Source organism: Dunckerocampus dactyliophorus, chromosome 6 (genome assembly GCF_027744805.1).
Source record: "Dunckerocampus dactyliophorus isolate RoL2022-P2 chromosome 6, RoL_Ddac_1.1, whole genome shotgun sequence".
Lineage (NCBI taxonomy): Eukaryota > Metazoa > Chordata > Actinopteri > Syngnathiformes > Syngnathidae > Dunckerocampus > Dunckerocampus dactyliophorus.
The window spans coordinates 2729789-2871035 of record NC_072824.1 but is presented as its reverse complement, the minus strand read 5'-3'; the positions used below and the strand labels follow the sequence as shown (position 1 = coordinate 2871035).

General features: G+C 43.0%; 6 protein-coding genes across 11 annotated transcripts; 3 read left to right on the top strand and 3 right to left on the bottom strand.

Moving 5' to 3' along the window:
* Window positions 1-9221: 9221 nt before the first annotated feature.
* LOC129182601 (uromodulin-like) lies at window positions 9222-13610 on the top strand. The gene is given in 8 exon segments (XM_054778964.1): window positions 9222-9295; window positions 9916-10735; window positions 11397-11611; window positions 12004-12212; window positions 12467-12618; window positions 12929-13171; window positions 13250-13409; window positions 13500-13610. Coding segments are annotated over 8 exon segments (1971 nt in total). The 5' UTR covers window positions 9222-9234.
* Window positions 13611-24875: 11265 nt separating this feature from the next.
* Window positions 24876-39144, bottom strand: LOC129182599 (uromodulin-like). Its single transcript, XM_054778960.1, has 11 exons — window positions 39048-39144; window positions 35083-35166; window positions 31871-32662; window positions 31368-31793; window positions 29462-29776; window positions 29163-29371; window positions 27347-27498; window positions 26229-26471; window positions 25991-26150; window positions 25146-25225; window positions 24876-25061 (listed from the first exon to the last, which is right to left on the bottom strand). The coding sequence occupies exons 1-11, from the start codon at window positions 39142-39144 to the stop codon at window positions 25046-25048; spliced, it is 2574 nt and encodes an 857-aa protein (XP_054634935.1). The 3' UTR covers window positions 24876-25045.
* Window positions 39145-48507: 9363 nt separating this feature from the next.
* Window positions 48508-73636, bottom strand: slc26a11 (solute carrier family 26 member 11). Of its 2 annotated transcripts, XM_054779633.1 has the most exons (15): window positions 73500-73636; window positions 69344-69547; window positions 69052-69262; window positions 67478-67670; window positions 66202-66287; window positions 63120-63336; window positions 62844-63022; window positions 60710-60782; window positions 60458-60569; window positions 60292-60347; window positions 55328-55468; window positions 53686-53813; window positions 50035-50134; window positions 49361-49494; window positions 48508-49257 (listed from the first exon to the last, which is right to left on the bottom strand). In XM_054779633.1, the coding sequence occupies exons 3-15, from the start codon at window positions 69256-69258 to the stop codon at window positions 49153-49155; spliced, it is 1731 nt and encodes a 576-aa protein (XP_054635608.1). In that variant the 5' UTR covers window positions 69259-69262; window positions 69344-69547; window positions 73500-73636; the 3' UTR covers window positions 48508-49152. The 2 variants fall into 2 exon arrangements, with proteins under 2 accessions (XP_054635608.1, XP_054635609.1); XM_054779634.1 differs by lacking the exon at window positions 55328-55468.
* Window positions 73637-73664: 28 nt separating this feature from the next.
* Window positions 73665-95296, top strand: sgsh (N-sulfoglucosamine sulfohydrolase (sulfamidase)). Of its 4 annotated transcripts, none has more exons than XM_054779637.1 (10): window positions 73665-73934; window positions 81113-81273; window positions 83357-83462; window positions 83545-83906; window positions 85401-85482; window positions 85862-86065; window positions 90161-90327; window positions 90394-90611; window positions 93718-93937; window positions 95192-95296. In XM_054779637.1, the coding sequence occupies exons 1-9, from the start codon at window positions 73853-73855 to the stop codon at window positions 93899-93901; spliced, it is 1566 nt and encodes a 521-aa protein (XP_054635612.1). In that variant the 5' UTR covers window positions 73665-73852; the 3' UTR covers window positions 93902-93937; window positions 95192-95296. The 4 variants fall into 4 exon arrangements, 3 of the variants coding, with proteins under 3 accessions (XP_054635612.1, XP_054635613.1, XP_054635610.1); XM_054779638.1 differs by lacking the exon at window positions 95192-95296 and adding an exon at window positions 75354-75460 and having other exon boundaries at window positions 93718-95183; XM_054779635.1 differs by lacking the exon at window positions 95192-95296 and having other exon boundaries at window positions 93718-95183.
* Window positions 95297-95768: 472 nt separating this feature from the next.
* On the top strand, window positions 95769-96592 carry npb (neuropeptide B). Its single transcript, XM_054779639.1, has 2 exons — window positions 95769-96047; window positions 96172-96592. Exons 1-2 carry the CDS (start codon window positions 95784-95786, stop codon window positions 96298-96300), a joined length of 393 nt encoding a protein of 130 aa, XP_054635614.1. The 5' UTR covers window positions 95769-95783; the 3' UTR covers window positions 96301-96592.
* Window positions 96593-97303: 711 nt separating this feature from the next.
* On the bottom strand, window positions 97304-138257 carry gnav1 (guanine nucleotide binding protein (G protein) alpha v1). 2 transcript variants are annotated; one of them, XM_054779801.1, is made up of 9 exons: window positions 137859-138257; window positions 136927-137018; window positions 136184-136276; window positions 134746-134906; window positions 120496-120624; window positions 106939-107068; window positions 106757-106828; window positions 100943-101030; window positions 97304-97817 (listed from the first exon to the last, which is right to left on the bottom strand). In XM_054779801.1, exons 1-9 carry the CDS (start codon window positions 137986-137988, stop codon window positions 97627-97629), a joined length of 1086 nt encoding a protein of 361 aa, XP_054635776.1. In that variant the 5' UTR covers window positions 137989-138257; the 3' UTR covers window positions 97304-97626. The 2 variants fall into 2 exon arrangements, with proteins under 2 accessions (XP_054635776.1, XP_054635777.1); XM_054779802.1 differs by lacking the exon at window positions 136184-136276.
* Between the last annotated feature and the right edge of the window lie 2990 nt (window positions 138258-141247).

Genomic DNA, 141247 nt, shown 5'->3' with positions numbered 1-141247 from the left:
AAAACAGGAACAAAAGGCGACAGAGTGGAAAGCTCTGTGGAAAACTGACAGGTATATCCAAGGCACAGGTAAGTAGACAATCTAAGTCAGGGCTCACCAACGTGGTGCCCGTGGGCACCAGGTGGCCCCCCACGACCACATGAGGTGCCCGCAAGCCTGCCTTTCATTCAGGTTTTCAGTTACTAATGAAAGAACAGTAGAAAGAAATGCATTCTGAAATACAAAATGTGAGTTGCGGCATTTTGTTCATGTTCTGGTAAAACAAGCATCTTGGCTTTTTTTGGGTTTAAAATAAGCTCTGAAAATAAATGTTACAAAAATGAGTAGCTCTTGGCCATTTTCATTTAGTGAAAGTAGCTCTCACAAGGAAAAACGTTGGTGACCCCTGATCTAAGTACCGGTAACGAGACGAGGAACGAGGGTAACAACCTCAATGAGCCAGCGCCGTACGTCTGGCGATGCTGGCCTTTTAACTGCCATTGATTGGCGACAGCTGCGGGTTCCAGGTGTGAAGCAGCTGCCTCTTCCACCGAGCAGGAAGCACACCTCGCCAAAATAAGAGCGCAGGACATGAAGCACTTGCTCCTGTCCTGCGAAACCTGACAAAAATGACAATAAATGGATTGAAGATGAAAAATTTCTGCCTGTTTTACTTTAATTGTGTGTTATAAAATTCTGCACCAATTTTTTGCTTTATTATTCTTATCCATCCATCCATCCATCCATCCATCTTGTATCGCTTATCCAAGATCGGGTCGCGGGGGCAACAGCCTAAGCAGGGAGGCCCAGATTTTCCTCTCCCCGGCTACTTCAGCCAGCTCCTCCCGGCAGATCCCGAGGCGTTCTCAGGCCAGTTGGGAAATATAGTCTCTCCAACGTGTCCTGGGTCTTCCCCGAGGCCTTCTACCGGTCGGACTTGCCCTGAACACCTCCCCAGGGAGGCGTCCGGGAGGCATCCTGACCAGATGCCCAAGCCACCTCATCTGGCTCCTCTCAATGCGGAGGAGTAGCGGTTCTACTCCGAGTCTCTCCTGGATGACAGTGCTTCTCACCTTATCGCTAAGGGAGAGCCCACCCACCCAACGGAGAAAACTCATTTCGGCCGCTTGTACCCGCGGTCTTGTCCTTTCGGTCATTACCCAAAGCTCATGACCGTAGGTGAGGGTAGGAACGTAGATCGACCGGTAAATTGAGAGCTTTGCCTTTTGGCTTAGCTCTCTCTCCACCACAACAGACCGATGTAGAGTCTGCATCACTGCAGACGCCGCACCAATTCGCTTGTCGATCTCGCGTTCCATCCTTCCCTCAATCGTGAACAAGACCCCAAGGTAACTAAACTCCTCCACTTGGGGCAGGATCTCATCTCCGACGCGGAGATGGCATTCCACCCTTTTCCGGGCGAGAACCATGGACTCGGACTTAGAGGTGCTGATTCTCATCTGTTATTCTGCCGTTTTTTCTCCTCTAAAGCCTTCTTCATTTTTTAACCGATTCCAACCATTCAAGCATCAAATTGTTCAGCTCATTCGGGAATAGTGCGCGACCCTTTCAATTTTTTCAAAAAAGTTCCAGATTTTCCACAATTACACATTTTCCTTAACTTTTTTCCCATCGAAAATGGAAGGGGAGTTTTTCAATATTTCCATATTTCTCACATTTCTCAACCGATTCTGACCGTGTCCAAGACAGAATACTAGGGTTTAGGGCAAGGTCAAAATGAACAATTCAAAATGAACAATTCAGTCAGGACAAGCTTAGAGCCGATCCGGCTAAGGTCCAAGCAGTGGTCGAATGGCTTACTCCTAAATCAAGGAAGCACTTGCAGAGATTCCTGGGGTTTGCAAACTTCTACAAGAAGTTTATACGCAATTTCAGTAGCAAGGCGGAACCTCTGACGAGGTTTACATCTGTTATGGTCCCTTTTTATTTGGTCTCACAAAACCGAAGAGGCCTTTTCTAAAGTCAAGATACTGCTTACCACTGCTCCTGTAGTCACTCACCCTGACCCCTCTTTGCAATTTGTCGTTGAGGTAGACTCATCGCATACGGGAGTGGGAGCCGTCCTGTCCCAGCGTTCCCCAGTCGACCAAAGGCTCCACCCATGTGCCTTCTTCTCACGTCGCCTCGCAGAAAGGAACTATGATGTGGGTAATCGGGAGCTACTGGCTATCGTGCTCGTGCTGCGGGAGTGGAGACATTGGTCGGAGGGCGTGGCCCAGCCTTTGGTGGTGGTGACTGACCACAAGAACTTGGCTTACATCCGTTCGGCCCACAGACTCACCTCTCGTCAAGGCACGATTGTCACTGTTTCTAACCAGATTCAACTTCGCCATTACGTACAGACCAGGATCCCGTAACACCAAGCCTGACGCTCGGTCCAGGATTTTCGGCCCAACTGAAGTGGACACACCCCACTGGTGTGGGAGGTGGAAAGGAAGGTTTCAGAAGCTGCGGAGGGCATGGAGCCGCCACAGGGGTGTCTGCAGGGGAAGCTGTACTGTATGTGCTCGACAAGATGAGGTCTGAGGTACTGCTGTGGGGCCACGCATCCAAGATAGCTTGTCATCCAGGGATTCGACGTACTCAATTCTTTGTTTCCCAGAGATTCTGGTGGCCAGCCATGAAGTTTGTCACAGCCTACTCTGTCTGTGCCAGGAGCAAGTCCTCTCACCGCCCTCCTGTCGGGCTGCTCCAGCCGTTGCCCGTCCTCAGCCGCCCATGGTCTCACATCGCACTGTACTTTATAACTGAGCTGCCTTCCTCTCACGGCCACACTGTTATCCTTAATATAGTGGACAGATTCTCCAAGATGGCGCACTTTATTTCCCTGTCTAAGCTACCTTCCTCTCTAGAGACTGTCCGGCTATTGGTGAGGCATATGTTCCGCCTTCACGGGATCCCTACGGACATCTTTTCGGACAGGGCACCCCAATTTGCATCATGGGTGTGGCGGGCATTTAACAGAGCATTGGGAGCTACTGTCAGCCTGACCTCACCCGCAATCTAATGGCCAGACATAGCGGGCGAACCAAGACCTGCAGGCAGCACTGCGGTGCGTCTGCCACTGGCACCTCTCCACGTGGTCCGTCCACCTCCCCTGGATTGAGTACGCCCACAACTCATTGCCCTGCTTGGCGACAGGTATGTCCCCATTTAAGACTGTTTTGTCATGCGAGGCCGTGGAACACGGCGAATGCTTTAAGATCCCAAATGCAGACAAGTGAGGCGAAAAATACAAAAAGGAAAATTTTATGTACAAAAAGAGTCCAAGAAGCAAACACAAAATACAAATAAGGAAAATCCAGTAATGGTAAGAATCAATAACCAAAAACGCTAACAGCAAAAGGCTGTTAGGACAAAAACTAGCAAGAACAAACCAGGAACGCTCCTCAGGACCATAACCTTCCCAGTCCACCAGATACTGGAACCCCCTGCCCCTCCTTCAGGAGTCCAAGATAGTCTTCACCGTATATGCTGGATGACCATCGATCAAACACGGCGGAGGCGGGGCATCGACCGGAGGGCACAGGTGGCTGTTGGCTACAGGCTTGAGACAGGAAACGTGGAATACTGGATTAACCTTGAGCTGGCAGCTTGAGTCTCACGGAGGAGGGGCTGATGATAGCATCCATGATGTAAGGTCCCACGAATCTGGGTGCCAATTTTCTGTTGGTTCCTGCTCGAGGTAAGTCTCTGGATGACAACCAAACCTCGTCGCCAACCTGGTATACGGGTGCTGGGATCCTGTGTCGATCTGCCAGGCGTCGATTTCTTGCTGCTGTGCGGTTTAGTGTGGCGACTGTCTCCCTCCATATCCTTCGAGCTCTGCGTAGATGCATCTGTACAGATGGTACGGCAACTTCCGCCTCCTGCGAAGGGAACAGTGGAGGTTGATAACCATTCACAACCTTGAAAGGAGACATACCTGTGGCTGAACTGATGAGTGTGTTGTGTGCGTGTTCCACCCAGGGGAGGTGGGGAGCCCAGGATGATGGATGCCGGTGACACACGCAACGTAGGGCAGCCTCTAGGTCCTGGTTGGCCCGCTCTGTCTGGCCGTTGGTCTGGGGATGGTGACCGGAAGAGAGACTGACCGAGGCCCCCAGCATCTTGCAGAATGCCTTCCAGACCTTGGACGTGAACTGGGGGCCTCTGTCTGAGACAATGTTCATAGGAATGCCGTGAATACGAAAGATGTGTCTCACCAGTAGACGAGCTGTGTCCAGGGATGTGGGTAGTCCAGGTAGTGCAATGAAATGAGCCATTTTGGAAAACCGGTCCACGATGTTCAATATTGTCGTGTTCCCCCTAGAGGCATGTAAACCAGTAATGAAGTCCAAGGATGTGTGAGACCAGGGCAGCCCTCTGGTGGTCTCCTCCCGTCTGTTGCCTCCGACACCCTCCTCTCCACCTCCCACTGGAGCGCACCCAACACTCGAGCCACAGGTATGATAGTCTCTGGTGCCTTTCCCTCCTCCGTGGAGCTGAAGACTCTTGATAGGGCATCGGGCTTGACATTGCGTGAACCGGGTCTGTAAGTGATTGAAAAATTGAAGCGGGTGAGGAATAATGACCAGCGGGCTTGTCGAGAATTGAGTCTTTGAGCGGTGCGGATGTAGGACAGGTTCTTCTGGTCAGTGATGACTATGAACGGGTGAACGGGAGTATAGCACCCTCCAGCCAATGACGCCACTCCCGCAGCGCCAGAACGATGGCCAGCAGCTCCCTTTTCCCCACATCATAGTTCCTCTCCGCCTGTGTGAGGCGACGCGAGAAGAAGGCACAGGGGTGCAGCCTCTGGTCCACCGAGGATCGCTGGGACAGGACCGCTCCCACTCCCGTATACGATGCGTCGACCTCTACAAAAAATTGCAGGTTAGGGTCAGGATGAACGAGAACTGGTGCGGATGTGAATAATGATTTGAGATTACAAAAAGCCGTCTCCGCCTCTGGGGCCCATACAAACGGAACTTTAAGAGATGTAAGCCTAGTCAGAGGTCCTGCCTTACTGCTGAAATTGCGGATAAATCGCCTGTAGAAGTTGGCGAACCCTAGGAACCTCTATAAGTGCTTCCTTGATTTAGGAGTTGGCCATTCGACCACCGCCTGAATCTTGGCGGGATCGGCGCGTAATTGACCCTTCTCCACGAGGTACCCTAGGAACGGCACTGATGTGACGTGGAAATCACACTTCTCAGCTTTAACATACAACCTATTTTCAAGGAGGCGTTGAAGAACGAGTTTGACATGTGTAGTGTGTTCTTGTAGATTCCTGGAAAAAATCTGAATATCATCAAGATATACAAAACAAAACAGGTTAATCATATCACTTAGAACGTCGTTAATAAGATTCTGAAACACCGCTGGGGCGTTAGTAAGACCGAAAGGCATGACGAGGTACTCAAAGTGCCCCAGCGGAGTATTAAACGCGGTCTTCCACTCATCTCCCTCCTTAATGCGCACTAAGTGGTAGGCGTTACGGAGGTCAAGCTTAGAAAAAATCCGTGCCGAATGGAGAGCGGAAAAAGCAGAGTCCATGAGTGGGAGTGAATAACTAATACGCACCGTGATACTGTTCAGACTAAACAGCTAAAAAGACACAGCTAAGAATGCACATAATTGGAAACACCTATTCTGCCTGCAAAAGCCTTCTGCAACAACGCTCCATTTGCATAATGTGAGCTGCATATTAACCAAGCTACATTGTTATTATTGTTATTAACATTGTTTCACCCAAGAACTACGTTACGGCGTAGTGACACCTCGCCACACACCACACCGACGAGCTACGAGCCGACTAGCGAGTGTACTATGTGCATACACTAGGTCCCCAACTTATGAACACAATTGGTTCCCAGACGACCGTTCTTAAGTCGAATTGTTCTTAAGTCGGAGAAAAGGTAATATTACCAATGATATAGGTACTACATGTACGTGTATACATATACAGTATATGTGTATGTATGTAAATATGAATTTGGATGAGCAAGAGCAAGTTCAACCTGAGTACATGCGACAGACGTGAAAGGGTCTGGAGATGCCGTGGAGAACGTTATGCTGCCTGCAACATCATTCAGCATGACCACTTTGGTGGTGGGTCAGTGATGGTCTGGGGAGGCATATCCCTGGAAGGACGCACAGACCTCTACAGGTTAGATAACGGCACCCTGACTGCTATTAGGTATCGGGATGAAATCCTTGGACCCATTGTCAGAACCTACGCTGGTGCAGTGGGACCTGGGTTCCTCCTGGTCCACGACAATGCCCGACCTCATGTGGCTGGTGTATGCAGGTAGTTCCTGGAGGATGAAGGAATTGATACCATTGACTGGCCCCCACGTTCACCTGACCTAAACCCAATAGAACACCTCTGGGACATTATGTTTAGGTCCATCTGGCGTCGCCAGGTTGCTCCTCAGACTGTCCAGGAGCTCATTGCTGCCCTGGACCAGATCTGGGAGGAGATACCCCAGGACACCATCCGTAGTCTCATTAGGAGCATGCCCCGACGTTGTCAGGCATGCGTACAAGCACGTGGGGGCCACACAAACTACTGAGAATCATTTTGAGTTGCTACAATGACATTTTAGCAAAATGGACCAGTCTGCTGCATCATTTTTTCACTTTCATTTTTGGGGTGTCTTTGATTTCCTCCCTCTATAGGGTGATCATTTTCATTTCTATTAAATTATGTGGCATCATTTTGTTACTAATACATCACCCACTTATTATCAGGAAAGATATTCAAGATCATTTTTCTCCAGTTTAGATCTGATGTGTTTCTGAAGTGTTCCTTTAATTTTTTTTAGCAGTGTATATATGTATATATATATATATATATATATATTTTTTTTTTGGTCATAAATCCAATAGCTGGCTTGCAACATGGAATTGTTGGCCCCATGAAAAAAAAAATCACATTGGGTGCCCCCCCCCTTTTCATTTTTTAAAAATTACCTATTTTTGGGCCCCCTCGCAGTCAGGGGACCACCATGGGCCAATAGCATTAACCATAAATAAATTTTAATATGTACACTTAATCTTTGTGATCCGTATCGGCCGATTTCACTCATGGATGATCGGTATTGGAATCGGCAACATAAAACCATGCTAGGAGTATAACTAAAAATTGTCACTGAAATCCTTCAGTAATATCAATACAATGATGACTATGGTAAGTCATAAATCCGCCTCTTAATAAAATCCACAAGAAATTGTCATCACTGTCACAGCAAAATCAGCAGCAATACACAACACAGGAAATGTGCAAAAAAAGTGTGCAGATTTGACAGTAATTTAAGTGTCTATATTGAAAACGTTGAATATTTTCTATTTCATAAACAATGGATTTGTAAATCTGCAGTCCAGTTAGTGAGTGCTGTTGTAATCATTGACATCCAGAGACGATCCCATTGCAAATACAAGGTGTTACGTCAGAAATGAGTTGAATACTAATGACAAATGAGAATACTGTCAAAAATGAGTTGGAGGTATTTGTCATTAAGTGCTATAAAAATGCCTCTTTTGTCTGTGACAAACACTTAAGATGATGGAAGAGAACAACCCACAGTAAGATCTTATTTTGCGTACTTTCAGTATTACATAATGCTCATTTACTACCTATATGCATTTATTCGGCATATCTTATCTCATCATTTACTGGAATAAAACATTGCAAATATTAGCTTAGAACAAAGCACCAAGTCAGCCATTGACTTGTCATGCACCTTACTTTCCGGAAAGTGACCTTTATTTTCCCTCATTTTCCAGACAATAATGCTTATTTGACATTTTTCCTTGATTTTCTTTTGGAAAATGTTACTTATTTTGGCTTAAAAAAAGTCCCTTATTTTCCCTTACTTTCTGTAAAGTGTCCCATATTTTCCCTCATTTTCTTGACAATGTTCCTTATTTTCCATCATTTTCTCTAATTTTCTGGAAATTTTCTTTATTTTATCTGATTTTTTGGGAAAAATTCCTTTTTGTCCTAATTTTTTCCTCATTTTCTGGAACATTTCCCTTATTTCCTGTTATTTTCTGGAAAATGGGCATTATTTTTTGTCATTTTTTCATCTGTTCTGCTAAATTTGCCTTACTTTCTGGAAAATGTATATTATATTCCCCAATTCTCCCATTTTTCATGATGCATGTATGTATTTAATTCCGGTTTTATTTAATTAATGGCACATTTGAGTCATTATTTAAAGTTGAGTTCATTTTGATCCTCCAAAGTTGACTGGCCTTGGTTTGTTTGAAAGTATTTCAATGAATATGTACCTTTTCAAGTGAATGACTGACTTCCATCACTGTTTGGTACGGTAACTGTACAACACGTGATAGGAAGGCACTCCAGCGGGTGATCAAGACCTCACAGAACATTGTTGGGGCAGCCCTCCCCTCACTGCAAGACATTTATAAATCTAGAGTCCTACGCAGAACACACAACCTCATCAAGGACAGCACACATCCACAACACTCATTATTCACACTCACGCTACAGGAGTTTGAAGTCCAGGACCACAAGGCTGGCAAACAGCTTTTACCCACAGGCCATCAGGCTTCTCAACGAAGCACTCACGCCGCACGCAACACACACACACACTCATAGCACTCTTTATTTATTTATTTATTTTCTATGAATGTCTCTTCTGTTGTTGTTGTTGCTTAATTTATTGGTATTAATGTTTCTTCTGTTCTTATTCATTTTCTTCTGTTTTTCTTTCTTTCTTTTTTGGGAGAATGAACAGAACAAGAATTTCATTGCACAGCAGAACCACCAGTTTTGCTGTGCATTTGACAATAAAACTCTTGAAACGCTTGAATTGAATTTGAGTCATTATTTAAAGTTGAATTCATTTTGTCCCATTTGATCCTCCATAGTTGACTGGCCTTTGTTTGTTTGAGTGCTATTTCGGGGAAGTATTTCAATGAATATGTACCTTCTCAAGTGAATGGCTGAATGAGTGCTGTCATGTATGTGTGTGATAAATGCTTTGGTGTGACTCTTTGTACAGCAAACGTGGCCTCTATAAATTCTGCCACCCTCTGTGGACTTGAAGGATCAGGACCAGCTCCTGGACTGGGTGACAAGTCAAGGTAACAAGGTAGGCATGACAATTTGTTTTGAAGAATAGCAAAGCAAAGGCATGATGCACATCAAGTGTAACGTGGATGTGATGTGTGAGCTTCTAAACTGCTTTTCTTTTCTTGGCAGAGTTCTACGTGTGCTCCGATATGGGGATACCTCGAGGGATGTTCTTGCTTCTGCTCTTGCAGCTCGTTACAAGAGGATCAGGTATGTTTTTTTACTGTCATATACGTTAGGATGGACCATCACTTTGACTTTCAACTCAATTTTCATGTCATTGACTCCTCTAAGAAATAATACGCAGTAAGTCCAAATCATTTCTTTCAGGGATCATAAAAATGTACCTGATGTCAGGTGAAAGTGAAAGGAATAGAATAAGATTCAAGCACCGGTCATTGGGACAAAAATGTGTTAAACAAGTAACTGCAAAGTCCAATTGAAAAAAGTGTGAAGTTAATTATCAGGAGTTCTAAATTATTACAGACTTAAAAAATTCGGACCAAAAATCTGCACATTTGCGGGGTCAAGAATGCTGAATCATGAATATGTACACAGAAAATACAGGCTGTGAGTTTTCATGAACTTCAGCTTGAATCTTTAGGCCCAATTCCAAGTATAGATGATTCAACTTCAGGGGTCGACTGTAAATGCTAAAATATTGGGATGTTTTTGCTTAACCTCTGACTGATTTTTCATTTCATCAGTTGTCTTTTTACTAATTGTCGTGGCAAAGAAACAAGACACTGTTTTGGCCATTTTCTATCATGAAGACTGTCCACATAAAAGTACAAGCTGATTGAAATGAACTGTGATGTACTTTGTTTTAGGCTTAGTTGTTTCCAGCTGTGACGCGTGCCATGATGAAGCAACATGCCAGGAGTCACAGGAAAGAGTCGACTCCTTCAGCAGATTCTCATGTGTCTGCAAAGATGGCTTTGTGGGTGATGGTGTCGCCTGTTACGATCCCTAAACCTGCAGCGACGGTTCATGTTGTAGCCAAGGTTATCAGTGGGCACCTGACAGTGGCTGTGTGGACTTTGACGAATGCTCCCTCTCCGACCCACCTTGCACGGCGCCTTGGCTTTGCCAGAACACACCCGGCTCCTTTGAATGCCTGACACCTGCTTCGCTCTCCAGATCCGCCATTTCTTCGCCATCAGTCCAGTTCCGTTGTGGAGACACGATGTGCCCAGCAGGCATGGACTGCGTTGGGAATAACGGGACCAGCTGTGGCGACCCTTGTGAGAGCTACACCGTCCTGGATGACGAGTGGCGGTCCACAGAAAATGGATATGAACCATCTAACCCAATGTGTGACAATAGAGTCGAGTTGCGAGGCTGGTATCGTCTGTTCCTGGGAGGATACAGTGCACGTATTCCTGAGGGATGCGTTGATAGATTCAAATGTGGAACCCATGGTACCATGACACTCAATGAAGCTCATCCCACACAGTCTGGCGGTATTGTAACTCGGCCCATATGCATGACTTGGTCTGGTTGCTGCAGTGTCCCCACTTCAAAACGCATCCATGTCAAGCTGTGCTCCAGAGCATCTACCAGCTACTACGTCTACAAACTGGTCAAGCCATCCGGCTGTTATTATGCGTACTGTGCAGGTAAAGAAATGAGAAATGACCAACAAGCCTAGTTTATACTTCTGCATCGAGGCACCAGTGTACAATGCGCCGACTCACTCCTCCCCAACACCAAACTCTCCCACGTAGTTTGACATACACCTAAAAAAAAATTTAACCTTGCACCCTGGCAAAGCAGACCGTCAGGGCTGTGACTGGTTAGCTTTTAGTACATTATTTCCTGTCCACAACTCATTCAGAGGGTGCACTGACCACCGTCAAAAAGGCCTTCTCAGATGATTTCGATCAACATTTACAATAAAAGTGAGTGTCGATGAGTTCCAGCTCCAATTACACTCTCCGTCTCGCTTTAATTGCCATTGTTTGCTGGCGATGAAGGAAGCTAACAAGCTAAATAGTCGACAAATGTCATTAGTTGTTCCCAGGAAAACATTGCTCTTAGTGTTTAGGTGGAAAATTGCACAGCACATGCTCAACTCCGTTGCAGAACTTCAAGGTTGATGGTGTCGGACGGGGCGCGTAGTGACGAAGCAGAAGCATAAACCAGCCTTTATGATCACATGACTGCCCACTTGTTTACACATGTATTTAAAAAAAACAATCACTCTAAAATAAACATGTTTTGTTCTCAGAGGTACACGAATCAGGTTCTTTCACACCGGAACCTGATCTAACTTCAATGGTGACAACCAACTTCACGGAATCGACACAAGTCCCAGAAACTACACAAGTCATGGAAACGACTGGAGCTGCCACTCGTCCAAGAACAACCGCCGCCATGGAAACGACTGGAGCTCCCACTCGACCAAGAACAACCATCGCCATGGAAACGACTGGAGCTCCCACTCGTCCAAGAACAACCGCCGCCATGGAAACGACTCAACGCCACTCAACAACAACAACACCCCCCTCAACAAACGAGGGCGAGGTCCGTCTGGCAAACGGAGGAAACAGCTCCTGCTCCGGAAGAGTGGAAATCTTCCACCGTGGACAGTGGGGAACAGTGTGTGACGATATCTGGGACCTGAAGCATGCTCAGGTGGTGTGTAGGCAGTTGGGCTGTGGCAGGGCCCTGTCTGTCCCGCATGGTGCCTACTTTGGACCGGGCACAGGGCCCATTTGGTTGGACAATGTCCGATGCACAGGCAATGAATCGAAGCTCAGTGAGTGCACGCACCAAGGGATTGGATCACACAACTGTAATCACTATGAGGATGCTGGCGTGGTTTGTGAAGGTTTGTTTCATGTATTTATTTTCAGAATATTTGGACTTATTACACAAAGAAAAGGAAATGAATGCCCCCATTATATTTCGTTTAGGGTCGGAACCTTCACTCAGGCCATCTCGCCTTATTTGTGGCTCGGACAAAATCCAAGTGGGCGTGGATTCGGTTGTTATAACAAGCGCTGGTTATAACCCACTCGCTGGCAACCTGGCAGTCCACAACTGTTCCTGGGCCAGGGTGCAAGGTGATGTGGTGTGGTACGAAGCTGACGCTCAGGCGGATGCCTGTGGAAACACACTGACGGTAAAAACAACCTGAGCTCCTTGACACACATGTACTGTTGGCATTTTCATTTCATGTCCACGGCAAACAAACAATAACATTTGACATTCAGCAGTAGTATTTAGTATTTCTGCTGTTGGTGCCATGTGTACTCGTTTTCAAGATGTAAAGTCAAAGTCCTTGATAATTCCTTCAACATAAACCCATCAATCATCAGTAAAGGCTGTATTTGAATGAAATGTAAATGTTTAATCTGATGACTCTTTGTTTTTCAGACCAACAGCACACATGCCGTCTACTCCAACAGTTTATTTCTTTATCCAACAAGCAGCGCTTCCTTCTCTGTCCCTGCGAGTCTTCCTTTCTCATGCGTCTATCCCCTAAACGCAGACAGCAGACTGAACGTGGCCGTCAGACCAGTCCTGGTGTGAGTACTACCTTCATAAGTGGGACATTGATACAATCACCAACGTAATACTGTAAAGTTTGTTCCAGTTCTTGTATGTGGTGTGGTACGAAGCTGACAGATTTTTTTGTAGTTTTATAGTATGTCCAGTCAGTGTTGATGGTATGTGTATGTGTAGTACTGCAGCTTGAAGTACCTGTATGGAGGTGCTTTGTAAGACATGAATAAGCATATGAAACTGAGATTTAAATCGGGGTCTAAAACTTTCTCATAACAATGAGAGGAGAAATTAGGAAGTTGCTTTATGAGTAAGTGTGTCTTTTACTGACAGGACGGAAGGCGGCGTCGTTGGCTCAGGTGCCAAAGCCAGAGCCGCCATGGTCCTGTTCCGGAACTCCGACTATACAGATCCTTATGCAGCAGGTGCGGTGGTCCTTCCAGTGGGCTCCCCATTATATGTGGGGGTCTCTGTGGACAAGAGAGATCCCAGCCTGGCACTTGTCCTGGAGGACTGCTTCGCCTCTCACTCATCAAACCCTGACAATCCTGAGCGATACGCCTTCATCCACAACAAGTATGTGTGTGCTCAGGTGGGGTGAATACGGAGACCAGATGCATGCAGAATGCTGATGATAACCATTGTCTGCATTAGATGTCCCACTGACCGCCAGCAAGTGTCTGTGGTTGAGAGCGGCTCATCCCTGTGGGCTCGTTTCTCCGCCCTGTTCTTCCTTCTTCAGGGAGAATACCGAGATGTTTACCTCCACTGCAGCCTCAGCCTGTGTGACCGCAGGAGGTACTCTTGCATTCCGGTGAGTCGCATATTGCGTTCTGTTAGATGACTAACAATTCTATGGCTATCGCTTGGTTGTAATGTTACCCTGTTGTTTTCCACCATGTAGTCCTGCACAAGGCGAGCGCAACGCTCCATCTCAAAGTCTACTCCAATCACGCCACTAACCATTGGACCAATCACTTGGAAGTATGGATCTCACGAAGGCAGTGGTTTTTAAACCTTTTGAGGTTGTTGACCTCCACAACAACATAAAAAGTGTGACAAAATGTCATTTTTATTGATGCATTTCTTGCACAAATAAAAAAAACAATACTTTCATGTCATCTTTGTGACTCAATTGTTGGGCTTATCACACCGTCAGACATTTTAAAAGTCTGTAATTTAATTTAATTTTTGAACATACATGGTTAATAACCATACATTCATATACAGTCAAACTTGTCTATAGCGGCCACTAGAGGGAGTCTGCAAAAGTGGCCGCTATAGAAAGGTTGGCCTCTATAGACAGGTTGGCATCCAGTTTGAATGTTGACCAGTAGAGGAAAAAAAAGAAAAAAAAAGGGAAAATAATAATAATAATAATGTTGACCAGTAGAGGGCACTGCGGACTGCGGATAAAAGTTGTACAGCACTACTAGGCTTGTTATTATATTCATTGTTCATGGTTTTAATTCATGCTGAACATGCATATGAGTCAAATAGTAGCACATCACATAGTACAATTCACAATTTTGCATGTCCAAAAAGGAGTAGGAAGAAGCAAAGCTTATTTAATCCTAACCCTCATCAGTTTCACATCAGTTGCAATACATTTATTCACCTCTTGTTCTTCCAAGTGTACTTTGTAGGTCTACATGACAATGTAGTGCAATCATAGCCAAGGTTTTTACTTACTAAAAGGAAGCTAGAGGCTTAATAATAACTGATAGAATATATCCACCACCCACAGAACAAAGCTGTGCTAGTAATGTCTTACGCTTGTTTTTAATATTTTACTTTTTATACGGCAGAGTATCATTACAGCTTTAGTTCATCAGGAAGTGACGCGAAGTGACTGTGGGCGTCCCGAGCAGGAGAGCTAGGCTCAGTGCTAGCTGTGAGTTTCGAGAGAGTTGGGAAGTGTGTTTATGTTGGCGTGGATGTAAAGTCCTGCAGTGTTCTCCGCTGTTAATAAAGCCATTAAAGTGCATCGGCGGCGTGAGTCTCTCCTTCCCCACAACAAGCGGCATTACAGTATTGACCAGTGCACACCAGGAAATAAACGGTGTCATTTCTTACAGGCATTGGCTGGACAGCTATGTAGTGGGGCTTGTTTAACCTTTGCCTTGTGGGCAAGCAGGAAGGAGAGACGATGCTGAGAGATGTGTGTGTGTTCTGACCTGCTGTCTGGTGCCCGCGTTCAATAAATAAAGTTGGCAGAAGCAACAGGAGAAGTTTCCTTCTTTGCTTCGGAGCTGAATAACACTGACAAGTTAACAGACTAGTAGCGAACGGAAAAGAAGACAGCTTTGTTTGTGTCGAATACAGAAGATGAGGACTTTGATGGATTTGTGGATGAGGATTGATGAAAAATAACGTGAGTACATTCTAAAATACTTCAATTAAGTACAACTGAACTCAGTTTTGCTCCCGCTGCCGCATGCATGCTAGCGTATGTTTTTTTTTTATTGTGGCGTCGCTGGGAGCATGTCCAGTTCCCAGCCTAATTTGCGGTAATGTTTTGGTGCAAATGCTCTTAAAGTTACATGTTTGACCAGGAAATAGCAAGCTCAAAAGAAGACGGCTTTTTTATGTGGAACAACTGACAGTTTGTGTGGATCTTGTGAATGATTGTGACTGAGCTAGGACTCAGTAATTAAAGTCTACACACGACGGCTTCATTGATTGAAAAACGAAACTTTTTCATGCATGAAGCTTCTACTTGAGTTGGTAATTTGGCCGCTATATGCGGTCAGATATTGACCGAGGGAGACAAAATGGGTGGCCGCTGGCCGTTGGACAGGTGACTGCTATACACAGGGTCTGTAACATGTAAATTTGCTGCGGGGGATTTTTCAGTGGCTGCTATAGGCAGGTGGCCGTTCTATAAAGGTGGCCGCTAAGACAGGTTTGACTGTATGTAACATCTTGGGGGGGTTATTTTCTCAGACACTCTTCCTAAAATACTTCGCTAGCATGTGTATGTTTCTGCCCACTCTTTTATCCACCAAGAGTAACCCTACATAAAAACCTATGCAGTGCAATGCACGCATCGCACGTAAATATTATATCCGGTCATGTATAATATGCATGAATAAATACAAATATATATATAATAAACGATATAAAGCAACACATAAAATGCAGGGATATTTGCGGGTAACCTGTCAATAGCTGTGGTGCTGCTCTACTGTCTTTGTGTTGCAGCACACCCGTCGGCCTGTGGGAGGAGCTCATGCACACCTGTACTCAATTACCTCATGGACTACTTAAACTCAGTCTTGCATGATGTTCATTGCCAGGTTGTCTTCTCATGCCTGCTTGTACCTGCTCTCATTTTGTCTTGTCCCCTTACTCTCTGGTCTACCTTCCCTCGTATCGTGTGAGTAATTGTTACTGCCTGCCAGCCTGGTTGCAGCAGTGATCTTTCGTTGTACTTTGTAACTGCTTGGTTTTCAGCAGTAGTTTATGTTCCTGCTATTCCCTGCTAGTTTTCCTGCAGCGTTTTTTTGTTAGTACGCGTTTTTTTCCTTATCCTGCTATTCCGTGTGTTACTTTGTCAGTGTTATTCAGCTCCAAACCGTAGTAAGGGTGACCTGACTTCAGCAAAGAAGGGAACATCTCCTGTTGCTTCTGACAACTTTTATTGTTGAACGCAGCAGAGCAGCTCAGAACACTCCCACATCTCAGCCCTCTCTCTCTCTTCCCACTTGTCCCAAAAGCCAAAGATCATACCAGCCCCCACTACATAGCTGTTCAGGCAATGCCTGAAACACTACCCCCACTCTGGATGATGATTAGTCCCTTAACATCACCCCAGGACAATTTAACATTACCTATAATCATACACTTCATACCCCAGAACCATCCACCTTCTTCACAACCCTGGAAATAACCATACAACGAAAATGGAAAGGCAAAGGAAAGGTCCCTAACTTGTCCATGAGCATGTGTTGCATATCTATTACTTTTACAATACTTCAAAAAGGAGAGAACATATACAACTTAGTCTGTTTAGGCTCTCAGTCGTACAGGAGTTGTCCATCGAGGAAAAGGCTTCTTGAGACGTCATCTGTACTTCTGTGAGGAAGGTGTCGGATGTTTCGCTCCTCATCCGAAGAGCTTCGTCAGCGAACTAATAAGTGCTGGTAGCTTAGGCCTTAAATACAGTAAGAGTGGGCGGAATTGGTGTGCCAACACCCTCCTCCTATTGGTTCCTTACACTAAGCCTGGGCGGAGTAGTGGTATAATCCTATCCTGCTCTTAACACCTCCGATAAAAGGGAAGTGTCGCTCCCTGAATTGGGTATGAACGACTCTGATACTGGCTCGTTAGCATCTATTGTTCTGGCTCGGCCCTGGCTTCACCTCATTTGCAAGACTAAGAGCTGTGGGTTTTGGGCTCAGTAACCTGCTGAACACAGGGTCCTAATTAAACCTCAAACCACCATTCCGATTCAATGATGGGTTCTGTTGTTTGACAAAAATAGCTTCCTTTACTCCTCTTTCAAACCATCTGTTTTCTTTGGCCAAAATCTTTACCTCGCTGTCCTCAAAAGAGTGATTGGTAGCTTTCAGGTGTAGATGTACTGCTGATTGAGGACCACTAGAATTGTCCCTGCGATGTTGATAAAGCCTTTTTTGGAGCATTTGCTTAGTTTCCCCAATGTAGTGCTCTTTGCATTCCTCATCTTTACAGTGGATGGAATAGACCACATTGCTCTGTTTTTGGTTTGGAGCCTTGTCTTTAGGATGCATTAATTTTTGTCTCAGGGTATTGCCTGGTTTAAAATAGGTAGGAATTTTGTGTTGCCATAAGATCCTCTGGAGTTTTTCGGAGACCCCCGCTACATAAGGGACTACCACTCCTCTCCTTTTTGCTTCTGTGGGCTTTTGGGTTTCTTTCCCTACTCTCTTCTTTTGACATTTGTTAAAAGCCCACTGCGGGTACCCACAGGTTGAGAGCGCTCTCTGGACATGTTGTGTCTCCTTTTTCTTTCCCTCAGCACTAGTTGGTATTTGTTCCGCTCTATGTTGAGGAACCGTGGAATCTGTGTTGAGCAAAGGGGGTGGCACCTCCATTTTGTAAAAGTAGCTCTCACAAGGAAAAACGATGGTGACCCCTGATCTAGTCTGTAGCCTGGCCAGTGTCTTTTCTACCCCAAAATGTCCTCCCACAGGGCGGTCATGCATTTGACCCATAATGGCGTTATGGAATGAGGGGTTCTCTGAGGGTGGAACTCCTTCCCCTCTGAGCAGTAATATCGCCTCATCACAACACCTTCTGTCTGATACAGTCTTTTCTATTGTGCCCAATAGGCCTTGGTGGCTGGGCTAAAGTGAGCTATTTCAGCCCATGGTGGCCGACTGCTTCCTCCTCCCAACCACTGTGTCAATGGGCCAATATCCAAGTTTGTTTTTTGTGCATTTACCACTTGCTCCAGCGTCCAACCGCAGAACAGGGTGTCGGGTGACTGCTCACTCACACGGTGGACACTGGGACCTGATTGATCGTGACGCAAGAGGAAGTACATGACAATACGGTGTTTGTTTTGGGAGATGTCTGGTCATGGTTTACTTCCACAACCCCCACTACTCCAAGCTGTGGCCACACCACATCATTCACGGTTCCTGTTAAGCTACACTGCACTGCCTTATCTTGATGCTTCTCACCACCACAAGGCTCACGCATATTACAGGGACAAGACTACCGGCAGGGCCTTCTGGAGAGAGCGTCTGCATTCTGGTGGTGCTTACCCAGCCAATACAGTACTTGAAAATCATACTCCGCTAGCTTCTCTAACCACCGGGCCAACTGACCTTCAGGTTCCTTAAACCTTGTCAACCAACGCAGATTGTTGTGGTCCGCCCGGACCGTCAAGGGTCGCCCTAGCAAATATTGACGGAAATGGGAAGTGAACTGCACTACCGTCGATAGCTCACGTCTAGTAGCACAATAGTTTTGCTCAGTGGCAGACAGCCGTCTACTTCCATAGGCCAAGACCCTCTCCTCCCCACCTTGGACTTGAGAGAGGACTGCTCCAATTACCCAATCGCTAGCATTAGTATCAAGGAGCATTTCGCCGCTGTCAAGAGGATAGTCAAGGATGGGTGCTGAGACTAATCGCCTCTTTAGTTCCTCAAATGCCTCCTGACAATCAGTTGTCCAAAACCGTGCATATTAGTTGGTTAGCTCGTGTAGTGGCCTGGCCACTGTTGCGAAATCTTCAACAAATGCCGGTAATATGAAGCCAAACCAATAAACTGCCATACCTCAAAGACATTTTTCAGCGTGGGCCATTCCACCACCTTCTGGATCTTTTGGGGATCCGTTGCAACCCCTTTTGCAGAAACGACATGACCCAAGTAAGCTACTTTCTCCTGGAAAAGACAACATTTGGAGGGCTTCAACTCAAGGTTAGCCTGGCGCAGCCTGCTGAACACCTGATGCAGCCGTTCCAACATTTCAGGGCAGTCTTTCCCCAGAACAATGATATCATCCAAATAGACCAGACAGATCTTCCACAGCAACCCAGCCAACACCTGGTCCATCAACCGCTGGAATGTGGCTGGCGCGTTGCAGAGGCCGAACGGCATCACATTCCACTCAAAGAGCCTGTTTCTCGTGCAAAAAGCTGTCGCCTTGCGAGCCCTCGGGGTCATTTCCACCTGCCATTAGCCAGAGGTTAAGTCAAGGGTACTGAAGTACTTGGCCGTAGACAAAGTGTCCAGGGTGTCCTGAATACGGGGCAGAGGATACGCATCCTTGATAGCACGCTCATTCAAAGATTGATAGTCCACGCACATGCGCGCGGACCCATCCTTCTTTCTGGCCTTCTCCAACATATCGGCTGGCTGCAGGATCCCTGGGATATGGGTTTGGGCTGCACAGCTGGGATCGAAACGTGGCACTCTTTCACCAAAATTAACTGCCTCCCTACGCCCATAATCTAAGTGGGCATGAGCCTGCTGAAGGAAAGGATGACCGAGAATAGCTTCAGTCCCATCGGCGGTGTCTGCCACGACAAAATTTATACAAATAACATTTCCCCGGTTCACATTCACCCCTCCCCGTCTGCTGGCTGGCCGGGTGCGGGATGCTTTCGGCGCCCTCTCTTGTTGGGTGGAAAAAATGGTCATCTACCCCCACTGGCTCCTGACCTGCTGTCGGACTGTCGTTCTCCCGTACGACTGCTGTTCTATTTCGCCCATTCGCCCGAACATGCTGACTTGCTCATGCCGACTGGGTCACAGCTCTGGCGGCCTCTCATGTCATCTCGTAGCAGCGGGCTATCTCGAAAGCTTCAGCCAGGGAGCTCGGCCGTTCCTCCAGAAGTCGCTGCACCAGTGCAACGTCTGCCAAGGCGTTGGTGAAGACCTCCACACTGACAGTTTCCTGCTCCAACTCAGTGCGATCAGCATACACAATGGACATCTCCTCATAGATGTCATCTCGGAGGCTGTGAAGCACTTCGCCGGGTCCACTACGCCTCTGTCGCAGCTCGATGCCAACTGCAGCTGCATGCTGGGAGCGTGGCCCATAGGTGGCTTCCACTTTGTCTATGATCTGGTTGTAGCTCCATCTGGGAGTTCTTGTGGACGATGGCGCCAGCCGGTCCTGTCAGACTGAATCTCAGTTTGACTGCCTTTGTTTTGGTTAACCAGTGGCTGGCTTGGGCGCAGCTCTCAAATATGTGCAAGAAGTCTCGTCAAGATCCGGAACCATCAACATGGCCTGGTCGCAGTGTGGGTATTCTCTACTGTCCTTGCAGCTACCAGCATACATGCGGTGCGGGACGTGGGTAGCAGCCCTAGCTCTCCTCACACTGGTGGTGGGCCCAGTGGTGAGGCGGCTTACATGGGAACGACGGGGCACTGCGATGTGGGGTTGAACTGCAGCATTCCACTTGGCCACCTTTAATGTTGTCAATTTGCTGGTGTGTGCGTGGGGCTTTGGGCACTACTGGCTGGGGAAACACTCTAAGGGAATCAACATTAACTGACTCATCTCCACAGCATTCACAGTTCATGGAAGAGAAAGGGTTAACGCGTTAGCATTATTTATCATCCCAATTGAACATGTCACAGGTGTAGACGCCCTGACGCCACTCATACAGCGCTCAAAACTATTGCAAAAGTCTCTGGCCCACCTGTGGTTGCACACCACTGCTTCACTGGTGTCAGAAAAGGGTTAATGGACGGTAGCGGGGTGAGCAACATTGCCTCATACGAACGCGCAGCGCGTCTGACTGCGCCATCTTCAAAGGCACTCAGTTCACAGCGCTGGTCATTCGTTTGTCGCCATCGAGCACGCCGGCACATCCTTCATCGGCGGCGTCCAGCGTTAGCACCAACACTCTTAATGTCCACTAAGAACGTGTTTGTGCTGAAGTAATCCTCATGCCGAGCACGTTCACTTCCGCTAGCATTAGCAGTCTCGTCTCGTGCCGACATCTCCGCTTCTCCCGCGTTCAAAAATGACTCTGTTTCCTCTTCTTTTGATCCCGGACGAGCCCCCAGTCTTACCTTGTCAGTGTTATTCAGCTCTGAATAACCTGGATAATGGCGACCTGACTTCAGCAAAGAAGGAAACTTCTACTGTTGCTTCTGGCAAGTTTTATTGTTGAGTATGGCAGCCAGAAAGCAGCTCAGAACACTCCCACATCTAGGCCCTCTCTCTCTCTCTCTCTCTCTCTCTTTTCCCGCTTGCCCCAAAAGTCAAAGGTCATACAAGCCCCTACTACATAGCTGTTCAGGCAATGCCTGTAACATTTTGTTCCATTATTTTCTATTTAGTATGATTCCCGTGGCTCGGCCCGGAGTTTTTTTGTTGTTACTTTCTTACCTGTGGACATTTTTGTATTCTCCAGCCATCCATTTTCTATGCCGCTTCTCCTCATTAGTGTCGCGGAGGCATGCTGGAGCCTATCCCAGCTGACTTCGGGCGACAGGCGGGGTACACACTGGACTGGTCACTAGCCAATCGCAGGGCATTTTTGTATTCTCTTGTATTGAAAATAAATTGTTACACAGACTCTGGTCTATCTGCATCCTGGGATTCTGTTACCGGCCATACGCTACCCGTGACATAAGCAACTGTAAGCAGAGTGCAAAGATGGAGGATTCAGCTAGAGGTTGTTTTCCTTGAAGGAGAAATACATGTATCTGTATGGATCTGTAATTGCCGTAAAATAGAACGACGCTTGACGTAGTTTACACATGCGTATGCCTAAAACCGGATGTAGACCTGGCATGTGTAATCTACGTCATCCGTCATCTATTTTACAGCAGTTACAGATAGTAAATGTCAGGCGACACCATTTCTAATATGCATGTGTAATGTACGTCACCCCTCCAACTCAACATGTTATTAAAATTTGAGAAATTAAAACATAATCAAGCTTTTTTTCTTATATCATATTCATGTTGCAAGTGTATAAATTATAAACCCTCTTTTCTTGGTTCCATAAATTATTTTCAATTTTTTTTGCCACTGAAACCTCCTTTTAATGTGCTGTTATTTTGGTACCGTAAAGCATCATGTATAAACCGCACTTTTTTCCACTGGTAAGAAGCAAAAAATCGTGGTGCGATTTATACACGATGACAGGTCTGTGACCAGGCGCAGAAATTGACGAGAAGCCCATTTTAGAATAGCCGTCTGTGGGTCAGACAGTTACTTTGACTTTAGCGCCCTCTGCTGTACAGTCGCTGAAAATACTATTGTATGCAACTAACTTTCACACAGTGAAATGATCTCTATATACACTGAAGCTAACCTAAGCTTCCAATGTAAAATACAATACAACGTTGGAGTTTATTCAAATTCACACTGAAGCAATGCAATAAAATAGTAGAGAAAAAGAGAAGCAGTGAAAGATAAGATATCAAAACATCTCTGAAAATTGCAAATTTCTTTATTTTGATTTATTATTATTATTATTATTATTATTATTATTATTATTAATCTGTGCTTAGCCATAATATTAAAGATCTAGATGCCAAAGTTTAGATTTCTTCTTTATTCTTCTTTTTGAAATTGCTTAGTACCTTTACGCATGTTGATTTGAGATGAAAGAGTTGGCAAGCATTTATGAACTAAAAATGTTTTTTCCCCGCCTTGAGCCTGAAAATGGGGGTGCGGTTAATACACGGGTGCTTTACAGTATATCCATTTCTTGTTTTGCACGGTTTTGAGGTCTCTTGACCTCGCTCTAAGGCAGCTGCTGGTCTCAGCTGTTCCTTATTAGTAATCAGCAGGTTTCTTCAGCAGAGCCCTTTCAAAGGGACAATGCTGGACCATTAGGTTTGCGTGGGATTATTGGAAGTGATCTCAATGGTGAGTTTATGCCATTATCTACTTCTACTTTGCTTTGGACTTTTGTATTTTTTGATTTTTGTTGTGTCAGCCCTGGTGAGCCATGCTTTGGCGTCTGAACTGGAAAATATCGGAAGGACAGTTGGCATCTGCATTGCGGTAGAAAATGAATAGCTGGATTAAAATGCATTATGTTTTATACTTTGAACGTTATTTTTGACACTGTCATTTCTGAAACATTTTACTTAAAAAAGTCAGCAAATGCAAATATATATGGCTCTTCCCGACCCCTGCCTTCGATCAATAAAACATTGCACTCTGCTTATGGTTAATGACATTCAAATCTCACTGCATTTTATGTAATATCACTGTACTTAATGTGTTTTATTATGTGTTATACAATACCAGATACGACACTTACATCTGCGCATGCGCTACGTGCAATGCATAAGTTTTTATGCAGGCTGACGCTTGGTGAAGAAAGACGATAGAAACATCTACATGCCAGCAAAGTCTTTTAATAAGAATCACTATGAACGAATGACCACCTATGTTCATACGTTTAAACATAATAAATGTCATAAAAAGTCATACAAATTTGCAAAGGAAGGAAGTGATGTAGGTGTTGCGCATGTGCAGAAACGATTGCGTTTACCGGTACGGATCATGTAGTGACAAGAGACAAGCGGTTTGTTTAAGCTATTTACAGAATAATTGGGCACTTGCAGTTGCCGTATTTACATGAAGCGGCATGAGGAAATGATGAATCAAGCATTTTCTGTTGTGAGGCCATTCTTTCAGCATTTCACATTTTCATGAGCATTTTTGAGTTCTAGCAATAGTTTAACTTTGGTTTTCGAGTGTGTTCAGACTCGGCTCCACTCAACGAGAGACACACGTTCAGCAGCCGCCTTTCTCTGCGTTTTTTGGTTGATTCTTGAACTTTTTTCCCTTTATGATGGACTCTTAGTAATAACTTTTTCCAAAATTTCCAGAACACACGCATGTATGCGGCATTTTCGCTTTCACTTCATGTGATCTTTACATGCTTGTTTGACCCCAAAGTGTTTAAGCGGGTGATGAGTGCAACTGGATGTGACGTCACTCGCATCTCAGCAATATACTGTATTGTCATGGTACCAGCCGGTGCAGCTGTGTGAAAGTACGCTGGTAAACATCACTCCCTGATGCCTTAAGAGTTGCGCTGGTCATGAAGTTGACAGCTTAGACTTTTGGCTTGATGCCTAGCACACATGACTCTCATTTGGTGGTTCGAGCGTACGGGTGGACCCAGTGGCGGTTCTAGCTATGGGCCAAATGGGCAGTTGCCCAGGGTGCCATGAGGGGATCATTGTCCTGCAAGTTGCTTTCAGCTTGAGGTCACCAACAGATGGCTGGACATTCTCCTTCAGCAGAATTCATGCTTCCATTTATTACGTTTAAGTTTTCCAAGTCCTGAAGCAGCAAAACGGCTCCAGACCATCACACCACCACCACCACCATATTTTACTGTTGGTATGATGATCTGTTTTTGAAATGCGGCATTACTTTTATGCCAGATGAAATGGGACACACACACCTTCCAAAAAGTGAAACTTTTGTCTGGTCAGATCACAGTTTTGGTCGTTTGTGTGTCATTGTGTGGTTCGCTGGAGTCCAAAAGCTTTAGAACTGGCTTTATAACCTTTTCATCGACTTCACTTTGTCAGGCAGGTCCTATTTAAGTGATTTCTTGATGAACAGGTGTGGTGGTCATCAGGCCTGGGTGTGGTTAGAGAAATTGAGCTCAGGTGTGATAAACCAGTTATGTTGTGTTTTAATGGGGGGACAATCACATTCTCACATGGTCCATGTAGGTTTGGAGTTTTTTTTTTCCTCCCTTTAATAATAAAAACTTGAAGATGAGAAATTGAAATGAAGACCACAAAAATATGAAAAACAATCTGCTTCTTTATTTTCATTATGATTCTCAGATCATTATAAAGGTCGGACATTGTCACCTACAAAAAATGATTTTCTGATAATCCACCATGTGATTTTATTCATTCATTCACACTTTCTTAACATTTTCACTTTTTGAGTTAAGTCAAAAATAGAAAAAAAAAATAAAAATAAAAACAATGCCGTGAGTGTCACTCAGATGAATTTTCCCCTGAAAGTAAAAAAGACAGATGGGAAACATGGTTGTTATTTCCATACATTTAAATACAGCCCTACACGTTGGTAAGATACATACTTCCAGATGATTGGCCCAACGGTTAGTGGTTTGATTGGAGTAAACTTTGAGATGGCGCGTTGTGCTCTCCTCGTGCAGGACTACATGGTAAGAAACAACAGGATCAAATTACAAGTAAGTGCTTCACCAATATAAAATAGTTATTCATCTAAAACAGGGGGGCGGGTGGGTGAACTGTTTGACTGGCGGGCCACATTGACTTAAAAAATTTGGCAGAGGGGCCATCTTTATACTTGCTCACAGTGCAACGGAACAAAAACACAACACACCCACAGCAAGTTAACGCATATCATAAATCAACGACTAAGCGCTAAACATAACACAAAACTTAAAACTGTTATTGCCAAATGCCCGCAAGGCATGCTGGGCAGTCAATATGTACTACGAACAATAAAACATTGGATATGTTAACTCCATCTTCTTTAGTTCTCTGACGACCCCTCAACATATTTTGCAAGCAAGCGAAAATGCAACAAACACCGCAAAATGTACGGCAAGCTACCAAGCATGCCGTGCGGCAGAAATATATGGGTGGGGGTTTTTTGGCATGGGTATTGTGTAGGCATATTTGTATGCCCACATGGTGCAGTAGGTAGGTTACTTTGTGTCGTATGTTTGTTGACGTGTTGTGTTGTTGGTATGGCTTTTTTGTACAAGCTACAGATTGAATCTGACTATTTTGGCGACTCAAGCGTGCCACAATAGCACAGCCAGTCATGTTGCCGGATACATTTTCCATGTTAAAGGTTTAACAAAGGAATATGGAAAAGCCTGGCGGGCCTGACGTGGGCCATGGGCTGCAGTTTTCCCACCCCTGATCTAACAGAACACAGTATGCGACTCACCGGAATGCAAGAGTACCTCCTGCGGTCACACAGGCTGAGGCTGCAGTGGAGGTAAACATCTCGGTATTCTCCCTGAAGAAGGAAGAACAGGGCGGAGAAACGAGCCCGCAGGGATGAGCCGCTCTCAACCACAGACACTTGTTGGCGGTCAGTGGGACATCTAAAGCAGACAATGGTTATCATCAGCATTCTGCATGCATCTGGTCTCCGTATTCACCCCACCTGAGCACACACATACTTGTTGTGGATGAAGGAGTATCGCTCAGGATTGTCAGGGTTTGAGGAGTGAGAGGCGAAGCAGTCCTCCAGGACAAGTGCCAGGCTGGGATCTCTCTTGTCCACAGAGACCCCCACATATAATGGGGAGCCCACTGCAAGGACCACCGCACCTGCTGGATAAGGATCTGTATAGTTGGAGTTCCGGAACAGGACCATGGCGGCTCTGGCTTTGGCACCTGAGCCAACGACGCCGCCTTCCGTCCTGTCAGTAAAAGACACATAATCTGAAGCTCTTCACAGATTTTATGATCATGGTATGAATTCAGGGAGACAAACCATATGAAAAAAAGAAACATCGAAATACAGGGGTCCCTTGGTTTTTGTACGCCCCCAGGTTTCAGCAAAAACTATTGCCAAAAACATGTCTTGGTTTTTGTAAACTGTCTTGGTTATCGCACGGCCAAACAGTGTGCCTAACAAACTACAGTAATCTTTTTTTATCACTTATATTAATTGGTTCCAGACCCGACTGTGATAAGTGAATTTCCACAAAGTAAAATTCCTTCTTCATAAATCAAATATTTTCCTAGTTAGAGGATAGAAAACGTGTTTCCCACCTTCTAAATACAGTTATTAACATCATTAGAGCCCTCTAGATATGAAATAACACCCCTGTAGTCACCTTTACATTCGTATTACAATAATATATAGGAGATTAATAACATATCTATCTAATAAGAGAAAATATGACATAAGACATGTGCTCGTGTGTGTTGCTGTAAATGTGTTGCGGTGCTAGGGCAGTTGAGTGGCCAGGTGGACAGGGAGTGAGGTTGGAGTTCAGAGATGAGTTTTACCTCCGCGCGGGTTACGGCCGCAACAGTGGCCCGTTTTCTGGATTATTGTGCCTGATGTGAGATAATTCAAACTTGCAATAAAAGCCTGTTTTTCCCGGCGATCAAGTCTGGTGCTTGTGTGTCTCACCGAACATTACAGTAAGATTACTGACACCTAGCGACCGGTGTAGAATACTCTACCTAGTTTTTAACAACTCGAGATGTTCACAGTAACACCCGCATCATTCCATATCAGTGACTTTACAGCACTATTGTAGGTACTTATGAAGGTAGTACTCACACCAGGACTGGTCTGACGGCCACGTTCAGTCTGCTGTCTGCGTTTAGGGGATAGACGCATGAGAAAGGAAGACTCGCAGGGACAGAGAAGGAAGCGTTGCTTGTTGGATAAAGAAATAAACTGTTGGAGTAGACGGCATGTGTGCTGTTGGTCTGAAAAACAAATAGTCATCAGATTAAACATTTACATTTCATTCAAATACAGCCTTTTATTAACAAGACATAGAATTTATCATGTACGTTTGATTATATTGTTTGTTTGCCTTGGACATTAAAGGTCCCCTTTTATGCAAATTGACTTTTTAATGATATAAAATGTTTCAACCAAATAACTAACCTAACCCTAGCCCAACAAACAGGAGGTCATTACTCAACATAACAGTCTGACTCACCGAGTCATATAAGCAATACCATCACACAGCAACTTAACACACCACAAAACATACACAAGGCAACCACTACTCCGAGTGTAGGATAAAGGAATAAATAACAACTACCGTAAATTCCGGTGTATAAGCCACTACTGTTTTCTTAAACTTTGAACCCTGCGGCTATTTTATGGCTAAATTCTATTCTCGTGACATTCTATTCTCTCCTTTACTTCAGAACTACTACTAATTGTTTAAATACCGTGCTGCTCACGAGTCAGTGGCGCTTTCTTTGGCAGGAGCCAATCACAAGCTATCAGTGCACTCACGAGCTTGTCAACCCACTGAAAAATCGCAGGAGGTCATTATTTATATTATTTATAAGAACATGACCCCAGTCTGACTCACTGTGTCATCTTGCTAAGAACACTTTACCAACACTGAATTCATCACGCAGCAACTTAACACTCAAAAGGTGTAGCTGACAATTCTACAAACATGTCTCAATATGAGTTTAAAACGTGAGAAAAATCTGTCATCTCCCTCAGATGTTTGCTCCACAAGAGGCACTCAAACGGTCTGTTTTGAAGCTCCTGGTTTTCATGACATCAGGAACAAAAGCCAAAAACGCCTCGAGCTAGATGGGCCGGCCCCGTGTATACACCCAGGACACTGCTGGAGGACAGCTTTGGAGGGGGGGGAAGCGGGCTTCGCTACACATCTTAAAATAAAGCCTGGAACTCTGCCAACTACCCGTCAACTACGAAATATTTGTATAGTTGTACAGATATTACCAATTTATGACCTTCTAAACATGTTTTTTAACATTATTAGAGCCCTCTACGCATAAAATAACACTCCTATAGTCACCTTTCCACTCCTATTACTAGTTGACAAAATAAGAGTAAATAAGCCAATGAAGACATACATAATACTCATGTTCATGTGTGTGCCTATAAATGTCTTCCCTACGGTTGAATTTAAGCTTTGCCTGGGTAACGGCCGCAAAAGTAGCCCGTGTTTTGATTTTTATTATTATTATTTCTTCGGGATTGTTGTGAAATAATGTAAACCTGCAATAAAAGTCTGGTGCTTGTGTGTCTCACCCAACATTACTGCCACCTAGTGACCAGTGTAGAATACTACATTTCACCAACATAGTCGCCAACAATGGCGGTCTTTTGTGCTTTATATTTGTAGTTTACTTCATTTTGTCATTTTTATGCATGAAAATGCTGAATTTACCCAAAAACACATAAGATTTGCTTAAATGTGCATATGTTTCGACTAATATTAGGCCGTATTCATCCACAAAACAGCATGATTTATCAATGAATACATTTTAGAAAAAACATGATCGAGTGAAGCTGCCAAATTCGAACCAAAGTGCGAGGGATGACTGTATCCTGTATATGCACGCGTATGTCAAAAAGCTCAGGTTCTTTTTACCTTCAGCGTGTTTCCACAGGCACCTGCCTGAGCGTCAGCTTCGTACCACACGACGCCACCTTGCACCCTGGCCCAGGAACAGTTGCGGACTGCCAGGTTGCCAGTGAGCGGGTTGTAACCAACGCGTGTTATAAAAAGTGAATCCAGGCCCACTTGGATTTTGTCCGAGCCACAAATCAGATGAGATGGATGGAGTGAAGGTTCCGACGCTAAAGAAAAAATATTACGCGGGCATTAATTTCCTTTTTTTTTGTGTAGTTCGCCAAAATATTATTAAAATATGTACATGAAACTCCCACCTTCACAAATAACGCTAGCATCCTCGCTGTGAACGCAGTTGTGTCTCCCAAATCCAAGATGTCTGCAGCTTGTGAGGGAGGTTTCATTCCCGTAACAGCGGACATCGTCCAACCAGATGGGCCCACTGCCTTGTCCAAAAGCTGCGCTGTGCAGTGCTAAGCGAGCCACGCCGCAGTCCAACTGTCCGCACACCACGTTGGCGTTGGTGAGGTCCCATATGTCGTCACACACGGTCCCCCACTGTCCATTATGGTAGACCTCCACTCTTCCAGAGCAGCGGTCGTTAGAGTTGCTCAGCCTCAAAGGCGAAGCAGCTAAAACAAGAAAACATCACGATAAGCCATGGAAGCCGACTTATTCCAGAACAAACTTATTTTAGTTTCAAGTCTTGCCATGGCATGCATGGCTGTTCCTATCAGGAGGTAACTAACATTCTTACACCATAACGGGTAAACACACACACACACACACACACACACACACACACACACACACACACAACAACCAGGAAAGGTTGAAAACAAAAGCTGAGGCAGTTTGTGTTTGTGAATGCCAGTCTTTGCTAATCATATTAATAACATCTAATAATGTTATATTTTATATTTTGACATCAGAAATGTCTTTTTCACGTATTTGGGGTAAGAAACCATTTTAAACAACAACAAAAAATCTGAGGAGCTGAAAGGGCCAAAAAATTTTTTTCAACACTAAAAATGAGTGGAAATTCTGAATTATTTCCACTGTAGTTAAACTCAGAAGCTTAAAGGAAAAGTGCATTTTTTAAGGGGAATTTTGCCTTATGTGAGACATGAACACATATGTCTTTTTCTTTTCTGTGCGTTCTAAAAATATAAAAACAGATAAAAAGACGAGGCTAAGAATGCATGTAATGGGACACACTTATTCCGCTTACAAAGCCTTCTGAAAAAGGCTCCAACAACGCTCCATTGTGAATAATGTGACATCCATATTAACTAAGTTACAGCGACATTGTTGTTGTTATTATTAACATTGTTACGCCAATCGAACTACGTTTCTAGAGAATTGACACTTGAACACACCGGCTAGCTACTAGCCGGCTAGCGACTAGCTTCACCACAGACTCGCCTGCAGCACGTCAGCGTCGCGCTCACAACGCCGAACCACTACAAAAAAGGCATACATATTTGAGCTGCTGTTGTCTTTTCATTTGAGTTTGGAAAAGTTAACGCTAGGTGTAGGCCTTTCTATATTGCTATGTGAAATCAACACGGCTAGGAAAGAAGTTCTGGTAATGTTTAAAATGATCAAAACAAGGCAAAATAAGTAAGTAAGTATGACATATTGTCATGAATGTACCTGTTACTACATGCTGACAGCATGGATAGAAAACCATGAAGCCTTGTTGGAGCTTTTTTAGAGAACTTTATAGTTGAAATTGGTGTGTCCCATTACATGCATTGTTAGCTCACTCATGCTAACTTGTTTTCTCTCTTTAGAACGCACAGAAAAGGGAAAGAAATGTGTGTTCATGTTTTACATAAGATTGACGGGCAAAATTCCAAAGAGTGCACTTTTCCTTTAAATGAATGGATTATCACAGAGTGGTATGAAATGAAATCGTTTCAAATGTTTGGACCACCGCCACCCAGCAGTGGACGGGTCAACTTGACCTTGGACAAATTGTGACTGACCAATCACATGTTGGGATGAAACGGCATAGCCAATTGATGAGCTAAAGGGGAACAGGCTTCAGCTTGAGCAACCGTTTTCCGCTTGGTCCTCGTGCTTGAGCGTGCCAGTTGATTATAGAATAAAATTATTTTTGATGGCAAAAAATACAGGGGACCAAAACTGCCTTTTGAAAAGGTGCAGGGGGCATGATCAGACTAAAGATGCCAGTATCTTTAACTTCTTTGTTCTTACCTTCACAAACCACGCCAGCATCCTCGTTGTGATTACAGTTGTGTGATCCAATCCCTTGGTGCGTGCACTCACTGAGCTTCGATTCTCTGCCTGTGCATCGGACATTGTCCAACCAAATGGGCCCTCTGCCCGGTCCAAAGTGGGCCCTCTGTGGGGCCGCCAGGCCCCTGCCACAGCCCAACTGTCTGCACACCACCTGAGCATGGTTCAGGTTCCAGATATCGTCACACACTGTTCCCCACTGTCCTCGGAGAAATATTTCCACTCTTCCAGAGCAGTAGCTATTTCCTCCATTTGCCAGACGGACCTCGCCCTCTTTTATTGAGGGGGGTGTTGTTGAGTGAGAGGTTGTTGGTGTGTGAGTCTCTTCAGGCGTTGTTGTTGAGTCAGGTTCCGGTGTCGTAAAAGAACCTGTTCCATTAGCCTCTGAGCACACAAAAAGTTGTGTTAAAAAAGATGGTTTTCGGTTCATAAACCAGCAGACAATGACAATTTGAACATACCTGCACAATAGGCCAGACGGCATGTGGACGGCTTGACCAGTTTGTAGACATAGTAGCTGGAATCGGCTCTGGAGCACAGCTTGACATGGATGTTGTGTGAATCAAAATGGCAGCATTGGCTCAGCCAGGCGTTACACACAGTGCGAGTTACAATTTGCCCTGACTGTGTGGGATGAGGTTCTGTTATCCACAAAGGTGCATGGGTTCCACACCTGTTTTCGTCTATACATCTCTCAGGAATACGTGCACTGTTGTCCCCCAGGAACAGACGATACCAACCCAGCCACTCAATGTTTCGGTCACAATTCGCCTGGTTGCTGTTATTGTATCTAAATTCTGTGGACCGCCACTCGTCATCCAGGACGGTGTAGCTCTCACAAGGGTCGCCACAGCTGGTCCCGTTATTCCCAACGCAGTCCATGCCTGCTGGGCACATCGTGTCTCCACAACGGAACTGGACTGATGGCGAAGAAATGGCGGATCTGGAGAGCGAAGCAGGTGTCAGGCATTCAAAGGAGCCGGGTGTGTTCTGGCAAAGCCAAGGCGCCGTGCAAGGTGGGTCGGAGAGGGAGCATTCGTCAAAGTCCACACAGCCACTGTCAGGTGCCCACTGATAACCTTGGCTACAACATGAACCGTCGCTGCAGGTTAAGGGATCGTAACAGGCGACACCATCACCCACAAAGCCATCTTTGCAGACACATGAGAATCTGCTGAAGGAGTCGACTCTTTCCTGTGACTCCTGGCATGTTGCTTCATCATGGCACGAGTCACAGCTGGAAACATCTGTGCCTAAAAAAAATACAACATAGTTCATTGCATCCAACTTGTAGTTTTCATTCGTATGGTTCCTGTGCAAGTATGCAAAAGTAATGGTAAATGGTTTTTCACTTATATCGCGCTTTTCCACCTCCAAGGCACTCAAAGCGCTTTGACACTGCTAGCACATTTACCTACTGATGACTCAGCATCAGGAGCAACTGAGGCTTCAGTTTCTTGCCCAAGTACACTTCGAGCACGGAGGCTCAAACCCACAATCTTCACGTCGGGAGACGACCAGGGGCTAACCCTAACCCTATACCAGGGCTAACCCTAAACCAGGGCTAACCCTAACCCGAAACCAGGGCTAACCCTTACCCAATCTCACTTACACATATTTACAATCCAAAGAGCAAACTAGAGTTAGTGTTAGCCCTAATACTAACCTAACCCTAACACTAACCCTGCTCAGAGATTGAAGTTGCAGATGTGCGCCATCTCCTGGTGTTAAGTATTAACTACATGAGGAAATTGTTAAATTCAGCAATGTTGATTCAATCCCAAAGAAATAGTTAGACGCTTTTATAAACCCAAACGCCCGGTCTCGTATTTATACTTTTTTTTTTTTTTGCGCAAGAGGATCAAGGAGGTGCTGATGCAACTCCTCATTGGATTAGGCTTGAGAGCAATTTAATGGTGCAAAAACGGCCACTAGGTGGCATAAGTGCATTTGAGCAAGAGCTCAGTAGGGATCATGAGAGGAAGGAGAAACTCACGTGACAGGAAGAGAAGGCCCTTGCATAAAGGCAGCTGTTGCATACCACACGAAAAAGAATGACACATTGTAAAGAAATTTTGACACATGCACACACATGGCTCAGTTCCAAATGTAAAAATTGTAAAGAGTTATAGTTGTGGTGTTATAGTTATAAATAAATTGTTATTTTGATGTAAAACAACCCCTTTTTTGTGTTCTTTATGTTGGTGTAGGTGTTTAGATATTTGAGCTGTCACAAAAGCAAAAAAAAAATGTGTCAAAGTGAAAGTTATGCTTGAAATGTATCTTTTCACAAAAAGCTGTTTTTCTCCCTTATTTAGTTGAGCACTGATATTTTCCTGAAACTTACCAATGTTCTACTGCTGATTACTAAAGAACGGAAAAAGTTAGAAACTTTTTTTTTTCCTGATGAAAGATGGGAGTCTGTTTCTTTTGGTAGGTTCCATGTTTATATAGACCTAGAACACAATATTCTGTGTGCCTTGGAAGATCAGTCAATATCGTTTAAAATGGCCGGTATTGAAGGGATTGTCTTTTGAAAAATGGCTGGGTCTGAATAAGTTAATAAGATGTCTCTCAGAAAAATGGCTCCAATTTGCTATGACTTTTTCACCATACTCCATCAAGAGTTCGTTCTTCAAATGCCGTATTAAATTAAAGCTATTTAACGTCCTACCCCGGTGGGGTATTTTTAGTGGCATGTGTTGCAGGATGCAAACAACACCACTCTCATAAATGGCAGATACTGTGAGTTCCACACGGGAGACATGTTTGTTGTGGTTTTGCGGCCGGAGGCCTGTGCAGTGTGAAAGAAAGAAGCAGGGGGACGCCTACTCAGGACATTAGACTGGGACACTACAGTACAAGTGATCTGATTTTGTGATCAGCATTGAAAGGCATTATCGGCCTATGCCGATCATGTGCTTTTCAGTCAGCCAATCGATTGTCCGTTTTTGAAATTCTGCGTGTACAACTATAATGGTAAAACTATATACATTTTTTTTATCAACGGATTAATTGGATTTACATGATCTCTTATGGGAAAAATTTATTGGGTGAGAGTATGTATCGGTTCGAGTCGGACATTCTAGAATGAATTAATGATGCTAACCAAGATTCCATTACAGACGTCCCTCACCACAGTGCAGTTCGAATTTCGCAACTTCACTCTATCATGGTTTTTTAATTAATAAATCATGCTGTTTCGTAGTTGAATAAGCCTATTATTAGTCAAAAGATATGCATATGTAAGCAAATTGTACATATTTTTGCCCTCAATTAAGCATTTTTAAGCATAAAAATTGTTAAATTAATACAGATCCATCAGTACAAGCCTGGGGTTTGTTTTTCAGAGAAGATTATAATGTCGCTTTTTGATGTGTGTGCTAACAGGCAACGCGCTTGCATGAATTACAGTGACACTGTGCCGAACATCCAACGTCTTCAAACCCTACCTTATAGTAACAGCATTTGGGACCAAATATGAGGTGAAAAAAGAACGAGAAAACTACACTATAGTAGTCTCTGTGTGGCGTGGGAGAAAGTTACACCACTATGGTGCCTTCACGGACCGTCGATAAACGAGGGATTACCGTACTCCTGATATTTTTGATGTTACAGTGTATATTGTTAAATTGCACCAGCCTAAAAGGATGTACTGATACAAACACAATACCTGAAATTGTTCCCGTGATGAGCGGCATGATGAGGAGCAATAATACGCCTCCGGAAATCTCCATCACGTAGCACACGCAGCGTCCTGATGCAAGACAGAGGCATGATCACACAAACATACTGAAAGATTTGCAAGAACCGTTGGTGTTACCTTGACCAGGAAGGGTTCCAGAAATTGGTGAGAATGTTTCGAGTGAAGAGAGAGTGAGGGGGTATTTATAGGCCGGGCTTGAACATACAAAACAAAACGTTGTCAAACACACTCAACAAATAACACTGCAACACAAGTGGAAACACAAAACACCTTTTGTAGTATTTCAATCAATCCTCCTTAGGATGAAACACCACCTGATACATCAACTTGACCCCATTCTACAGTGGCTTCGATGTCGCAGTGTTGTTGACCCTTCATTTTTCAACCGATTCAAACCATTCGATCATCCAATCGTTCAGCTCATTCGGGAATATTTGGCAGGTGTTTCAGATATTTACAAAAAAAATTCATACTTTCCAAAAATCTGAAAATTCCACAACATTTGTCCCATTGACAATGAATGGGCCATTTTTTCCAAACGTCCACCATTCGCACGTTTCTCAACCGATTCCAAGCATTCCAACATGGAATGAGGACCACATAGTTCATTTGATCCATTTCATCAATTGTTGTACTTAATTTATACATTTTAATTATAGATGTACTTCATTTCCATGTATTAAACTATAATCCTCAAACTGATAAAGAAATGAAAAAATACATTCTTGTAATATTTCACTCTGTGAACGGGCGTATTAAGTCATTTGGGGGCCCAAGGCAAACCTAGTCATTGGGGCCCTCCACATCCTTGTACTGCACTGCCAATTGTATTTATTTTTATTTACATTTTTACAAAAGGTGAGTGTGTAATTTAGGACACTTTTTTTCCAGAAATTTTGAAATCTGTTCCAGTTATCTGTCAGCTTAAGTTGCCAGTTACATTGCCATGTTTATATACCCCCACAAAAAGGATTTGATATGAATGTTTATCGTCTACTAGCAAGTGTGAATATGAGAACATTCTCCAGTTTCCTGAGCTCGATAAAATCCTCCTTAAATTCCGTAATCTCTGGTGTATAAGCCGCACATGTTCACGTCAAAAAATTGCACATTGTACCATGCACAAATCTTTATTTGACAAGAGCCAATCATGAGCTATGAAAAAATTCACAACAAGCTTGTCAACCCATTGGAAATTGCATTACTCAATATAACAGTCTGACTCACGGTTTCAAAGGACCATAGAAAGCATCGAAAATGGTGGATGGCGCTGCAATGCTGCTTCTGTCCACCAGAGAGAACCAGAGGACCCGGAGCCCAAAGCCCAGAGGGAGGCTGATGTCACTGCAGCACCCCAATGAATGTGCTGCTCAGACACAATGCCTCATGGCAAAACATTCAAATTTAAGATCATATTGGAATATGGTTGTATATTTGTACATAAACCTTTGAGTGTCAAGTTGCTGTGTGATGAATTTAGTGTTAGTAAAGTGTTCTTTGAAAGATGGCACCGTGAATCTGACTGTTCTGTTGCTATACTGGTATACATACTAACCTCCTGTGATTTCCAATGGGTCGACAAGCTCGTTGTGAGTGCACTGATAGCTCGTGCATTGGCTCCTGCCAAAGAAAGAGCTACCGCTTCCTCACTGACTCGTGAGCGGCACAGTATTTAAACAATTAGTAGTAGTTCTGAAGTAAAGAAAATGTCATGAGATTAGCCATAAATTAGCCGCAGGATTCAAAGTTAAGAAAGAAGTAGCAGTTTATACACCGGAATTTACGGTAAGTATTATATTATGTAACAAGTCAATCATCTCAACACTTGTACTGTAATTCATAAGAACATTAAACAACAGTTAATAAACCGTCACCGCATTTGCCGCTTCTGACACTGGCTGTCGTCGTTTTTTCGTTTGTTGCGATTGTGTGAAAAGTTGACACTTACGGTAGTTTCGATTCCTCTTCTCCACTCCACTGGGGTAACCCCCCTTCATTTTTTTCCAAACAGCGCCAACGGGTTCGTTTTGCTCCCGTTTTCCGGAATCAATCTGCACACAATCTGCTCATCAGAGCTAGCTGATGTGCTTGCTGACATTTAACTTGTCGCTTGCACAAGCATCTGTACCGACCTGCTTTAAGTCCACCACCATAGTGCCGTACCCAAGAAGAGCAACGTGACCTGCTTGAATGACTATCGCCCTATAGCACTCACTCCTATTGTAATGAAGTGCTTTGAAAGAATAGTCATGACCCATATCAAAAAGAGCATCCCGGCCACTGTGGACCCTCTACAGTTTGCATATCGCCAGAACCGGTCCACGGATGATGCAGTCAACACTGCCATCCACACAGCCCTTTCTCACCTACAGGGCCAGGACACATATGTCACAATGCTATTTATAGACTATAGCTCTGCTTTTAACCCATAAGAACCCAGATCCATTTATCCTTAAAGGAAAATTATCCGGGCTATACCACAGACCAAGTGGACAACATAGAACACATTTCTAAAGTTTTTTTCAAAATAACACTTTTTATTCCCAAAGATCTGTGTTGTTACATATTTGTTACATTGGGCGTTAGTGTTAAACATATTCCTTCTTTGAAAATAAGTAAACCTGACGTTTTTTACAAGTGATGGATGGACAAATGAAGCTTCATAAGCACTTGTGTTATTTTTTGACTACTCTATATGGCACTCTTGGTTTAAAGATGCTGTGGAATTTTTCAAAAATATCACAAGTGCTTCATGAAGCTTCATTTTCCCATCACTAGTTTTACTGCTTGGGGCCACCAAACTGCCTTTTTATTTGTATTTCCATAACATATGTAAAAACTGTGACTTCAATGGCAAGGTTTAACAAACTTCTTCATCAGTTTTGCTTTGCATCACAAAATATGCCAAATGCATCAAAAATAAATAACACTGCTTATTTGGGGACATTTGCAATAAGCTACCATAGCTGCAGACCTACAAACATAAATTGTGCAAAAAAACGTAAACGCTGAAGAGAAATGAAACTGTTGTATCATCAGCACCTTGCCCAAAACATTTTCTCAGTTGTTATGTCTGGTAAGTCTCTCCAGCCATTTAGCCTAAGTCAGATGGTAAGACTTGAAACAGTTTCGTTCCTCAGTGAAGCAAAGACGCACATCACATTTCCCACAGAGAGTGGTGGTTGCATTGACTTTGCAGAGTTTGCAGCAGCCATGTTTGTCACATTTCACAGCCCAATGTGCGACTTGGTCAGTGAGAACATCATCTGGATCTCCAGCACGAACCCTCTTGGGCAGCGGTGGTGGTAGAAATGTGGCATTGAGTGATGGGCGGCCTCCTTGTGCCTGCCAAAGAATGAGGCTAGTGCCAACCTCTACCTGGAATCTGTAGCTTGCCATTTCATTGACATCAGTGTTGTCAATGAAATGCAGAGTTTCCTGCAGGTTCTGAAAACAATTACTTGACATGACGTCAGCTACCATGGGACACCTTGTGTCATTTTCCCAGTATGCACGATTTGCTGTCGGTTGGCAAAGACCCATGCACAGGTAGAGGCCAATCAGTATTTCCAGGTCTTTTACACTGTTGTTAACATTGTTGTGATGTAGAGATTTTTGTACACTGTACAAATTTGTTTGATCCTTTAGTAACATCGCATTTCTGGTGTTACGAACTTTCTGAAGTACTCCAGAGGAGTATGACGATTGTCTGGAGGTGGTCCTTTGAATGTACACTCAGGCGCTTCAAATGGTTTCTCCCTCCAAGAAAACTTTTTCCCTTCGACAGTTCCTTCTTCAGTTCCTTGTTTTTGGGCATGGACAGTGTCTTGTTTTTTTCTGAGGACGGATGTATTTTGCTGCCCTGAATTCATTTGGTTGTGGTACATCATCTGGTGTACTTGATTCACTACTGTCCGAACCACCACACTCACTTGACTCGCCAATCTGTCTGTTTTGACTTGGGATTGTAAAGAGGGTCATCAGGGTCTTCATCTGAGCAATCATCACATCCCTCAAACTAACTATCATCTCCCAAAATGGCCTCCAGTGCATCATAAAGAGTGTAGCGTGTGTTCTTTCTCATACTACAAATGAAATCGGAATAATATAATATTTAATAACAAGAATAACATATTTAAATTTTTGTAGGATCAGCATAGGATAGTAAAAATGTTTTAACATGATGTACAGATTTGCAAAGATGGTTTTGTAACACAAACCAAATACTTTCACATTATTTTGTGTTTGTAATTGTTCAGTACCCTTTTAATTGACCAGCAGAACATATTTCATGTTAATATAATTGAAACAGATAAATTAATTGGGTGGATTATTAACATTTTTGTTATTGTGACAAATGGGTCACATCAGGTTCTTCATTCTGATTTTAAGACTAAAAAGCCGATGTGACATATATGTTACAGCAATATTTCTGTTACTTTTTTGATATTACATTGTTCAACAAATATGGTCAGACCAGGTTGAAAGTAATTTAGGACATGTTATCAAAGAATGGAACCTAAGAAATGTGTTTGAAATTACATGTAGTATCAAAAAACAGCTCTTTGAAATTAGCTGCTTCCTTGAAGTTGGCACATAGGCCAGACCTGCATTTTGGAGAGGTCACTTCCTGCTACAGTCACATGACTGTCACATGGTCATCACACCAGGATGTTTAGTATGTGTCGCTTAGGGACTTAACAAGTTAAAATCAGACATAAAGCTTTATAAGGAAGAGACTGGGACCTTCAAAGTGCTTGTTACACTCGTGTCACCGTGGGTTCTTATGGGTTAATACAGTCAGCCCCCACAAACTCACAAATAAGCTCCTCACACTTGGCCTGTCACCCTCCCTCTGTAACTGGGTGTTTAACTTTCTCACAGGCAGGCCCCAGTCAGTCAGAGTCCACAATCGCACATCCAGCTCAAGAATTGTGAGCACTGGGACCCCACAGGGGTGTGTGCTGAGTCCTCTCCTCTACACGCTCTTCACCTACGATTGCGTGGCCTCCCAGAACAACACCAGCATCATTAAATTTGCGGATGACACTACAGTCATCGGACTGATCACTGGTGGTGTTGAAACATCATACAGAAGAGAGGTGGCGGACCTCATAGCTTGGTGTCGTGATAACAATCTCCTTCTCAATACAGATAAGACTAAAGAGATGATCATTGACCCAAGAACAAGGGAAAAGGAGCTGCATAAACCCCTGTTTATTGATGAGACTGAGGTGGAGAGGGTGAAAACCTTCAAGTTCCTTGGCACACACATCAGCGAGGACCTCACCTGGTCTCACAACACCCAACAAATTATGAAGAAGTCCCAAAGGAGACTGTACTTCCTGAGAAGACTGAGGAAATTTGGCATGCCCACAAAAATCCTTAGTTGCTTCTACAGATGCACCATCGAAAGTGTCCTTACCGCCTCCATCACTGTTTGGTACGGTAACTGTACAACACGTGATAGAAAGGCACTCCAGCGGGTGATCAAGACCTCACAGAACAGTGAAATTTGGCATGCCCACCAAAATCCTTAGTTGCTTCTACAGATGCACCATCGAAAGTGTCCTTACCGCCTCCATCACTGTTTGGTACGGTAACTGTACAACACGTGATAGAAAGGCACTCCAGCGGGTGATCAAGACCTCACAGAACAGTGAAATTTGGCATGCCCACCAAAATCCTTAGTTGCTTCTACAGATGCACCATCGAAAGTGTCCTTACCGCCTCCATCACTGTTTGGTACGGTAACTGCACAACACGAGATAGGAAGGCACTCCAGCGGGTGATCAAGACCTCACAGAACATTGTTGGGGCAGCCCTCCCCTCATTGCAAGACATTTATAAATCTAGAGTCCTACGCAGAACACACAACCTCATCAAGGACAGCACACATCCACAACACTCATTATTCACACTCCTACCGTCAGGCAGACGCTACAAGAGTTTGAAGTCCAGGACCACAAGGCTGGCAAACAGCTTTTACCCACAGGCCATCAGGCTTCTCAACGAAGCACTCACACACGCCACACGCAACACAAGCACACACTCATAGCACTTTATTTATTTATTTGTATTATTTATTTGTATTAATGTCTCTTCTGTTTTTGTTGCTTAATTTATTGGTATATATGTTTATGTGTTTATGTTTCTTATGTTCTTATTCTTTCTTGTGTTTTCTTTCTTTTCTTGGGAGAATGAACAGAATAAGATTTTCATTGCATGGTATAACTGCTGTTTTACCATGCACATGACAATAAAACTCTCTTGAATCTTGAACACGCGCCGTAACATGCAATAGTCCATTGCATGAGAAGCCATCGTGATAGATTACGCATTTTGGGGTAGTTTTAAGCATGCGACGTAAAACTAAAACAGTCATATGTACTTTAAATTGAAGAAATTGGGCCCCTGGAAATCTTGGGGCCCTATAGGCAATTGCCTGTGTTTGCTTAACGGTAAGTCCACCCTTGTCTTGTGTGTAGTCCAATTATACTGAATAGAAAAGTTTGACTTTTTCAATTCACCCACTGAAATAAATTAACTTATCAACGATATTCCAACTGGTTGAGATGCACATGTAGGCTGCAAACATGAAAAAAGTTTCATCAAAAGAAAAAAATGAAAGGTTGACTAACCCGATACTGTACATAGAAAGTACTTGAACATGTTGACCTCATTCCTTATCTTTACGGACAACAATCATTGTGTGACTTCCAGTAAATGTTGCTTTGTTGTCTGATATTTACAAAGTTTTATTCCAGTCAGGGTTGAAGTGCATGTTGAAGAAGCTTTTTTTTTTTTTTTACCATGTCACCTTGACTTGTCAGTGCTAATAATATTTACCACCTATTGAGGTCACAGCAACAAAAGAAGTCCCACTCATGGATGATTTGACTTACTTACATACGAATACTTTTTACTTATTGAGGTCGCTCCATAGCCTCATCATGATATCGGCTATGAGTTTCTATATGTACAGTAGTGTTGATGTCTTCTTTTAACATGTGTTTTATTCGTAATACTACAAAGTTGATCCTAAATTTTCCCCATTGGAAGAATGATGTCAAACTGCTAAGCAAAAGTGTCACAATCTTGTGAGGTGTGTGACCCCTAACCTGCAGAGGCAGGAGCGAAAGGAGGTAAAAGGTCTTTAACAAAAACCAGGCAAAGCGATTTCAGTAGAAAATTGCGTGTGAATGCTGAAAGATCCTAGAAATGTGTTGAAATCTCTTCACCAATTCGGGAATCACACCAGCAACCATCAGGTTGGGAGACGGCCGCTCTACGACATGAGCCACATCATCATGCACAGACTAAGCAGAATGTTACATGTAACGTAAATCTAACGTGGGGATATTTAGAACAGTTCCGATGGATAGCTTACATGCCCTGAATGAGCTGGGGGGGCCTTAACTATAAAGCTTGCGCACGCACAAAACAGGGCTGAAAAGTTGCGTACACCGTTTTCCATGCAATGTATGCAATTTATAAAAACCAGGGCTGTCAAATGATTACAAATTTGAATCAGATTAATCACAGTTTTTACATTAATTAATCATGATTAATTGGCATTAGCTACTGTGTCTGAAATATGCCCATTGTTACTGTATTTAATGAACAGAAAGATAAATGACAAAACAGGATTGTACATATTTGTATGTATTAACAGATCCAAATGAACGGAATAGGTCAATCAAGGTGAAAGATACCACACAAGTCAAAATCTATCCGTCTAACACTAGTCTCTAGTAGCACAACATTTGAATCACACTTTAAACCGTGTTATTATGAGCAATTAGGGGTTGCATTCAAAGACATCACGTTATTTAAGGTAAATGTGCTTATTTTCAGTGTATTTTCCAGCATACTTAAATGTAGCAAATTGTACATCCCAATTAAGACTTACGAAGTGAGTGATAAGAATATCCACTTCATGTTTTTCTTAACTTCCTGTTCATTTACACACACACACACACACACACACACACACGTGCATTAATAAAGCCGTTTTTGTGATGTTTGGAGTGTCCCTGAATGCATCATTCTTGTAATGAGTGAGTAATGGACGGGTTGTACTTCCGCATGAACGATCCGCGGAAATCCGCTCGAGAGACCGTTTGTGACTTTCTGCTCTAAATAAAAATAAAGAAAGCACACGTCTACCACGGTACTAAACTCGAGCGGAAGAAGTTTGCCATCATTTACCTGACTTCCAACATGGTGACACTTGGGCGTCTACTTCTTGAAGAAGAGGAATTGCGTGGGGACTGTTGTGTGTCTACACTTTGTGCCTTTTTTGCATTCACAAATCTGTCCCTCAGATTTTTCCAATTTTTTTTTTTTTTTTTTACTCATTCTTCTTCTTTTCCCAGCGTGGCCGCTATTTCACGCCAGGTGTCGGACACGGCTTGGCTCTCCCAGTGGTCTCTGCACAACGAGTTACACAAAAGCCGAAATTTTTTGTACTTCTGCTGTGAGGATCTCCTGTTCGTCAGCCATTTTTTCCGTGTGTCTCCGTCCGCGTAGTTAGAAAAATGTGGAGGGTCGCGGAGTGGAAATTTTCCGCATGTTAATGGCCGCTCGAGGGGGCATGGGTGCGAAAATGACGTCATTTGTCTGCATGGAGCAATTCCAAAGGCCCATGACTGACAGGGGCCCAGTAAACAGGTAAATAATTTTGCTATCTGGTTGTGATTTTATTTATTTTTTTAATATAGCCAGAAAATTATTAAAACAATCTTTTATTTGGTAGTTTGTCAAAACATTTATGTCACGGGTGGCCAAGGCCAGTACAGGATCCCAGAATGCAGTGAGCAGACAGTCCGTGTACAAAAAATGTATTAACAAAAAGAGACTCTAAACAGAGCAAAATACTAAATACAAAAGTACAACAAAAACCACCGGGCCTAGCCATGGGAACAAACTACAAAAACCAAGGGTGCTACTAGACACATAAATAGCAGAGGAAAAGACAACACACTGCAGGACTAGGCAGGTGGAAAAAAAACTAACAAAAAAATCACAGCTAACACAGAGCTGGAAAAAAAATAGACAATAGAACAAAAGGAGACACTGCTGAAAACCAAGCAGGTTGAGAGTAGCTACAGATGTACATGTACTCACGAAAATAACAGGGTAGGACCAGAAAGTAGGGTAAGGTAACAACGCGGAGGCAAGGAATAGCAGGAGTCAGACATAAGGCAGGGAACAATCTGGCAATTAGCTAACACAAAAGCCCAGCTAAAGTACTTCCCGGTAATTGTCTGCAGGTGTGACCAGGTGACTCCTCCCAGGGAATGATAGGTGTGCTGCAACACAGGGCAGACAGGCAGCAGCGGAGCTGCACCACAGAACTTGACAGTATCCCCGCCTCTTATAAGGCGCCCCCTGGCGGCATACCTGGCTTGTTCAGGTGAAGCGTGTGAAAGTCTCGGATGAGTGACGGGCCCAAGATAGAGGAACGTGTGATCTACAACCACTCCTCAGGTCCGTATCCCTCCCAGTCAACCAAGTACTGTACCCCCCCTCTCACCGTGTAAGTTGGCAGGCCACCCACCGCTCATGTGCGGTGGGGGCGGAGCCTCAGCCAGAGGGCACAGCGGGCTGGATGACACAAGCTTCAGGTGTGAGATGTGGAATACAGGATGTACTTTTTAGAGATGGTGGCAACTTGAGCTTGACAGCGGAAGAATTAATAAGAGTCTATGACATATGGCCCCACAAATATTGGTGCCAGTTTTCTGTTGGTGCTGGCTACCGGAAGGTCCCTTGAGGATAGCCAAACTTCTTGGTCCGGCTGGTAGGCAGGTGCAGGAATCCGGTGACGATCCGCTAGTCGGCGGTTATGTGCCGCAGTTCTGGTTAGGGCAGCCCTCGTCTCCCGCCAGACCTGACCAAGATGAGATGAACTGCCGGCACCGCTACTTCAGACTCCTGGGAAGGGAAAAGCGGATGTTGATACCCAAATACCATAAGCTGAGCAGTTTCTGAGGCAGACGGTAACTTTGACAAGGCAATGAAATGTGCCATCTTGGAGAATCTGTCATCGACATTGAGTATGACGGTTTCACCATGAGCAGGGGGAAGTCCAGTAATTAAATCCAAGGCAATATGAGACCATAGGCGAGAGGGGATGGGTAATGGTTGGAGAAGTCCGGTAGGGGGGTGGTGAGAGGACTTGCTTCTGGCACAGACAGAGCAGGCAGCAACAAATTCCCGGATGTCGGCTGACAATGATGGCCATCAGAATCTTTGCACCACCAGGGACTGACTTCGTTGAATCCATGGGTGGCAGGCCAACATGGAAGTATGACCCCACTGAAGCACTTCCGACCTGAGGTTGTGTGGCACCAACAGTCCGCCATCCCGGCAATTCTGCGCCCCCCTCTCCACGATGTACCCCAGAAACGAGACGGACAAGGAATGAAATTCGCACTTCACAGCTTTTACATAAAGGCAATTCTCGAGGCGCCGCTGGAGGACGCATCTGACGTGTTGAACATGCTCCTGTAGAGAGTCACAAAAAATCTAAATATCATCTAAGTAGACAAAATAGAATTTGCTAAGCATATCGCAAATCTCATATCTGTCAGATATATTACAGTATATAGCCTAGTGCTAGGTAACGGTGCATTCGGGTGCAGCTTGATGGTGCAGTCATATGGCCTATGAGGAGGCAAGCTCTGAGCCTGATCCTTGCTAAAAACGTGGTATTCATCCGGTACTCCGGTCATGTTAATTTCTTCCTCAGGAAGTATGGGGCTCTCGGGTACCACGCAGCGTAGGCAGTGAGCATGGCAGTAGCTACTCCACCCTATTATTCAAGATTCAAGAGTTTTTTTTATTGTCATATGCATAGTAAAACAGGCAGTTATACTATGCAATGAAATTCTTATTCTGTTCATTCTCCCAAGAAAGAAAGAAAACACAAGAAAAAGAATAAGAACATAAGAAACATAAATACCATCATAAGAAACATAAATACCAATAAATTAAGCAACAACAACAACAACAACAACAGAAGAGACATTAATACAGATCCATCCATACATCCATTTTCTATACCGCTTCTTCCTCATTAGGGTCGCGGGGGCATGCTGGAGCCTATCCCAGCTGACTTCGGGCGACAGGCGGGGTACACCCTGGACTGGTCGCCAGCCAATCGCAGGGCACATATAGACAAACAACCATTCACACTCACATTCATTCTATGGATAATTTAGAGTCGCCAATTAACCTCACCTGCATGTTTTTGGAATGTGGGAGGAAGCCGGAGTACCCGGAGAAAACCCACGCGCACACGGGGAGAACATGCAAACTCCACACAGAAATGCCCAGGGGAGAATCGAACCCAGGTCTTCCCGATCTCCAAGCTGTTACTGTGTTGGCCAACGTGCTAACCACTAGAACACCATGCGGCCATTAATACAGATAAATAATACAAATAAGTGAATAAATAAATAAAGTGCTATGAGTGTGTGTGTGTGTGTTTCGTGCGGCGTGTGTGAGTGCTTCGTTGAGAAGCCTGATGGCCTGTGGGTAAAAGCTGTTTGCCAGCCTTGTGGTCCTGGACTTCAAACTCCTGTAGCGTCTGCCTGACGGTAGGAGTGTGAATAATGAGTGTTGTGGATGTGTGCTGTCCTTGATGAGGTCGTGTGTTCTTCGTAGGACTCTAGATTTATAAATGTCTTGCAGTGAGGGGAGGGCTGCCCCAACAATGATCTGTGAGGTCTTGATGTTTTTGTATTGTATTATGCTCGTACGCCCCCAATCCACAGACGGGTTATGAACTTTAAGCCACGTGAGAACCAAAACCAGCGGTGCCGCTTGAGAAGGAATGATATAAAATCTGAACGATTCGTGGTGGTAACCCGAGAGCCGGCTTTGGTGAGTGTAACAGATGCCAGCCTGTGAGGCTGTGCAAGTGTACGTTGGTAAACCTCACTCCCTCTGCCTTGAGAGCTGCGCTGAACACACGGTCGACAGTCCCGGTGCGGGCTGTGCGAGGCAGGGCTGGTCACGACACCAATGTAACCCTGACCGGGCGACAGGGCGGGTTACATTGGTGCAGGACCTTCGTAATGGGAGACGAGAGCACTGACCACACGGCCAAAAGCCCGGACTGTCGACCACGTGTTCAGCTCTCAAGGCAGAGGGAGTGAGGTTTACCAACGTACACTTACACAGCCTCACAGGCTGGCATCCGTTACACTCACCCCCTCAGAATGCAGAGGAGACAGTCCGTGTACAAAAAATGTATTAACAAAAAAAGACTCTAGACAGAGCAAATACAAAAATACAACAAAAACCACTGGGCCTAGCCATGGGAACAAACTACAAAAACCAAGGGTGCTGCTAGACACGGAAATAGCAGAGGAAAACACAAAGCACTGCAGGACTAGGAAGGCGGAAAAAACTAACAAAAAATCACAGCTAACACAGAGCTGGAAAAAAAACTAGACAATAGAATAAAAGGAGACGCTGCTGAAAACCAAGCAGGTTGAGAGTAGCTACAGATGTACACGTACTCACGACAATAACAGGGTAGGACCAGAAAGTAGGGTAAGGTCACAACACGAGGCAAGGAATAACAGGAGTCAGGCATGAAGTAGGGAACAATTTGGCAATGAGCTAACACAAAGGCACAGCTAAAGTAGTCCCTGGTAATTGTCTGCAGGTGTGACCAGGTGACTCCTCCCAGGGTATGATAGGTGTGCTGCAATTCGCATGACAATTTATAGGTAACAGTTTACAATAAGGTACACAAAATTACAGTAGTTAATGAGGAACGAACCTACCTAAGTTTAACCACTACTCATTTGTTACTCATTAGTTCCTCAGTAACTACCCTAAATTTATATGCCTTAGTTTATAAGCCTATATGCCTCAGTAACTACTGTCGTCATTAGTTGTTCATTAGTTCCTCAGCAACTATTGTATTTTGGTGTACCTTATTGTAAAGTGTGACCCATTTATAATATACCATTTCATTTAAACTCACTTTTTGTTTGTCTGCTTCATTCACACCAGGTAGACACCGGTTTCTTCTGTGCGTAGTCAGGTTGTATACATTGTGTACAAAATAACCACCAGTTACAAAGACATTTGCAAATCTTCAGAGGTGGAGTTATGTGAAGCTCACTTTAAGGTTCTATGGATGTGATGACAACAGAAAACATGTATGCATGATTTTTTTTCATGGGGCCCATAATTCCTGGCGGCACCTCTGCATTACGACTCCATACAGTAGATGGCATTGCAACACATATGCACACGCCACCATTGACTTACATCTGGTCAGCAATATAGCGATATATTAGACGTACAATGGCATGCACATTATCTTTAAAATCAGCACACGCTTACATGGAGCCCAGGTAAGATCATGAACGTTTTTGTATTTTTTTTAATGAAACAAACACCCATAAGTCAATAAGTTCATGTTTCTGTTGTTAAATAAAGTTTAAAAACATGACATAATGTTACACATTTCTTTTGACACAAACCAAAAAGTTCCCTTTTACCCGTCCACACACAAACACTGAAGTCTGATTTCCACTTTATGAAGGTTTATGAAAAATAATAAGATTATATACAACAATGGATAAGATCTTTGGCCTTCACTGGTGCCTTGCTGAGAGGTCGTGTAGCACTTTGGGCGTTCACGCTTGGTTCAGCTCAAACAAACTTTTGCTTTGCTTTGTTGGATGATGCTTCCGCGTATTGACCATGCCGTCTCCTCCAAGGCCGTCTTGATCCTTTAATAGCTCTTCATCAGGGTCGGGTGTGATGAGGCTGGCTGCTGACTACCTAATACGGTATAAGAGCTGGGAAACACCATAACAGAACAGACCAGCAAAATGCTGAAATGTCAAAATAGGTACGCACAAATTCAAAATATATACAACAAAAAGACTCTTGTCGGCAAAGATGGCAAGCAGGAGGGAAGGGGACGCTGTCTTCGAGTTCTTTCTGTAATTCAGCCGTGTTTCTCCAGTCTCCTCTGTGGATGGAGACTGGATGCTTCTTGTGTCATGAGCTGAGGTTTCCTGATCCCATTTGCAGCGCGGCCTCCACGCTGTCTGCAAACCTGAAGCCCTCCAGATCTGCGGCAAGAAGAACGTCCAGGATGGCGGGCTATTGTGGCCAGCAAAATCAGAAAATAAAAATGGTTATTCCTGTAATGATTTAAGAGCACGTGAACTTGTTTCCCCCTCCGTGAAATGATCTTTGGTTATACCTGCAATCTGGAAAAGATCAGATGCACATCTTGGACTTTGAAGTGCCTCAGCAGGTCGCTCAGCTCATGAATGACCGTGTAATCAATTATGCTGACGTGATGGCAGTCCAATACTACTGAGCAGGCAGGTGACACTGGAGCACAAGACATCATTACTCCTTACCTCTGTAATCTCTACTTAATACATGCATACACACACATTGTTTTGTTCCAAAATTGTAAATAGTTCACAGTTTTATATTTGTAAATAAATTATTTTGATTTTTTTTAACCTTTTTGTGTTGTTTATGTTTATATACTATAGGTGTTTAGATATTTAAGCTGTCACAAAAGCAAAAAAAAAAAATGTGTCAAAGTGAAAGTTATGCTTGGAAATGTATCCTTTCACAAAATGCTGTTTGTCTCCCTTTTTTAGTTGGGAACTGATATTTTCCCGAAACGTACCTATGTTCTACTGCTGATTACTAAATAACGGAAAAAGGTAGAAACAAAGTTTTTGTTTCCTGATGAAAGACGGGAGTCTAATGTTTCTTTTGGTCAGTTCCATGTTTATATAACCATACAACACAATATTCTGTGTGCCTTGAAAGATCAGTCAAAATTGTCTAAAATGGCCGGTACTGAAGGGGTTGTCTTTTGAAAAATGGCTGGGATTGAATGAGTTAAAAACTCACCCTGCAGAGCCTTGGCGTGTATTACGTGGCTCAGATGTTCTGCAGCAGGAAAGCTGAGCCCGCTGGCCAATTTGATGAGAAGCACACCTTGATCCGACATCTGCACACAGCACCGCATGTTCAATGTAACATGCCATGTGACATGCGAACAAGCGAGAATCGACATCTGGAAGTGTTTTTCACATGTATTTTAATGTTTAGAATGTTGTTTAATGTTCAATATTTCAGTCCCTCCATGCAGGAATTCGCAATGTCGTGCCAATTCCACACAAATTCAGTCAATCTTTTTTGTGCCCTGGCAATTATTTTTAATCCATTCACTGTAACTTTACCACAAATTTGGCTTGGACTGCAAAGTCATTGTTTTATTTTACCCTTTGGTATGTCTTATGTCACGATGATAATAGGAATAAAGCTGTGTAGACGAACGACGACTCTTAACGTTGTTTCAGCCAACATCAAATCCCGTGATATTTGGCACAATCATACTATGGTACCCCGTAAGGACTACATTTCCAAAAGTGGGGTACGCGATTTGTGGAATCACACTCCTCAGCCTCCCTGGTAAGGTCTATTCAGGGGTTCTGCAGAGGAGGATCCGCCAGATAGTTGAATCTCGGATTCAGGAGGAGCAGTGTGGTTTTCGTCCTGGTCGTGGAACTGTGGACCAGCTCTACACTCTCAGCAGGGTCCTTGAGGGTGCATGGGAGTTTGCCCAACCAGTCTACATGTGTTTTGTGGACTTGAGGAGGCATTCGACCGTGTTCCTCGAGGAATTTTGTGGGGAGTACTCCGGGAGTATGGGGTATCGGACCAGCTAATTCAGGCTGTTCGTTCCCTGTATGACCGGTGTCAGAGTTTGGTTCGCATTGCCGGCAGTAAGTCGGACCCGTTTCCAGTGAAGGTTGGACTTTGTCACCAATTCTGTTCATTATTTTTGGACAGAATTTCTAGGCGCACCCAGGGCGTTGAGGGGTTCCGGTTTGGTGGCTGCAGGATTGAGTCTCTGCTTTTTGCAGATGATGTGGTCCTGCTGGCTTCATCAAGCCGTGAACTTCAACCTTCACTGGATCGGTTCGCAGCCGAGTGCAAAGCGGCCGGGATGAGAATCAGCACCTCCAAGTCCGAGTCCATGGTTCTCGCCCGGAAAAGGGTGGAATGCCATCTCAAGGTCGGGGATGAGATCCTGCCCCAAGTGGAGGAGTTTAGGTACCTTGGGGTCTTGTTCACGAGTGAGGGAAGGCTGGAACGCGAGATCGATAAGCGAATTGGTGCGACGTCTGCAGTGATGCAGACTCTACATCGGTCTGTTGTGGTGAAGAGAGAGCTAAGCCAAAAGGCAAAGCTCTCAATTTACTGGTCGATCTACGTTCCTACCCTCACCTATGGTCATGAGCTTTGGGTAATGACCGAAAGGACAAGATCGCGGGTACAAGCGGCCGAAATGAGTTTTCTCCATAGGGTGGCTGGGCTCTCCCTCAGAGATAGGGTGAGAAGCACTGTCATCCGGGAGAGACTCGGAGTAGAACCGCTGCTCCTCCGCATTGAGAGGAGCCAGATGAGGTGGCTTGGGCATCTGGTCAGGATGCCTCCCGGACGCCTCCCTGTGGAGGTGTTCAGGGCAAGTCCGACCGGTAAAAGGCTTCGGGGAAGACCCAGGACATGTTGGAGAGACTATGTTTCCCAACTGGCCTGGGAACGCCTCGGGATCCGCCGGGAGGAGCTGGACGAAGTGGCCGGGGAGAGGAAAATCTGGGCCTCCCTGCTTAGGCTGTTGCCCCCGCGACCCGATCTCGGATAAGCGGTAGAAGATGGATGGATGGATGGATGGGTACGCAATTTGTAATAGGGGGTATGTGAATAAAAATGAAAAACAGCATGACTACATCGGTGTCTGATGGAGTTAACAGTCAAGAGTTACAGTGTGCTTGAACACCTTATCGTGTGAACAAGGCCTGCAGGGAGTACAGTGCAGGAGAACAGAGACAGACATGAAGCTGTTGGTGGTTTTGTGTGTGTTATATGGACAGTTGCAACAATTCATCCAATCCATAGACAACTATTTGCAATCTTGTGCTTTTGGTCACTACCCAAAGCTCATGACCATAGGTGAGGGGAGGAATGTAGATCAACCGGTAAATTGACAGCTCTGCCTTTCCGCTCAGCTCCCTCTCATCCTTCCCTCACTCGTGAACAAGACCCCAAGGTACTTTAAACTCATCCCCGTCCAACTCTTACTGGAAACGGGTCCGAGTTATTGCCGGCAATGGGAACCAAACTCTGACACCGGTCATACAGGGAACGAACCGCCTGAATTAGGTGGTCCAATACCCCATACTCCCGGAGTACTCCCCACAGTATTCCCTGAGGAACACAGTCGAATGCCTTCTCCAAGTCCACAAAACACATGTAGACTGGTTCTCCCAAGGACCTCAAGGCCCCTGCCGAGAGTGTGGAGATGGTCCACAGTTCCACGACCAGGACGAAAACCACACTGCTACTCCTGAATCTGAGATTCAACTATCCTGTGTATCCTCCTCTCCAGAACCCCTGAATAAATCTTACCAGGAAGCCTGAGGAGTGTGATCTTATGATGGTTGGAACACACCCTCTGGCCCACTTATTAAAAATCGGGACCACCGCCCCGATCTGCCAGTCCAGGGGCAATGCCCCTGATGTTCACGTGATTCTGCAGAGTCGTGTCAACCAAGACATGCCCACAGCATCCAGGGCGTTAAGGAACCCTGGGCAAATCTCATCCACCCCCGGTGCCCTGCCACCGAGGAGCTTTTTGAGCACCTCAGCAACCTCAGCCGCAGAGATAGGAGAAAGTTCCGCTAATGCTTAAAATGCGCAAAATACTAGTATACTAGTAAAGTATTCCATGTTATCATGAATGTACCTGTTACTACATGCTCACAGCATGGATAGAAAACCATAAAACCTTGTTGGAGTTTTTGGAGGAGTTTGAATAGCAGCCATTCTTGGTGCAATAGGTGTGTCCCATTACGTGCATTCTTTACATGCTTTTTTAAAATCTGTTTTAATATCTTTAGAACGCACAGAAAAGAAAGACATGTGTTCACGTCTTACATAAAGACTGTGGATGATAGGCAAAATTCCAAAAAAAGTGAAGTTTTCCTTTTTAAAATCTTGTCCCGTTTCATTCTCGTAGACCCAATTGCGTGAATCATCTCGTCTCGTGTTTTTTGACACCCCAAATTCGCACCCAAAACTCAAATGCTGCGAGATCGGTATCGTATTGGAAGCGAAAGAGTTGTATCGGGACACGCCTATTAAAAGTACACTGTAACCATTACTCAAATGCTGTGTGTGTGCAATGTTTGTCATATCATCTTCCTTCACAGTAAAACACTGATCACAAATTGGTAAAATCACATACAAATGCAATGTTATTTAAAAAAAAAAAAAACTTTTTTCTCTACTTTTAAAAAAAGTTGCCGCAAATTCAGGCATTTTAGGCCGCAACACAGCTCACTAAATCCTGGAGGGGCTGATATTTGTCATTTTTCAGTCATGAATCGTGACAGGCATGAAGCACGGAACAAACCGGTTCCGTGCCGACCGGATTGTTGGGTCATGCAAAATGTGGTGAAAGCCTACATAGGAAGCCGACAATGGATTGTGCACCTTCATCTGGGGTCTAGCCATGCTGTACATCAGGAGGGCTCCGGACACAGCTACACCTCCCATGATTCCATACTGCACCTGCCAGAAACTCATCAGGAACGTCACCACCAAGGGAAGAAGGTCCAGCTCTGCAGACGGGGCACAATTACGAAAAGTAAGACTTTCATGTCAAGTCAAGTCCCAAGTACAGATGCGCAAGTCCAAGTCAGGTAAAGACCGGTTGAGTCGAGTCTGAAGTCATAGGCTTGAAATTTTCGAGTCCTTACAAGTCATAAGCACTGTTTAGTGTGGGGGTGTGCAAACTTTTTCCAGCGAGGGCCACATACTGAAAAATGAAAGGATGCAACTTTGCCACTTTTATATTTTTCAAAGCAAATGTTAAGAAGTTATACCTGTGTGTGTGTGTGTGTGTGTGTGTGTATATATATATTTCAAGAAAAAACTGCATCTCAGTGTTGTCATACAGCTGAAAAAGCACATTAGCATCAACGTCAGCTTCAACTTTCTTCTTAAATAATGTTTGTAAATTTTCTTCTGGTAATATGATTTTATTCCTACAATATCTGGACTTCATTCCCATAATATTACAACTTTTTCCACAACCTAATTTTCCAAAAATTACAATTTAATTTTGTTTTTATTTCGTATAATGTCTTTAATACTTAAAATCTATGCTACTAAAATGACATTTTACCTCATAATATTACAACTTTATTCTCCTACATTTTTCTCTTAATATTTTGACCTTATTTTCATAAAATTACAGCTGTTTTATTTCTACTTCTGCTGTTAATTTTTTGTATACATTTTCCAACTCTTTCAACTTTCTTTTTGTAAATTTCCTTCTTGTAATTATGACTTTATTCCCATAATATTTTGGCTTTATCCATAACATTGTAACTTTTCCCCAACCTAATTCTCCAATAATAACAACTTTATTTGTTGTTTTGTTTGTTTCTCATAATATTACAATTTAAAAAAACATTTTTTCTTTAATATTTCAACTTTATGCTACTAGAAGGAGGTTATTTTTCACAATTTTGTCACAATTACTGCTAATTTTTCAATTTTTGCTGTTTTTTTTTTCTTGTTATATTTATAGAATTATATTTTTAGAATGTGCTGCGGGCCAATACAAAAACAGCCACGGACACAATATGGACACCCCTGTTTTAGTGTCGGCCAAATAAAATGCCATTTTAATGTAACAATCTATTAAGTGTGACAAATACAATGATTGCATTTTGAATTGTTTTATTTTTTAAATAAAATAAGACTAGTATGACAAGACTTGGTCACAGGGAAAGAGTGCTGACACAGCATTTAGGGTTTATGTAATCCGCGCATTCGTTGTTAGTTCTTCAACCTGATTGGGCGTTAATGTATTCATTGAATGAGGCAGATTCAAAGGGAAAATACGTCGTCGTGCTGTAAATTACGTTAACTGAATACTTTGATGGGAACACATTTTACTCGACACACACTGAAAATCTCAAGTATTTTGAAGTCATCAGACTAACGTCCTGGTCGAGTCCCGAGTCATTGACGTCAAAGTCCGAGTCGAGTTGCGAGTCACCAGAGTCCAAGACGCATGACTCGGGTCCACACTTCTGCCGTCAAGTACGCAGCGTTAGACACATACTGCGTATTCGCCACATGTCAGCCACAACATGGTAGTCCACCATCGGAGCCACAGCGCAGATGATAACAGCAGCCAGGGAAGCTTTTGGGATGTAATAGAAGGCCGGCATGAGGAACGCCAAGGAAAGCAACACTATAACACCTGTGAACAAGATTTGGGGTCTTTATCAGCTGTAAGCTCTCATCATCAAAATTTTAAATCTTGAATACATGAAAGTATTTCACTCTGTGTGTAGTGAATCCGTAGACCAGGGGTCGGGAACCTTTTTGGCTAAGACAGCCATGAAAGCCACATATTTTTAAATGCATTTCCGTGAGTGCCATAGCATATATTTTAACAGTGAATACAACAAAATGCATGCATTTTTAAGCAAGACCAACAATTTTAGAGTCTCTGAATTTCTTCTTTTTAATAACGTTGTTATACTGAAGCTAACTGAAAATAAATAAAATACTTCTTATCATTAATGCTACTTCTGGTGCTGCATGCTTTTGCACCGTACTCCGTACTTCTTTGTCAAAAGTATTGGTTCTAGAGAATGAGCAAGCCGACTATCTAATTAAGGAGGGAAGTTTACTTCTTGACCTCTCAGTGACCAGGGTAGGCTACTGCATTATCCAGTAATAATCGAGTTTTGGTGTCCGAGCCAGAAAATATCGGAGGACAGCTGGCATTGGCTCTGGCCACCCGCATTGCACTACAAAATGGATGCACGGTCATGTACAAGAAGGTTTTATATTTTGAACATTCTTTTTAACACTGATTTGTGTGATGTTTACTTTAAAATGTCAGTGAAAAAGAAAAATTAAATAAATAAATTTGATTGTGTTAAGACGTGTCTGAGAGCCAGATGCAGTCATCAAAAGAGCCACATGTGGCTCCCGACCCATAGGTTCCCTACCCCTGCCATAGACTATAAAAGTCCTGAAAGCTTTTCAAAGATACCGGTGGTCCTTGCTTTACCACGTTTGCACTTCATTATGACTCCCAAGCTTCTTCTAGTGGCAGTGAGTGAAGGAAAGGGAAGGCCATGACCAGCTAGTGGAAATGACCATCATAAAAAGCGCAGAGAGGAGAAATGCCCACCAGTGCAGTCATCCCTCGTTTATCGCCGTTAATTGTTTCCAGATCTGACCGTGATATGTGAATTTCCATGAAGTAGGATTCCTCTTTTATAAATGGAATATTTTCGAAGTTAGACCATAGAAGGATTAGTTTTGAATTGGGTTAAAAGCTACCTAGCAAACAGGAAGCAATTTGTAAAGCGAGGAGAATACACATCTGCGAGTTTAAATATCACGTGTGGAATACCCCAGGGGTCCATATCGGGACCATAACTGTTCAATTTGTATATCATTGACATTTGTAAAATGACAAAGGACTTAAAGTTGGTATTATTTGCGGATGATACCACTGCCTTTTGTTCTGGTGAAAGCACACAAGAACTAATTAAAAAGGTCAAGGATGAAATGGTTAAATTAAAAATATTGTTTGATTAAAAACAGATTATCCTTAAACTTAAGTAAAACTAAAATAATGCTATTTGGAAAAAGCAGAAAGGATACGTACGACCAAATACAAATAGACGGAGTGGATACTGAAAGAGTGAAAGAAAATACATTTCTCGGGGTCATAATAGACGAAAAAAATGAGTTGGAAATCTCATATCAAAAATATCCAAGAAGAGGTGGCGAGAAATAGTTCAATATTAAATAAAGCAAAATATGTTCTTGATCAAAAACCACATCTAATGTATTGTGTGGAGATATGAGGTAATAATTACAAAAGCAGTCTTCACTCACTCACTGTACTGCAAAAAAGATGGGTGAGGATCATTCATAATACCAAGTATAGACAACATACAAACCTTTATTTTTAAAATCACAGCAGATTTAGTATTCTTTCAAACCGCTAGAATAATGCATAAAGTTAATAACTCGTTACCAAAAAACCTCATACAGTATTTCTCAATCAGAGAGGAGAAATATGATCTTAGAGGAGAATGAAACTTAAAACATTTATATGCCACAACTACGCTGAAAAGCCACAGCATTTCCGTGTGTGGAATTAAATGATGGAAGGGATTGAGTAAGGAAGTCAAACAATGTACAGAGATGAGCACATTCAAAAAACAATACAAGCAGTTGATGTTTGCTAAATACAAGGCAGAAGAGTCCTGATTATTATACTTATTGTTCCGTCATGCTTGTTTTTATTTTTTATTAATTATTTATTATTACACTGATTATTATGTGGAATAATATTCCATGGAATGCAGGAAGTGAATAATATGTACTGTACTAGATGTGGAATGGATGGGGGGTAGGATTAAATAAGCTTTGCTTCTTCCTACTCCTTTTGGACATGTGGAACTGTGAAAGGATGATTCATGAGATGTATTCCACTGTAACCTGCATGCATGTTCAAATACAATTAAACCAAAACCAAAACCTGTTTACGACCTTCTAAATATGCTTTTTAACATTATTAGAGCCCTCGAGACATGACATAACACCCCATAGTCACCTTTACACTCCCATTACCCAATATAGTAATCATAATAAGAGAAAATAAGACATATACGACATAATATAGACTCACACATGTTAGCATTGGGAGAGCTCCATGTTGGGCCTTTATTCTGCTCACCAGTGTAACATTACCGACACCTAGTGACCAGTGTAGAATACTTCATATCATCTTTGTAGGGGCATATTTAGTCATTTGGGGGCCTCAACATCCTTGTACTGAGTTTTTTTCAATTTTATATTAATTTATTTTGTTTGTATTTATTATTATTTGTTTATTTTTTATTTATCCTCTACTAACAAGTGGGAACATGAAAAAAGCTATTATTTCCTGAGCTAGATAAAGTCCTTAAAATCCTCCCAGTGGATTATTATTATTATTATTATTGCCTAACAAGTCAATCATCTCAACGCTTTTACTGTCATTGATTAAAAAGTAGGGATGCTCCGATCAGGGTTTTATGCTGCCGATACCGATCATCGGTGAGTGATATCGGTCACATAGATGAAATGTAAATGTTTAAATGTACTATTGGTTATAACCCAGGGGTCACCAACGTGGTGCCCGCATGCACCAGGAAGCCCCCCATGACCACATGAGGTGCCCGCAAGCCTGCTTTTCATTCAGGTTTTCAGTTCATAATGTGAGAACACTAGAAAGAAGTGCATTCTGAAATACAAAATGTGAGTAGTGGACACCAGCGTTTCGTTCATGTTCTGATTAAAAAAAGCATATTTGCTTTGTTTGACTTGAAGTAAGCTATGAAAATAAATGTTGCAAAAATAAGTAGCTCTTGGCCATTTTCATTTTGTAAAAGTAGCTCTCAAGGAAAAACGTTGGTGGCTGGAAGACCAGAATCAACACCAGTGAGCCTTGTGTTGATTCAGGAGAAGGCTATAATATTGTTTGAAACCCTGAAAAGAAGAACGTTTTTTTTTTTTTATTATTTCAGTTACTTCTTCTTTCTTGTAGTGTTTTAATTGCAAGATTTTATGTCCTTCATGTGTTCTGTGTACAGTGTGACTGATTAAGTCTTCGTTTAGGTATTAGTTCCACTTCACACATCATAGGAACGAATCTCATTGGTATTATAAATGATTGTATAGATGCTCGTGTATGACCGAGCCCGACTTTTCTTACCTCTCTACCTTTGATGAAATAAGGTTAAAAAGTCCTTGACATGATGTATCAACTTTGCTTATATTGCTTATATATTGTTTGTAATTATCTTCTGCATTGTTCCATTTCTGAAAGCGAAGGGTAAATTTGCAAAAATGACATTTATAGCTGATGGCGCCAGCCATGGCGAGCTAGCTCTCGCTGTTCAGTCTCATTTCCGTAAGTGACGCCATCGGAGTATTATCCCTCAGATAAACAAACACAGCGGTGTACGAGACAGAGGATGTTTACAGTGATTGCATCCAAGATTTGAACCATGTGTCAAGAGTTTTGATGCGAAAAGAAGTGAGAAACATTTGGAGATAAAATAGAGAACTTGCGGAATATGGACTTAAGCCTTAAGACTTGGAGATGAAGATCGGTAAGTGTAAATGAGTCTGAAGTTGCTTATCCTTCAATTATTGTTTTAAATCGGCTTCTTAATGAGCGTAAAGGGGTCTTTATAGCCTGATTTATTAATATTTTGCCGCAGCTGCAGCCGGCCTCCACAGTAAAAAAAGATGTTTATATAACATGTCTAATGCTTTACAGCCTTGTCGCCATCATGGAATAGTGTTTAGAAGACATTATGTAAACAAGACATGACTTGCTCTGTTCTGTGGCAATTTTTGATGTCATTCTTCTTGTCTTTTTTTTTCTCTGTGTACCGGCAAAATAGCATTCTTTTTCAAAATGCTTTCATACCAAATGCTTCTTGTAAAGGTGTTCCTTCATAGCAGTCATCAGTGAAATGATCACTACAAAGAACAGATGGCGAGGTGGCCGTCCTTTGTCTCTTGTTCTCTGCACTTGCTTCGTCCATTGTTATCTTAAACCTTCCTCTTTTGGAAAAGAAAACAAACTTACAGCATCATTCAGATACCGTGAACATCCAGCAGCAACACAGCATTTTGGCATGATGACTATTTGGATGAAAAATAAACTGAACCAAGTCCGCCATCTACGGTACCTCGAGGAGCGTTTGTTTACTCTGCTTTAGCTGAGAGGTGTCACCCCGATGACGTCACTTCCAGAAATGAGAATGAACAGCGAGAGCTAGCTCATCATGGCTGGCGCCATCAACTATAAATGCCATTTTTGCAAATTTACCGTTTGCTTTCAAAAACGGAACAATGTAGACCATAATTCCAAACAAATATGTGACATATTTAAGCAAAGCTGATGACTCATGTCAGGGACCCTTTAAGAAGGAATTCAAAGCGTGTGACAGTGTGAGGAGAGTGAAATGAATGAAACTGAAGAGAATTTGGACTCACTGGTGACAATTCCTCCAGCTGGAGTACAAACCCCAGTCTGAGAATTCACTGCAGTCCTAAACAAGACGACAAAACATGAATCTGTGGGTACACTGAGCTCTCTCTCGTTCACACACACACACACACACACACACACACACACACACACGCACGCACACACCCACACCTTCCAAAGCTGCCGGTGACAGGGTAGGCTGACACAAAGGAGCCCATGACATTGGTCACGCCAATTGCCAGCAGTTCCTGGTTGGCATCGATCCTGTAGTTGTTCTGTCCGGCTGAGAAGAAACAAGAAGTCAGAGGGCTTCACTTCATCTTTTAACGGCCCAGTTATACATTCCCAAAACATGTGACATTTTCTAAAATGCGGATCCTGCAGCGGTATATCTGGATAAGTTCCCCTTATTGAAGCACTCACCGAATGCTTTTGCAATAGCGATACTCTCCAGCAGCCCCATGAGAGGAATGACAGCGAGCCCTCCTCCAAAGCCCTGTGCACAAAATACAAAAGGAGCACTCGCTAATCCGCTGTGAGAAGCTTAAGAGGAACTGACCCTAACTCTTGAAAATGGCATTCATTCATCCATTTTCTACGCCGCTTAATCCTCATTAGGGTCACAGTGGTATGCTGGAGCTTATCCCAGCCTGGGCGAGAGGCGGGGTGCACCCTGGCCTGGTCGCCAGCCAGTGGCAGGGCACATACACACAAACAAGCATTCACACAAAACTAATTATGAAAAAAGACCGTCTGAGACACTGCCTCACGCGGAGGAGGTTTGGAGGGGGAGGAGCCAGCGTGCAATGTTTTACGCTGGCGCCGTGACACTAGTGTATAATTACCTCTGCCAAGTGCAGAGGTTACATACGCTTGTTTACCTGCATGCCCAAGCCCACGTAAAACTACTTCCAGGTGAACTCGGTCTACCAAACAGAATTGTAAAAAATGTCATTTATATCCTTATAATCCATCTTCTTCATTGATCTAATAGGTGCAAAATAAGAAAAATAAAACGTTATTCATTTTTTTTCCATTTCATTGTTACATTAAAATGGCATTTTATTTGGGAGACACAAAACCAGGGGTATCCAAAGTGCATCTGTGGCTGTTTTTGTATTGGCCCACAGCACATTCTACAAATATCATGTAAAAAAAAAAAAAACAGCGAAAATGAAAAAAATTTGCAGTAATTATGAGAAAAAAATAACCTCCTTTTTGTAGCATAAAGTTGAAATATTAAAGAAAAAGGAGTTGTTTTTTTTAAGTTGTGATATCGTGAGAAACAAACAAAACAACAAATAAAGTTGTAATTTGTCATAAAAATGTGCAATGTTATGAGAATAACGTCACAATGTTATCGTCATAATTACAGAATTACAGAGAATTTACAAGAAGAAAGTTGAAAGCATTGGGGGAAAAAAAACAGCTGAAATTTTATGAGAAAAAGGTCAAAATCCATCCATCCATCCATTTTCTTCCGCTTATCCGGGTCGCGGGGACAGCAGTCTCATTAGGGAAGTGCAGACTTCCCGGTGCTTGGCCACCTCTTCCAGTTCCCCCGGGAGGACCCCAAGGCGTTCCCAGGCCAGCTGTGAGACATAATCCCTCCCGCATCTCCTAGGTCTGCCTTCTCCCGGCTGGGCATGCCCGGAACACCTCACCAGGAAGGCGTCCAGGAGGCATCTGGACTAGATGCCCGAGCCACCTCAACTGACTCCTCTACATTTAAAGGTCCCTTCCGGATGGCCGAGCTCCTCACCCTATCGCTAAGGGTGAGTCCAACCGCCCTACGGAGGAAACTCATTTCAGCCGCTTGTATCTGAGATCTCGTTCTTTCAGTCACAACCTAAAGGTCATGACCATACATGTAAGGGAGGGTGGGAACGTAGATCGACCGGTAAATTCAGAGCTTTGCCTTCCGGCTCTCTTCACCACGACAGTCCGGTACAGCGACCGCATTACTGCAGACACTGCGCCGATCCGCCTGTCAACCTCAGGCTCCAACCTTCCCTCACTCGTGAACAAGACCTCGAGATACTTGAACTCCCCCACCTGGAGCAAGACCTCACTCCCGACCCGAAGGGAGCAATCCACCCTTTTCCGACTGAGAACCGCGGCCTCGGATTTGGAGGTACTGAGCTTCACACTGGGGTACAAACCTCCCCAGTAAACGTTGAAGGTCACACAGCCTGATGAGGGCATCAGGATTGCATTGTCTGCGAATCGAAGAGATAACATCCTAAGGCCCACAAACTGAACTCCCTAGAAATTCTGTCCATGAAAATTATGAACAGAATCGGTGACAAAAGGCAGCTTTGGTGGAAACAGGTTCCACTCACTGCTGGCAATGCGAACCAGGCTCTTGATCCGGTTGTACCCCCCCCCCGTAGACCCACCACCTGCGGGGGCCAGCATAAGGGTCCAGTGCTATGTGCTTTGGGTGGTGGTCGAGGGCGGATTATGAAAAAAACCTGCATGTATAGCTTGTGCACATTGCAGCAGTTACCATAGCAACGCAGACGCAACACAGCTGGTTTTCACTCGGACTCCTTACCTCTACAACCTCTCCAAACGATACCACCGTGCCATTGGCGGTCGTGTCTGAGGTGGGTGGGGGCTTGAACGGCGGGAGCCCCTCGGATGTTTTGCCAGTGATTGTGAAGACGTGATGACCATAAGCTTCCCATGAAAACGCGCACAAAGATGCAGCCAACACGACCAGGGCGTTACGCACTGATGAAAACACATGAAAAACCAGACAAGAATGATGGAGGACACATATTGTGCAGACACGTTAGAGAACGAATGGAGCAGGCACACGGGTACTGACTTGTTGCAACAGCCCATACAAATGTCCTGGCGATCCTGGAGTACCTGGGAGCAGCCTCACAGCCCAGACGTGTCTTCATGAACATCAACATCATCAGCACGGCAAGACAGAGCAGACCCAGGACCACATCGCCAATGCGGGCCTCTGGGATCTTGTAGAAGGTGTAGTACACTTGCGGGAAGAACTCGTGGGGAATATCTTGGAGGCCCAGGATATTCTAGAAATGGTAACCAAAAAGCACATTTTTAATGAGGTACAGTGGAACCCGCTTATGTCGACGTACACGGTCGACCGCTTTTGTTGACGTACAATGGGAGACCCAGAGGGGTCATTTCTCTGAAAAATAGTCTAAGTCGACGCGTGTTGTGGTATTGTTGACCTCATCAGCATAGCTAAGCAGCAACATAAGTACTGCACGGTAATCCCTTGTTTATTGCGGTTAACTGGTTCCAGAACCGACCAAAATAAGTGAAATTAAGCAAAGCAGGATTCAGTGTTAATAAACGGAATATTTTTGTGGCGAGAGCATAGAAAACCTGTTTATGAATTTCTTAAATACGATGTCTACCGTTGTTAGAGCCCTCTAGACAAGCAATAGCTGTCACATTCGCCAGTGGCCGTCCTGTCCTGTTTGTTGTTGTTTCTGTCCCTGCCTTCTCCTGGCCTGTTTTCTCTTTTGCAGTCTACCCTTTAGCAGGCTGGAGGCGGGAACGCTGGCCACACCTGTTAATTGCTCACTCTCCATTTAAGCTGACTGCTCGCAGCTGGTAGCCGCTGATTCTTTGTTCTCACTCCTGCCGGCTACACACACGTGAACTCCCGTTCAGCGTTTACATTTCTGCTTCTAGTTTTTGTACTATGCCAGGTCGGCCCAGCCGCTTCCCTGTTATCTAGCTAGCTCCCAAGTTTAGTCAGACCTCATCATGGTGTTGTTCTTTCTTTTTAGTTTTTGCTAACACCATCGCCTTCTGTTTGTGGACTATTTTGCATGCTGTTCCAATAAAGATCTGAACTGCCAGACACGAGCTCTCCGCCTCTGCATCTGGGGTCCAAACCACGTCAAGGACGTCACAAATAGCACCCCTATAGTCACCTTTACACCCCTATTGCCTAATATAGTAGACATAATAAGAGAAAATTAGACATTAAGCATAGAAAACCTGTTTACCACCTTCTAAATACACTCTTTAACATTATTAGAGCCTTCTAGACATGAAATAACACCCCTATAGTCACCTTTACACTCCTATTATACAATATAGTAGACATAACAGAAAATGAGACATATTAAGCATAGAAAACCTGTTTACCACCTTCTAAACACACTTTTTAACATTATTAGAGCCCTCTAGACATGAAATAACACCCCTATAGTCACCTTTACACCCCTATTACACAATATAGTAGATATAACTAGAGAAAATAAGACATTTATGACATAAATAAGACTCATGCTCGTGTGTTTCAACAAATGTCTTGCAGAAGTGACCCTTCAGAGTTTAGTTGTAGCTGCAGTCCATGTTGTTATGTTGATGACTATTAATACTGTTATTATTATGTTATTATTGTGCCTTTTGCGAGTTAAATAATTATAAAATGTGTCTGGTGCGACCACTGGTGTACACTAACTAGAGAATACACGCAAACCGAGGCAAAATTGTGGCGTAGGTTTTCGACCTGAACTCATTCAATACCAAAGACGTATTTAGAACGCTTACGTTTTTTTGCACGAGAGGCAAAAAGAGGTGATGACGCAAGTGCACAATAAAAGAGGTCACCTTTCATGCAGTTTTTAGCCATAAAAAAGGCCACAAGGTGGCAGAAGTGCATTTGATAAGAGCTCGGCGTGGATCTTTTGCATGTATAAACACACTCGACAGCAAGGAGGAAATGGAACAGCGTAGAGGAGTTTAGCGTGCAGAAGGTTACGCAATTTTAACACATGCACACGCACTCCTGCACACACACAGTTTAGATCCAAATGTGAAAATTGTAAATAGTTCATGGTGTTATATTTGTAAATAAGTTGTTATTTTGATGTAAAACAAAACTTTTTTCCATTGTTTATGTTGTTGTGCGGTTGTTTAGATATTTGAGCTGTCAGAAAAGTAAATAATATTTGTGTCAAAGTGAAAGTTATGCTTGAATCTTATATCTTTTCACAAAAAGCTGGTTTTCTCCTTTTTTTAGTCGGGAACTGATATTTTCCTGAAACTTACTGTACCTATGTTCTACTGCTGATTACCAAAGAATGGAAAAAGGTAGAAACAAACTTTTTTTCTGGTGAAAGACGAGAGTCTAATCTTTCTTTTGGTTGGTTCCATGTTTACATAGCCATAGAACACAATATTCTGTGTGCCTTGAAAAATCAGTCAAAATCGTCTAAAACGGCCGTTACCTGAAGGGGTTGAATTTTGAAAATGGCCGGGATTGAATGAGTTAATGGAAAACTGGAATTTTTCCCCATCATCCACAATCCTTATGTGAGACATGAACACTTGTCTTTCTCTTTTCTGTGCGCGCTAAAGCTATTAAGACAGCTACAAAAAGGCAGCTAAGAATGCACGTAACGGGAAACACATATTCCGCCTATAAAGTCTTCTGGAAAAAAAGTACCTGTATTGCTTAAAATGACCAAAATAGGGCAAAACACTAAGTATTAATTGTTGTCGTTATCCTGAATGTACCTGTTACTACATGCTCACAACATGGATATTAAACCATAAAACCTTGTTGGAGGTGTTTTAAGGTGTGTCCCATTACATGCAGAAAGGAGCTTCCTCTTTTTATCTGTTTGTGTGTCTTTAGAAATAGACGTGTGTGTTCATGTCTCACATAAAGATTGTGGATGATGGGCAAAATTGCAAAGAATAAAGTTCACTTTTCCTTTAACCGAAAAACACGCTTATAGGCTTACTGATGACAATTCACGTAACTCAAAATAATGTAAATGACCAAAGTCACACTTTTTTGTTACCCCATTTAAAGACGCATTTGCTTTGCACACAGTTTGAGAAGCTTTTTTTTTATTGCTCTACGTTGTGCATGAAGTTTGTCCTATTATGCAATCTAATGACCTCACCTTCACCTGGCCAAAGCCGATGGTTATTGCCGCAGCACAAGTGAAGCCTTTAATTACAGGGAAGGAGATGAAGTCCAACAGGAAGCCTGCAAGGGATGATTTACAGAACTTAGCAGCAAAACCTGAAACAAGGCTGTCCATCAGCCGTGTGCTCAAGGAGAAGAATGGTGTTGGGAAATGCTTTTGGTTTAATGTTTACAGGTGTAACCACACATGAATACGAAGCGTTACATCAAATGTGTAACGTCAAGCGTGACTAAATGAGTTCAGGGTAACACTTTACAATAAGGTACACAAAATTACAGTACTGTAGTTCATGAGGAACGAACCTACCTAACCCTAACCACTACTCATTAGTTCCTCATTACATTGTTCCTAGTAACTACTTTAAATTTATGTGCCTTAGTTCCTCAGTAACTACTCTGCTCATTAGTTCCTCATTAGTTCCTCAGTAAGTAGTCAAAATTTATGTGCCTTAGTCAATAGTTCCTCATTAGTTCTTCATTAGTTCCTAGTGACTACTTAAAATTTGTGCCTTAGCTCCTCAGTAACTACTCTGCTCATTAGTCCCCCATTAGTTCTTCATTAATTCCTCAGTAAGTAGTCTAAATGTATGTGCCTTAGTCATTAGTTCCTCATTACTTCTTCATTAATTCCTCAGTAACTAGTCAAAATTTGTGTGCCTTAGTTACTCAGTAACTACTCTGCTCATTAGTTCCTCATTAGTTCTTCATTAGTTCCTCAGTAAGTAGTCTAAATGTATGTGCCTTAGTCATTAGTTCCTCATTCCTACTTCATTAATTCCTCAGTAACTAGTCCAAATTTGTGTGCCTTAGTTACTCAGTAACTACTCTGCTCATTAGTTCCTCATTAGTTCTTCATTAGTTCCTCAGTAAGTAGTCTAAATGTATGTGCCTTAGTCATTAGTTCCTCATTACTTCTTCAGTTGTTCCTCAGTAACTAGTCAAAATGTATGTGCCTGAGTTACTCAGTAACTACTCTGCTCATTAATTCCTCATTACTTCTTCATTAGTTCCTAGTAACTACTTTAAATGTATGTGCCTTAGTTCCTCAGTAACTACTCTGCTCATTAGGTCATCATTAGTTCTTCATTAGATCCTCAGTAAGAAGTCTACAGTAAATTTATGTGCCTTATTAGTTCCTCATTAGTTCCTCAGTAACTATTGTATTTTTGTGTACCTTACTGTAAAGTGTGACCGAGTTCACCCCCCCCAAAAAAAACAGCTTGACTTGGGCAATACACTCCTCCTCTCACCTAATCTGAGCAATGCCATTCCAGCCTGGATGAGACCACACAGGAGGCTGAGTAGCACGGCTCGGCGGGGCTCGCCCCCCACCACCGAGAAACAGAGGAGGGACATGATAGCTGTGGGCCCCAGTGTCACGTCCTTGGATGTCCCGAGGAGGGTGTAGATGAAGCCCCCCATGAAGGCGGAGAAGAGCCCATACTGCGTGTGAAAAAGTAGTGCCACTGAAACAGGATGCCACCACTTGGTCTTACCAACAAAAGTCAAAAGTATTTTTATTTTGATTTTTCTTTGGATTTTTTGTGATGCCGAGATAGATCCCACTTGCAAGGAGATACTTGCAACACAAACTGACAGCATTGAAGCGAACGCCTCCCTTACTCACGGTGCAACCAAAACTAACACATAATGTAACTGCACCACACCAGACAATGTGGGTATGAAAATAAACGCTTACACACTAAAACACAGACAAAACAGTACTATTTCATGCTCATTTATAGCCCGCAAGGCATGCTGGGCAGCCTTATGTGCTGGAGAAAGGCAGGTTTTCCCACAAATAAAAACAATAATGTTTTGATAAAAAATTGATGATTTTGTGGGGTTGCAAATGCTGAACCGTGAATATGCAGGGATCCACTGTACAGTACTCCCTCGTTTATCGCCGTTAATTGGGTTCAGACCTGACCGTGACAAGTGAATTTCTGCTAAGTAGGGTTCCTTATTACCTCTGTTTTTGCCGGCGTTTGTTTGTTTGTGTTCAAAATAACTTTGGATGAAATTATCAGGAATTGTCAGAACCGGATATGGAACAACAGATTAAATTTTGGGGGTGATTCCAACTGGTTCTACAAAATAACAAAGACTGATGCAAAAACTGTAGGATTATTATTTTGGTGTGAATCACAATATTGGGGGGGAACTATGGCGCTTGGTGGACGTCTGCGCTCCCCGAGTGCTTCTCTAGTTAATAAATTGAATGTTTTTGTAGTTAGAGCATAGAAAACCTATTTACAACCTTCTAAATGTTTTTTTAAACATTATTAGAGCCCTCTAGACATGAAATAACACTCATATTGCCCAATATAGTTGACATAAAAAGTGAAAATAAGACAATTTAGACTCACACGTTAGCATTGGGAGTGTTCCTTGTTGTTCTTTTTTTACTCCCTGTGGTCTCATCAATGTAAAATTACTGACACCTAGTGACCAGTGTAGAATACTACATGTCATTGCAACTTCTTTGAATGTGTCTTCTGAAGGCCTGAGATTTGGATTTTAGCTCATTTTGCCATTTTTATGCTAGGAAATGCTTCATCTAGGCAAACAATATGTAACATGTGCTTCAATATGCATATTTTTGACTAACAATAGGCCATATTCAAGTATGATTTATTTATTAACATATTTCTGAAAAACTGTGATAGAGTGAAGCTGCAAAAGTGGCGAGAGATTACTAAAAGCAGTAGTTTCCTTCTTTACGGTGATGTTATGTTGTGTTTTAGTTAGTTTTTTAGCATTTCAGCTACAAACACCCTGCACTGGAATAGCCGAACATTCAAACAGGTTTATATAGACTCACCTGCACGGGAAGGCCTGCTACTTCGGCATAGGCCAAGGCCTGTGGCACAGTTGTCAGCCCAACAGTGAAGCCCGCTAGGAGGTCCATCTGAAGCCACTTAAGGTTGTATTTGGGTAACCAGGCGAGTATGGGCAGCCATATCTTTAGCATTCTGCAGGAGCCACTTGAACGTTGGCCCAGATCTCTTTGCAGCAGAGGTTGGTCCATCGTACTGAGGACGTTGGCAGAGGTTATGCTGATACATTTGAATGTAAACCTATGGTATTGTGCTGACAATATCAAGTCCACTTACACAAAAAGTTGAGATAAGTTGCTCCTTTTTTACATGTCAGTCATGTCCACAGGGGCTGGTGCGTTGGTGGTGCAACTCTTTTTTGCCAAGTTGGGACTTCTTTGACCGCATAGTGATCATTCAAGAAGAGATCTGGTCTGCATGCATACATAGATCACTGTCTGATTTCCTCGCACAGCACGTACAGCAAACGCATGCTGTGACCTGTGTGTTTTTCAGAGAACAACAACATGTCAATCAATAAGACTGGACACACAGCGGACACTGATAACACCAAGTACGTGCATGTATGGTGGTGTGAAAAAGTGTTTGACGCCTTTCTATTTTCTTATTTTTTTGCATTGTTTGTCACACTTAAATGTTTTAGATCATCAAACAAATGTAAATATTAGTAAATGACAACACAACTCAACACAAAATGCAGTTTTTAAATGAAACGTTTTTATATTAAGGGAGAAAAAAAATGCAAACCTACATGGCCCTGTGTGAAAAGGTGATTGCCCCCCTGTTAAAACATAACTGAGATTAATTGAGATTTATCAGTGTGGAAAAGGTTATAAAGCCATTTGTAAAGCTTTGGGACTCCAGCCAACCACAGTGAGAGCCATTATCCACAAATGGCCAAAACAGGAACCCTGGGAAGTGAACCTTCCCAGGAGTGGCCGGCCAACCAAAATGACCTCAAGAGCGCAGCCACGACTCATCCAAGAGGTCACAAAAGACCCCACAACAACATCCAAAGAAGTGCAGGCCTCACTTGCCTCAGTTAAGGTCAGTGTTCATGACTCCACCATAAGAAAGACACTGGGCAAAAACGACCTGCATGGCAGAGTTCCAAGACCAAAACCACTGCTGAACAAAAACAACATTAAGGCTCGTCTCAATTTTGCCAGAAAACATCTTGATGATCCCCAAGACCTTTGGAAAATACTCTGTGGTCTGACCAGACAAAAGTTTAACTTTTTGGAAGGTGTGTGTCCCATTACATCTGGCCTCATTTCAGAAAAAGACCATCACACCAACAGTAAAATGTGGTGGTGGTAGTGTGATGGTCTGGGGCTGTTTTGCTGCTTCAGGACCTGGAAGACTTGCTGTGATAAATGGAAGCATGAATTCTGCTGAAGGAGAATGTCCGGCCATCTGTTGGTGACCTCAAGCTGAAAGCTACTTGGGTTCTGCAGCAGGACAATGATCCAAAACACACCAGCAAGTCCACGCCTGAATGGCTGAAGACTTTGGAGCGGCCTAGTCCAAGTCCTGACCTGAATCCTATTGAGATACTGTGGCATGACTTTAAAAGGAGCTTCATGCTGGAAAAGCCTCCAATGTGGCTGAATGACAACAATTGTGCAAAATTCCTCCCCAGCGCTGTAAGAGACTCATTGCAAGTTATCACAAACGCTTGATTGCAGTTGTTGCTGCTAAGGGGGTCCAACCACTTATTAGCTTTAGGGGGCAATCACTTTTTCACACACGGACATGTAGCTTTACATTTTTTTCTCCCTTATAATAAAAAGCTTAATTTAAATACTGCATTTTGTGTTGAGTTGTGTTGTCATTGACTAATATTTACATTTGTTTGATGATCTGAAACATGTAAGTGTGACAAACATGCAAAAAAATATCAAATTAGGAAGGCGGGGAAACACTTTTTCACACCACTGTACATGTTTATAGACACTTTGTATAGATTGGGACAGTCAGGGGAGGCAGGTGTCATAATGAAAAAAAAACAACAAATCATAACATAAAATAAATATTAATATTTGTCCATTGAACAGTATCATACATTTATTTTCTGTCTGATTCCAATCGTTTTTAACATTTTCTTAAGTGAAAATCTCTGAATTTGCAGATTTGTTGACCAAATTCAGGGCAGAAACCTTGTCAGGATGCCGCCAATAATACAGTATAATGTTGGAGAAACATTTATTATACACCATGACTTTCTGCAGTCTGTGTCATTATTCTTGCTAATCAGACAATAAAATACATAAAGATGTCACACGGAGACACAGCATCCTAAAGGGATTAGGGCATGCGTGAGCCCGAAGGTGCTTCTTGTCACTGATGTCCTTCCACAGAGGAAAAGCCAGCGTTTTGGGTTTTTTTTCTTTCAAATGCATGCACTATGTTTGTATGCTTTGCTGAATGAATTAATGAATTCGACTGCCAAGATGTTGGATTATATACTACGACGGCGTATTAGGGCCACATTGAAAAAAATAATAATCTGAGATTTCAAGAATAAAGTAGTAATATTAGGTGTGATGGTATGGAATCACAGGTAGAGCATAGCTATTCAGGAAGGAAGGAAACTTTCCTCTCAGGCAAGCTTTTATTTAGAACGTGGCAGCAAAACAGAGCGGTTGAGCACAATCAGATTAGCATGGGTTAGCATCATCTCACTTCCGCCTTCCCTACCCTGTCCCCTCCACATAAGTCCCCCCTTTTCATAGCTGTCTCAGGCAATGCCTGTAACATAAATGTACCACTTTCATTCTCGTAAATGTACGACTTTGTTCTCGTAATATTACAAGATTTTTCTCGTAAATTTACGACTTTATTCTCATAATATTACGACTTTATTCTCATAATATTACGACTTTATTCTCGTGATATTACGACTTTATTCTCATAAATTTACGACTTTATTCTCGTAAATTTATGACTTTATTCTCCAAATTTGAGATCATAATCTCTGTCGTAGCAGGCATTGCCTGGGACAGCTATGAAAACGGGGGCAAAGGTAATATTACGACACGCCTTTTTTTCTCGTTAATTTATGACTTTTGTTCTCGTAAATGTACAACTTTTATCCTTGTAAATTTACAACCTTTTTTTGTAAATGTATTACTTTTATTGTTATAAATGTATTACTTTTATTCCCTTAAATTTACAAAAAATTTTCGTAAATTAAAGAATTAAAGTTGTAAATGTAGTTTTTTTTATTGTAAATTCATGACTTTTATTCTCGTAAATGTACGATTTTTATTCTCGAAATCTCAGATTTTTTTTTCAATGTGGCCCTATTCTCGTAAATGTACGACTTTATTCTCAAAATGTCAGATTATTTTAATACTCTGTGGTAAAAGGTAATCTTACGACTTTTTTTTCCTCGTAAATTTACGACCTTTTTCTCGTAAATTTACAACTTTTATTCTTGTAAATGTATGACTTTTATTCCCGTAAAATTCCGACCTTTATTCTTGTAAATTTACGAGAAGCAAATGTTTTTCAGTTTATAAAAAATAAATAAATAATTGCATCTAAGAAGTAGCGTCGTCCCTCGCTCTATCGCGGTTTTTCAAACATTAATTAATAAATGATTGCTGTTTCATGGTTGACTATGGCCTTTTATTAGTCAAAGATTTGCATATTTAAGCAAATTGCATATATTTTTTGCCAAAATTAATCATTTTCGAGCATAAAAATGGCTAAATGTACTAAAATACAAATCCAGTATAAGCCATTAAGACCACAAGTTGTCATATAGACAGGTTACTGTTGCAGCCACAGCCCACAACACGCTAAAACTCAACTCTGAACCACAGACGTCACTTCCCGTCCGCCATCGATTCTGCTCTCCGACAAGGCAAACTAATCTATCTACTATATTGGGTAATACAAATGTAAAGATGACTATATGGCTCTAATAATGTTCAAACGCTTATGACATAACTACAAAAATATTCCATTCATGAAGAAGGAATCCTATTTCGCGGAAATTAATTTATCTAGTCCGGAACCAGTTATTCACGATAAACGAGAGATTAGTGGTATCTGAAAACATTTTGACAACATTTTTAAAACCAAAGTGAAGTATTCTCCTTCTTTTTAATTATCATCTTAATGAGCAACCTGTATTAACATTGAAAAAAGAGTCAGCGCTACACCAGCCATGCACTGCAGGTCATTGGATTAGGGGCATCTGATGATCACATGACTTTCACGCGCCGGCAATACGACAGTGCTAATATGAATGCGCGTTACCCGACTGTTATGCATATGTAAATGATTAATGGATAAATAATCAATACATGCATAACTAAGAAAAACGCCATGTGATGACGACAAACTAAAACAAATAAACCTGAGAAGTGAAGATTAGACAATAAATGATCAACATGATACCAAATATATTTTTAAATATTACCACATCGAAAGCTTTCTTCTTTTGCAACGTTCCTTTATTTTTCCAGGTCCACATCTCCCACTCTGCGCTCCAGCCTCGAAGCACTCGCCCAATTGTTGTTATTGGTGGACACTTCCTGTTGCGACATATCACGTGACTACAATCACGTGTTTAAATATGGGCGGAGTTGGAGTTATTTGCGGAAGACGTGGCAAGTTCGTGTTTTGACGCGGTAGGGTGGCTGTTATTGTAACAACGTAACAACATAACAATGTAACCTCTTTCATTCACTGTACTTAAGTGTAGTACATTTTAACTACACGCAAATCCTAAAGCACGTTACCTTTACACTGAACAAGGTTATCAACATTACCATGTTGCTTCAGATCCTCTGTTGCCTTGCACTTTTGTTTTCTTTTGCCCAGTCAAAGACAAGGAATGTACTTCTAATCATCGGTGAGTTGGTTTTCTGGTTTGAAAATGAATACCGCTGTAAGTGACAGTGTTATTTTCATGTTAGCATCGCAGCATCAGGAAACCAAAGTACTCTAGCTTATGAATATTACTTTGTTCTTCAAAGTTACATTAAAAATGTAGCATATTTATGATACGTTTTGTACATTGAAAATGCTAAAACCAATTCAATGGAGGTCAATGTATGGTAAGTTATAAGTGACAGAGCAAGGGGGTGTATGGTGAAGCGAGTTTAGTGGGTTGGTGAGGTGTGTTGAGTGTAAAGCCAGGCTTGCTTGTTCGATGAAGGTAGCTCTCTTTTAAAGCAGCTATATCACCATGGTAACTAGAGGTGTGCATTGCCTGTTTCGATATATTGCGATACTTAAGTGCAAGACAATTATTGCGATTTTTTTTAAATATATGATTCTGGAAACAACTAATGACTAAACAAGTACACATTCAAAAGAAAATTTGGATTAAATATTTTATTATCTGAAATGTCAGAAACATAACTGCAGCAGCAACTGTATTTTACAAGTTGCAGACTGTGTTTGAGGTTGCAATGTTGGGAGCATTGTCAGTAACTACCACAGGATGTTTTGCACTTACGCCCCAATCAGCCACAACTTCACGCAGCAAAGCCTCAATATTCTCTCCCGTGTGACAGTCATACATTGGGCGTGTTTGTAACACAAGAACGCATCTTCCACATGTCGTCAATGTGATGTGCTGTTATTGTTATGTCTGACTCGGTGGCCCTGGACGTCCAGGCATCACGTGTTAATGCAACTCGCTCCGCAAAATGAAGATCATCCAGCACATCGTTTTTTACTTCTTTGTACAATCGGGGCAAAGCGACGTCACTGAAGTGTTGGCGGGACTGTTTGGAATAACGGGGCTCTAAAGTGTTCATCACGTAACGAAAAGCCATCACCTTCCACCGAGCTCAGAGGGCGCATGTCTTTGCACATATAGTAATCACTGAGTGTTATTTTGGTGGCACGCGGTGAGCTTGAATTTGACTAAATTTGCTTGTTCGCCGTGATGTCCGGCAACATGTGCACGGAGGTTCGTGGTGTTTCCGCAGTGTTTGATTCTCACTTGACACATTTTGCCGATGGCATAGCTTTTGTCATAATCTGGACCCCCGTCTGTGGTGCTGTAAAAGCCAAAATGAGTCCAAATTGCAGATTTATAAATGTGCTTTGGAGCATCTCGTAATTCCCTCTCCATGTTGAAAATTTAGCTGTTCTCTAAACACTGCAAGATTATAGTGTAAAGATAACTCTGGCGAGATGCTATTATTGAAAATGGTTAGAGATAAAGGCATACTATAAATGAGAAAAATCATCAGTATGACCCAAAGTTTGTGATGAGGGTAAATGCACTAATCTAATTTGCATGTTATGATGTCACCAGAGCCCTGCGATTGGCTGGCGACCAGTCCAGGGTGTACCCCGCCTGTCGCCCGAAGTCAGCTGGGATAGGCTCCAGCATGCCCCCGCGACCCTAATGAGGATGAAGCGGTATATAAAATGGATGGATGGATGGATGGATGATGTCACCATATTGTCAAATCAGTCTCCACGATACGCAACAGGCTCATCAAAATGTCTGATCCACTTGGGATAGTTAATGAGGCTTTGATGAGAATCTCAAATTTGTAGCAGTAAAACTCTCCTCTGAGACGTCGAGGGGTTCCCCTCCTATCACCCCGAACACGGTGAAGCAAAGCATCCGCTCCAAATGCTGTTTGTGGACTGCCATGGCGAGCAGACTCGCTGCCGCCAGCACACAGGAGTTCAAACTCCTAAACTTTGCATAGAAACAATCCCACAGATTTTGCTCAGATTGACGTTACAGATGTCCGCCAGCTCCTGGTGTAAAGTAGTAACTACATGAGGCATTATATTTGTCTCTACGACTTGTGAAATTCAGCAATGTTGCTGTCGCAATTTTGCGACTTTGGCAGGCATTTTTGTCACAGGAGTCCTTGCAGGAGTACTCAGCCTGTTAGTGTTCCTATATTACAATATTTGCTGGAGGAATAAGCACTCTGAGGCAACAAAACACTTTTTTATTCTAACAAAAAGAAAACAATTGTCACAAAGTAAAAAGGTCGCCATAAACACGTCAACACTTTCACCTAGTGGTTACAATGAGGCACAGCATTTTATCTTTTTGAACAGTAAAATGACAATATAGACATATTTCAGAAACGAAAAAAGACAGTTGTTGCTGCAAAGTACTTAAGTGTTAATATGTCAAAGTTGTGCAATGTCGAGCGATGATAAATGAAAAGACTAGTTGGATATAGTTAGTATACTAAATCAGTGTTCAATCAACGTACGCATTTACACGCTCAGCACTTTTCCGCCAGCGGTCCTCCCTCGCTCTATTGGCATTGGCAGCAACAGTGTTGCTTTCGGCAGTAATAACCTTTTTCAACTCCTCATCACGCTGCATACACTGGCTGGGATCGCTTCGCTTTTGTGCGGAAGGAGAATAATGTGACATCAAACGCCCCTTTTTGTTTGAACGTGCACTGAGCACAAAGCCGAGAACCGGACTTGACAAAGTAAGTTGATAACCTCCGTTGCAGTACTGTTTAACTTTGGGGTATATTGCGAACGTGGTACTATGGTAGTTAAACGGTACTGCATCGATGGTTATCAACTTACTTTGTCAAGTCCGATTCTCTGCTTTTTGCTCAGTGCTTGTTCACATAAAAAGGAGGCGTTTGACGTCATATGATTCTACTTCTACTCAAAAGCGAAGCCATCCCAGCCAGTGTATTTAGACAAGAGGAGCAAGTCGTAATTATGGAGCGTGATAAGGAGTCGAACAAGATTCTAACTGCCAAAAGCAACGCTGTCGCCGCCAATAGAGCGAGGGAGGACTGCTGGCAGAATAATGCTGAGCATGTAATGGGTAAGTTAACACTGATTTAGTATACTAACTATACCCTACTAGTCTTTTCATTTAGCAACGCCCACATTACACAACTTTGACATTTTAACACTAATCCATTAAAAAAAAAAAACACATTGGCGCAACAAATGTCTTTTTTCATCTTTGAAATTTGTTTCTCCTCCGTGAATCACCACTTTACCTTGGTGGAGGGGTTTGGAGCGCCTGGTGGTCGGGCTGTCACCCGTGGGGCTCGGCCGGGCTCAGCCCGAACAAGCCACACGGGATTCCCCCCCCCCCCGTAGACCCACCACCTGCGGGGGCAAGCATAAGGGTCCGGCGCATTGTACTTTGGGTGGCGGTCGTGGGAGCGTGCCTGGGCGACCTGGTCTTCGGCTGCCAAATCTGGTTCTTGCGACATGGAATGTCACTTCTCTGGCGGGAAAGGAGCCCGAACTTGTGAGAGAGGTTGAGACATTCCGACTAGATATAGTCGGACTCACCTCGACCCACAGTGTGGGTTCTGGAACCAAACTCCTCGAGAGGCGCTTGACCTTGTTCTACTTTGTAGTTTCTATAGGGGAGAGGCGGCGAGCTGGTGTGGGCTTATTAATAGCCCCCCGGCTCGGTGCCTCTGTGTTGGAGTTATCCCTGGTTAACGAGAGAGTCATTTCCCTACGCCTTCGGGTTGGGGAAAGGTTCCTGACTACAGTTCAGAGTACCCAGCCTTCTTGGAGTCCATCAGAGGGGTGCTAGAGAGCACCCCAACTGGTGACTCAGTTGTTTTGCTGGGAGGCTTCAACGCCCATGTGGGCAATGACAGTGTGACCTGGAGGGGCGTGATTGGGAGGAACGGCCTCCCCGATCTGAACCCGTGCCATGTGATGTTGTTGGACTTCTGTGCGAACCTCAGTTTGTCCATCACAAACACCATGTTCGAACATAAGGATGTCCACAAGTGCACATGGCACCAGGACACCCTAGGCCGCAGGTCTATGATCGACTATCATCAGACCTGCATCCGCATGTTCTGGACACACGGGTGAAGAGACGGGCTGAGCTGTCAACTGATCACCACCTGGTGACGAGTTGGATTAGATGGCGGGGGAGGATGCCGGACAGACCTGGAAGACCCAAACGTGTAGTGAGGGTGTGCTGGGAACGTTTGGGAGAGTCTCCTGTTCATCAAGTCTTCAACTCTCACCTCTGGCAGAGCTTCGCCTGCATCCCGGGGGAGGACAAGGATATTGAGTCCGAATGGGCTCTATTCCGTGCCTCCATTGCTGAGGCAGCCGATCGGAGCTGCGGCCGCAAGGTGGTCGGTGCCAGTCGTGGCGGCAAGCCCCGAACCCGATGGTGGACACCAGAGGTTAGGGCTGCCGTGAAGCTGAAGAAGGAGTCCTATCAAGCATGGATGGCTTGTGGGACCCCTGAAGCAGCTCATAGGTACCGGCAGGCCAAGCGGCACGCGGTTTCGGTGGTGGTCGAGGCAAAAACTCGGGTGTGGGAGGAGTTCGGTGAGGCCATGGAATACGACTTTTGGTGGGCCTCGAAGAGGTTCTTGCAAATCATCCGGCACCTAAGAAAGGGGAAGCAGTGCCAGGTCCACACTCTTTACAGTGGGGACGGGGGCCTGCTGACATCGACTGAGGATATAGTCGGACGATGGAAGGAATACTTTGAGGTCCTTCTCAATCCAACTGACATACCTTCCATAGAGGAAGGAGATTCTGAGGACACAAATGCGGACTGTTGCATCACCGTGGCTGAGGTATCTGGGGTAGTCAAAACACTCCCCAGTGGCAAAGCTCCGGGAGTGAACCAGTTTCGCCCTGAATTCTTCAAAGCTCTAGATATTGAGGGACTGTCCTGGTTGACACGTCTCTTCAACATTCCATGGATGTCGGGAACAGTACCTCTGGATTGGCAGACCGGGGTGGTGATCCCCCTTTTCAAGAAGGGTGAGTGGAGGGTGTGTTACAACTATAGTGGGATCACACTCCTCAGCCTCCCTGGAAAAGTCTATTCCGGGGTGCTGGAGAAAAGGGGATGACCGTTAGTCGAACCTCGGCTTGCAAGGGTACTGGAGGGTACTTGGGAGTTTGCCCAACTGGTCTACATGTGCTTTGTGGACTTGGAAAAGCCATTCCACCGTGTCCCTCACAGTGTCTTGTGGGGTGCTCCAGGAGTATGGGATTGGTGGCGCGCTACTACGTGCCATTCAGTCCTTGTACAATCGGAGCAGGAGCCTGGTTTGCATTGCCAGCAGTAAGTCAAGCCTGTTTCCGGTGAACGTGGGCCTCTGCCAAGGCTGCCCTTTGTCACCGATTCTGTTCATAATTTTCATGGACAGAATTTCTAGATGTCGAGGGAGTTCAGTTCAGTGGCCTTAGGGTCTCGTCCTATTTGCAGACAATGTGGTCCTGATGGCCTCATCGGGCTGTGACCTTCAGCCTTTACTGGGGCGGTTTGCATCTGAGTGTGAAGCTTCTGGGATTAGACTCAGCACCTCGAAATCCAAGGCCATGGTTCTCAGTGGGAAAAGGGTGGCTTGCTCCCTCCGGGTTGGGAATGAGGTCCTGCCCCAGGTGGAGGACTTCACGTATCTCGGGGTCTTGTTCACGAGTGAGGGAAGGTTGGAGCGTGAGGTCGATAGGCGGATCGGCGCAGCGTCTGCAGTAATGCGGTCGCTGTACCGGACCGTCGTGGTGAAGAGAGAGCTGAGTCAGAAGGCAAAGTTCTCAATTTACCGATCGATCTGTGTTCCCACCTTCACCTATAGTCATGAGCTTTTGGTCGTGACCGAAAGAACGAGATCGCGGATACAAGTGGCTGAAATGAGTTTCCTCCGTAGGGTAGCTGGACTCACCCTAAGAGATAGGGTGAGGAGCTCGGTCATCCGGGAGGAGCTCAGAGTCGAGCCGCTGCTCCTTCACATGGAGAGGAGCCAGATGAGGTGGCTCGGGCATCTTGTCCGGATGCCTCCCGGACGCCTCCTTGGTGAGGTGTTCCGGGCATGCCCAGCCCGGAGAAGGCCCCGGGGCAGACCTAGGACACGCTGGAGGGATTATGTCTCACAGCTGGCCTGGGAACGCCTTGGTGTCCTCCTGGCGGAGCTGGAGGAGGTGGCCAGGGACCGGGAAGTCTGGGCTTCCCTACTGAGACTGCTGCCCCCACGGCCCAGACCCAGATAAGCGGAGGAAGATGGATGGATGGATGGATGAAATATGTCTTTGTTGTTTTTAAATTTTACTGCTCTAAATGATAAAATGCCATATCTCGTTGTGACCACTAAGTGGCTGTGTTGACCTTTTTTCTTTGTGGCAATTTTTCCCTTTTTGTTCAAATAAATAAGTGTTATGTTCCCTCAGAGTGCTTATTCCTCCAGCAAATACCATAATATAAGAAGACTAACGGGGTGAGTACTAATGCAAGCACTCCTGTGACATATACATCTGCAAATACTGGCTGAGTTAATATTTCGTATTGCATTTTATTCCTGATGTACAGCTCAAAAAGTGAGCAAATGTGGCATATTCGCCTGGCTGAAAATCTATATCGCTGATAGAGAATTTCATCAGGGAATGCTAGTGAATCAGTGTGATCTCAAAGTAGCCACTGCCGCTGCTGAAATTCTTCTTGCTCGCTGGTGACACCATCGCCAAATGAGTTACACAGCGAAACAGCGGCGCTTCCATAGCCCATTTTAAGATAAAAGCCTGGACTGTTATGAGTATAACCTAAGTTACCAGCTACAGGCAAGCCCGGCTGTACATTCAGCACACCTTCGCGAACTCACTAAATTGTCTTTGCAGTATACCCCAAAAGTCTGGGTTTTGTTGAGCTGCATCTTGAGCGCAAAGCCTGGGTTTGTTGAGCCACTTTTGGAGTAAACCCCCATGTATTGGAAGATAAAGGGTTAATTACTGGTTTTTGTGTTTTAGCAATGATGGCATTCATCCCTCATTCTGTAATGCCACGCATTTGTATATTGTGTTTTTGATGGTTTGTATAGTTGTGACGTGAATTTGTATGGAGAATATTGACCCCTTGTGGATTAGAGAAAACCCCAAATCAATTCAAACTTGTGCACACAGTTCTTGTTGATAAATATCATTGAAGGTTTTGTGTTCAAATCAATCCAATCAAATGTGAATGACATTCATACAGTACGTGTGGTGACTGCATGCAAACCTCTGACCACAACACACACACACACACACACACACACTGTTGTTGAGCCCCCATGTGTGTTTGCTCCCTCCCAGCTGACGATGCCGGTTTTGAGACAGATGTGTACAATAATTCGGTGGTCCACACCCCTCACCTGCATTCGCTGGCTGAGCGTAGCCTCGTCTTCAACAACGCTTTCACATCTGTCAGCAGCTGTTCCCCCAGTCGCTCCACTATCCTCACTGGCCTGCCACAGGTAACACACACACACCTCACGTCTCATGCCATCAATCAACTGCTGGGTTAGGTCTAGGGCTTATTTTCTTAGTCGATTAATGTGATGAAGCTTGTTTTGATGACTCGAGTAATCGGTCCGGCCGTAGACGGACCAAATCAATGTGAACCAAACACGGAACAGTTAGTGGTTTGGTCCGCGACATACCAGAAAAAGAGGCAAAAATGTCCATCACTGTTTTCCAAAGTCAAAGCTGTTGTGAGTGAATATTTTGTTTTGCCCAAAACACAATGATAGTAGGTCTGCTTTCATGCAAATTCAAAAATCTTCACATTTGAGAGGCTGACATCAAAATGATACAGTCGTGTGAAAAAGTGTTTGCCCCTTCCCTAATTTCTTATTTTTTTGCATGTTTGTCACACTTAAATGTTTCAGATCATCAAACAAATTTCAGTATTAGTCAATGACAACACAACTCAACACAAAATGTACTTTTTAAATGAAACTTTTTATTATTAAGGGAGGAAAAAAGCTACACGGCCCTGTGTGGGGAAAAGTGATTGCCCCCTAAAGCTAATAAGTGGTTGGGCCCCCCTTAGCAGCAACAACTGCAATCAAGCGTTTGTGATAACTTGCAATGAGTCTCTTACAGCGCTGGGGAGGAATTTTGCACAATTGTTGTCATTCAGCCACATTGGAGGCTTTTCCAGCATGAAGCGCCTTTTTAAGGTCATGCCACAGCATCTCAATAGGATTCAGGTCAGGACTTGGACTAGGCCACTCCAAAGTCTTCAGCCATTCAGAGGTGGACTTGCTGGTGTGTTTTGGATCATTGTCCTGCTGCAGAACCCAAGTTGCTTTCAGCTTGAGGTCACCAACAGATGGCCGGACATTCTCCTTCAGCAGAATTCATGCTTCCATTTATCACAGCAAGTCTTCCAGGTCCTGAAGCAGCAAAACAGCTCCAGACCATCACACTACCACCATATTTTATTGTTGGTGTGATTTTGTTTTTCTGAAATTTGGCATTAAGTTTACGCCAGATGTAATGGGACACACTCCTTCCAAAAAGTTTTCCAAAAGTATTTTCCCAAAGGTATTGGTGATCATCAAGATGTTTTCTGGTAAAATAGAGACGAGCCTTAATGTTGTTTTTGTTCAGCAGTGGTTTTGGTCTTGGAACTCTGCCATGCAGGTCGTTTTTGCCCAGTGTCTTTCTTATGGTGGAGTCATGAACACTGACCTTAACTGAGACAAGTGAGGCCTGCAGTTCTTTGGATGTTGTTGTGGGGTCTTTTGTGACCTCTTGGATGAGTCTTCGCTGTGCTCTTGAGGTCATTTTGGTTGGCCGGCCACTCCTGGGAAGGTTCACCACTGTTCCATGTTTTAGCCATTTATGGATAATGGCTCTCACTGTGGTTGACTGGAGTCCCAAAGCTTTACAAATGGCTTTATAACCTTTTCCACACTGATAAATTTCAATTTTAACTAGGGAAATTACTTTTTCACACAGGGCCATGTAGGTTTGGATTTTTCTTTTTCTCCCTTAATAATAAAAAGTTTCATTTAAAAACTGCATTTTGTGTTCAGTTGTGTTGTCATTGACTAATATTTACATTTCTTTGATGATCTGAAACATTCAAGTGTGGCAAAAAATCAGAAATCGGGAAGGGGGCAAACCACTGTATATCCAATGAATCTGATTGACTACCAAAAATAACAATAATTATGGTCTTGCATGCAAAAATAATAAAAGAAATGATAATTATAAATGTGAAATGAAATGAATACATGAACATTTAATATCACTTTTACCTTTTACGGAGGAATGCTTTGATTGCTTTCTTGAAGTCAATAGTGTTTCTCACCTTTTTTATTATGTTGCTGGCACTTGCAACTCTATTTGGCCCCATGGAAGATTATTTAGCAGAGACACTGAATAAAAAAAAAAAAACACAGAAAATGGGTCAGCAACGTGTAGGGTGAATTGTTTGGGCACTCCATTCCACAGAACGATACAGTACAGGGCAAACGGACTAGTTCATTACAAGCAATATTGTCATTGAAAACCAAATAATACGAAATGTGTTTCCTGTCCTCCTAGCACCAGAATGGTATGTATGGCCTCCACCAAGGCGTGCATCATTTTAACTCCTTTGATGGCGTTCAAAGTCTGCCGCTGCTCCTCAGCCAAGCTAACATACACACAGGTCAGTCATCTTTTTTTTTTTCTTGTTGTAATTTTAGACAACACTCAAACATTTCTATATTTCCTTGTCCTTTGACTCTCAGGCATCATTGGAAAAAAACATGTCGGCCCTGGGTCCGTATACCCGTTTGACTTTGCCTACACGGAGGAAAACAACTCCGTCCTGCAGGTGGGGAGGAACATCACCCGCATCAAACTTCTTGTTCGGAAGTTTTTCCAGACCCATAAAGGGGAAGCCTCTGTGAGGAAGCAGAAAGCCGAAGAAAGTAGTAACAAAGATGAAGAGAGGCCTTTTTTCCTCTATGTCGCCTTCCATGACACCCACCGCTGTGGACACTCCCAGCCCCAGTATGGAGCCTTCTGTGAAAAGTTTGGGAATGGGGACATGGGGATGGGGAAAATTCCAGACTGGACTCCACAGTATTACACACCACAACAAGTTAAGGTCAGTCATTAAACGCCTTTCCCAAAATTGCAAGTAATGGGTTTCAATGTGTGTACCATGGCAGTTGGCGTTGTACCAACTCTAATATTCCATTCCATTTTCCTCCGCTTATCCGGGTCGCGGGGGCAGCAGTCTTAGTAGGGAAGCCCAGACTTCCCGGTCCCCGACTACCTCCTCCAGCTCCACCGGGAGGACACCAAGGCGTTCCCAGGCCAGCTGTGAGACATAACCCCTCCTGCATGTCCCAGGTCTGCCACAGGGCCTTCTCCCGGCTGGGCATGCCCAGAACACCTCACCAGGGAGGCGTCCGGGAGGCATCCGGACTAGATGCCCGAGCCACCTCAGCTGGCTCCTCTCGATGTGAAGGAGCAGCGGCTCTACTTGAGCTCCTCCCGGATAACCGAGCTCCTCCCCTTATCTCTTAGTGTGAGTCCCGCTACCCTACGAAGAAAACTCATTTCAGCCGCTTGTATCCGCGATCTCGTTGTTTCGGTCACGACCCAAAGCTCATGACCATAGGTGAGGGTGGGAACACAGATCGATCGATAAATTGAGAACTTTGCCTTCCGGCTCAGCTCTCTCTTTACCACGACGGTCCGGTACAGCGACCGCATTACTGCAGACGCTGCGCCGATCCGCCTATCGACCTCACGCTCCAACCTTCCCTCACTCGAGAACAAAACCCCGAGATACTTGAAGTCCTCCACCTGGGGCAGGACCTCATTCCCAACCCGAAGGGAGCAATCCACCCTTTTCCGACTGAGAACCATGGCCTCAGATTTGGAGGTGCTGAGTCTCATCCCAGAAGCTTCACACTCAGATGCAAACCGCCCAAGTAAACACTGCAGGTCACAGCCTGATGAGGTCATTAGGACCACGTCGTCCGCAAATAGCAGAGATGAGATCCTAAGGCCACTGAACTGGACCTCCTCGACACCTTGGCTGTGCATAGAAATTCTGTCCATGAAAATTATGAACAGAATCGGTGACAAAGGGCAGCCTTGGCGGAGGCCAACGTTCACCGGAAACAGGCTTGACTTACTGCTGGCAATGCGAACCAGGCTCCTGCTCCGGTTGTACAAGGACCCAATGACACGTAGTAGTGTGCCAACAATCCCATACTCCTGGAGCACGCCCCACAGGACACCGCGAGGGAAACGGTCGAATGCCTTTTCCAAGTCCACAAATCACATGTAGACCGGTTGGGCAAACTCCCAAGTACCCTCCAGTACCTTTGCAAGGGTGTAGAGCTGGTCCAGTGTTCCGCGACCAGGACAAAAAACGCATTGCACCTCCTGTAGCCGAGGTTCGACTAACGGTCGTACCCTTCTCTCCAGCACCCTGGAATAGACTTTCCCAGGGAGGCTGAGGAGTGTGATCCCCCTGTAGTTGGAACACACCCTCCGGTCACCCTTCTTCTTTGAACTCTAATATGATGCATACAAATTCAAGTTAATGCTTTAATGAAAATGAATGACATTTTGTGTATCCCAGGTTCCTCCCTTTGTGCCGGACACGCCTGCAGCACGAGCGGACTTGGCTGCTTTGTACACGACTGTTAGCAGGCTGGACCAGGGTACGAGAAGCACACGTGTACACCTCCACCACAACAGGAAATGCGTTTAATCAGGGGTCTCAAACTCGTGGCCCGCGGGCCATTTGCGGCCCACCAAATTGGACATCAAAGAGTAGTGTAACTGCAGCCCGCAACATCCGGGCAAGCTCAGTGTTACTTACATACTTAGAGGGGCAAGTAAACACCAACACTGAACTAACAGTGGTGTTATCACATGGATGTATTGTGAATTGTATCATATCGTGAGGTACCCTGATATTCCCAGCCCTACTCCCAATACTTGATGCGGCCCAGCCTCACCCAGATTCTACCTCCACTGGCCCCCAGTGAAATTGAGTTTGAGACCCCTGCTTTTAATACAGTATGTTTGTCTGTGCAGGTATTGGATTGATCCTTCAGGAGCTCAGGGATGCTGGTTATGAAAATGACACTTTGGTCATCTACAGCTCTGACAACGGCATCCCCTTCCCCAACGGCAGAACCAACCTGTACCGCTCCGGCACGGCAGAGCCCATGCTGGTGTCCTCTCCTGAGCACAGGAGTCGATGGGGAGACAGGAGTCAGGCCTACGTCAGCTTACTGGGTGAGAACTAGAAAAGTTCAGCGGCTTACAGTTGGGCCTGTCACTATAATCAATAAATCAATTAACCGCGCAATAAGTAAAAATGAAGTCGACCATTTTGCTGGCCTCGATAAATTGACATGTGCATGCGTGTTTGTTTTCCTCTCTCTCTACCGAACAGGCTGGATGACAGGAGGGTTCACTCTCTGCATCTGTCTCAACACCTGGGCGTGTAGCGGAATGAACGGAGTGAGTGAACCCTCCTGTCAGTCATCCAAGTCTCTTTGCTACGCGCTAGCGAGTGCACTACTTGCGAGCTGTGTGTGTCTCATCAGTTTTTGTTGCCAGATCTGGCAACATTGCCAACCCCCTTTGACGACATATTTTCTCAAAAGCGACGAGCAACAAATCTGATATCATTGGGGAGTTTTCTTGTATTTGGGGACTTAAAAGTGAAAGCACGTATTGTTCTGCATTTTGTGTTCTCGCTGAGCAGCAGCAGGTACTTTTGACAGGTCCGCCTCGCCCAAAGGCAGGCACAAGCCGGCGGTGTACAGTCGCAAATGAATCACGCATGCGCAACCCGCGATGCCGCAGGTGTGGAGCGTGCCTGATATCTAAAACGCAAATGTTCAGTAAACCTGGATAAAAAAGGAGTGTGCGTTTATTGTCTTTATATTTTATTGTTGTTAGTCTGTTGCTACTCTTTATTTGTAAAATGAAGAGGATTATCTTACAATTCTTCGGGTAAATGAGTTGCTAATACATATGTCCACCAGAAGGGTGTGCTGCGCACGAACCACACTGAGTCACGTTGAAGTGAGCCATAGAATAAATACAGCATAATTTGTTAGTCGCTTTTAAATTGTGCTCATTGAAAAAGGTTCTCAATAGCCAACGTGTGATGGGAGAACTTTGAGAGGCGCTGGCCGAGATAAAATATGAAAGTTTACTTTATTTTGATGAACTGATTTTTTAAATTTGTTTAAATGAACAAACCAAGAATGAAGTTTCTTTGTAGTTCTAAAGATAATGAAGGTGTTCTCTCCTATGAGGTAATGCTTTTTTCCTACACTATTTTACAACATCCTATGCAAATTAGACAATGACATCATCCAGCGACTTCTAGGACAGCCAATAGCTACCTTTCTTACTGAAAAGTTGGGCAACAGTGTGGATGGAATACTTTCTTGGTGCCTGTTATAAAACACCATCCGATGTCAATTTCAGCCTGTTTGCGCATCGTCATTTTGTGGCATGAAAACGTTTTGTGACAAAGACAATGACATAAATAATCCAAAACACTGGAATGTACGTTTCAGATGCCCAAGTGTAACGCCTCATTGTGCGCCAAACACGTTTTGCTGCATCCAAAATATGTGCTTTGACCAAACTTTGACAAAACGTTACACCTCATTAAACATAAACAGCGTGTTCCACACAGAATATTCCAATGTTGTCATTACAATAGCAGTGAGTCAAGGAAGTGTATACGCAAATACGTGACATCTGTATTGATACAATGTGGACTTTTTTTCCTCAGTTTTTTATTACGAACGTGACACGGATTCCAAATCAGAAATACTGATTGATTGTGATTTTTATTTAAGTGCAATTTTATTTTATCATCAATTTTATTTCCACTGGGGGGGTTCTTTGTCTGTTTAATTTTGTAAGTTGTTTATTTTATTTAAAAGCTCTTGGCTTTGCAATTAAAATGTTAAATACTCTTGAGAAATTAAAGTTTATTGCTTTTGAGATTATCATGCCATATATTATCATTACATTCATAAAAATAGTCTCAAAATAATGTTGATGTGGATTATCAGCAATAATTTGTAACATCCAGCAAAATGAGTTATTGTGACAGGCCTACTTGGAGAATGTACAGTAGTGTTCAAAATAATAGCAGTCAATGTGACGGACCACATTAATCCAGGGTTTTAGTATCATTTTTATTGCTACATGGCAAACAAGTTACCAGATTCTCAGAAAACCAACAAGACCCAGCATTCATGATATACACACTCTTAAGGCTGTGCAATTGGGCAATTGGTTGAGCTACTGTATGAACCACAAAAATAGCCAAGCGCTAATCCAGAGTTGGTTGCTATGTACTCAATTGGCCACCAGAGGGAGACCTTGCTGCATACAATAAAAAGACATAAATGTGCCGTCATCAGCGGCACAGCAAACAGTAACAGGTTCTCGTCCTTGTTAATACACTGTATGTACTTGAAGGTGGAAAAAATTATCTTTGATATTTGTGGGTAATAAAGGTATAATAACATACACAGAATCTCAACTGACTGATGATATACAGTAGAACCTCGGTTAGCGTTTTGTTGGGTTAACGTGAGGCACGCTACTTGTCGCGTTAACACGCTGCTCGAGTCCAGCTCTGTTCTTAACTCATTCAATCGCAGCCATTTTTCAAAAGACAAGCCCATCAGTAGCAGCCGCTTTAGACAATTTTTACTAATCTTTCAATGCACACAGAATATTGTGTTCTATGACTATATAAACATGTAACCTACCAAAAGAAACATTACACTCCTGTCTTTCATCAGAAAAAAAAGTTTGGTTCTAGCTTTTTCTGTTCTTTAGTAACGAGCAGTAGAACATTGGTAAGTTTCAGGAAAATATCAGTTCCCGACTAGAAAAGGGAGAAAAACAGCTTTTTGTGAAAAGACACATTTCAAGCACAACTTTTACTTTGACACAAATATTTTTTGCTTTTGTGACAGCTCAAATATCCAAACAACTAAACAACACAAATAATGGGTTGTTTTACATCAAAATTTTCAAAAATTACAAATATAACACCATGAGCTATTTACAGTTTTCACATTTGGAACTGCTGAGCTCTTATCAAATGCACTTCTGCCACCTTGTGGCCGTTTTTTGTCTTAAAAGTGCTCTGAAATGTTAATGCTTTAGTGCAGAGTTACATCATCACCTCTTTTTTTGCCTCTCGTGCAAAAAAAACGCAAAAGACGCATAAATACGTCCTTGGTATGAATGAGTTAACGTCTGTCCTTGTTAGCTAATATCCTACATCCTAACAGCTAGCTAAACAAAATGGCAGCCGGAACCGGGAGTTACGTGGCCCGCCTGTGATGTCCTTGGCGGTTGACTCTCAAGAAGCTTACCACAGAACACGTTTGCAGCGTTTTACATGCATATAACAATTGGAAATGCGTAGAAATGAGAAATGAAAGGAATAAATGAACATTTAAGGTTACTTTTACTTTCACTGAAGACGTGACTGTTCCCAAAGACGCGATGTGGCAGCGAGAGCGACCACCACCACCTTCCTGTTTTCAGCCAAGAATCACGCATATACTGTACATATACGTCACATCATTTATAGGCATTTGAAATTGTTTTCTGCATAAAAACTAGAGTTGTAACATTCTAAAAACATGTTTTATGTTAACATTTTGGGCTTTGGGGGGGATGGATTTGGTTAACGGCCATTTTGGTTAGAGTTGGACCTTCTGGTACGAATGAATGACCCTAACCAAGGTTGCACTGTACCCCTAAATGTTGCTTTAATACGGCGAATTTCTTTATGGTCAAATTGCATCATAGGATACTGTAGACATTGTCTCAACAACTGGAGCAGGATGACCATGGAATTCTCATTCAGTGGATTGATTGTACCAAGAATCCTAAATCTGAGGCAGCAAAATGTGTTTGCTTTGTACCACAGTGTCATAAATGACACAAAGAAAAGCGCATGTGGCATAAATTTCCAAAAATTACCAACTTTTTTTGTTGTTTAAAAAAAAGTTTTTTCTTTAATATTTCAATATTTAATTTGTATTCATTAGTTTACATTTTTTTCTCTCAATATTTTCACTTTTAGTGCTGATTTTTCCATTTTTGCTGTGTGTGTGTGTGTGTGTGTGTGTTTTCTTTAGTTGTCTTATTAAATTATATTTTTCAAAATGTGCCGGGGGCCATACAAAAACAACCACGGTCCACAAATGGCCCCCGGGCCGCACTTTGGACACCTCTGGTCTATAGCGTTTAAACAGGACAAAAATAAACTTCAATAAAAACATGACAGAATAAGAATAGGAAAATAAAAACATATTCTTATTTGGTCAGACATCACCCCCACCGTCCTGGACTGGTTTTCCGTCCCCTACCCGTCATACAGTCTTCCCGGCGGCATGGCTGTCCCGGTCCACCTCACGGGTCGTTCTTTGCTGCCCGCCCTGGTCGCTGAGCCCATCGACTGGCACACCGTCTTCGCCAGCCAATCATTGCACGAGGTCTGGAGGCATGGTTGTCTGTTTTGATGTCCACAACTCCTTTGACCGCTTTGTGTTCACACACAGGTCACCATGTATTACCCAACCCGCTCCGTCCATCAGGGGCCGTACCACCTCCTCCACAACCTCCACTACCGCATGCCCTTCCCTATCGACCAGGACCTGTACGTGTCCGCCACTTTCCAGGACCTGCTGAACCGCACCAGGCGGAGTGAGCCCACACACTGGCTGAAAAGTCTGCAGCAGTATTACTACCGAGACCGCTGGGAGCTGTACGACACCAGGTCTGCTCAATTGTACTCATTTATATCAGTCTTAAGAAATTCAATGGCAAGCGAGGAGGGTTGGCCATCGTTTCAATTTGAATGATTCGGGTTCCGATTCTGATTCCTCATTTTGATTCTGGTGCTTTTAAGAGGCAGGTTCCTAAAAGTTGGCAGGGTTTAAATGAGGGCACTAACCATGAATTGTTTCATGATATGAACTTTTTAATCACTTTACTATGAATTTCTCACAGGGCTATTTACTGTATTTATGCAGTTGTGTAAAAAGTGTTTGCCCCCTTCCTGAGTTCTGATTTTTTTTTTTACATGTTTGTGACACTTAAATGTTTCAGATCATCAATCAAATGTAAATATTAGTCAATGACAACACAACTCAACACAAAACACAGTTTTTAATGAATCTTTTCATTATTAAGGGAGAAAGAAAATGCAAAGCTACATGTCCCTGTGTGAAAAAGTGATTGCCCCCTAAAGCTAATAAGTGGTTGGGCCCCCTTAGCAGCAACAACTGCAATCAAGCGTTTGTGATAACTTGCAATGAGTCTCTTACAGCGCTGGGAAGGAATTTTGCACAATTGTTGTCATTCAGCCACATTGGAGGCTTTTCCTTTTGAAGGTCATGCCACAGCATCTCAATAGGATTCAGGTCAGGACTCGGACTAGGCCGCTCCAAAGTCTTCAGCCATTCAGAGGTGGACTTGCTGGTGTGTTTTGGATCATTGTCCTGCTGCAGAACCCAAGTTGCTTTCAGCTTGAGGTCACCAACAGATGGCCGGACATTCTCCTTCAGCAGAATTCCTGCTTCCATTTATCACAGCAAGTCTTCCAGGTCCTGAAGACCATCACACTACCACCACCATTGTTTACTGTTGCTATGATGTTCTTTTTCTGAAATGTTCTTTTACACCAGATGTAATGGAACACACACCTTCCAAAAATTTAAACTTTTGTCTGGTCAGACCACAGAGTATTTTCCAAAGGTGTTTTTGTTCAGCAGTGGTTTTGGTCTTGGAACTCTGCCATGCAGGTCGTTTTTGTCCAGTGTCTTTCTTATGGTGGAGTCATGAACACTGACCTTAACTGAGACAAGTGAGGCCTGCAGTTCTTTGGATGTTGTTGTGGGGTCTTTTGTGACCTCTTGGATGAGTCGTGGCTGAGCTCTTGAGTAATTTTGGTTGTGCCGGCCATTCTGGGAAGGTTCACCACTGTTCCATGTTTTAGCCATTTGAGGATAGTGGCTCTCATTGTGGTTTGCTGGAGTCCCAAAGCTTTAGAAAAGACGATATAACCTTTTCCACACTGATATAGCTCAGTTACTTTCTTTCTCATTTGTTCCTGAATTTCTTTAGATCTCTGCATGATGTCTATCTTTTGAAGATCTTTTGGTCTACTACACTTTGTCAGGTAGGTCCTATTTAAGTGTTTTATTGATTGAGAACAACTGTGATAGTAATCAGGGTGTGGCTAAAGAAATTGAACTCAGGTGTGATAAACCACAGTTGGGTTATGTTTTAACTGCCACTTTTTCACACACGGACATGTGCGTTTTTTTTCTCCCTCAATAATAAAAAGTTTCATTTGAAAAGTGCATTTTGTGTTCAGCTGTGATGTCTGACTAATATTTAAATCTGTTTGATGATCTGAAACATGTGACAAACTTGCAACAACAAAAAAAGACACCAGGAGGGGGGCAAACACTTTTTCCCACCACTCTACATACACTTACTTACTAACGATGATGAAGGGACTCTCCGCCCGAAGTCAGCTGGGATAGGCTCCAGCATGCCCCCGCGACCCTAATGAGGAAGAAGCGGTATAGAAAATGGATGAACCTGTCTGTACTGTCCCAACTCTAAAAGAGCCACTGTCTGTTGTCCGTAGAGGCTGAGTCATAACGCGTGGATGCTTTGTTCGGCCGTACGATAAGCAGACATATTTTTAGCAATACACTTTGACAAAAGACAAACCTTACAAAAAAACCAAGGCATACAAAAATTGCAGTTCCACTGTGTGAAGGTGCTCTCTTTGCTGTTTTCTGAAAAATTACAGAATTACAAAAATTAATTTGAATTATTACAATTATTTGAAAAATGTCAAGAATGTACATTTTGCACTGTTGGATCTGAAGGAGGTTCTAAGTAGAGCCTCAAATAGACGGGCTGTGCCATTCTAATGAGGCATGCTTGATGCCAGCGTTTCCAGGTGCTGAAGATGGCTTCACGGAGGGCATCCACTGTCTGGAACTCATGTCCATTTTTGTAGATCCATCCCCAAATGTTCTCCTTTGGATTTAGATGAGGGGAACACACAGGATGGTCCAAAAGAGTGGAAGAAGTCCTTTGTGAAGTGTAGCGTTGTCCTGTTGAAAAGCCAGTCATCACCACACAGACGAGGGCCTTCAGTCATGAGGGATGCCCCCTGCAACATCTCCACATAGCCGGCTGCCATTTGACGCCCCTGCACAACCTGAAGCTGCATTGTTCCGTTGAAGGATCATGATGGTGGCAAACATCTCAGGTGGGATCTCCTTGTCCTGCCAGCAACGTTGGAAGCCATCAGGACCTTTCAATGTCCCATGTTTGGTGCTCTCCTGCAAATGGCAAATTGAAGATGTCTTTTTTCTTAAAAACCTTTTCTGATGGTTATTGGACTGCACTCGGCACCACTAACAACCTTCATTTGGGCCCAGGATGGTCCCGTGTCTTGACGGACAGCCAATGGGATCCTCCGGCTTGTTCTTTTGGGTCTACCACTTGACTTTTTTGTTCCATGAACCTCAGGATGTGTGAAGAAGTTTGAAATGACCGCGTCTTTTTTTGCCTTTGCCATCAAGAGATCAAGACAGTGTGAATACCTGACACTAAATCACATTCAATCCACATTTTTGCCAACAAATTTTTGCCTTTGAAAGGCTGTGCTCTTACACTTTTGTTCTTTGCAATAAATAGCTTTTTTGGTCTCACTCCCATTTCTTCTGTTTGCATTTTGAAGTGCTACTTAGAACCTGCTTGGGATCCAGCAGTGCCAAATGTAAAGTACATTCTTGCCATTTTTCCTACCAGTACTGCATGTAGCGTGTATTGTAACGAATGCACATCCAATGCAGGAGAGACCCTCTGGAAACAAAGAACCTGGCGTCAGACGCGTCCTACAGTCAAGTGCTGGACAGCCTGAGACAGTGTCTGCAGAAATGGCAGTGGGACACGGGGGACCCGTGGGTTTGTGGAGCAGACTACGTCCTGGAGGACAAGCTGGAGCCACAGTGCAGACCACTGTACAACGGACTGTAAATGCTGCTTTCCGTCGACTGGTTGGTCTGCACAAAGGTACTTTCTGCTTCATAATCCCGTTTATTTCTGTGTTTGTATGCCAGGCTGCTTTTAACGCTCCTAAAGAAATAATTCACTTATCATTTTCATGATGTTGCTGGATGATTTGATCAGTCTCAAGGGTCTCTAGTCTGGTCGTGTATTCTTATCGTCTTACGCTACCTGACATTTAAGCATTTGGGATGATTGAACTGGAGCCCATGCATGGGACAGTAAATTGATCAGAAAATGACTTTATTGGTAAAGCTCACGCTTTCAAGCTAGTTGACTGAAATGTCTTTGAAAGACCAGACCTCATTGGACAGGTTCCATGTGCCCTTGTAACATAAAAGAGACAACAGGGTTGGTTTAGTATTTTAGTGTGTGTCAATCCCGCCAAAGATGAAGACCACGTAGCAGTTTTACCAGTCAGGTTGATTGCGAAGCTGAAGTTCAGCAGCTTCCGGTTACCTTTTCAAGTGGAAGGAACTTAATGTTTGTCCTGATTTTTTGCCACACTTCTGGTGTGAAAACATTTTAGACGTTTTAGGTAAGACCTTCCCGCGACCCTAGTGAGGACAAGCGGCATAGAAAGTGGATACATGGCGTGTGAGACATTGACTTTGGCTGACACTCACTCTTGTATTTGTGAACCCTTTTTATTTGTGAAAATGCAATAAAGGCACATTTCTTTGTTTTCCCAGCATCTAGACCACAGTAGACCAGGTCCACTTGGTAAACCACTGTAGAGACGAGACTTCTCAGCTGTGTATTAGGTTCATCTACAGACCCCGCAGGTTCATAAAAACAGTTTCTGACCTGTGAAACCTACATTTTATTTGTGAAAATGCAAAAAAGGCAATTTCTCCAGTTTGTTTCAGCATCTAGACCACATTAGATCAGGTCTAGTTAAAAAAAAACAAAAAAAAACTAACGGCTGTGCCTAGACTTTTCAAGTCTGGTCTTGATTTCTCTTCAGACCCTGCAGGTTCTTAAAAACACAGTTTCTGATTTGTGAAGTCGTCATTCTATTTGTGAAAATGCAATAAAGGCACATTTCTTTGTGTTTCCAGTATGTAGACCACAGTAGACCCGGTCCGCTTTGTAAACCCCTGTAGCTAGCCTTCTTAACTCCGTAGTCGATTCATCTACAGACCCTCACTTTGTGATTTATGAAAGCTTTATTCTATTCATGAAAGTGTAATAAAGGCAAATTTCTCATTTATTTTCAGCATCTGCACTTTGAAAACCGCTCTACCTTTGTTTTTTCAGCATTTCGACCACATGAGACCAGGTCCAGTTTGAAAACCACTGTACCGAGACTTCTCAACTCTACAGACCCTGAAGATGAATTTGAACACAGTTCCTGATTTGTGAAACTTTTATTCTAATTATGAAACCGTAATAAACACACGTCTGTTTTTGTCAGTCTCAAATCTGAACTGGTCCTAAGACAGTCTAGGTACAGTGGTTTTCGAACTGGACCTGGTCTAATGTGGTCTCGATGCTGAAAAAACTGAGATTGCTCGATAGATATTTTTGAAAATAAAAAGAACTGAAACAAATATAGATTCAATACTGACACGTCCTTGGTATCGATACTGTCGATATTTGGATCTATCCGCCCACCCAGCACTCACCACGCACTGCTGCACGCGCACACCTCCCAAGCCATCTCAAAGTGATCGCTAGGAAATCGGCATTCCCACCCCACCCCACGTGTTCAGCTTCCACGTGATTGGATGGAGGTGTTGGGTGACGATGGCGTCCTTCAGCCCGCCAATAAAAGCAGCAGGAAGGTTCTGCCGGCACGCAAACCGGGCAGGAGGAGAAGTAAGAAAAAGTAGAAGAAGACGTTCCAGACATGATGGAGAGGTTCTTGAGCTTCGTTGTGGTCTGCGTGGGAGTGTCTTTGCTCCTGTCCTGTCCCTCCGTGCAAGCCTGGTACAAGCAGTCCACCGGACCCACCTACTACTCGGTGGGTCGCGCCTCCGGTCTGCTCTCCGGCATCAGGAGGTCTCCTTACGTGCGCAGGTCCGAGTCCCAAGAGACGCTGCTGGACAGCGAGGACTCGAGCAGCTTGTCTCCGGAGACGAGCAGGCACGAGATCTCCTTGCTCAAACGGATGGTGAGTCTCATCTAACGCATCCGTTCCGTGCGTAAAAGCGCACGGCGCGCTCTTCTTCGCTCCACATTCCTGCTTTGCGCTTCAAATGAGTGTATTTTTAATTCATGTGTTTGAATGATTCAAGGCGATCTGCGTGAAGGACATCTCTCCAAACCTAAAGAGCTGCGAGCTTCTGCAGGACGGAACCGGAACCTTCCAGTGCAAGGCGGACGTCTTTCTCACCCTGGACTCACTCGACTGCTTGTCCGCATGAGTCCGCTGCTGGGACCGAGGACGCTCACTGTAGCGCACTGTCGACTCTTGGATGTTTTAGCATTAGCATATTAGTAGTAGTAGTAGTAGTAGTAGTAGTAGTAGTGCTATGTCACCTTTTTGCTTGAGTTGTTATTTTTTCTTGAAATGCATTCAAACATTCAGAAGGTTGACTTTCCTGTAAATATTATTTTTATCTATTAAAATCAACAAACACTTGATGCGTGGACTAAAATATGTCAACTTAGTAGCAAGGAAACGTGCACGTGACATGACGGAACCTCTAATTTACGTCTCATTCGTCATTTTAGCCTGATTCATATAAAAAAAACGACGGCTGAGTTCAGCCTTTGCTTTACAGCAAAATAAATCATTTTTATTACTAAAAATGATGTCCTATGTCAGCCTTTTCTTTACATCTCAATAAATCAGAAAAGAGTGTTACTCTTAAAAAGGAAGCCTCGGAAATATTCAACCTCATATCAAGGAAATGTGCATGAGTTTAAAATTCACGTCTGGATACATTACATGATAATTTGATGAGTAAAAATGATGTGTGATTCTCAAATTAGAAAATATTAGTAGTAAAGAATCTAAATGTAATCACTTACAAATCAAACAATAGCAAAATGAGTTAAGAAAAATAATAAAATAGAGTACGAATAAATAATACAGATGACTTCAATTTCAGTAATACGTCATAAATAATAAGTTAATAAGTCCAGTCGTGTGTGTGTTTTACCGGCCTCCCCCTTCTTCCTACGTGGAAGGTATAACGTAATCATGTCTTCCGTGACGTTACTCATGATCAGTATTATTGGTATCAGTATTGCAACTAAGAGACGACTCACTAAGCACAGTTGAAAGCTTTATTGATGACATAATCTCTCATATTCAACTTCACGAAACATTCTTTTATGACTAATTGTGAAGAAACGACATGATGATGTGTTTGGGGACCGACAAGTACGCACACATACGCAGCATGTATGTATGTATATGTATATATATATATATATATATATATATATATATATATATATATATATCATGAGTGTGTGACGCACAGAATGTGCTGAGTGGAAACACCACAACGGATGAGTGGAAAACGGCTGATGGTGAGCAAACGCAGAAGGCCAAACGGACAAACGGAACATCTTGCAGCTTGCACACAGACACACAACACACAATAGAGACGCACAACACGCAGGGCAGCATCAGTACTCCATTCACCCGCATGTGTGCCCAAGTTTTTGTCAGAACTCCAGGGGAGGTTTCCCAACGTACTCTGGACAAAAGGTGGACATCTCCGAGTCGCTTTGTCCTCCTACAGCAGAGACACGGCCTCCAGGTTCTCCTTGATGATGGTGTCCATGACCACCTGGAAGACCACCTGGATGTTGGAGGTGTCGGTGGCCGTGGTGAAGTGGTGGTAGATGAGCCTGCTGGGAGTCGTGTTGAGCGACACGAAGACGGCGGCGACAAAGCGTGCGGCCGAATCCACGTCGCAGTCCGCACCTGCGAGACGACAATTTCATGAAAAAAAAAAATTGCTCTTATTTTGAAAACTGTTTGGACTGAAAATAGCGTGGACTTGTGAGAACGCTCAATAACACACAAGCACACAATTGACACAACCAGTGTGTTCATGACGTGACAGAGAACACATAAACAAACATACCACAACAACAAACAACCACCCATCAAATGTTTGGCTCTTTTTAGGAAGGCGGTTCTTTCGGCCTGCCTCCCAAATGGATCTTCTGACTTTTTTTTGTTAGTTTCTTGACGCTAAAACTGATTGACCAGTAAAATGAATTGATGCAGTTAAAGACCTCCTCAGTAAGTGCCTGCTCACATTATAATAAACGTATGTAATGCACGGTTTCAGGCTTTCTTGATGCTTAAAGGGCCGCCTCGTACAACTGCTGGTATTTCTGTACTTCCGCTGCCAGGATCTCCCGATCGTCTGCCAGTTTTTTCCTTGCGTCTCCATCAAAAAATTGGGAGGTGCGTGGAGCTGGAATTTTCCACATGAAAAGGTTCCGCTCGAGGGGGCGTGTGTGCAAAAATGATGTCATTCGTCCGCACGGAGCCGCACGCACCTTGCGGATGCGGAAAGCATAAAACAGGCTTTAGGGCCTCATTGAAAAAACAGATCATCTGAGATTTCCAGAATGAAGTCGTAATTGACAAGAAAAAAAGTTGTAATTTTACAAGATTAAAGTCGTAAATATACGAGAATAAATCGTAAATTCATGAGAAAAAAGTTGTAAATTTATGAGAATAAAGACAAAAACTTACGAGAAAAAAGTCCTTTACAACTTTATTCTTGTAAATGTACAACTTTATTTACGACTTTATTCTCTTGAATTTGAGAATTTTTTTTCTTTTAAAGTCATTTTTTTAAGTCATTTACGAGAAAAAACAGTTATAAAATTAAGGGAAATAAAGTTGTAAATGAACGTGAATAGTCAGAAATTTACGAGAATCAAGTCCTAAATTTATGTGAATAAATCGTAAACTTATGAGAAAAAAGGTGTAACTTTATCAGAATAAATTCATAAATTTAGGAGAATAAGGTCGTAAATTTACAAGAAAAAAAGTCATGATATTATGAGAATAAAGTGATAAATTTACGGAAAAAAGGTGTTAACTTTATTCTCGTAAATTTACAACTATTATTTACGACTTTATTCCAGAAAATGTACGACTTCCTAAAAGAAAAAACTCACAAATTTACGAGAATGAAGTTGCAAATGTACATGAAGACTCCAAAAATGACAAGAATGAAAGAAAAAGAAACCAAGTTGTAATAATATGAGAATAAAGTCATTCATTTATGAGAATAAAGTTATAACTTGATGAAAATAAAGTCATAAATGTATGAGAAAAAAGTCAAACATTTATGACAATAAATTCATGAACTTAAGAGAATAAGGTCACACATTTACGGGAAGAAAGTCGCTTACAATTTTATTCTTTTAAATTTACTACATTTTTAAAAACATTTTTTTAAACATTTTTTAAAACATTTTTTTCCAAATTTACAACAACAACAAAGTTGCAAATTTATGAGAATAAAGTCGTAAATGTACATGAATAGTAAAAAATGTATGAGAATAAAGTTATAAATTGCAGAGAAAAAAAAGTTGTACTTTGACAAGAATGAAGCCATAAATTTAGGAGAATAAATAGTAAATTTATGAGAATAAATTTATGAGAATAAAATGAGAATAACGTCATTAATTTACGAGAAAAAAGTTGTAATATTATGAGAATAAATTCATAACAAAATTAATTCAACTTTATTCTTGTAAATTTGCAACGTTATTTACGATCTTATTCGTGTGCATTTGCAACTTATTTCTTTTCAGAAGTTGCAAATTTACAAGAATAAAGTTGCAAATGTACAAGAAAAAAAGTTGTAATATTCTGAGAACAAAATTTATTGAAATAAAGTCCTAGATTTATGAGAATAAAGTTGCAAAGTTATGAGAAAAAAGATGTAATATTCAGAGAATAAAGTCCTAAATTTATGAAAATAAAGTCCTAGATTTATGAGTAAAGTCCTAAAGTTATGAGAATAAAGTCCTACATTTATGAGAATTTTGTTTTTGTATTCTGAGAATAAAGTGGTAAAATGATGAGAATTACAGTCCTAAATTTATGAGAATAAAATTGTGAATGTATGAGAAAAAAAGTTGTAATATTCTGAGAATGAAATCGTCAATTCATGAAAATAATGTCCTATATTTATGAGAATAAAGTTGTAAATGTATGACAATAAACTCTTAAATTAGAGAAAAAAATGTAGTGATATTCAGAAAATACAGTCGTAAATTTACGAGAGAAGTAAGTCAAAAATTTATGAGAATTTTTTTTTTGTAATTTTCAGAGGATAAAGTTGTAATATTCTGAGGATAAAATTGGAAATTTATGAAAATAAAGTCGTAAAATGATGAGAAAAAAGTGGTACATTTATGAAAATAAACTTCTAGATTTATAAGAATAAAATCGTAAATTTATGAGAATAAATTCAAATTTATGAGACGCCATAAATTTATGAGAAAAAAGTCATAATATTATGAGAATCAAGTCATAAATGTACAACTTTTTTCTCAAATTTTTCTGAATAAAGTCTTGAAAAATGTCTCTTTTTTGCTGTCATAATACGCGTTTTTCTCTTAATATTTGGACTTTATCTTGTCAAATTAAAGCCGTTTTTCCCATTTCTGTTTTTTTCCAACTTTTACGTTTAAAACAACTCTGTTAAAATTCAGCGTTGTAAGATTCAGCGTACAAAAGTTCAGCGTAACAAATTCGTAACAAACTTCAGTGCAAATAAAACATCACATTTGTTTGCACTGAATTTTACAACAACATATTTTAATGAACTGAATTTCAAAACACACACATTTTGCTTACTAATTATTATCATCAAACATTTTCTCAATGAAATTTTCAGCATAAATTCATGTCAAAAGAGATGTTGGGAAATTCCAGGCAAGAAGGTACGTAGTGTACGTACGGTGCGTAAACAATCTTTGGGAGCGAAGAAGCAATGAAGCGTGATCTTCCAATACGCCAATCAAAGTTGTTGTCATGCTGAATGTCGGAACAGGAAGTGGAAGGAGACTAACCTTTAAAGGAAGGCAGGTACAGACGCAGGTGTCGCCCCGAATGCTGAATCTTGTCTTGAAAAAGGTCGATTTTGTTCATGAATAAAATCTACAAGAAAGACAAGACACCGGATGTCCGTCAAATGTTTCCTCTCAAGTGGAAAAGGAAAATCAATCGCAAAGTTCAGCAACACAGAGAAAAGAATATTTGTTGTAATAATCCCACAAACAACCAAAGCAATAAATCACCACCATTTATTTGTTTTCGTTACGTATGCAACGTGACAAACATCAATAGCTGTCTTGCTACCAGCAGGAGGTGACGATTGGAGATCAATTAACACTCGCCAACGCCATCAATCACTCCTGGTGTCCAGGACACACACGCACACACACTGAAGCGTTCCTGCTGCTCCAATCACAGCTAAATTGTAGTAGTTGTCCAATTAAAAGTACGTCCATGTGAGCAAAGAATAGAAGAACAGGTGATCAAAAGTGCTGCAGTGTGTCATCACACCGACTGAGGTTACACACGTTCAAAAAGTATCTTTAAACGCTTCTAATGAGCCTGGTAGTCATGCTAACACACACACACACACACACACGAGCCTTCCAAATATCCATAGTACTGATACCAGTATTGGATTGATACCAGCGTGATGACACAGATATTTTTCACTTCTCTTCTGTTTTATTTACACAAATATATGTTGTGTTGTTGATACTGTCACATAGATGCTATTGTTATCTTTATATAGGAAGATAACCCCCTAAACCTAACCCTACCCTAACTCTTACCCTCTAACCCTAACCCTCTAAACCTAACCCTACCCTAACTCCTACCCTAACCCTAACCCCCTAAACCTAACCCTACCCTAACTCTTACCCTCTAACCCTAACCCCCTAAACCTAACCCTACCCTAACTCTTACCCTCTAACCCCCTAAACTTAACCCTACCCTAACCCCCTAAAACTAACCCTACCCTAACTCTTACTCTCTAACCCTAACCCCCTAAACCTAACTACCCTAACTCTTACCCTAACCCTAACCCTACCCTAACCCTAACCCCCTAAACCTAACCCTAACCCTACCCTAACCCTAACCCCCTAAACCTAACCCTACCCTAACTCCTACCCTAACCCTAACCCCCTAAACCTAACCCTACCCTAACTCTTACCCTCTAACCCTAACCCCCTAAACCTAACCCTACCCTAACTCTTACCCTAACCCTCTAAACCTAACCCTACCCTAACTCTTACCCTCTAACCCTAACCCTCTAAACCTAACCCTACCCTAACTCCTACCCTATCCCTAACCCCCTAAACCTAACCCTACCCTAACTCCTACCCTAACCCTAACCCCCTAAACCTAACCCTACCCTAACTCTTACCCTCTAACCCCCTAAACTTAACCCTACCCTAACCCCCTAAAACTAACCCTACCCTAACTCTTACCCTCTAACCCTAACCCCCTAAACCTAACTACCCTAACTCTTACCCTAACCCTACCCTAACCCTAACCCCCTAAACCTAACCCTACCCTAACCCTAACCCTCTAAACCTAACCTACCCTAACTCCTACCCTAACCCCCTAAACCTAACCCTACCCTAACTCTTACCCTCTAACCCCCTAAACTTAACCCTACCCTAACCCCCTAAAACTAACCCTACCCTAACTCTTACCCTCTAACCCTAACCCCCTAAACCTAACTACCCTAACTCTTACCCTAACCCTAACCCTACCCTAACCCTAACCCCCTAAACCTAACCCTAACCCTACCCTAACCCTAACCCCCTAAACCTAACCCTACCCTAACTCCTACCCTAACCCTAACCCTCTAAACCTAACCCTACCCTAACTCCTACCCTAACCCTAACCCCCTAAACCTAACCCTACCCTAACTCCTACCCTAACCCTAACCCCCTAAACCTAACCCTACCCTAACTCTTACCCTCTAACCCCCTAAACTTAACCCTACCCTAACCCCCTAAAACTAACCCTACCCTAACTCTTACCCTCTAACCCTAACCCCCTAAACCTAACTACCCTAACTCTTACCCTAACCCTAACCCTACCCCTACCCTAACCCTAACCCCACCCTAACTCTTACCCTAACTCCCTAAACCTAACCCTACCCTAACCCTACCCTATCCCTAACCCCCTAAACCTAACCCTACCCTAACCCTAACCCCCTAAACCTAACCCTACCCTAACTCTTACCCTCTAACCCCCTAAACTTAACCCTACCCTAACCCCCTAAAACTAACCCTACCCTAACTCTTACCCTCTAACCCTAACCCCCTAAACCTAACTACCCTAACTCTTACCCTAACCCTACCCTAACCCTAACCCCCTAAACCTAACCCTACCCTAACCCTAACCCTCTAAACCTAACCTACCCTAACTCCTACCCTAACCCCCTAAACCTAACCCTACCCTAACTCTTACCCTCTAACCCCCTAAACTTAACCCTACCCTAACCCCCTAAAACTAACCCTACCCTAACTCTTACCCTCTAACCCTAACCCCCTAAACCTAACTACCCTAACTCTTACCCTAACCCTAACCCTACCCTAACCCTAACCCCCTAAACCTAACCCTAACCCTACCCTAACCCTAACCCCCTAAACCTAACCCTACCCTAACTCCTACCCTAACCCTAACCCTCTAAACCTAACCCTACCCTAACTCCTACCCTAACCCTAACCCCCTAAACCTAACCCTACCCTAACTCCTACCCTAACCCTAACCCCCTAAACCTAACCCTACCCTAACTCTTACCCTCTAACCCCCTAAACTTAACCCTACCCTAACCCCCTAAAACTAACCCTACCCTAACTCTTACCCTCTAACCCTAACCCCCTAAACCTAACTACCCTAACTCTTACCCTAACCCTAACCCTACCCCTACCCTAACCCTAACCCCACCCTAACTCTTACCCTAACTCCCTAAACCTAACCCTACCCTAACCCTACCCTAACCCTAACCCCCTAAACCTAACCACAGTTGCTGACTCATGTCAGGGACCCTTGAATAAAAAGTAAGTAGACTGGCACATGAACTCGCGTGAAGCGGAAACGTATTTAAATACGAGTTAAGTGGAATGAATGGACGGAGGCCATCTCTTGGTGGTCTTAATGGGATTACTTAGCGGAAAAGCTCGTCTTAATGTTACGTTTCATTACAAGTGACGGAGGCCTCAAAGACACCACGTGCGGGTTCCACACACCAAGACAAGTCAAACTCATCAATGCTAATTAGCTCCTCAGAGGAAAATGGCCACCGTGAAAGACCAAAACGAAAGAAGCTCTCATCATCATCATCACCATATGATTATTGTTAATGTTGTTAGATCAACAACCCTTCATGTCCTCCATGTCCACCATATCATCAGTCTTCTTACTCCCAAAAACATAAGATAAGATAAGATAAGCCTTTATTAGTCCCACAAGGTTTACAGCAGCCAAAGTACAAAGCACACACACACACACACACACTATACACACACAAGAGTATAGTACAGAGTATAGTATAGACAAAGTAGGATAGAACAAAGTAGTGTAGTACAAATTAGTATAGTACAAAGTAGTATAGACCAAAGTAGTATAGTACAAAGTAGTATAGTACAAAGTAGTATAGAACAAATTAGTATAGTACAAAGTAGTATAGTACAAAGTAGTATAGAACAAATTAGTATAGTACAAAGTAGTGTAGTACAAAGTAGTGTACTACATTTGCAACTTTTACTGCAAAGGATTTGTGGCCGTATTCGGCTGTTGAGAAGCAGGGCTTTCGTGATACAACATCCCATCGCAGCGTTACTTCACTGACACTGCAATTGTGAACAAGGGCAGTCTAGTTGTTTTGGTTCTTCATGACATACTGACATGATCTGGTATGACAGCCACTGGTACACAAATCTATATTTTGTATGAAATCTGGTTTTGACTTTGTGATGTAGCAAAAATAGGATTTTGCCAGAGATTCTATGCTCAGGATTTTAGTTTGAAGTCAGAAGTCTTTATTATTTATTTGTATTGTTTTATGTTGGTTACTCAGAATATGCTGCCGTTTGTTTGTTTTATACATGCTGCTGCTGGTGCACTTTACTTTACTTTTCCTGCTGCTTCTGTGCGATGGCAAATACAGTCATGGAAAAAATGATCAATTTCAATACATTTCTTCACTCCGTCTATTCCGATGTAGTCTTTACCAGTTGATACATGGGAAAATGATGACGGGTGTGGTGTTGTTCCTGCCACACAGCGGGACGCAGGTATCGATGGCTTGGATGTCTACATCTGGTCCTCCATTTAACTTAATGAAAGTTTTGCAGTTGGCACTCCAGGTACCTTAGATCTTTCCCTGCTTCCTCAGATCATTTGCTTTCTTGCGTTTTGTCAGGTGCTCATTCATACAGACGTTTGTACCTTTCAGCTTCTTTCCCCGTTTCCACATCCGTCGAGTGTAGAAAAGTAGCAACTTGTTGCTCCGTAGAAGCGACATCCTCTTCAACTGGTTCATCCTTATTCCCGCCTCCTCTGGCGTGAGACCTCGGTTTGATCCCAAGCCCTGTCACGACACATCATTCTTTTGTGTATTCTGGTCCATGTCATCAATAGTGATCTTCGGATGCTCAATTAATTTCTCTTTTTCCTCATTATCTTCTTTAAGAGCGGCATTCAAGGCATTACTGTCCTGTAATACCTTATTCTCCTCTCTCAGGCTTTGAACTTCTTCCCTCAGGTTATGAACCTCCCTTTTATGGATCCGCTGTAACATTCCATGTCCTCCAGCCTCTGTGGTCTCTGTGGTATTAGAGCCATATTATTTGTATTCTTTTCCAGGACTTCATGTTGCTTTTCCATCAAATCCTTTAAATGCCTTGACAACTGCACTGTCAATCCCTCCTTTAGTGCTTCTGCATGCTTGGTCAGCTGGCGCTTCACGCTGCTCATGTGCTCTCCAGCCGACTTAAACAAATGCAGCTCAAAACCCCGCGAATCTCCATGTTTTCTGTAGGTACTTGGACCGGAGCTGCTCGGACATCCATCAGATTTTCTTTTTGGCATATTAGCTTGCCTTACAACGGCCGCCGATATTTAATATCCGTTTGTTTGAGCGAGTTCCTGCCTCTCATCAGTCCGAGTTGAAGCCTGAGCTATCTCTTCTATTTTGTGATCAAGAAGAGTCCAAAGTATTTTCACTCCGCCTTCCAAAGCAGCCACCGTTCAAAGCCGCGGCTAGCCAGTTAGCTTGCCCTGTAACAGCTGTCGGCACTTACGGTCTTTTTGTTTTGGTGAGTTTGTTCCTCTCGCGAGACCGAATTGAAGGCAGAGATATGTCAGCACACTCTTCTGGATTTGTGAGCACAAAAAGTGGTCAGGAATGCTCCAAAGAAGTTAAAAACTCAGATAGCAAATGCAGTAACGTCCTTTCCGATCAACAGGAAGTGACGTTTGGACAAATATAATGATGATAACAAATATAGCTCATAAGAGACACGTCAGCTGCTCTCTTGTCCGGTGCTGAGCTTCTTTTTACACTTGTGTGACAAGGAAGTTGAAAAGTGAACCGCACTGACTGGATGCAAAAAGCTGAAACTGAGCATTTCCTTATTTCCACACGTAGAATGTTGAAATGTTGAAAGAGCTTTTATGATGGTGACATCAATATTCTATTTCCAGCTCCTCACTAATCAAATCATGCAGCATCCTGGAATGGATGGGATTTCACCTGAGAGTTTCCACCGTGTTGAGCAAAAGCAATGCAGACACCTTCACTACTTGAATCACTACTCTGTATGAACTATAAAGTACATGTATTTTCTCACCATGGACGTAGTGCGGAAGAAGACGTTGTTGCAGACTGAGGAGAAAAGCTTCATGCTCTCCTGAAGGCGATTCTGCAGACAGAAGACAAGACGGGTCGTGAAGCGGCGGCAGTGATGCAAAGACAACGCACACATTTTAATGAAAGGACTCGGGGAAAGACGCGCCAATGACTCATTGTTACCGTGGAGGGGTCCTCCACCAGGGTCATGTCGTAACCGCTGAGCGACACCACGAAGAGCACCACCCTCACGTCCTCAAAACAGCCAATCCACTTCCTGCGCTCAGTGCGTTGGCCGCCAACGTCGTACATCCTGCACGCGCAGCACAAAATAAATTGATGAGACAGGAAGTACTGTCCAGAACAAGAAATAACAAAAGAACAACAAGGAACTCTCCCAACGCTAACATGTGTGAGTCTATATTATGTCTCATTTTCTCTTATTATGTCTACTATATTGGGTAATAGGAGTGTAAAGGTGACTATAGGGATGTTGTTTTATGTCTAGAGGGCTCTAATCATGTTAAAAAAGGTCATAAACACGTTTTCTATGCTCTATGTTGTTCTGTGTTGCTGTAATGTTCTGTGAGACACACACGACGTCACTTCCTGTCCACAGCCCACTCAGCTCCCCGAGCACCAGAACACATTTACAGCAACACACACGAGTGCTTATCTTATATATGCTTAATTTTCTTTTATTATGTCTACTATATTGGGTATTAGGAGTGTAAAGGTGAGTATAGGGGTGTTATTTCATGTCTAGAGGGCTCTAATAATGTTAAAAACTGTATTTAGAAGGTCGTCAGCAGGTTTTCTATGCTCTGACTACGATGCTCTGACTAAAAACTGACAAAAAACTATTTGATTTATAAGTAAGGAATCCGACTTTGCAGAAATTCACTCGTCAGGGTCGAATCAGAAACCAATTAACCGTGATAAACGAGGGATTATTGTACAAGCTTTCCGATACGGAAATGAAAACCTAGCAACATCAATGTGTGGGAAATAATTATTTCTGATTTTGTGAGCTGACACACTCACAAAAACATGAACAGTCCATCATTTTTATGGGTGGGTTATTGTTATTGTTATAACACAGACAAAAAAAATGTGCGTAAGTATTCACAGCCTTTGCTCAACACCCGTTAGTTGTTACAGCTCCTCTCAAGATCCATAAGAGTGGACACTCAGACTTGAATCACAAATGGCCAAAACATGGAACAGTGGTGAACCTTCCCAGGAGTGTCCGGCCAACCAAAAATGACCTCAAGAGCACAGCCACGACTCATCCAAGACGTCACAAAAGACCCCACAACAACATCCAAAGAACTGCAGGCCTCACTTGCCTCAGTTAAGGTCAGTGTTCATGACTCCACCATAAGAAAGACACTGGGCAAAAACGGTTCCAAGACCAAAACCACTGCTGAACAAAAACAACATTAAGGTTCGTCTCAATTTTGCCAGAAAACATCTTGATGATCCCCAAGACCTTTGGGAAAATACTCTGTGGTCTGACCAGACAAAAGTTGAACTTTTTGGAAGGTGTGTGTCCCATTACATCTGGCCGCATTTCAGAAAAAGAACATCATAGCAACAGTAAACAATGGTGGTGGTAGTGTGATGGTCTTCAGGACCTGGAAGACTTGCTGTGATAAATGGAAGCATGAATTCTGCTGAAGGAGAATGTCCGGCCATCTGTTGGTGACCTCAAGCTGAAAGCAACTTGGGTTCTGCAGCAGGACAATGATCCAAAACACACCAGCAAGTCCACCTCTGAATGGCTGAACACTTTGGAGTGGCCTAGTCCAAGTCCTGACCTGAATCCTATTGAGATGCTGTGGCATGACCTTAAAAAGGAAAAGCCTCCAATGTGGCTGAATGACAACAATTGTGCAAAATTCCTCCCCAGCGCTGTAAGAGACTCATTGCAAGTTATCACAAACGCTTGATTGCAGTTGTTGCTGCTAAGGGGGCCCAACCACTTATTAGCTTTAGGGGGAAATCACTTTTTCACACAAGGACATGTAGCTTTGCATTTTTTTCTCCCTTAATCATAAAAAGTTTCATTTAAAAACTACATTTTGTGTTGAGTTGTGTTGTCATTGACTAATATTTACATGTGTTTGATGATCTGAAACATTTAAGTGTGACAAAAAAAAAAAGAAATCAGGAAGGGGGCAAACACTTTTTCACACCACCGTATGTGTCGCCCAGGATTTTTTCCATGAGTCGTATGTAAGTGTTGTGCGAGTCTGATTGTGCAAAGTGTGTGTGTGTGCGTATTGTGAAGGCCTCTATGAGAAGCAGTTAGCTGTGAATAAGTGTACTAATAACTAACATGGCAAAGACTGTGAATACTATTTTTAATACGTTTTCTTTTTTTTTTTAAGAAGAAATGAATTTTTTCCATTTTGGAAGAAGGCTGTATCATAAAATGTGGAAAAAGCTGTGAAGCGCTTTAGATACAGTAGATGAACATGTAGGAATAAAAGAAAGGATGGAAAGTCAGAAGTGTTGAAGAAATAACAAATTGACTGTTCAGTGGTGGCCCCAGGTGTGATTTAACAAACTGACTCCAATCCCTCAAAAGAGTAAACACTCACACGCACTCAGACGCAAGACTTTCATGACACAAAACATGTCCACACTTTGTGGTCCGTGATGGTGCCTTTCGTGCTTCAAGGTGCGATCAATCATTTGTGGTCAGTTCAATGCTCAGAATAACAAGCAGACCAGTAGTGAAACGTACATACGTTATCCGGCTAAATCCCCATTAGCCAAGCTTTAAGCGCCAATACTATCGGCTACTACAAGCATGGGAAATGCAATATGAATGGGACTGATATAAAAGATTCAACATCCAATTGAAAAAGTGTTTCACGGTTCATGACCTTCCATACTGATGGCAGAGCGACTGACAGCAGATATGCCACACAATCACACACACACGTAACCCAAAACCCAAACACTAAAATCCTACTACCGCTATATTGCTCCGGAGTATAAGCCGCAAAATTCAAGACCAATAGCAGACATTTTATCTGGAAAGGCAAGGTATTCAAGTACACGACAGTACAGTGGTTTATTCCTATTCGGAACCGTGATAACAGGTCTGTTGCTGATTGGATCAGGCACTGCCCTGGTGTATCGCAGAATTCGGAAGACGGATACAGCAGTCCAACATGCCCAGCAGCTGCCCGTCATGATTGAGGGCTCGATCAAGAGACCAGAATGGACAGAGTAGCTGAGCCTACACTAACCCATCTGGTTCTCCTCTGCTTTGGACTACCCTATCTTCTGACTCAAGTCTAATTCGGAGCCTTGTGAGGATCACATTGTTCATTTGTGCATTCTGATCCAGCTCATCAATTATATTTTTCATTTGCTGAGTGATTTTTTTCCTTTGCTTCTCTCTCTTTTCTTCAACAGTGGTGTGCAAGGCAGCATTATCTTCCAATAGTGACTCGATATCATCCTGTAGAGCCTTGATATCTTTGCATAATTCTTCTTGAGAGCAGCGTTTAAGGCAGCATTATCTTCCAATAGTGCCTTGATATCATCCTGTAAAACCCTAACATCCTTGTATAATGTTCTATTTTCTTCCATAGGGTTTGTAACTACCATAAGAGCAGCGCAATGCAGCACTGTCTTGCAATAATGCTTTGATATTGTTCGGCTGCAGTGAGACGCTCTGGATCACAATTTCGCTTGTACCTCTGAATAAGTGATGAAAAGGCCATTCTTCTGATTCTGGTTCTCAACTGGTGTGGCTGTGGGACCCACCATCACCCCTTAAAGACAAACGGCGGCCCAATTTTTTTTGTTTTTTTCAATTTTTCTATTTTTCCAGTCAAATTTCTCAAATATCGTATTTTTAATTAAAACACAGTGGAGTTTGCAAGTATGATTCAACAATAATAAACAGAATATTTTCATAGTTAGAGCATAGAAAACCTGTTTATGACCTACTAAATGATTTTTTTCTATCAGTAGAGCCCTGTAGACATGAATTAACACCCCTATAGTCACTGTTACACTCCTATTCCCCAATATACAACCCCTGGCAAAAATTATGGAATCACCAGTCTCGGAGGATGTTCATTCAGTTGTTTAATTTTGTAGAAAAAAAGCAGATCACAGACATGACACAAAACTAAAGTCATTTCAAATGGCAACTTTCTGGCTTTAAGAAACACTAAAAGAAATCAAGAAAAAAAGATGTGGTAGTCAGTAACAGTTACTTTTTTAGACCAATCAGAGGGAAAAAATTATGGAATCACTCAATTCTGAGGAAAAAAATATGGAATCATGAAAAAAACAACAAAAGAATACTTCAAACACACCACTAGTACTTTGTTGCACCACCTCTGGCTTTTATAACAGCTCGCAGTCTCAGAGGCATGGACTTAATGAGCGACAAACAGTACTCTTCATCAATCTGGCTCCAACTTTCTCTGATTGCTTTTGCCAGATCAGCTTTGCAGGTTGGACCATTTTCTTCAACTTCCACCACAGATTTTCAATTGGATTGAGATCCGGACTATACCTTATGTGTCTTTCTTCAAGGAACGTTTTCACAGTTTTTGCTCTATGACAAGATGCATTATCATCCTGAAAAATGATTTCATCATCCCCAAACGCCCTTTCAATTGATGGGATAAGAAAAGTGTCAACGTAAACTTGTGCATTTATTGAAGATATAATGACAGCCATCTCCCCAGTGCCTTTACCTGACATGCAGCCCCATATCATCAATGACTGTGGAAATGTGCATGTTTTCTTCAGGCAGTCGTCTTCATAAATCTCATTGGAACGGCACCAAACAAAAGTTCCAGCATCATCACCTTGCCCAATGCAGATTCGCGATTCATCACTGAATATGACTTTCATCCAGTCATCCACAGTCCACGATTGCTTTTCCTTAGCCCATTGTAACCTTGTTTTTTTCTGTGTAGGTGTTAATGATGGCTTTCGTTTAGCTTTCCTGTATGTAAATCCCATTTCCTTTAGGCGGTTTCTTACAGTTCGGTCACAGACGTTGACTCCAGTTTCCTCCCATTTGTTCCTCATTTGTTTTGCTGTGCATTTTCTGTTTTCAAGACATATTGCTTTAAGTTTTCTGTCTTGGCGCTTTGATGTCTTCCTTGATCTACCAGTATGCTTGCCTTTAACAACCTTCTCATGTTTGTACTTGGTCCAAATTTTAGACACAGCTGACTGTGAACAACCAACATCTTTTGCAACATTGCGTGATGATTTACCTTCTTTAAGAAGTTTGATAATCCTCTCCTTTGTTTCAATTGACATCTCTTGTGTTGGAGCCAAGAGATTCATGATTCATGTCAGTCTACTTGGTGCAACAGCTCTCCAAGGTGTGATCACTCCTGTTTAACTGCAGACTAACAAGCAGATCTAATCTGATGCAGATGTTAGTTTTGGGAATGGAAATTTACAGGGTGATTCCATAATTTTTTCCTCAGAATTGAGTGATTCCGTAATTTTTTCCCTCTGATTGGTCTAAAAAAGTAACTGTTACTGACTACCACATCTTTTTTTCTTGATTTCTTTTAAGTGTTTCTTAAAGCCAGAAAGTTGCCATTTGAAATGACTTTAGTTTTGTGTCATGTCTGTGATCTGCTTTTTTTCTACAAAATTAAACAACTGAATGAACATCCTCCGAGACTGGTGATTCCATAATTTTTGCCAGGGGTTGTAGTAGATATGATAAGCGATAATGAGACAGAATTACTCACACGTTCGCATTGGGAACGTTCCTTGTCATAGTATCTCGAACATAATGCCACCTATAGTCTGGAAAATATGGTATTTGTCAACATCTGTCTGATCTTAGCAATGTCTACCAGTACGTTTTAATTTGTCCAAAAACACAAGCGAACAAGGAGCTTGAGGTCAGCCTGATCCAGCACAAACACAGAAAAAAAAGGCTGTCTTCGGTCAGGTGTGCCATCTTTCAGTGGAGTCTCCTTCAACATAATGCAGCTATTTATCACGAGAGGAAACCAAGACACGAGCAAAGATGTGGCACCGCATAGAAAAAAACAACACTTTTATTTCTAGGCAATGACATGTGAGGGAAGTTCATTCGGTGCATCATTAAACAAATGACATTTCCTGACAAAATACTTGCTTCCCCTCTACACAGCTGCAGTGTCACAGCACTTGATGTTAATGACGCCGGGAAAAAAAAGCCATCCTTATTAAACTAAAGGGTGAAAGGTGAATGTTGTATGAAAAGTGATGTGTTTCTGGTCAGAATGTGGTAGCACTAACACACACACACACACACACACACAGGAGAAAGAAACTATGTGATGAAAGGGTATCATCATCTACACACCCACACTTTTCAATGATGACTTAACGAGACACTTGGTTGATTTTTTCAACCAAAACATGACAAAAAAAAAATCTAATTAGCAGCAACATCAAAACTACCTGAGCATGTTTTGTTTATTCATACAAAAATGATCAAAACCACTCACAGGATATTCAATTCAAAGTGCTGTACCTTGTTTAATAGGAGCGGAAAAGGAAAAGTTCTATAAATATTGTAAGAACAATGTCACCGATTATATGGTAATCCATTTATTTGAAGAAAATCAGCTATAAAACGCCACAATATCCAAACAAGTCAAGAAAGAAAAACATAATTTTATATGTGTCAATGCTGAAAGGTTACTACCAATACAGACTAATCCAAATATTCCCACATTTAGTGTAATTTCATCTTGAAAATGAATAATAATGAAAATGTAAAAGAAATATTCTAAATTTAAATGCCCATTCATGCTGGTGTTTCACATTGTCCATCACTGAATGACTCTGGTGCTACCACACCCATTCTGGTGAGCTTGAAAAAGTTGCACAGCTCAGCTGGTAGAGTGCTTGGCTCCTGACTCAAAGATGGTTGGTTCAATGCTCAAACTACCAAACTGCTCTTACTTACTTTCATTTTAGCATATTTCCACAGCATTTCAGTCAAGCTCCAGCCTCCAGTTAGATTTTCATACCTTTTCAAAGCATTCCAGTTTCGCTTCAGCTTTTCAGCATTCACACGCAATGTCTACCGGCATCGCATCGTCTACTTAATATAAAAGCACACGTAAAAAAACATTGAGCAAGAAAACGCTCCCCTACTCAAAGGTACTCAGCCAAGAAATATAAGAAGAGCACCACCGCCTAGCATATGTTACCAATTAAAATAACAAATTAAAACAATTTCTACATTTTCCACATGCTTTTGTTTTACATTTTGTGTCATCTTGCTGTCTCTTACGTGTCCCTGGCCAACAAGTCCATCCAACCATTTTCTATGCCGCTCATCTCGGTTGTGGACATAAGCAGCTGTGGACACAAGCGGTCGTGGACATGGACTTACAGTCCAGCAAATACGGTAACCATAAATCCGCTTTTGCAAAAACACGCGAGCGATAATGATGAAGTTAAAAATACTTGAAGACATGTCGACATAAACGGACCCGTTTATCATAGTGATGTCCCCCTTTTGGGGCCAAAAGCAGTCGACCATGCGTGCCAACATCAACTTGAGTGGACACTTTTTAGCAATAAGAAGAACAAGTTGGAGCAGGACTTGATGACTTGGTAAACATTAACAGTTGTCAACATAAGCGGGTTCCACTATCCTGGCCTCCAAAAAAATGGACATGGCCTGCGTGTACCAAGAGCTACAGGAAATGATATTTTCTTGAAATGTTTATTGACAAATACAGCGGCAGGAAACACAAACCTGTCGTTACGCATCTGAAATTTCCACTACAAAATTTGTAATTGATGCTGCATGATGATCCATCGTATTTGAAGATTTCAGGCAGATGCAGTAAGAGAGTTTTTGAGATCTATCCTGCAACAGCCCCTGGGACTCTACTCTCCTTCAACCAATGTCACATTGTTGCCACACAAACACACACACCCACGACAATGTACTCAATCAGCAGCCACACGAAAAGCAACATTATATCAGCCGACCGATATTATCTGCTGATATTGGCATATAAATGAGATATCATATCGATATCGTTCAAACCTGCAATAAAAGCTTGTTTCTTCTTGTGATCAAGTCTCACCAAACATTACAGTAACATTACTGACACCTAGAGACCAGTGTACAATACTACATATCAACACAATGTCTTTGAATGCGTCTTCTCAATGTCTTATATTTGTATTTTGGTGTATTCAGACAATTTTGTGCTTGGAAATGCTTAATTTATCTAAAAAATACATAACATTTCTTAAAGCATCCCACAAATGATTCAGCAACTTTGCTTAAATATGTTATATATTGTTTGTAATTATGTTCTACATTGTTACATTTTTTAAAGCGAACGGTAAATTTGGAAAAATTACATTTACAGTTGAAGGCGCCAGCCATGACGAGCTATCTCTCACAGTTCAGTCTCATGTATGGTAGTGACGTCATCGGGGTGACGCTTTAATTCACATAGACAACATTGGCTACCCACCATATGTTATCTCACAAGCCTGAGATAGCAAGTGTAGCAAGTGAAGATAACGAGAGACAGATGGACGCCCACATCGAGTTCTGTTCTTTGCAGTGATCATTTCAGTGATGACTGCTATGAAGGAACACCTTTACAAGAAGCATTTGGCTTGAAAGTACGCTATAAACGCATTCAAAACACTATTCCATGATAGCGACAAGGCTGTAAAGCATTATACAGATCCTTTCCAAAAAATTTGAATGTCATGGAAAAGTTGTTTAATTTCCATAATTCCAGTTAAACTTTCATAGTTTATAGATTCAGGGCCCACAATTTAAACGATTTCAAGTATTTATTAGTTTATTTTTACATAATTTGGGCTTCCGGCTCATTAAACCCACGAAAACAGGAATTCAAAAAATTAGAATACTGTGAAGAAATCAGCCCAAATTTTGCAGGGCATGAATGTTTTAAACTGAGTGTCACACACTAATCATCTACTAAACTCAAATCACCTGCACAGGCTTCCCCAGGTGTCATTAAATTGCTTCAGTTTGGTTCAATTGTCTCAGTTGGGTTCAATATGGGGAAGACTGCAGACATGACAACTGGCCAGAAGACCATCATTGATACCCTCCATAGGATGGGTAAGCCACAAAAGTTCATAGCTAAGGAGGCTGGTTGTTCACAGAGTGCTGTGTCCAAGCATATCAATGGAAAGTCTAGAGGAAGGGCAAAATGTGGCAGGAGAAGATGCACCAGCAAAAGAGATGACCGTGGGCTTCAGCGGATTATCAAACAGGGAAGATTCAAGAATCTGGCAGAGATCCAGAAAGAGTGGAATGAGGCGGGAGTCACAGCTTCAAAATGGGCTTCAAGATGGGCTACAACTGTAGGGTTCCTCGGGTCAAGCCACTTCTGAACCTGAGCCAACGTAGGAAGCGTCACCACTGGGCCAAGGAGAAGAAGGACTGGACTGTTGGCCAGTGGTCCAAGGTCCTCTTTTCCGATGAAAGTAAAGTGTGCCTTTCATTTGGGAATCACGGTCCAAGGGTTTGGAGGAAGACGGGTGAGGAACAGAACCCAAGCTGCCTGAGGTTCAGTGTGAAATATCCACAGTCCGTCATGACTTGGGGTGCAATGTCCGGTACAGGTGTTGGTAAACTCTGCTTTCTTAAATCCAAGGTCACCGCAACAGTCTACCAGCATGTTTTAGAGGACTTCATGATTCCTTCTGCTGAGGATCTGTATGGAGATGCAGATTTCATCTTCCAGCAGGACCTGGCCCCTGCCCAAACCGCCAGAAGCACCAAAACCTGGTTTGATGCCCATGCCATCACAGTACTTGATTCCCAACCAAGTATTGAAGATTGACATATCGTTTTGAAAGTACCATATTTTGATTGATTTGATGTGATCCTAATTTCTTTCTTTTTTTTCCTGCAAAAACTGAGAAGTAAATGGTGATTTCTTCACAGTATTCAAATTTTTTGAATTCCTGTTTTCGTGGGTTTTATGAGCTGGAAGCCCAAATTATGTAAAAATAAACAAATAAACACTTGAAATCGTTTAAATTGTGGGCCCTGAATCTATAATCTATGAAAGTTTAACTTTTTGAATGGAATTATGGAAATTAAACAACTTTTCCATGACATTCTAATTTTTTGGAAAGGGTCTGTATATATCTTACATAACACCTTTTCACAGCCATATGTATGTTTACTGTGGAGGACGGCGGCTGCCACAGTGACAAAATATGAAAGAAACATTTACGTTCATTAAGAAGTCGATTTAAAAGAATAATTGAAGGATAAGCAACTCCAGAGTCATTCACACTTACCATTCTGTGTTTTGAAGGCGACCAATCTCCATCTCCAAGTCTTAAGGCTTAAGTCCATGTTCTGCAAGTTCTCTATTTCATCTCCAAATGTTTCTCCTCTCTTTTCTCCTAGCAAACTATTGACACATGGCACAAACCTTGGCTATCATCACTGTAAACATCCTCTGTCTCGTACGCCGCTACGTTTATTTACCTGATTGATAGCACTCCAATGGCGTCGCTTCCAGAAATGAGACCAAACTGAGAGCGATAGCTCATCAACTCTAAATGTCATTTTTTTTCAAATTTATCGTTCGCTTTCAAAAACAGAGTCCATCCATCTATTTTCTATACCACTTCTCCTCTTTAGGGTCGCGGGGGCATGCGGGAGCCTATCCCAGCTGACTTCGGGTGGGGTACACCCTGGACTGGTCGCCAGCCAGTGGCAGGGCACATATAGATAACAACCATTCACACTCACATTCATACCTATGGACAATTTAGAGTCTTCAATTATGGATGGACAAAAACAGAGTGTAGAACATAATTACAAACATCCATCCATCCATTTTCTATGCCACTTATCCTCATTAGGGTCATCCTGGAGCCTATCCCAGCTGACTAATACATACAACATATTTGATAAATATTTGCAAAAGTTGATAAATCATTTCAGGGACCTGTTATTTTTTGACCAATAATAGGTCGTATTCAACCACAGCATTATTTATTAATTAATACATTTTTTAAAATACATTTTTTGGTGTGATAAGAGCGACGCAGCAAAATTCGAAGCACGACATGGCGAGGAATTACTGTACTTACAATTTTGTTGTATCAGATGTTGCTAAGAAAGTCAATATCTACCACTGAATAACTTTTGTTTTCTTTGTCATTTGGGCCACAAATTCCAAACTTTCGCCTCATCGGGAATCATGAAGTTGGCCAAAACAGCAACGGTGGGCAGGAACAATGGAACGCTACTTGTTTGTTGTTAGCAAAGACGGCGGTGCAGAATATTAGAAGGTATGGCTCTCGTCTGGCCGACTAACGCAGTTGAAGTGTGAAAATGATTCCCATTTGTGTGAACGTCAGCAGCACCCAGAGACAAACAAATAGCATTTAGATGTTAACTGCAGTCGCCTGCTGATGAAGTGGCTCAAGCGAAATGCATGTGTGCTTATGAAAAGTGTCTTTCATTATGATGACTCATAATGAGATGTGGGGACGAGGGACGGGTTCATATTGTGGAAGCTCGAGGGCGAAGGTGCTCCTCAGGTAGACATTACTAACAACAGAGAGTGTATAACACAATTTCATAGTGATGCATATTCCTGATACTGGGTGTGTATAGTCGCATGTGTCACCGCTATCTGTCCAATGCCCCCAAATCCTTCATGTTGCACTGACGTTATGCTAACACATAAATCTAAACACCCACCAGAAACAAAGATGACGACCATGGCTCAGCTTCTTCTCTTCTGGTGCTGATTTGAAACAGTATTCTCCTTTTCTAGACATTAAATTCAATCACCCCAGAGTACGATCATTTAAGTTTATCTTTGAATTAGGGCTGTCAAAAATTAAAGCAGGAAGTTTCCTTTAACGGCAGAATTTTTTTTTTTTTTTAAGCGCCATTCATGTTCGCACGTCCTGTTTGACCCTCAGCCCACACTGTAATTTGAGCACTGTGGTGACTGTGGAGCTGTTGAGGAGAAATGGAGAAAGAAAAGGATATTTTGATTGCTAAGTTTAGCTTCAAAGCCCTGGCAGATGGCTCTCGCCACAAGACCAAAGTTATTTGTGTCTACTGTCACTATGAGTTGAGTGGTCACCGATTACATCGCCTGCCAGACAGAAGAGAGAAGTTGCCGGAGCACTGTCACTATTTTTTATTGTCATTTATACAGTGGTACCTTGGCATGTGAGTGTCCCAACTAACAAATTATTTTTAGATGCACGCCGTCACTCTGCTGATTTTAGATTTGAACTGCGAGCTAAATTTTGGGTTACGAGCTGCTAGTTACCGGCAGGCATAGCGGAGGACAGCTATTTGGGGGCTTGTGTCAATGAAACCATGGCTCAAGACAAGAATGGATGTAAATAATATTAGCAGCGCGCTAGCTAGTCACCGGCAAAAACATTTAACACATTAGCAAAACATACGTACATTATAGCCATCTAATTGATCTGATTTATGATGTGTTGTGTAAAACTACAGTAAGACTGAGACAACATCAAATTAAAAGCACGAAATGAATACAGAGCCACCATCCACCAGTACCAGTCTGGACTTTGTTTTTCAGAGAGGTTGTGTACCACAAATATACACAATAAGGTTATCAAATCTTAGCTTTATGCATTCCCACATAGTATCAGCATTTGGGAGCAAACATGAGGTGAAAGAAAAAGGGTAAAAATACAGTATAGTAGTCTATCTGTGCAGTGTGGGACAAAGAGTTCAAGTGTTCAAGGACCGTCAAAGTGGGACAAATCGCTGTTCACACATGCAAAAACTGTGGAATTTCTACCTTTATATTATTTATGGTATACAATAATGGCCCATATTTCCAAAATTGATATCCCTTTACATAGCATTTGTATTTGTAGTTATCGTTGTAGTTGCGTATCGAATCGTTTACCACAAAAAGATTCACATCCCTACTTATTATAGATTTAAAAAATCAACTGTGATTAATTAAGTGTGATTAATCATGCATTTACTATGGACAAAATTTGATTAATCACGATTAAATGTTTTAATCGATTGACAGCCAATAAAACCGCTAGCAACCATTCCAACATCAGCATGTTCAGCCATCGATCAGAACTACAAATTCACATAATTCTGGGTTTTCTGTGACATTTTTCCCCATTGAAAATGAACGGATGCTTTCAATGCCGCCCCCTATTGGTGGAAATTCGTTTTACATTTATCACTGCATGTAAGACTCTGCTGATTCTGCGCAGGGTGACAAAGCTCGGGTCATAGAGTGGATAGATTTCAACACATTTCTAGGATATTTCAGCATGAAGAGTTTGCTTGTTCCTGTTCAGTCTGCAACCACCACCACGTCTACCCAATTTTCTGTCCTGACAGCTGGAGTTACGCAGAGAGATGAACAAGTAGGAGGTGTAATGTGACAGCGGCTTATTGATCAGGGATGAATATGATGACGTGTGCCCTCTGCTGCTTCACTGATAAGACTAATTCGGGGACACTTTGGACTGAAGGTGTGCCTCAGCGGTCAGTCGTCGAGTCTAATTGAAAGGTGCATCATTGAATGAAGCCTATCGTCATTTCACATCTCAGGCCTATCAGGGCTGCGGACGGAGATAAGAGCGTCACGGCTCAAAAAGCGGAGGACGTTTTGGAGATGTGCCCACCATATTTGTAATTTCCATATGCCCATTGGAAAGTGACAAGGCGTCTACCTGAACGTCAGGTGCTTGACTTGGAACTGGGTTTCTATCACGCCTGTTGTCCTCAGTCGCACGCGCAGAACATCCATCTCCGTGGGCATGTAGTCGGGAGAAGAGATGCGGCTCATGTTCTCAAAGAAGCTGCAGAAGCAAGGTGAGGGAGGCAGAAAATACGGAGCCAAAAGGTCAAAAACATTTGACAGACATGAAAAAGAGATCAATGTAATACCCTGCAGACAGATCACAGATGAAAGTAGAAATCAAGTGTTTGTGTGTCATGACGATTGTGAGCTGCTTGGCTGTGCAGCGATAAGACTGGCACCCCGGGGGGGCAGCGGCGCATGCTGATGAATATTCATAAAAACACACTCAGGCGAAACTTTCAAACACAGATTAGCTATTGACACAATTAACACAATCCACTGTGTTGGGAGCTGCACACACACACACACACACCTTCATCCTGCATCACTTTCTTTCTTAGACAGCAAAGATGCAACGCAGCCTAGCAGACACTGCACAGCACAGCAGAGGTCCAAATATCAATATCACAAATATCTCTTTGTTGTATATACAGTGTTCCCTCGTTTATCGCAGGGGACAGGTCCCCAAAATAGCCCGCAATAAGTGAAATCTGCAAAGTAGCCAACTTTATTGTTTTATTATATACTGCTCAAAAAAATTAAAGGAACACTTGGAAAACACATCAGATCTAAACTGGGGGAAAAATGATGTTGAATATCTTTCCTGATAATAAGTGGGTGATGTATTAGTAACAAAATGATGCCACATCATTTGATAGAAATGAAAATGATCACCCTATAGAGGGGGGAAATCAAAGACACCCCAAAAATGAAAGTGAAAAAATGATGCAGCACAGTGGTCCATTTAGCTAAAATGTCATTGTAGCAACTCAAAATGATTCTCAGTAGTTTGTGTGGCCCCCACGTGCTTGTACGCATGCCTGACAACGTCGGGGCATGCTCTTAATGAGACTACGGATGGTGTCCTGGGGGATCTCCTCCCAGATCTGGACCAGGGCATCAATGAGCTCCTGAACAGTCTGAGGAGCAACCTGGCTGCGCCGGATGGACCTAAACATAATGTCCCAGAGGTGTTCTATTGGGTTTAGGTCAGGTGAACGTGGGGGCCAGTCAATGGTATCAATTCCTTCATCCTCCAGGAACTACCTGCATACACTAGCCACATGAGGTCGGGCATTGTCGTGGACCAGGAGGAACCCAGGTCCCACTGCACCAGCGTAGGTTCTGACAATGGGTCCAAGGATTTCATCCCGATGCCTAATAGCAGTCAGGGTGCCGTTATCTAACCTGTAGAGGTCTGTGCGTCCTTCCAGGGTTATGCCTCCCCAGACCATCACTGACCCACCACCAAAGCGGTCATGCTGAATGATGTTGCAGGCAGCATAACGTTCTCCACGGCATCTCCAGACCCTTTCACGTCTGTCGCATGTGCTCAGGTTGAACTTGCTCTCATCAGGGAAGAGCACAGGGCACCAGTGGTGTAGTTGCCAATTCTGGTGGTCTATGGCAAATGCCAATCGAGCTCTACGGTGCTGGGCAGTGAGCACAGGGCCCACTACAGGACGTCGGGCCCTCAGGCCACCCTCATGGAGCCTGTTTCTGATTGTTTGGTCAGAAACATTCACACCAGTGGCCTGCTGGAGGTCATTTTGTAGGGCTCTGGCAGTGCTCATCCTGTTCCTCCTTGCACAAAGGAGCAGATACCAATCCTGCTGAGGGTTGAAGGACCTTCTACGGCCCTGTCCAGCTCTCCTGGAGTAACTACCTGTCTCCTGGAATCTCCTCCATGCGTCCAGGTACCGCAGTGATGCCCTGGTCCAGATCTGGGAGGAGATCCCCCAGGACACCATCCGTAGTCTCATTAGGAGCATGCCCCGACGTTGTCAGGCATGCGTACAAGCACGTGGGGGCCACACAAACTATTGAGAATCATTTTGAGTTGCTACAATGACATTTTAGCAAAATGGACCAGTGTGCTGCATCATTTTTTCACTTTCATTTTTGGGGTGCCATTTTTGATTTCTCCCCTCTATAGGGTGATCATTTTCATTTCTATCAAATTATGTGGCATCATTTTGTTACTAATACATCACCCACTTATTATCAGGAAACATATTCAAGATCATTTTTCCCCCAGTTTAGATCTGATGTATTTTCGAAGTGTTCCTTTAATTTTTTTGAGCAGTGTATATGTTTTAAGGCTGTAAAAGCCCTCACCATACACTTTATACACTTTCCTCAGACAGGCAACAACATTTTCCTACATTTGCCTCTTGTTTAAACACTCAAAAAAGGTCAAACATTTGTTTGAATTTTAATTATCAACTTTAACGACACAAGAAATGATGAAGTCTCTTGCGAATATTTCACTCTTGTGACCGTGCCCATTCGTCCTGGCGCTGTTGCGCTGTAGCGTATCGTTTTTGTATCCTTGTTAAAACATATTGCTGCAGACAAACCAAAGATTCATTTACAAGCTGGCGAGCTAGCGATGACACAGGAGACATGGCATAACGGCACAAAGGAGATTGAGTGACAATGTTCTACAGTCAATCAGGACGCAGAGAACAATGGGCGGTGCAGACAGACGTGAGCGGGAAGAGATAGACACTCAACTTCCCACGATTTTTAGTGCTTTTTTAAAATTTATTACAGTATATGAACGCTGTTACAGGCCGAGCCTGGCCCTTTAAGAATTACATCGTGGGAAGTTGAGTGTCTATCTCTTCCCTCTCTCGTCTGTCTGCACAGACCAAAAAATCTGTAAAACAGTGAATCCGGGAAAGGTGAACCACGGTAGAGCGAGGAAACACCGTACAGGTATATTCAAATTATTTGAAAAAGTCCAACTTAACAAATCTGAAAAAATACAAGATCAAAATCACCCCTGATCAAAACGTTAAGACCAGTTGAAAAATATCAACAATGTAAGGAGGCTCTAGGTAGAGCTTCAAAATGCAGAAAGAAGAAATGGGAGTGAGACAAATACATTTTTCGAGCAAGCAATTTATTGCAAAGATTTGTAATTTGTAACATTTTCCGTAATGTTGGCTTTTCAAGCGAACTGAAAGATTGCATTTCTTTTGCAGTTTAGCTAGCGCGCACCATTTCACGCTATTTTGTTTATATTTACAGTAAGCATTGGCTGTCGGGAAGAAGGCTCTGCTGCACCTCCAGCGGTACTTTTTTTTTTCCCCAGTTGGGTAAACAGAAAAGGATGTCTGTGTTTCAGGTGTGCATGCAAGTTGGTGGTGTTCCCCTGATTCCTCGTCGCTATTTTCGCACAAATGCGACATATCGGTTCGCCGGTGTTCCTTCTGTTTAAAACCGGAATATTGCCACACTGGAACTGTTGTGCCTTAGAAACCATCACTTCCGTGCCTTCATTCATGCTAGCACATAGTTTCTCATCAGGCTAATTTGGTGCTAGCGCTCTGCGTCCACTCACTAGCAGCCCGGCGATCACAAAGAGGCTGAATGAGAGGAGATGAGGGCTCACTCGCTCCGTTCATTCCACTACAGAACCAATGTGCACAGACGGATGCAAAGAGAAACCTCTTGTCATCCAGCCTGTGTGGCACACAAAGACGAGCAGATGAAACACACACGCATACATGCACATGTCCATTTATCGAGGGCGGCATAGTTATCAACCTTTTTATCATCCGATTAATCAATTTATCGATTATCAGGACAGGCCGAGGATCCAACTACGGCATCTACAAAGACCTCCTTCAACATTTTATGGTTGTAACGTCCTTTCTAGGCGCACTGATTTCACATAGCAGCATAGAAAGGAAGGCCTACACCTAGCGTTAACTTAACAAACTCAAAAATGAGAGCACAAAAGCAGTGGCAGCATCTCAAATGGCGTTGAGGCTTTGTGAGTGCGGCGCTGACGCACTGCGGGTGAATCGTGGTGAAGCTAGAGTGAGCTTATTTTTCTGGAAGAAGTCCTTTTGTGAAGTGCAGCATTGTCCTGTTGGAAAAGACAGTCATTACCACACAGACGAGGGCCTTCAGTCATGAGGGATGCCCCCTGCAACATCTCCACATAGTCAGCTGTCGTTTGACGCCCCTGCACAACCTGGAACTCCACCGTTCCTTTGAAGGCTCATAATGGTGGAACATATCTCAGGTGGGATCTCCTTGTCATGCCAGTAACGTTGGAAGCCATCAGGACCGTCAAAGGAGAATAAAACTTTCTTCCACCTTTCAATGTCCCATGTTTGGTGCGCGCCTGCAAATTCCAAATGCCCAATTGAAGATGTGTTATGATGGTTACTGGACTGCACTCGGCACCAGTAACGACCTTCATTTGGGCCCAGGATGGTCCCGTGTCTTGACGGACAGCCAGTGGGATCCTCCGGTTAATTTTTTGGAGTCTACCACTTGACTTTTTTGCTCCAAGAGCCTCAGGATGTTTGAAGAGGTTTGAAATGGCTGTCTTACTGCGACCAACCTCAGCAGCAATGGCGCGCTGCGAGAGGCCTTGCTTACGCAGCTAAACAATCCCTCCGCCTTCATAGAGAGAAAGCTTTTTTGACTTTGTCATCAAGAGATCATGAAAAAATAAAAATAAAATAAAAAGTTTAAATGAAAGCAAAATGGGGAAATTGTAAATAAAATTGTTTAAAAATGAATACAAAAATTGCAATTCTCTACTAAAGTGCTAGGGGGCAGTGTTTCCTGAGAGAGAGCAACCACAACACTTGTTGACTACCTATTTAGCTTGCTGTGTAGTAGTAGTGAACAATGGCGACTGACGCCACATCCAGATGGTTGGTATTGATGTTAGGGCACAATAGCGCGCCGCGTTTCGCTGTCGGAAATGGTGTCGTGACATTTGAAGTACAGTTAATCCTCGGTTAGCGTCATTGATCCGTTTCAGAAGGTCCGAGACTCTTAACCAAAACATACTCAAACAGAAATAAAAATAAACTAAAAAATAAATAACATAAATCCAATTAATCCGAGCAGGGAAGCCAAAAATGTTTTACATGCAGAAAACAATTGAAAATGCTTTTAAATACATATAAATTATGAATTAAAGGGATAAATGAACATTTAAGGTTACTTTTACCTTCACTAGGGGATCTCGCATGATTAAAACAATACAAGGTTTCTAATTCGGAAAAAAAAAATGGGCAAAAAATATATTAATGAATCATCAATAAATGAAAACCAAATTGACCATTTTGCCGGCCTCCATATATTGCCATGTGCATGCGTGTCTGTCTTCTTCGTCTCTCGCCTCCAAACAGGCAGGAAGAGGGTTAATTGCTTTCAGCACCTTGGCATGTTTGTTCCATAGAACATAGAAAGAGTGACCCTTTTTGTCTCGGTGGGTGGAGGCTGCGTCGCTAGCATACACACACACAGTGTAGATGAGTGTAGCCTCGTGAGGGGCAATGCAAAGTAACCTAGTAGAAATTAAATTTGTTGATTGCCACATATTGTTTTATATTTTCTGATATTTTTTCATTGTACTTTTCTTAAAAGTCATGTTAAAATCACATCTTGTGCCGTTCTCTTTGCTTCCTCTACAGAACAGACAACATCTGAGTGGTTTTTTTTGCTTTTTGAAAGGGCTATTTAAAAGAAAAATGTATTTTTGTTGTTGTTAAAATTTGCCCATCATCCACAATCCTAATGTGAGACATGAACACACGTCTTTGTCTTTTTGTGCGTTCTAAAGATATAAAGACAGATAAAAAGACAAATTCCCGTAAGCTAAGAATTTACGTAACAGGAATCACCTACTCCTCCCTGAGCTACCACCTTATCGTGGTGGAGGAGTTTGCGTGTCCCGATGATCCTAGGAGCTAAGTTGTCAGGGGTTTCTATGCCCCTGGTAGGGTCACCCACGACAAACAGGTCCTAGGTGAGGGACCAGACAAAGAGTAGGTCAATAGACCTCTATGATGACAAAAAACATTGGACCACGTTTTCCCTTGCCCGGACACGGGTCACCGGGGCCCCCCTCTGGAGCCAGGCCTGGAGGAGGGGCACGATGGCGAGCGTCTGGTGGCCGGGTCTATGCCCATGGGGCCCGGCCGGGCACAGCCCGAAGAGACAACATGGGTCCCCCCTCCAATGAGCTCACCACTCATGGGAGGGGCCAAAGGGGTCGGGTGCAGAGTGAGCTGGGTGACAGCCGAAGGCGGGGACCTTGGCGGTCCAATCCTCAGCTACAGAAACTAGCTCTAGGGACATGGAATGTCACCTCTCTGGTAGGGAAAGAGCCTGAGCTGGTGCATGAGGTTGAGAAGTTCTGGCTAGATATAGTCGGACTCACCTCAACGCACAGCAAGGGCTCTGGAACCAGTCCTCTTGAGAGGGGTTGGACCTTGTTCCACTCTGGCGTTGCCAGCAGTGAGAGGCGACGGGCAGGGGTGGCAATTCTTGTTGCGCCCCGGCTTGTGGCCGGCATGTTGGAGTTTAACTCGGTGAACAAGAGGGTAGTTTCCCTCCGCCTTCGAGTGGGGGGACGGGTCCTGACTGTTGTTTGTGCTTATGCGCCAAACAGCAGTTCAGAATACCCACCTTTTTTGGAGTCTCTAGAGGAAGTACTGGAGAGTGCTCCCTCAGGCGATTCCCTTGTTCTGCTGGGGGACTTCAATGCTCACGTTGGCAGCAACAGTGAGACCTGGAGAGGCGTGATTGGGAGGAACGGCCCCCCTGATCTGAACCCGAGCGGTGCTTTGTTATTGGACTTCTGTGCTCGTCACAGATTGTCGATAACAAACACAATGTTCAAGCATAAGGGTGTCCACATGTGCACCTGGCACCAGGACACCCTAGGCCGCACTTCCATGATTGACTTTGTGGTCGTATCATCGGACTTGCGGCCATATGTTTTGGACACTCGGGTGAAGAGAGGGGCGGAGCTGTCAACTGATCACCACCTGGTGGTAAGTTGGCTCCGATGGTGGGGGAGGATGCCGGTCAGACCTGGCAGGCCCAAATGTATTGTGAGGGTCTGCTGGGAACGACTGGCAGAGTCCCCTGTCAGAAGGAGATTCAACTCCCACCTCCGGGAGAGCTTCGACCATGTTCCGAGGGAGGTGGCGGACATTGAGTCTGAATGGGCCATGTTCCGTGCCTCTATTGTCGAGGCAGCTGATCGGAGCTGTGGCCGTAAGGTGGTTGGTGCCTGTCGTGGCGGTAATCCCAGAACCCGTTGGTGGACACCAGTGGTGAGGGATGCCGTCAAGATGAAGAAGGAGTCCTATCGGGCCTTTTTGGCTCATGGGACTCCGGAAGCAGCTGACAGGTATCGGCAGGCCAAGCGGTCTGCGGCTCTGGCAGTCATGGCAGTCTGGCAGAAGCCATGGAGAACGACTTCCGGACGGCTTCGAAGAGATTCTGGACCACCATTCGGCGTCTCAGGAGGGGGAAGCAGTGCACAGTCAACACAGTGTATGGTGGGGATGGTGTGCTGCTGACCTCAACTCGGGATGTTGTGGATCGGTGGAAAGAATACTTTGAAGACCCCCTCAATCCCACCGACACGTCTTCCTATGAGGAAGCAGAGCCTGGGGACTCCACGGTGGGCTCTCCTATCTCTGGGGCTGAGGTTGCTGAGGTTGTCAAAAAGCTCCTCGGTGGCAGGGCCCCGGGGGTGGATGCGATCCGCCCGGAGTTCCTTAAGGCCATGGATGCTGTAGGCATGTCTTGGTTGACACGACTCTGCAGCATCGCGTGGACATCGGGGGCAGTGCCTCTGGATTGGCAGACCGGGGTGGTGGTTCCCCTTTTTAAGAAGGGGGACCGGAGGGTGTGTTCCAACTATCGTGGAATCACACTCCTCAGCCTCCCTGGTAAGGTCTATTCAGGGGTTCTGCTGAGGAGGATCCGCCGGATAGTTGAATCTCGGATTCAGGAGGAGCAGTGTGGTTTTCGTCCTGGTCGTGGAACTGTGGACCAGCTCTACACTCTCAGCAGGGTCCTTGAGGGTGCATGGGAGTTTGCCCAACCAGTCTACATGTGTTTTGTGGACTTGGAGAAGGCATTCGACCGTGTTCCTCGAGGAATTTTGTGGGGAGTACTCCGGGAGTATGGGGTATCGGACCAGCTAATTCAAGCTGTTCGTTCCCTGTATGACCGGTGTCAGAGTTTGGTTCGCATTGCTGGCAGTAAGTCGGACCCGTTTCCAGTGAGGGTTGGACTCCGCCAGGCTGCCCTTTGTCACCAATTCTGTTCATTATTTTTATGGACAGAATTTCTAGGCGCAGCCAGGGCGTTGAGGGGTTCCGGTTTGGTGGCTGCAGGATTGAGTCTCTGCTTTTTGCAGATGATGTGGTCCTGCTGGCTTCATCAAGCCGTGAACTCCAACTTTCACTGGATCGGTTCGCAGCCGAGTGCGAAGCGGCCGGGATGAGAATCAGCACCTCCAAGTCCGAGTCCATGGTTCTCGCCCGGAAAAGGGTGGAATGCCATCTCCAGGTTGGGGATGAGATCCTGCCCCAAGTGGAGGAGTTTAGGTACCTTGGGGTCTTATTCACGAGTGAGGGAAGGATGGAACGCAAGATCAATAAGCGAATTGGTGCGGCGTCTGCAGTGATGCAGACTCTACATCGGTCTGTTGTGGTGAAGAGAGAGCTAAGCCAAAAGGCAAAGCTCTCAATTTACTGGTCGATCTACGTTCCTACCCTCACCTATGGTCATGAGCTTTGGGTAATGACCGAAAGGACAAGATCGCGGGTACAAGCGGCCGAAATGAGTTTTCTCCGTAGGGTGGCTGGGCTCTCCCTTAGAGATAGGGTGAGAAGCACTGTCATCCGGGAGAGACTCGGAGTAGAACCGCTGCTCCTCCGCATTGAGAGGAGCCAGATGAGGTGGCTTGGGCATCTGGTCAGGATGCCTCCCGGACGCCTCCCTGGGGAGGTGTTCAGGGTAAGTCCGACCGGTAGAAGGCCTCGGGGAAGACCCAGGACACGTTGGAGAGACTATGTTTCCCAACTGGCCTGGGAACGCCTCGGGATCCGCCGGGAGGAGCTGGACGAAGTGGCCGGGGAGAGGAAAATCTGGGCCTCCCTGCTTAGGCTGTTGCCCCCGCGACCCAATCTTGGATAAGCGGTAGAAGATGGATGGATGGATGGATGGAATCACCTATTCTGCCTACAAAGCCTTCCGGAAAAACCTCCAAAAAGCGCCAACAACACTCGGGGTGTAAAGTATTTAGTCAGCCAACAGTTGCGCACGTTCTCCCACTTAAAAGATGAGTGAGGCCTCCAATCTTCATCATAGGTACACCTCAACTATGAGAGACAAAATGAGAAAAAAAAATCCAGAAAAATCACATTGTCTGATTTTAAAATAATTTATTTGCAAATTATGGTGGAAAATAAGTATTTGGTCAATAAGAAAAGTTCATCTCAATACTTTGTTATCTTCCCTTTGTTGGCAATGACAGAGGTCAAACGTTTTCAGTAAGTCTTCACAAGGTTTTCACACACTGTTGCTGGTATTTTGGCCCATTCCTCCATGCAGATCTCCTCTAGAGCAGTGCTTGTTTGTAGGTGACCAAATACTTATTTTCCACCATAATTTGCAAATAAATTCTTAAAAAAATCAGACAATGTGATTTTCTGGATTTTTTTTTCCCTCGTTTTGTCTCTTACAGTTGAGGTACACCTATGATGAAGATTGGAGACCTCTTCATCTTTTAAGTGGGAGAACGTGCACAATTGGTGGCTGACTAAATACTTTTTTGCCCCACTGTATTAACCAAGCTACAGCAACATTGTTATTATTATTATAATGAACATTGTTACGCCCAAGAACTATGTTTCTGGTGTAGTGACACCTCGCCACGCCACACTGGCTAGCTACTAGCCAGCTAGCGACTAGCTTCACCACACACTCGCTCACAATACCTCAGGCCACTAGTGAAAGGTAACGCTACATATTGGGACTGCCACCACTGCTGCTGTGTTTTGTTTTTGACGCTAGGTGTAGCGTTCTATGTTGCTATGTGAAATCAATGTGCCCAGGAAGGAAGTTCCCAAAATACTGTACGACATGCCCACAGCATGGATAGAAAACCATGAAGCCTTGTTGGAACTTTTTGGAGGAGTTTTATAGGGGCTTTTTGAGGCGGAATGTGTGTGTCCCATTACGTGCACTACTGAGCTGTAGCTTTTTACCTGTTTTTTTTTTTATCTTTAGAATGCACAGAAAAGAGAAAGACATGTTTGTTCATGTCTCATAAGGATTGTAGATGATGGGCAAAATTCCCCCAAAAAGTGCACTTTTCCTTTAAAGCTGCTTTTACCTGTTTAGTGGAGCTGATTGTAAATGAGGTTAGGTGTCAACTCAACACCAAACGCCATTGCTGAATGCTGCATTTATATCAGGATTCTGCCGTCTGCTACCACAAAAGCCTGTAAAAGACATCTGAAGCTGTTCTTTTTAGCTTTATAATATCAAAGCACTGCACAAAAGATCATTCGGTTGCTAAGGTGTCAGTGTAATCAGCTGGTATTAGTTGGCGATGATAAGAAGTAACAATGTCGTTGAGTGATAAATGCAATGTAACATCTCTCTAAGACACGGCTGGTAAACACGTTTAGTGATGACGCACTTCCCTCTGGCACGGCTGATGACGGAAAGAGACTACAAAAATGTTGGTATTTACGTGACGTGTTCTCCTTGCCACTGGGAGAAGGGCAGATACTCACAGGCTCATCAGTAAGGTCTACTCGCATTACTTGCCTTTTAACAACAATACACAACAAGAAGAATGCAACACAACTTTTGCACGTGTACATAAAACTACATTTGGGTAGTAGAATTTAGATCTCACCTTAAAAACTATTTATCCTGGTACTCTTTTCTTCAGCACAATATTAAAGGGTCCCTGACATGATGGATCAACTTTGCTTAAATATGTTATGTATTGTTTGTAATTATGTTCTACATTGTTTCATTTTTGAAAGCGAGCGGTAAGTTGGCAAAAATGACATTAATAGTCGATGGCACCAGCCATGACGAGCTAGCTCTCGCTGTTCAGCCTCATTTCCGGAAGTAACCTCATCGGACTACTATCACTCAGGTAAACAAACATGGCGGTGTACCAGACAGAGGATGTTTACAGTGATTATAGCCAAGATTAGAGCCATGGCTCGATAGTTTTCGAGAAGAAAAGAAGGGAGAAACATTTGGAGATGAAATAGAGAACTTGCAGAACATGGACTTAAGCCTTAAGACTTGGAGCTGAAGATTGGTCGCCTTCAAAACACAGAATGGTAAGTGGAAATGATTCAGGACTTGCTTATACTTCAATTATTCTTTTAAATCGACTTCTCAACTCATTCAATCCCAGCCATTTTTCAAAAGGCAACCCCTTCAGTACCATTTTAGACTATTTTGCTGCTTTAACAGTGACATCTATTAGTGTGCAGTTGCATCATCGCGTCTTTTTGCCTCTTGCGCAAAAAAACGGAAAAGACGTATAAATACGTCTTCGGTATTGAATGAGTAAATGAGCATAAAGGGTGTTTATTTTACAGCCTGATTTATTTTATATTTCATCACAGCTGCCCCTCACAGTAAACATACATATGGCTGTGAAAAGATGTTTATAGAAGATGTATAATGCTTTACAGACTTGTTGCTATCATGGAATACTGTAGTGTTAAGAGGACAAGACATGATTTACTCTTTTCTGTGGCAACTTTGACATCGTTTTTCTTGTCTTTTTTTCCTGTGTACCGGCAGAATAACATCACTTTTTCAAAATGCGTTTATACTTTTAAGCCAAATGCTACTTGTAAAGGTGTTCCTTCATAGCTGTCATCAGTGAAATGATCACTGCAAAGAACAGAACTCGAGGTGGGCGTCCATCTGTCTCTTGTTCTCTGCACTTCCTTCGTCCATTTTTGTCTTAAACCCTCCTCTTTTGGAAAAGAAAACAAACTTACAGTATCACTGGGATGCTATAAACATCCAGCAGCCACACAACATTTTGGCATGACTACTATTTGGATGAAAAATAAAATACTGAACCAAGTCCACCATCTATGCCTCCACAAGCGTTTGTTTACTCGGCTTTAGCTGAGAGGCGTCACCCCGATGACGTCAGTTGCGAAACAGTGAGAGCCAGCTCGCCATGGCTGGCGCCATCGACACTAAATGTCATTTTTGCAAATTCACCGTTCGCTTTCAAAAATGGAACAATGTATAACATAATTACAAACAATATATAAGATATTTAAGCAAAGTTGATGAACGATTAAAGGCGCTTATCCATCACATGCGGAAGACTTTGAGAGCCCTGACCTCATCCCCATCAGCAGCTTTAGAACAAAGAAGAATATGGATGTTCTGGTGAAGACTGTAAAGGTGTGTCTGCAAGACCCCTGAGGAGCGCAGGCAGGATGTATGTGGATCTCATTTGTGGGGGGGTGCAGCGGGATCTGTCGGTGCAGATAACCACAGAGCTGCAGCCTCTCGCTGGGGGGAGGATGAGACTTGACGGCCTCCCCCGAGCTCTGTCTTACTTGTGTATTACCGCGCCATCTTCTCTACATGTACTTTTCATTTTTACTTTACTTTACAACACACACTTGGGCGCTTTCACTTTAAGAACAAGAAAAACACATTTTTGTACAGTTGCAATGCGTGTAATAACTTTAGAGCGGGGGTGTCCAAATTGCAGACAGCGGTTTTTTCAATGATCTTCAGCATATTGAAAAAAATAACTGAACCGACTTGAATGAGACATATTATTCGATTTTAAACTAACTTGCTTTGCCAAATACAGTAATCCCTCGTTTATTGCGATTAACTGGTTCCAGACCCAACCGTCAAAAGTGAATTTCCACAAAGTAGGAGTCCTTATTTCTAAATGGAATAGTTTCATAGTCACAGCATATAAAACCTGTTTACATCCTTTTAAATACATTTTTAACATTATTAGAGCCCTCTAGACATGAAATAGGAGCCCTATAGTCACCTTTACACTCCTTTACACCCAATATAGTACACCTAATAAGAGAAAATAAGCCATAGAAAACCTGTTTATGGCCTTCTAAATACACTTTCTTGACATTATTAGAGCCCTCTAAACATATAATAACACCTCTATAGACACCTTTTCACTCATATTACCCAATAGAGTACACATAATAGCTGAAAATAAGCCTTATAACATAAATAAGATAAGTGCTCGTGTGTGCTGCTGTACATGTGTTTCAGTGCTAGGAGAGCCAAATATTTTTCCCCGCTGTGGGATAAATAAAGTACAAATACAATATATGGGGCGGACAGGAAGTGAAGTCGGGGGTCCGGAGTTGAGGTTTAGCTTAGTTTGGGTTTATGGCCGCAACAGCAGCCCGTTTTAGGGATTACTGTGCCTGTTGTGAGATCATTCAAACGTGCAATAAAATCCTGTTGTTCCAGCGATCAAGCCTGGTGCTTGTGTGTCTCACAGAACATTACAGAAACATTACTGACACCTAGTGACCAGTGTGGAATACTACATATCATTGCAACATCTTTGAATGCCATATGTTTGTATTTTACTTCATTTAGCCATGTTTATTCTCAAAAATGCTTAATTTATGCAAAATAAATAAGTAATATTTATTTAAATGTGCATATTTTGTTACTAATAATAGGCCGTAATCAACCATAAAACAGCAAGGACTTTTAAAATGTATATATTTTGAAAAACGTGAAAAGTTATGCTTGAAATGTGTCTTTTCACAAAAAGCTGGTTTTCTCCCTGTTTTAGTTAAGAACTGATATTTTCCTGAAACTTACCTGCGTTCCATTGCTGGTTACTAAAGAACGGAAAAAGGTAAAAACAATCTTCTTTTTTTTTATGAAAGACGAGAGTCTAATCTTTCTTTGGGTAGGTTTCACGGTTGTATAGCCAAAGAACACAATATTCTGTGTGCCTTGAAAAATCAGTCACAATCGTCTAAAATGGCCTCTACTGAAGGGCTTGTCTTTTGGGATTGAATGAGTTAATATTGATAAGTTAATATTGATAAATCATCATTACCTTTTGGTCAAAAGCAGACATGTTGATGATCATTTGTCCTTGGCAGAGGTCTGCTCTCTGCTGTCTGCCATTCTTTGTTATTCCACCTTGTACGTTTAATACACAGTGACAGCAAGCGCATGGTCTACTAATTGCTAACTCATTAGACTCCTGCACCTCAGTGTGTGTGTGTGTGTGTGTGTGTGTGTGTGGAAGAGCACTTACTACACAGCAGAGTCATTGAGCTGGTACTCATACCCCCGGGCCACCGCGGCTCTCACTCCCTGGTCCGCCCACAAACAAGACAGGGCGTGGCTCAGGAAAGGAAACAAGAGCTGATCTTCATCGAAAGAGCGAGCGCACGACAGCACAGAGTGGGCGTGCACCTGCAAGAAAAGACGCAAACCATGGATGGAGAGAGGAAGTTATCGATAGAGAAGTGATGCGCAAACACACACTGGTGGTATTTATCAGAGAAAATACTTTGTCCCATCTTGATGTCAGTAGTTTGATCTTTCTTTGACACGCACGTTTTTTTCTGTTGTTATATAAATTAGCTTGGCTATTGCAAATCACACTGATACTTCAACATACTTCAGGGTTTAGAATAAATAAATAACTTATTTAAATTGATCATTAAAATATTAATTAATTTAATTAATTAAATGTCTTGTATTTTTAATGCTATGTTATGAAACACACCAGTTTTTAAAATTTACCAGAAACATTAGCTGTGTTTTCGCAAAGTATCTGTATCGGATCGGTATCGCCGACACCAGCCAGTATTTCTGTGGTATCGCACATCACTACCGCTCACGAGTGCTGGAATGAACCATGTTGCATTTTGGCAAGGTGGTTGTAGGTAGTCTCAGACCCTAATGACTGACGTCGTCATTATCATTATTGAGCTTTTTTTGTATTTTATCTTAGCATTTATTACGTTCTTTTTTTACTGACCTGTCTAACAATAATAGTTAAACGATTCTAAATGGATTAGGCTAGCACTAGGACCAAGCGGAAAACGGACGCTCAAACGGAAACCTGTTTCATTTAGACCGCCCACAAGCTCATCAATTGGCTCTGCTGTTTCCGTCCTAACATGTGATTGGCCATATTTGCTGTCACTCCATCTCGTTGCAAACAGCGCCTTGACTAGCACACAGGTGTTTTGCTAGCTGGCAAGGAGTCCGTGTTCATTTGTCACTGTAAATTGTTAACATGTTGGGCGTTTGGTCTGCCTGGGTTGGGTTGTTCAACAATCAAACACGGGACGTCTTATAAACGATGATCTTGCACTCGAATATGTATTGACACTTGCTCATGAATCAATTCCGGAAGCAAGTGTCTCTTGCGCATAGATTTTGGTTTAATAACATTACTGAGGATATGACTACATCTACTGGTCACATTTGGTATTACACTTAACATGGGCCATGTCCGCCAGCCCTCTTTTTTAGTATCAGTTTTATCCTTCATTCTGAAGCTATCCTTCATGCAAACACATCAAGTCAAGTAGGACACACTGGAGATATGCTTCCCCTTAGCGGTGATGCGCCGTCATTGCAGGAAATATGTAAATCTTGACCATAGATTAGATTAAATTAGATTAGTATCTCATCTAATCATTCAGTGATTAGCTAGATTAGACAAGGAGGTGGTCTACCTTGTTTCTGCTGTTAGCCAGGTTGATGCGAAGGACACCCATGCCGTGAAGAACAAACTTCATGGAGGTGAGCAGGTTATCCAACACTGCAGGCTGACAGACAAAAATGTACCATACAGCACGTACAGTATGTTCATTCATTTAAAAAAAAAATTGAATTGAGGTGCACTTAAAACGTATTTTTGCAGTCTTCAATCACCGCCCAAGCATAAAAAAATTTAAAAAGTTAACCGTACAATATTAAATTCATGAAAAACAGTGGCAAATAAAACCTTGCACACTCGGACATATATATCTGTTAAAGCAATGGTGATGAGTGGACATTAGATATCAATACATAATGACCTTAACAGGATTTAGTCATATGGCCCCATAACAATAGCCTAGCTTCTTACTTTGCAGCTGCTGTGTGTTAGAAGCGTTCAAGGCGCTTCTCACACTAATTAATGCGTGCGATGGCCGGTAACGATTTCCAAAGTTCCTGTACTTGGTCAGTATGATCTGTGTGGCAGTCTTTTGCAAGCAGCACATCGATCATTACTTCCACGACGCAATTACACTTCATATTAGAGCCACGCTAATATAAATTGTTAATACACAAGTATGTCATAATTGTTATGTGACAATGATTCTACAAAACCTGTGCATGAAAATGTGTTAGTGTGTCGCTGTTTGTAGGCTGATTGGCTGCCATCTCAGTACTCGTGTACTTGAGTGCTGTATTGTACTTGCGGGTGTGGTACCTTGAAGCTGCTGAGTTCTTGCTTGGTGAATCCATTGCTGTGTATGATCTTCATTTGCTTGACCAAAGTACTTTTACCACTTTCTGCTGCACCTGCAGGGCGTGTATATTCAAATGAAGTGTATATTCAAGTACAGTCAAGTAGCCAAGTAAACAATTACGTGTACCCCGCGACCCTAATGAGAAGCGGCACAGAAAATGGATGGATGGGTAACATAATTATGTGTATATCCATGTAAAGTAAGTAAATGTATATAAATGTACAGTTAAGTAATCAAGTGTATTAACGTATGCTTAGTAAGTGTATATTAATGCAACGTAAAGTAAGTACGGAAGTGTACAGTACAGTAAATAAGTAACTAAGTGTATATTAGTGTACAGTAACCTAAGTGTTTATAAATGTACAGTACAGTAAATAATTAACTAAGTGTATATTAATGTATACTTAATTAAGTGTATTTTTTTTAAATTTTGGATGATGAGCAGAATTCCCAAAAAAAAGTACACTTTTCCTTTGAAGCAATTATTATCAGTGTTCTAAGGACATCATCACAGTGACCATCATGGCGGCCAAACACGCGCGTGGCGTACTACGGAAGTGGACGTGAAATGGTACGTCCTTCTATCAAGCATCTTTGTGCTTAACTTAAACGCCCACCTTTGGTGTTCCCTTTGAACAATATGACATCACGTGTGATGTCATGCTAACGTCCTCAATGGCTCTGTTAGCTTAGAGCCTATGAAGTCTGCCTTGCAACTGTGAAGATACGATTTTTCCGCCCACCCCCAATAAAAGTACCAATGTTTATTTACTAGTTTCAAGATAAACTGGATTTGAAAACAGAAGAGCCTAGAACCGCCTGGCTGAGGAAGACGTGCCAAGTATAAATATGACTTTTTTTTTTAAGGTAGAAGTTTATGAAGTGATCTCACCTAGTAGAAGTATTTTAAGCACATTCATGTCCCGCTTGGCACACTCGAACAAGTCTCGGTCCAACTTGGCGCTGTGTATCCTCGCCGCCTTTTCCTCCTCCGTAAATTCGGTACCGAGACACGGTCCCATCCCGAACACTCATCTCCTCCCGGGGACTGGACTCAGGAGAAGTCCTGGCTGCTTTCGAACCGAGCTGCCTTCCACTCGATTCATTTCACGCTTTTTCCAAAGATTAAAAGAACTTGCTGTGGGCTGAGATGGGGGAAAAGGAACTTCACGCATCGACCCGACTGCTTTGCTTCCTTCAAAAGTCCATTAAATTCGCAAGGAAAGACTCCAAACGATCCACAGAACCAGAACCTCCCACTGAAACCATCTGCGAAGGGCAGACCGATACAAATATCTACACCATCGATATCAAGGGTAGCCGGAGTAATGCATTGATACTAGCGTGTCAAGAGCGATGTTTTGCAGTTATCTTCTGTTGATTTGTGTTTCCCTAAACTCACTGTTCTGCGTTCTGTTCTGATTATAATCATAATCAACAAATTAAGAACAAAATAATTTAAAGCCTTCATGTCAACGGTATCGGAATCAGTATCAGTGTCGGCAACACTACCCTGTATTAGGACATAGACAACAATAAGAAACATTATTATTTGGATATTTTTCTGGCATCGGATGTTGCTGCATTGTAGAATTAGCTTTATTGTCACCGCACAGCTGACGGAAGGAAATTGTTGAATTGCAGCCGTACCTTAAATAAAAGTAAAGTAATACTGAAGTAGTATTTCGTGGAAACATAAATTGTAGGTGTGCAGCGATAGAACAGCTCATAATACCGTCATCAATACAATGCAATTTATAGCTAAAAACCCTCACTTATAAGGGTGTGCCACACTACATCACGCTTACACAGGTGTGCCACACTACATCACGCTTACACAGGTGTGCCACACTACATCACGCTTACACAGGTGTGCTACACTACACTCATGCTGCTTACACAGGTGTGCCACACTACACTCACAATGCTTACACAGGTGTGCTACACTACACTCACAATGCTTACACAGGTGTGCTACACTACACTCACAATGCTTACACAGGTGTGCCACTCTACACTCATGCTGCTTACACAGGTGTGCCACACTACACTCACAATGCTTACACAGGTGTGCCACACTACACTCACAATGCTTACACAGGTGTGCCACACTACACTCACAATGCTTACACAGGTGTGCCACACTACACTCACAATGCTTACACAGGTGTGCCACACTACACTCACAATGCTTACACAGGTGTGCTACACTACACTCATAATGCTTACACAGGTGTGCTACACTACACTCATAATGCTTACACAGGTGTGCCACTCTACACTCACAATGCTTACACAGGTGTGCTACACTACACTCACAATGCTTACACAGGTGTGCTACACTACACTCACAATGCTTACACAGGTGTGCCACTCTACACTCATGCTGCTTACACAGGTGTGCCACACTACACTCACAATGCTTACACAGGTGTGCCACACTACACTCACAATGCTTACACAGGTGTGCTACACTACACTCACAATGCTTACACAGGTGTGCCACACTACACTCACAATGCTTACACAGGTGTGCCACACTACACTCACAATGCTTACACAGGTGTGCCACACTACACTCACAATGCTTACACAGGTGTGCTACACTACACTCATAATGCTTACACAGGTGTGCTACACTACACTCATAATGCTTACACAGGTGTGCTACACTACACTCATAATGCTTACACAGGTGTGCCACTCTACACTCACAATGCTTACACAGGTGTGCTACACTACACTCACAATGCTTACACAGGTGTGCTACACTACACTCACAATGCTTACACAGGTGTGCCACTCTACACTCATGCTGCTTACACAGGTGTGCCACACTACACTCACAATGCTTACACAGGTGTGCCACACTACACTCACAATGCTTACACAGGTGTGCTACACTACACTCACAATGCTTACACAGGTGTGCCACACTACACTCACAATGCTTACACAGGTGTGCCACACTACACTCACAATGCTTACACAGGTGTGCCACACTACACTCACAATGCTTACACAGGTGTGCTACACTACACTCATAATGCTTACACAGGTGTGCTACACTACACTCATAATGCTTACACAGGTGTGCTACACTACACTCATAATGCTTACACAGGTGTGCCACTCTACACTCATAATGCTTACACAGGTGTGCTACACTACACTCATAATGCTTACACAGGTGTGCCACTCTACACTCATAATGCTTACACAGGTGTGCTACACTACACTCATAATGCTTACACAGGTGTGCTACACCACACTCACGCTGCTTACACAGGTGTGCTAGACTACACTCATAATGCTTACACAGGTGTGCTAGACTACACTCACAATGCTTACACAGGTGTGCTACACTACACTCATAATGCTTACACAGGTGTGCTACACTACACTCATGCTGCTTACACAGGTGTGCCACTCTACACTCATAATGCTTACACAGGTGTGCTACACTACACTCACGCTGCTTACACAGGTGTGCTACACTACACTCATAATGCTTACACAGGTGTGCTACACTACACTCACAATGCTTACACAGGTGTGCTACACTACACTCATAATGCTTACACAGGTGTGCTACACTACACTCACGCTGCTTACACAGGTGTGCTACACTACACTCACGCTGCTTACACAGGTGTGCTACATTACACTCATAATGCTTACACAGGTGTGCTACACTACACTCATAATGCTTACACAGGTGTGCTACACTACACTCATAATGCTTACACAGGTGTGCTACACTACACTCATAATGCTTACACAGGTGTGCTACACTACACTCATGCTGCTTACACAGGTGTGCCACTCTACACTCATAATGCTTACACAGGTGTGCTACACTACACTCATAATGCTTACACAGGTGTGCTACACTACACTCATGCTGCTTACACAGGTGTGCCACTCTACACTCATAATGGTTACACAGGTGTGCCACTCTACACTCATAATGCTTACACAGGTGTGCTACACTACACTCACAATGCTTACACAGGTGTGCTACACTACACTCATGCTGCTTACACAGGTGTGCTACACTACACTCACAATGCTTACACAGGTGTGCTACACTACACTCATGCTGCTTACACAGGTGTGCCACTCTACATCACAATTCATCAAAAGAGTGCCAAAGTTTCAACATGGCTCTCAATACAGGTAAAAATCAATAGTTAAGTGAGTACATTTTTAATTGGATTAAGAGGTAAGTGAGAGACTTAAATCAGTCACACAAACCAGAGGAAATAAAAAAGCTTCAAA

What these genes read in the sequence shown, in the direction of transcription:
- sgsh (XM_054779637.1), top strand. Translation starts at nt 73,853, where the DNA reads ATGTTGCTTCAGATCCTCTGTTGCCTTGCACTTTTGTTTTCTTTTGCC. An exon ending in ACACACCACAACAAGTTAAG is followed by an intron (nt 83,907 to 85,400) that starts GTCAGTCATTAA and finishes TGTGTATCCCAG; the next exon opens with GTTCCTCCCTTTGTGCCGGA. An exon ending in GGCCTACGTCAGCTTACTGG is followed by an intron (nt 86,066 to 90,160) that starts GTGAGAACTAGA and finishes TTATTTGGTCAG; the next exon opens with ACATCACCCCCACCGTCCTG.
- slc26a11 (XM_054779633.1), bottom strand. Translation starts at nt 69,258, where the DNA reads ATGGACCAACCTCTGCTGCAAAGAGATCTGGGCCAACGTTCAAGTGGC. An exon ending in TAGCAGGCCTTCCCGTGCAG is followed by an intron (nt 67,671 to 69,051) that starts GTGAGTCTATAT and finishes TTTCACACGCAG; the next exon opens with TATGGGCTCTTCTCCGCCTT. An exon ending in CGTTTGGAGAGGTTGTAGAG is followed by an intron (nt 60,783 to 62,843) that starts GTAAGGAGTCCG and finishes TTTTGTGCACAG; the next exon opens with GGCTTTGGAGGAGGGCTCGC.
- LOC129182599 (XM_054778960.1), bottom strand. Translation starts at nt 39,144, where the DNA reads ATGATAGTTAGTTTGAGGGATGTGATGATTGCTCAGATGAAGACCCTG. An exon ending in CAGACAGATTGGCGAGTCAA is followed by an intron (nt 35,167 to 39,047) that starts GTGAGTGTGGTG and finishes GTCTTGCATCAG; the next exon opens with GACGCTGCGTGTGCTACGTG. An exon ending in CATCACGGGAACAATTTCAG is followed by an intron (nt 32,663 to 35,082) that starts GTATTGTGTTTG and finishes TATTTTTTTTAG; the next exon opens with GCACAGATGTTTCCAGCTGT.
- gnav1 (XM_054779801.1), bottom strand. Translation starts at nt 137,988, where the DNA reads ATGGGACCGTGTCTCGGTACCGAATTTACGGAGGAGGAAAAGGCGGCG. An exon ending in GTCAAGCACCTGACGTTCAG is followed by an intron (nt 107,069 to 120,495) that starts GTAGACGCCTTG and finishes CTGCGCGTGCAG; the next exon opens with GATGTACGACGTTGGCGGCC. An exon ending in GTACCTGCCTTCCTTTAAAG is followed by an intron (nt 97,818 to 100,942) that starts GTTAGTCTCCTT and finishes GTCGTCTCGCAG; the next exon opens with GTGCGGACTGCGACGTGGAT.
- npb (XM_054779639.1), top strand. Translation starts at nt 95,784, where the DNA reads ATGATGGAGAGGTTCTTGAGCTTCGTTGTGGTCTGCGTGGGAGTGTCT. An exon ending in TCTCCTTGCTCAAACGGATG is followed by an intron (nt 96,048 to 96,171) that starts GTGAGTCTCATC and finishes GAATGATTCAAG; the next exon opens with GCGATCTGCGTGAAGGACAT.